Source organism: Momordica charantia (assembly GCF_013281855.1).
Source record: "Momordica charantia cultivar OHB3-1 chromosome 5 unlocalized genomic scaffold, Mcharantia_2.0 BLBB01000005.1, whole genome shotgun sequence".
In the NCBI taxonomy this organism is placed as follows: Eukaryota; Viridiplantae; Streptophyta; class Magnoliopsida; order Cucurbitales; family Cucurbitaceae; genus Momordica; species Momordica charantia.
In genome coordinates, this window is record NW_028275163.1 from 18,785,877 (window position 1) to 18,930,055 (window position 144,179).

Consider the following 144,179-nt stretch of genomic DNA (forward strand, 5'->3'; position numbering starts at 1 on the left):
TCTATGGCGGTGCTGCAGTCCAGGACTGCAGCCGCCTTTGAAAACCAGCGGCATTAGGTCATAGAATGCCATATTTTTTTATTAGCTTTTTACTTTTTTTTTTATTTCCTTTATTATTTTAGTTTGATTTATCTTCTTCCCCCATTTTCGTTCTCTCTATTCTTCCCTTCCTTCCATTTTCTTCTTCTCATCTCTCACAATCCATAGCCTTACCTTGTTCATCCTCCCACTTTGCATCGAGACAGTCCACTCTACGGTGGCACGACACCCTTTTCATCTTCGTCTTCTCATTTTCCAGCTCCCAGCGGCGCATCCCACCCTCAGTCATCTTCTTTCGCTCACATTTTTTTTTCTCTTTTTTCTTCTTCTTCCCTTTCTCTTAACCAAATCGACCAAAACCGACCGACCGTCGATGTAGTTGGTCGGTCGGAATCGTAGAACCTTCTAAAATCGACGAGCTCTGACCGACAAAAATCGAACATGTCGATGGTCGGCGTCGGTTTCAGTCCAAAACCGACTCCGACAGATCGATGATCACCCCTAATTTTCACCATCACAATTGATAATGCAAGTTCTAATGATGTGACCATTTCTTATACCAAGAAGAGACTCATAAGTTGGAAAACCCTTATCTTAGATGGAGAATTATTACACATGAGATGTTGTGCTCACATCATAAACTTAATTGTAAATGATGGCTTGAAAGATATGCATGACTCCATTTGTAGTGTTCGCAATGCAGTAAGGTATGTTAGATCATCACCCAAGAGATTGTCAAGGTTTAAAGATTGTGTAGAAAAGGAAAAAATCGAGTATAAAGCTTTTGTTTGTTTAGATGTGGCAACCCGATGGAATTCTACTTATTTGATGCTTGAACATGCTTTCAAATTCGATAAAGCTTTTCAAATATTTGTGGAGGAGGAGTTAGATTTTTCTAATTACTTTAGAGCAGATGAACAAGGAAACAAAAAATTGAGGCCACCAACTTCTGATGATTGGAACAATGTGAATGTCTTTGTAAAGTTTTTTAAGGTATTTTATGAAGTCACTACAAAGATAAGTGGTTCTCTATATGTGACTTCTAATTCTTACTTTCATGAACTTTACGGTATTCAAGAACTTTTATTGACTTGGAGTTTAAATGAAGGTTCTATTTTATGTTCCATGGCTTTGGATATGAAGAAAAAGTTTGACAAGTATTAGGGTTCAATTGAGAAAATGAATAAGTTAATATTTATTGTTGTGGTGCTCGATCCTCGCTACAAATTGGATTATGTAGTATATTGTTTTTCTAATTTCTATGAGGATGCTATAGCTAAGGAGATGTTTGATAGTATCAAGACGTATTTGGTTTGTATGCATGATTTCTACAAATCACATGACAATACTCTTAGTCTTGGTACTAAAAGTCGTAGTACTGAGCCTTCCCAATCAAGTGCTATCATGGATATGGAAATCGGTGGAAATGTTCAAGCGAGTAGTCTTGTAATATGAAGATACAAGAAAAGAAGATAAGAGAAGAGAAGAGTTCTTTAGAATTGAAGAATAACGTGGATCGATATTTAACTGACCCTTGTGAGGAACTTAATGACAGTTTTGATGTTTTGGCTTGGTGGAAAAATTATGGCTATAAATATCGAGTTCTATCAAAAATTGCCTAAGATGTTTTGGCAGTTCCAGTATCCACGGTTGCTTCTGAATTAGCATTCAGTACAGGGGGAGGATTCTTGATTCTTTTAGAAGTTCTTTATCTCCTAAAATAGTAGAGGCTTTGATATGCACGCAAAATTGGATTTGTGGCAAATCAGTGTTATTAAATCTTCCTCCACAACTCGAAGAATAGGAGACTTGTGATAAAATTGAGACAGGTAATTAATTTATTATCAAATTGTCCTCTATTATTTTCTATATATTTTTTAGATTTTATACTTTCTCTTTTTGATCTTTTTTTTTTTTTTCCAGAGAGTTTGCACTCCTCCACCAACACCATGCATAAATAAATCTCATTTGATCCCTATGATTTCGATGGTAAGTAAAATAATTAAATATTACATTAATGATAAGTGCTTGTTTTTGTTCTTGATATTTCAAAACTAATTGTTATTATTGTATTTGAATTTTCAGGACTAGCATATGGAGTCAACGATCAAAATCTTTTAGCTTTTTTCTCGTTGTGTCAATTGTGGCTTGTAATAATGATTTAAGAATTTAATTTTTCTGTTTTTTTGAATTTGGACTTTAGATAAACTTTGGAGTTTGGATGACTACTATAATATGTAAACTTTTAATATTGTTGAATTAGGGCTTACATGTTGGTTTCAATTTGGATTTGGACTTTAGATAAACTTTGGATAATGTAAACTTTTAATATTTGTATTAAATTAGGACTTACATGTTGGTTTTAATTAGGATTTGAATTTGTGCTTAAATTAAGATTTTGATTTTTCTATATTTTTTTGGTCTATGTTATAAACAAAACAAAAGTAAATTAATAATTAAAAAAAAACCGACAACCCAAACCAAATGGTTGGGTTAGGTTGGGTTGGCTATCAATTTGGGTTGGGTTGGGTTCTACATATGGTCAACCCGAAAATTTAGGTTGGTCTCAAAAAACCCCCTAACCCGACCCAACCCAACCCGTGAAAACCCCTAGCTATTTCTCTCATCATTTGGGTAACTTCATTTTGATTTCCCTTCGATTTTTTTTGTGCTTCCTTTCAGTGACGTTCAATATCTTCAATTTCTGAATTTAAGTGGCTTTCAGTGGCTTACATTATAAGTAATAATTATTGACTAATTTTCCACCATTGCATTTCGATTTCTTTTCGAAGTTTCATTATTATTTCGATTTTAGTGTTGTTTGTTATGGTAATATATTTCGTATGGCTGCTGTTTGTATGACTACTGTTACTGGCTTTTAGTGTTGTATATCTGATATATGCCTAATATGAGTGTATATCAGTATGACTACTGCTGATATTAGTCAGTATTTCAAGTGGCTATTGTTTGTGGATTCAAGTTTCTTCATCATTTCGATTTTAGTCTTCCTTCTGTGTGTTCATCTAGTTTTCTTTTAGATATATGACATTTCGATTCTAATTTTTCATGATTTTTTATGTTTTAATGTACGATCAACAAAGATGGAAATCAAAGAAGTCAAAACGAACAAAAAAAGAGAATGTAAGATGATAAAAGGTGAAACATCCGAAACGAAGAAAGAGAAAAATGAGGGAAAAAAGAATGAGGTATGTCATATACTGCTTATACTAGTGTTTGATATACTACTTATGTGATAATATGATATACGTCTAATATGAGTATTTCATATCAATATGTATGTCTGATATAAATGTGATATATTACTGATATACATGTGATGTATTATTTATATGAGCGGTCTATATACTATTTATATCAATATTTATATATGATATAAATGTGATATATTATTGATATGTTTTTTTAGTGTGTGATATACTACTGATATGTATATATGAAATATATGTGATATAATATTTATATGAACGTCTGATATACTGCTGATATTAGTGTTCAATATACAACTAATATACCACTGAGTGTTTGATATAAGTCTTATAAATGCCTGATATCCTGATAATATTAGTGTTTGATATACTACTAATGTGATAATCTGATATACATATGTTATGAGACATATGTATGTCTGATATAATTGTGATATATTGTTGATATGAGTGGTTGATATGCTATTGATGTGATAGTATGATTTACATATGATATAATGTTAATTTCACTCTAACAAATCAATGAGATATGGTATTCTGGTGTCAAAGTCCAACAATATTCGAAACTAGAATCAATAGATAATATTATCAAGTTGTTTTCAACATTGGATCTCCAAATGATCATATCATGGTGAAAATTGTCAACTTATATATATCTTAGAATGTGTACTATTCGCCAAACAAAATCACACTAAGGTGGAATGGAATCATGTTGATATAATGAATAGTAAAGATTTGATTGACAAATATTCATGGGGTAGATTGACTTATGACCTAACAATTGAATACATAAGGAAATTTATACTATAGAAATCATCAAACATTACCTTGCAAGGATTCCCATTAGCATTGATTTGTTGGACATGTGAAGTTATCCCAAAACTGTTTGATCCAAGAGTGGGGATCACAACAAAAAGTGTTGAAGATAAAATCCCAAGAATGTTGAAGTGAGATATTGTAGCCCAATCTGATTGACATCATCTTCAAGATAATGTTTTCTTTTCAAGTGATGTAAGTTTCTTATCGTTTGTCAACTGTTTTCTTTCTTTTATTCTTACTTTTATTGATTTTCTAATTAATTTGATTTATGCAGTTTTCAGTAATTGCTTTTGAGTCTACCCCTGATGAAATATCTGCTACCATCTTTACAAAAGTGTTGATGCAAGAAGAGGAAGAAAACATAATGTGAGAAGATGAAGGCAAAGGGAAAGCAAATTTGGAAGAGGAACATGAAGATGAAAGAGAAGAAGGAGAATCAAGTAAAAGGACTTCGTTGAATGAAGAAATTCAATAAGTCAAAAGAGTGTAACAAGAGATTCTAGGAATGTTGGCTTCAATTATGGAAGTAATCTACGAAAGACTTCCACCAAAGACAGACATTGAAAAACAATCCCAAGAATCTCTTGTTCAAAAGAACAAACTTCCAACAGTAAGTCTCGATCTTCTTGATGATGATGTAAACATTGATAGCGTTGTTGAATATACAACCATATATGATAACCAAAACGAGAAGGATGATGAGAATAAGAAAGAAGATGATAAAGAATATGAGAATGAAATAGATAAAGAGGTAATCTAAATTGTTTTACTTTCCTTATATTTCTTTTACTTTTCTCACCATTGATCTACTTTCTTATTAGATGAATGAACAAGAAGATGACAATGAAGGAGAAATAGTGAATGATGGAGCAGAAGGTGCAGTAACAGAAGGAGCAGAAGTAGATGTGCCCTATTAATGTATAATAGCTCTGGTTGTATTTATGAAGGCACCAAAGTGTGTAGTCTAGTATGATTAAGTAATTTCAGAAATGACCTGTGTAGTATATCTTACTCAAGCGTGTCTAAAAGTTATCAAATGGTTTGTAATTTTAGTTGTGACGAAAAATCCTTCAATAGATCAAATCAAGTGAAGTCACAATTAAGAAGTCATAATGAGTCATATTGAATATATCTAACCTAAAAGTAAATAATAACTCTTATGTTCTACTGAACCAAACTTCGTAGTGTATGGTGATCGATTAACCTTAGAAGGCAACACCATTCTACGTTTTGTTTGTCTCAATGGTTCAACTTCCTGATCTTTCAATGCTGTCTTCATCTTTCCGTTACCCTTTTTTTGAACGGACATGTTCTTCTAAACTGCATATTAATATAACTGTATGTTAACTATAAAATATATACTCATATATCTAGAAATTTTAGAAACTAAAGGTGTAGCATTATTATATATTTCGAGATACTAAGACAAAACAACATTTATATAAGATATGAAGGCTCCTTCAATATAGAAATATTTTAATAACAACCAATCTCTTTATGCCATGCATGAACAATACTATGGAAGTAACAATAATACCTGTTTGTCAGCATCAATAGAAATAGAGCAAGGAGTGTGAAAAAAGGAGCTTTGAATAGGTCTAAAATTGCAACCTAAATCTAACAGTGTTAAGAAGTTTCATGGTACAACTATATATTATATAGTAAAAACAACTATGAAGCCTCGAAGCCAAAATGCACTAATAGAAATAAACTCGTTACTTTGTGAAATCATAGTAACATACATGTAAAAAACATCATACAAATATTTACAACTTTTTCTTTCTTTAATGTATAATGCGAAAATTTGCAATAATTATTGAGGGTGGGTTGATGGCCGGGTTAAAGCATTTGTTGTGTGGGGGGTGGGGGGAAGAGATTCATAACCCAACCAAACTCAGGAATCTAACCAAATAATTAATCAAACAAAGTCTACAACTATCAAGTATATTGATTCTCTTAACTGGTACAGACATGTGAAACTTCTTAAACATATGACTATATATTATATAGAAATATATTTTTATATATTTAACAGACAAAAAAAAAAAACACTATCGCATGTTCAACAAAGCTTACCGCATATTAATTAAGATGTATCATGATCACATCAATGTAAGCAGTAGTATCATAATTATCCTCAAACATTAATTCAAATACTTACGACATGGATGTATATGTCTCCATCCTTCGGTATAATATCATTTTGTTCGATGTTCTCCTTCTCCTGCACGATTCAATTTATAATAAAACAATTTAGATATTTCTTTCATGCCCCTGTAGATAATCTTTGAATGATTGAATTTCATCAATTCATGAAGCATAACATAAAAGGATGGGCAACTAATCAAAGAATGATACTATCGAATTCCATTATAAAAAAGAAATATAAAAACAAGCAAACATTTTTTTTGTTAAGCAGTCTCTTCTATCCTATCAAACTCATTTAAAAATTAAGTGCATGCGAACTCATCCTCCATTAGATCTTCTTTGATTTCTTTAACTTTGAGTTCCTTGCAAAATGTAAAACATAGTAAATAGCTTTACATATGTCCTTGAAAGACTCTGAATGTTAAACGTAATAAGACTAAATTACATAATACAACTATTTATTTTAGACACTCACGTTATTATTATCTCCATCATTCTCACTAATAGTTGTCACTGCGTTATCTCTTGATCCATTGTCCTTTTGTTGATATTATTTAGAGTTTTCAGCATGTCGTTCACCACCCTTATTACCATCATTCTTACCATCCCTTCCACCACCACCCCCACCACCGTCGCCATCCTCCTTTCCGGTAATAGTTATATTCTCATTCACCATTCGTTTAACACTCTTAATCTCAGAAAATAGTGTATCGATTTTACAATTTATGTTCTCAAGACTACTTAATATCATCTCTTTAAACTCCTCAAAAAATGGAGGAATATAGCTTTCTTTCGATCCAAAATGTGACGAATTCCTATTTGATGGTTCACCTTCCTAAAAAACTCATGTTTTACATGTAATTGGTGCAACCTCATCTTCTTCGAACATATTTTCAAACTTAAACTGCATTAAAATTAACATAACATTATTAGTCATCAATTTCTAAATTGAAAATATAACTAAAAGCTAATAAATAAAAAAATAATACCTCTTCATTCTAAAAAATTCTAATCGTTGTATCCTGCCATTCCGGTTGTGCACCAGTCTCTCACTTTACCATTAGTGGTATATCGTAGATACGTGTTTGACATATTTTGTTTCCCCTGAAGAAAGCAATGATATGCATTCGTATGCCCAAATAAGCGATGCTAACGACATTCCAGATAGTCCCACAACAGATGCATAACTGTTTTTACTTGCTTTCTTTATAGAGTCGATTGTTGAATTATAGCAAACACGTCCCCACGGATAGTTCTCAAACTGTTCAGCGTCATCAAGAAGTTTGATATATTCCACCTTCAATTCCTTCTACTATTTGTTTACTAAATAAGAAATTTAACAACAGAAATAATTGTGTCATCTTAACATTGTCCTTATTCTTCACTACATCCATTGAATTAAATAAAGTGCTTATCGTTGCCCTCTTCACATGAATTGTTGAGTTGTTGAAATATTTATTGAAGAATCTCTTACTCAGTTTTTTGAAGTCCACGGAAGATAGTCTTCACATTTTAGACCAGTGATAACCTCAAACTCTTGTAATCCAAAATGTACCACCTTGCTCTCAAAGTTGAAATTAATTCCATCTTCTGAGGAAGAGCTACATTGTCTTCTAATTATGTGACTAATTAGTTGGACTGGATATTTTTTAATCTTAACATCTAAGAACCTACCAAAACATGTATTATAAGTGTTCTTAGATGTTTTTTTTGACAGATCGTCTTTAATTTTCTCCAGCACTTCTAATTTTGAGTATATTTGAAGTTTCATCATATTTAACCACTTCTGCTTAGAAGTAACAATGAAGCCTCCTGAACATAATATAAACATTAATGTAATTATATACATATAATATTTTTTAAAAATACGATATAATCCATGGATAAATAATACATACATCATAGACATCTACCCATTTCTATCCAATAAAGTTCCCTTTATCATATCTCTAATTTTTCCTTCTATCCTGACGTCCGGATTTTCTAATTTTCTGAAATTCAATAAAGATTAAAATAATCAATATTCCTTAAAAATATACTTCTGAAATTACCATAATCACCTTTTATTTGATATATCATCTTCTTTATTATTCCCCTTAAATCTTGACGCATTCTTTACTTTTTTGACACCCCTTTTTAATTTATTAAATCTCTCAATTATTGGGATATCATCCTCCTGCATTATTCTAAATTCAAATTAGACTACTATTTAAAGAAATTAGACTACTAATAAGACTTTAATACCTCATATTCTTCTCTCTCTTTTCTTTTCCCTCTTCCATCGTCTACATTATCAAGTATTACTTCTTCTTCTATTATTTTCTCAATATGAGGTCGATCGACACGCAGTTGAAGATAACATATGTATATGCATATGATTGTTATTAATTGTGTATCTTTTTAAAGAATAAATATAAAGAAGAGTTATACGGATTACAGCAAAAGAAACTAGTTGAGTTCCAACGACTTCATCTTCATTTGGAAACTCAACTGTAGGTTTGCATCTAATAACTTCAATCTCTTTTTCGTCTTGTTATGGTAAAATGACTAGTGGCATATTACCAAACAAATTTTTGTAAAAGGATGGCTTTAGTGTCTTAGCATCCTTTTTGTTTGTTTCTTCCTCACCGCTCTCCTATGAGTACACCGATTGAAAAAATACAATGTACTTATAACCTATATAAATCTTCAAAATAATACAATGAAAGTATTGTATACCTCTGAGCTAAGATTAACATATTAAGGTTCTTTGTTTGACTTACTACAGGATTGGTTAAGTATTGACCATGTTAATGTACTGCTATAATATATACCTACATAAACAATGAAAAATACTACAAACCAAAAGAACATATAATCGTAATTCACAATAACTTAAAATACATTAACATAAAATACTTCGAAAGAAAAAGTAAAACCTAATACTAGTATAAGCTATTTGCGCCAATAGATGAAACAAATTCGAAACAATATATTAAGCTTATATAAACTTCCCACTTGGTACTTATTTATTTATATAAAATATATCGCATCAACTACCCACTAGGTACTAATTTATAGATATAATATAAACCACCCAAACTACAAATTTGGTAGTTTACTTTCAAATGTTTTTATGCCGAAAAGTTCTTACGACAGTTTTAGAGATGAATACAGAACACATGGAAATATGAGAATCAAAACAAAATGAATATTGTATACATAAGACATAGAAATATGAGAATCAAAACACAATGAATATTGGATAAGGTTAATGATTAAGAGGGAGCAAGTAGAGAACTCATTAATCCTAGATGGTTCTGATTTCGAATAGATGTAAAAGCACATGATTTTCTGTAATTAATGATATTAGGAAGTATAACATCAAAAGTTTTCGACTGTAACATAACTGAATTGTATATGGCAATTTGGTACTTAATGATAGATACTAAATACATTTGAATATAATATTTAACTATTGAATTCTCAATCTCAAATAATCTTAAACAATGTCACATCAAACTGCAAGTAACAAACAAAGCTCAAATTACCTACTCTATCAATTTAGCCACCCTAGCACATGTTTCATTATTATGAGTTGCTCTTTATAACATTAACCTAGCAATGCAATCAAATACAATTACTAGATAAACCTAAATGATAAATATAAAATATATCCAACTATTGAGTTCCTATAAGTACCCAATTGGTACTTACGTGTAGATAAATTATACCTACATATAATATATATGTTATCAAGGATGTCTCCAATTGATGCTAAAATTGCTTGAGTTATTGGGATTCAATGGCCCTAAATCTTCATCAAAATATCTCTAACGTATTCTTCAAATTACTTACAACCATCTCATTTAGTTAATACTCTAATTCAAATATAATTCTAACTAGTTCTTTATTTTACCCAATATACCCAACTCAATATCTTCAAAAACTAGTTCTATATTTTACCCAATATACCGAACTCAACTGAGCTATTAGGAAACAAACTCAATATAAAATATATCCAACTATTGAGTTCCTATAACTACCAAATTGGTACTCAATTGTAGATATATATTACATCCCCATATATACAATAATTCACACCTAAATTTTACACCACTCAAATCATATTTGAATCTTTAAAGTTTTATTGTTAAATCGTACAAAAAATATAAGGAAACAAAAGTCAGTACCAAAATAGAAGGAATATTGTTCAAAACAACACACAAAATCAGAAATCGAAAACACCCATTGAAGATATATGGGTATGGAAAATATACCATTATGAAATCAACTAATACTTATGGGTACCATCATAAAGGGGGTTTCAAAGGGGTTAAACAGTATAAAAAATCGAGGGTCTTCAACATTATTCAAATCAGAAATCGAAAACTTTGAAGATATATTAGTATGCAAAATATATCATGGTGAGACAAAACAAACATTCCAGTCGGCGACTAAACAATGTTCAGGATAAATGGAGGGCTCGAACGGTCGACGGGCGGCCGATGACGAAGAAGAAGCTCGAACAGTTTGCTCCGGAATGATATTGCTAGCTACGGTCTGTTATGGCCTTTTGATCGACGACTAAACAATCCTCAAGATAAACAGACGAAACAATGATGTTTGTGGACGGGCAGCCGACGAAGAAGAAGAAGCTATAACGATTTGCTCCAACAACGAAGAAGAAGCTCAAACGGACGGGAACAATGGTGTTTGTGGAAGGAAAGTAAACGAGACAGGAAGAAGACACGACGGAAGGAGTAGGTGTTTTTTGAAAATTTGTAATAATAGAGGATTTTGAGGATTTGGTAATTCTTATTTTTGGAAAGTCTAATTAGGCAAACAAAATAAGGGATTTAAAATATAACCTCCAAAATAAATATTTAGGTGTAAATACAAAAGGATATATTGGTAATTAGTATGGGTACCATCTTAAGTGAGATTATTTCATCACAAAAGTGTAAATTTTGTATATTAAATCATTTTATGTAGTTATAGTATTTGGAGCACCGCGCAACAAAGAGCCGACCGGAAAAGCTACTGGTCCAAAACCTTCGATTTGCCCAATCAGAAAAATTTTACAGCCAAGCCAAAGCCCAGCCCAGGCCCAGAGGCGTAAACCCAGACCCAGGGCTTTGTGGTCGCTCGTCGAGGCAGCCATTTCAGCTTTCCAAGGGTTTCAGCGCCAAGGCGTCGGCTACACCGCTCTTCTCTTCTCTTCTCTTCTCGCGTACTGTGAAGGAACTTCCAGGCCCAACCATGGTTCGTCCATTTGCGGCCAAGGGGAAGAAGAGGAAAAAGACGGAGAAATACGACAGAAGTGAGGAGGACGACGGAGAATCCGTCGCAGCGCCGCCCAAGAAGCCTATGGTGGAGAATGAACCCGATGGAGAACCACCCAAAGAAGATTTCCATGAGCTTGAAGGTATTCCAGTCGTTCCAAAAGACCCCAGAAGTGACAACACTGCTGGTGCTATCTTCGTCCTCGAGAGAGCTTCTCTGGAGGTCGCCAAAGTTGGGAAGGTACCAATCTTTTACCGCTTTGGAGTTTTAGGATTCCATTCAATTTGGGTGTTTTTCAATTCTCTGTTCTTGAACTGGTTTCAAATTTTCAATGTTTCCTCGTGCTTATAGAGTTACCAGCTGTTGAATTCCGATGACCACTCCAATTTTTTGCGGAGAAATAACAGAAATCCGGGGGATTACAGACCCGATATCCTGCATCAAGTAAGTAGTTCACTGTTGTTAATTGGATAGGGAATTGTTTTAGGGAAATGTAAATGAGAGAGGGAACTGACGTTAAATATAAATGATTCAGGCTCTCTTGGCGATTTTCGATAGCCGCATTGCAAAGGCTGGGAGGTTGAAAGTTGTTTATGTGAAAACTGAGAAAGGTTTGCTGATTGAAATTAAACCATATGTTCGTCTTCCTAGGACGCAGAAACGGTTCTATGGAGTTATGTGTAAGTGGAGTTGCTTGTTCCAATTTTCCAGAACATCTCTGTAGTTGGGATGAGATTTGATCAGTGGAGTTATCTGTTTCCATGTTCTCTTTCATTGATCTTTTTACACATAATTTGCAGTGCAATTGCTACAGAAGTTGAGCATCACAGCTGCGGGTAAGCGCGAGAAACTTTTTCGGGTGATAAAGAACCCCGTAACTCAGTATTTACCTGCCAGTTCTCGTAAAATCGGTAAGCGTAAATGTTCTTCCCCTCCAAGTACATGCGAGTTTTGTGTTTCTGCTGGAACTGTTCATATTGTGTTCTTGCTTATCAGGCTTCTCACATAGTTCAGACAAGTTGGTCAAGATGCGAAATTATCTGGATGATGTCAGAACTGATGCAGACCTTGTTTTTGTGGTATCTTCAAAACTCAGAACTGAAATCCCACTTTTTTTCATACTTCATTTCTATGTTTATAATTATATATATGAACAACTCTCCTTTGCTGAACTATACTAGTTGGGTGCAATGGCTCATGGGAAAATTGAGACAGATTACACGGATGATCTTTTAGCAAGTGAGTTCTTCATTTTTGTGTGTTTATTTTGAGTAATTAGATTGGATGGGAACTTTTACCTCCACTGAATTTTTCTAAGTACTTGTGGTGTAGTGTATCAAGGTAGAAAATAAAGGAAAAGAAAGTGTGTATGAAGTTTACACTTTTGATAAATCACATATCAATTGCTTCTTGGTTTTTTCAAAACTCACTTAGTGACTTTCGTGCTTCTAAATATTACGCAAACATTCAAATGTAAACATTTGAGGTAGAATTCAGAAAATGCTTTAATCTTTTAATACCACTCCAAACATATCATAAATTGTGTGAGCTTTACATTTGCTAAAATGTCGTTTTTTCCTTCCCCTGGTAGTATATACTTTCGATGAAGTTAAATACGTTATATTCGACAATATTTCCTGTTATATTTCTGCAGTTTCTGAATATCCTCTCAGTGCTAGTTGCTGTATTGCGGATATTTGCAAAGATTTGGCAGAGAAATGGAATGTAGGGTGAACCATGCTGACAGCCCTGCATCCAGTTAAGTTTGAATATCAGTACCTCTACCATCTTGTTTCATATGTTTTAATTATTATTTCATGAAATATGCCTTAAGATTCTTTAGGTGTTTCTTGGAACCATAATATAGGAATGCATTTTTTTTTCTGCTCAAGAGATATGAGTTGTAGAGACGAATTAAGCCTTACCATAGCTATTTAATGTGTAGCCAATGATTAATGCTTTAAATTTCATTGAAAGCGATAGACACTCTTTCCCGTTAAGGGCCCGTTTTGCGACGTTCTTGTTTTTTGTTTCTAATTTTATTAAGACACTTTTTTTAATAATTCTTTTTTTAATAATTCTTTTTTTAACTATTTATGTTTATTGATTCTCATGTGTTAGAAACATTCTCAAAATTGTATAAAAGTTTTGGAAACACATAAAGGAAGGACAATCGATCGCACTTGGCGCAGAACCACTTAACGGTGGTTCTTTACTCCCTCAAGACTTGCTTCTTATTTTTTCTTTCATCCTTCATCCCTTTTTATATCAATAGGGAGCTACGAGCAAGGCTGCTCTGCTCCAGAAAGACAAGAAACCAGCAGGTCCTTTTCCGCTTGATCGCTAACTCATGAGCAAAGCCGCCTTTTGCCGCCCCTCATGCAGCATATGAGCGGATCTTCACTAAAAGCCGGCTCTATTGGCGGATGGATAAGGCCCCTCACTCTGACATGAGAACAAAGAAAGCCGCACGAGATCCTTGTAGCTTTGCCTGCCGCCCTTCGGTGGTATAGTAGTCTCGATAGCAAAGCCGCCTTCGGTTATATTTTAAAACAAACACAGCAGCGAACTACTCCAACACTGTGCTCTAAAAATTCAATGAAATCGCTTCTTATCAAACTTTTAAGGCTAGTTTGATAACGTTCTCATTTCACGTGTTTTAAAATATAACATGTAAAAAAAGGTTGATTTTTTTAACGCATTCTTTCTGATAGATTCTAAATATAATTTATCTCATTAAGGAAAGATTAAACTGCCAATGTGATGTGAACTTTCAATTCTACCAAATGAGATTTTGGTGACGTGGACACTCAGAAATTGACCTTTATGACTAAATTATGAATTTTAAAGAATTTCAATGTCTATTAATCCCAAATATATTTTTTAGTTGTTAATGGATTGGTGACTAATAGGCATTCCAAATGAATATTTTGATGGTAAAATATAGAGACTAAATAAACATTTTTCAAAATTACGGATGGTATTTAAAATAATTAATTAGGGATTGTAATCAAAACGCTTTAGACTTGGAGATGCCATGCTTGAAGTTAAGAACTTCCAAATTTAAGGGTTATTTAAATTTTGTTTTAATGATGTTGCACTTGCCATTTACTAAATGAAGGGTTGCATAATCTTTGTTCCCATTTGTAAATAAGGATGAAAAGACTATTCAACCTAATTATTTGAATCTTTGTTCTGGATTTTTTATTTGATTGAAACCAAAAATGACTATTTGTTAGCTCAAAGTATATTGATGGCGATACTATAATTATCCCTTTTAGAATCTATCATTGGTTAATTGGAATGTTATAATTTAAACACCTTAAATTTTGCCTTTTCAAAAGTAAAAGAAATACAAAATCCCTAAAATCCTCCATTTTAAAAAAAAATTGAAAACCCCTTCCTCCGACTTTTCTTCTTCCTCTGTCTTCCGTTCGTTCCTGCGTCTCCGATCGTCGTCTGATTCCTGCGTCTACGGTCGTCGTCTGCTTTCCTTCATCTCTAGCCGCCGTCTCCGTTCTTCTTCATCACCGAACAGTCTGTATCATAGTACATCCTTCCGTTTCTGCTTCTTCCATTTCTGTTTCTGCCCGCTCCTTCGTCTCCGGTTGCCGCCTCCGTTCTTCTCCGTCTCCGTTTATCCCAATCGCGACGTTTTTTTGTCTCACCATATAAACTTCGATAATTTTGCATTCCAATATATCCTACTAGTTTTTTATTTCAGATTTGAACAATGTTGAAAACCCTGATTTTTTTTTTATTTGTACGGTTAAACCCCTTCAAAACCCCTTCCATACCCATATATCTTCAATGGTTGTTTTTTATTTCTGATTTCGTGTGTTGTTATAAACAATATTCTCTCCCTTTTGTTACTAATTTTTGTTGCTCCTCTATATATATATTTTTGTAGGGTTTAACAACACAATTTCAAAGATTCAAATACGATTTCAGTTGTGCAAAATTTAGGTGTGAATTATTGTATATATGAGGTTATATCTTATATTGAGTTTGATTCCTTATAATGAGTTGGGTTGGGTATATTGGATAACATATAGAAATAGTTAGAATCATTTAGTTGAAAGTATTAACTAAAGTAATTTGAAGATAGTTGTAAGATATTAAAATTTATATGGAATTTTGATTATATCCAGATATATCTTATAACTCAAAAAGTTTAGTCGAATATAATTTATAATGTTCAAGTAGTTGTGTGAACTCTTGTATATACTCAATGGGTGTATCAGATTTATAATGTATAAAGTTCAAATATTTATAAAAATGCAAATCATTGACATTTATATCAAATTATTCTCTATAAGTCTAAATAATACATAGTATGAAAGTTAAAAACAATATTAATACGTATATATATTACACTCACCGTATCCATAATAATATTTGATTTCAAAAGTCTTCACGGTGTATACGTTATATCCTAGAAATATAAAAATGAATACTTAATTGTTAATATTCTTTAATAATACTTAATATGGAAGTTATATCATACTTAATGACGTATATACATAATTGTAGAGACTAAGGTTGGAGAGAATCCAATGTCTTGTATTCTTATTATCAAAGTCTATATATATAAACAAATATATAAGGTTGACCTAATCCTATCAGGAGGAGGTAAATGACAAATTAATATTAATACAAGAATATAAAATATACTAATATATACTTTAACAATAATGTTAATTACATCGCGAATTAATAATATTAGATTTCAAAAATACAAGTAGAATATATGTTATAACCTATATATAACATAAACATAAAAATGAAATAACGAAACAACATAAATCTAATTGAATGCATAATTATAATTATATATATGTACATATACATACATATACATACGTATGTATGTATCTATATATATATATAGATAAACTGTAATTAAGAAAAAACACATTCATTCGTACACATGTTTCTTTCGATGTATAGATAAACTATATGCTTTCTTCCCCTTTCAATATTGACGTCAATCAATTCGATGTTTTTCGTTACTTACCTTATGTTAAAGATAAGTCACAAAAAAAACATAAAACGGCCGTAAGAAAGAACTGACAAAAGTTTTGAAAGCAAATGTTGTTATTATGGATAACCACAACCCAGAGCAAACTAAATCTAAAAAAATTTCAGCCACAACCCAGAAAACAGTAAGACAGAGCAGCCGGTGGAATTAAATCTTTTAGACAAGAATGACAATAAAAAGTAAATTAAAGATTAGGGAACAGAGAGAAACCTGTTGAATAAAAATCGAAATGGTCCGAATGGTGGTGGCTTCCGACAATCGGTGAGAAATTACACAAGGAGAGAGACGAAATTGGATAATTTTTGTAATTAATAATATTGATAAATCATTGGGAATAAATTTTTTTGAAGGGATAAATTAAGGGACTAGTGTTGAAAATTTTTGTGGACCCACGATAATTAGAAGGATGAGAGATTTAAATCTTTTGAATTAAAAAAAACGAATAACTATAATAATAATAAATGCAATAAATAAAGCTAAAATTGGTATTATAAAAAAATCAGTTAGAAAACTTGAGACGTTTGTAGGTCCTCCGGACTAATCATATAAAAAACTAGTTAAATGACCTCGTCTATTCTAAATATAGAAATTCCTAGTGAGAATCTTTATAGGTACTTTGGACTAATCATATATGATAGACAAATTAGTTTTTCATTCTAAATTTTAACAGCTAGTTTGGTTTGTTGTATATCAGTTTAGAATTTGTTTTTCGAATCGAATTGGAAATATGGATATTCGTTTGATTTGGACATTAAATGACAAGTTTGATGAAGCTATGAATAGGCGGTTTGGTAACCTAGCACCACAGAATGTAGATGAACATGTGTGCTTGGCCTATCCACATAGGTAACAATTTCATGAATCATTTTCACTTTCTTGAAATCATGAGTCCTTAATTCACAAAACTCAAAATCCATGTTTTATTGTCGATTTTATGAAAAATGAAATAGAAAGCTGAAGCTTAAATGATTGTTCAGCTTTTTCTACATCTATGAAATCATTAGAACGCAAGTCCGGCTTATTAACCCTAAAGACACGAGCTCAACCATTTGAAAAGTAGGAGCATCAACTATTTGTCAAATCGAAAGCTTTGCCTATAACGTAACTCAATGCGATAAGTTTCATTTTCTCGGTGCTTGTTTAGGGTGGTACCAATCAGTAATTGTTTGATGTATTCTTTAGGGGTTGCTTGAATATATGCCTCGAACTCTTTAGGCGTTTCTTGGAACCATAATAGAGGATTGCAATTTTCTTTTCTTTTTTTTAATTTTTGCTCATATTAAGCACTAGCATAGGCATTCTTAAAGAAGGATATTCCCTCTATATTCCTAATCTTGTTAAATGTATGCGTATTAAAAGAAATATTTTATGCGTAGGGCAAATTCGAATTTGAAATTGTTTTGACCTCCATTAAATTGCTTAATCCTTTGAATATGGCCTCCTAGAGATGATTAAAACTTGAAGCAGTACAAATGGATGATGTTCAATTTTCTCTTTATCCATTTTAAACTGTACTGAACCTTGGGTTATAACTTATAATACTTCAAATAAAACTGAATTACAATAAACCGCTAAAGCGAGCATCACTCAATAGTAATTGACAAATATGTCCAACCAGGAAGTTGAGAGTTCAAACTCCACTCCTACATGTTGTACTAGAAAAGAAAAAATAATTACAATAAATCAAGTTCTACCCTACCTTCCACTAAATAGATATTTCGATTCACTATAGCATAATAGAATCTAGATGAACACGTGCTTGACATATCTAAATAGATTACAATTTGATGAAGCACTAATCTTGTTACCATTACTTAAGTTTTCACTTTGGTCAAATTATAGCTGAAACAAGTAAATTACAAGGAAATTAAGATTTGATATCACACATTAATTTTGGTAAAAAGGATGGCTACCAAACAAAATTTGTGTAACCTATATATGAATAGGTTTCCATGATGCAATTTTCTAGGCATGATTGATCAAGGCATTAGTGACCTTTTTAAAGGTTAGATGTTTGGATTCTAATCTTTCTTTTTTGAACAAACTCGAAAAAAAAAATTATGAGTTTGCTTATTTTTATTTATTTATTTTTTTGAGAAATACGAGTTTGCTTATTAAAGAAGTTCTAAGGAAGAGTTCCATAGTATAAGGGTATTGTATAATTCTTTTTTATTAACGCACCTATTGATAAATGATTGCCATTTATCCAAATCAAATGACATTGAATTATTCAAGATAAGTTTGGTTTATCCATTCGTATAGTGGGGGTGGAGTACCGAACTCGCAGCCTCTTGGTTGAAGATATATACCAATTACCGCTGAACTATGCCCATTTTGACAGTAACTTTCTTATTCTATATCATCTACATAGCATGCTTTAATTTTATTTAGTCAAAAAATTTCATTATTAAGCCCTACTACTTAATAAACGCTCTCAAATAGTTGAAATTCAATCGCATGTATTTTATCAACCACTTCACTTGATCTTCAAAAACATGTGACCCTACAATCCATATTAAGATTCGTGCAAGTATGAGTGTTTCATCATGCAGCATAAAGATTTAATTTCTAAAGATTTTATAAACTAACAAATCACATTTGGACATATAAATATTTAAATAAGAAGAATCTAAGCAACACTTGATTGAATACATAAATGTCTTCAGAAAAGAAGATTATATATTAATATATAAGTTTGTTTACTTCTTTCATAATGAAGATAAATTTAGGAACAATATATTAGGAGTGCTTCAAATTGTAATTTAGAGCCTTCTGAGGATTGAAACTGAAAAAAGTTGCGACAGTTTTCAACTTTTCTTGCATAAAACAAGGAGATTTGCATGTAGAAGTCACTATTTACACATTCAAGTGAATACAAAATGCAAGGAAATCAAGCATGCTTTCGTGTACAAATACTATGAATCAAGTTTGTTTAAAGGTGAAAAAATTTGAATATACGACGAAGTTGTACATACAAATGTGACCTTGCACATTTATAATTAGACATGGATGCTTACGTTATTCCACTCTGTGTTTTTTAGTACAAGTGAGGATCGAGAGATTCGAACTCATGTAGGAGTGAATGAAGAGATGATTATGAGATTATTTAATACATTTATAAGAATCAATGCCACAATTTACTACAATTGATTCATAAATATGTTTGAAAATAAGCTAACCTTTCAAATAAATGTACTTTTTACTAAAAATCATGATTCTTCACATCCATAAAATATGTTGATACGAGAAATGTACGTGTATCATCTACAACCGCTTGAATGTTAACATATTCTTCGAATCAATCATATACTTCAGTGAGATCGGTAAACAAATGAGACCCCCTTTTAAGTACTAGATAGTGACAAATGAAAACCTATCATTGAGCATTTCTCGTCATATGCGAAGAGAGATCGAATGGTTAAAAAAGTTATAACCTTTATCACTTTTAGCTCATGTACATCAAAGAAACATTTACAAACAAGAGGCATTGATGTTACCTAAACTTTTAGTTTAGCGTAATTTAATATTATGGACACACACCTGAATAAGTACTTCCCTTCACAGTCCTTGTACAGAAGCAAGTTGCTTCTTAAGATTGAGAACCTCAATTCCTTTAGAAGCCAACATGTCCTTCAACTTCCCAGCAGCCTCTTCAAACTTTCTATTCATGAGATCAGACTCATCCAGCGCTTCCTGATATCTAATGCGGAATGCATCCAGCTTTGCTTGAGTTCCTCGTAGTCTCATTCGAAGCTTTGCTTTCTCCTTGCCATTCTGAACCTCGTCCTGTTTGCAAAAAATGTGTCATTTTTCCCTTGCACAAGATAACATAACATGTAACTGTAAATAAATACGTTTTCTTATTTTCTTAGGTGCAATATCCTCTCTCAGCTCAAAAAACTAAAGTAAAAGCAAAAGAAGTCAATCAAATATGATTTATGAAATTTGCAGCAAGATACAAGGATCCTACCTTTATTCCAATCTGTTACAAACCAAATAACTGAAATTAGGATAAGCGAATACAATAGCTCCAGAAGTATTCGAGGTAGAAGAGGTTTAAGGTAAGGAGATCTATTTTCTCCTTTCCTTTTCCTCTTCCTCTTAGTGAGTGATGTTTTGACTTTGAGTAGTCTTTTGAAGAATGTTCATGCCAAAGGGCTTTTACTTTTTGAAGGCTTCATTTTGGGGCAAAAGACAGTGATTCACATCTACAATTTGCAGATTATACATTAATTTTTTGTAAAGATGATGACTGTAAGTTGAACTCTTTACTTAATACGATTGAGGTTTTTGAATGACTTTCTGGTTTGAAGGTGAATTGGAATAAATGTTCAGTTTGTGGAATCAACATTAATCATTTAAGGATAAGTTAGTTAGCTTCCACTTCCAGATTAAATTGCAAGGCGGAATTTACTTAGGCATGCTTCTTCGGGGGAAACCAAATTCTATCATGTTTTGGCAGCCCATTCAAGATAAAATTTCGAATAAGTTGGATGGTTGGACTCTCGTTTTCAGCTTTCAAAAGGTGGTAGATTAACCCTTTGTAATGCAGTTCTTGCTAACATTCCAACGTATTACATGTTTTTATTTCAAATGCCCTCACCAGTTTGTAAGGAATTTGAGCGGTTTCTGCGGAATTTTTTCTGGAAATGTGACTCCGAAGGTAAGTTAGAACATCTATTGCGCTGGAATGCGACTTCCCTACGGTTGTGTGAAGGTGGTTTGGGTTTTGGAGGCCTTAAGCAGAAAAATAAAGTTCTTTTTGCCAAATGGAGGTGGAGCACGAAGTTTATTCTTTGTATAGTATCGATTCCTTCAATTGGCATACTTTGGAAAAAGAAAATAGCCGTTCAAGGTGTCCCTGGACCAATATCTCCAAGCACTGGAGAAAGTGATGTATTCGTTGATAATTTTACAATAATTAGTTTAGTTATCTTATTAAGAAGTTAGTTGGTAAATTGGTTAGTTAAGTTTATTACCCTTCGAACAGAAGCCTATAAAAGGCATCTTTCCCTTCTGTTTCATGAATTCAAAAAATCAATAAAGTTTTCACTTTTGGTTATACACCAAATTGGTATCAGAGCCCTGAGCTAAGTTCCTCGGATCTGATGGCTGGAAAGACCGCAGCGCCTTCCGGCAAGGGACCCACAGTGGAGACCACAGCGAACACTGTCACCAAGATAGATCTTCCACCTTTTAATGGGAAGATGAATGTCGAAGGGTTCTTGGATTGGGTCAAGAACGTTGAGAATTTCTTCGATTATACCAACACGCCTGAACATAAGAAGGTCCGTCTGGTGGCCTTCAAACTGCAATCCGGAGCTTCTGCCTGGTGGGATCAGCTTGAGATCAATCGCCGCCGTTTAGGAAAACAACCCATTCATAGCTGGCCACGGATGCTCCGTCTGATGCGTGAAAGGTTTCTGCCAGCTAATTTCGAACAACTGTTGTATCAACAGTATCAGAGATGCCGTCAAGGTTTGAAGACCATCGTCGATTATGCTGAAGAATTTCACCGGCTTGGTGCAAGGACTAACTTGGCCGAATCAGAGGACTACAAGATCACACGATTTGTAGATGGTCTTCGAGAGGACATTCAAGATCAATTCGATGTCCAACCCATCAATATGTTGACCGATGCAATCACCATGGCTACCAAGATTGAAGAGAAACTTGAGCGGAAACGATTGAAGCCTCCTATACGTCGGACAACTTGGGACAAAGCATCTTCATCTAAAACTGCTCTTCCTGAGTCAAGCAAACCACTGGGCACGGGGACTTCATCCACTCCTACTCTTGCCAAAAATCTTGAAGAACCAACTAAGTCTTCTTTTCCTTTTAAATCCCCGATCAACCAACACGAAAAGGTACTAATCAATATACCCACCCTACTTTGGGCAAATGTTTCTGTTGTGGGCAGGTCGGGCATCTCTCCAATGAATGTCCTCAACGATGTGCGATTGCCCTGGTTGATGAGGATGAACCTGATGTTCCGGAGGATGATGACATCTTGGACAATGATACGGCATATGTCAAAGCCGATGAAGGTGATCTTGTCAACTGTATGATCCAAAAGATCCTTTTGACTCCCAAAGTTGAACTCCAACCGCAAAGACATTCCCTCTTTCGGACCCGCTGCACCATTAATGGTAAAATGTGTAATGTGATCATCGACAGCGGTAGTAGTGAAAACATGGTTTCTCAGAAACTTGTGTCTGCACTTAACCTCAAGGTGGATCCACATCCTAACCCATATGAGGTATCTTGGATACGAAAAGGAGGTGAAGCTACTGTAAATTCAGTATGCACCGTACCTCTTTCTATTGGAAACCAATATCGATATCAAATCATTTGTGATGTCTTGGAAAAGGATGCCTGTCATCTTCTCCTCGACCGTCCCTGGCAATTTGATCTCCAAACAATCCACAAGGGGAGGGATAATACATATGAATTCACGTGGATGGGCAAAAAGATTATCCTCTTACCTTCCACCAGAAACGTGAAACGTGACAAGAACATCAATCTTACACCTTTTTTTTCCCTTATTAAAGGCAAAACCTTCATCCAGAAGGAGGACTCTGTCGTTTTGGCTTTAGTAGTGAAACATGACACACCTGCTCCCTCCGCAACTTTTGACCAACCCGAAATCCGGGAGTTATTATCCGAATTTCCCATTTTAAGCCAAGATTCTGTTGACCTCCCTCCTTTACGAGACATACAACATCAGATTGATTTCATTCCGGGAGCTACTTTACCCCATCTTCCTCATTACCGCATGAGTCCTAAAGAGTATCACATTCTCCATGAACAAATTCAGGAGTTACTCAACAAAGGTCACACCCGGCCAAGTTTGAGTCCCTGTGCTGTTCCAGTTTTGTTGGCTCCTAAAAAGGATGGTTCGTGGCATATGTGTGTGGATAGTCGTGCCATTAACAAGATAACTATAAAATATCGTTTTCCTATTCCTCGTCTATCTGATTTATTGGATCAGTTACATGGTGCCCAGCTTTTTTCAAAGATCGACCTAAAGAGTGGATATCATCAAATTCGTATTCACCCAGGGGACGAATGGAAGACAGCATTCAAAACCAAGGAAGGACTTTTTGAATGGCTCGTCATGCCTTTTGGGCTATCCAACGCCCCAAGCACCTTCATGAGGTTAATGAACCAGGTTTTTCTTCCTTTCCTTAATCACTTTGTTGTTATTTACTTTGATGATATCTTAGTTTATAGCAAAACTCACGAAGACCACATCACTCACTTACGCACAGTATTTCACACATTGGAAACACATCAGCTTCATATTAACCTTCAAAAATGCTCCTTTCTTTGTACTGAGATATCCTTCTTAGGATTCATCATCTCTCGATTCGGTATTTCGGTTGACCCAACCAAAATTGCTGCTATTACACATTGGCCTACCCCTACAACTGTCCGAGATGTCCAATGCTTCTTAGGCTTAGCTTCATTCTATAGGAAATTTATCCATAATTTAAGCACCATTGCCGCTCCTTTAACAGCCTGCCTTAAGAAAGGACAATTTACATGGGATACCGATCAAGACCAAAGCTTTCACAACCTCAAAGAAAAACTCAGTACCACACCCGTCCTTGCCCTCCCTGATTTTAGTCAACCATTTGAAATAGCAGTGGATGTTTCAGGCTTGGGGATTGGGGCAGTTTTATCACAACGACACCATCCTATAGAGTTTTTTAGTGAAAAATTAACTCCCCCTAGACAGAAGTGGTGCAACAAAAATTATATGCACTAATACGGACACTCAAGCAATGGGAACACTATCTTATCGGTAAGGAATTCATTCTTTTTACCGATCATTTTTCACTAAAATTTCTTCAAACACAAAAAACCATTAACCGGATGCATGCTCGTTGGATATCGTTTATTCAAAAATTTGACTTCGTAATAAAGCACAAAGCAGGCGTTACTAATAAAGTGGCTGATGCCCTTAGTAGAAAAGCAAGCCTACTGACGTTGTTAGCTGGACAAATCCTTGCTTTTGATCACCTACCTACATTATATGAACATGATACTGATTTCAAAGACATTTGGACTAAGTGTCAGCAACATGTCAATTGTGAAGACTTCCATATCATGGATGGTTTTCTTTTTAAGGGTGATAAACTCTGTAGACCACACACATCTCTAAGTGAAGTCCTAATACGAGACTTACATGCTGGCAGTCTGGCAGGACACTTTGGGACCACTAAAACATTTGAACTGGTGGCTGACCGATTTTTTTGGCCGCACATCCTAAAGGATGTCAATAACTTTGTTTTACGCTGCATTATATGTCAAAAGTCCAAAGGCCAATCCCAAAATACAGGACTATATACACCATTACCAATACAAAAATCTATCTGGGAGGACTTGTCTATGGACTTTGTCCTCGGCTTGCCAAAGACACAACGTGGCTATGATTCGGTATTGGTAGTAGTGGACAGATTTAGTAAAATGTCTCACTTCTTACCATGTAAGAAAACTTCCGACGCCATATACGTGGCCAATCTGTTTTTCCGTGATATAGTACGGCTACATGGGATACCAAAAACTATTGTCTCGAATAGGGACGTTAAATTCTTAAGCTACTTCTGGAAGACCCTATGGAAAAAGTTTGATACCGGATTGCGATTTAGTACCACTAGCCATCCTCAAACGGATGGACAAACGGAAGTTACCAACAGAACCTTGGGAAACCTAATCCGGTGTCTTAGCCAAAACAAGCCAAAGCAATGGGACCTCACTCTTGCCCAAGCTGAGTTCGCCTACAACCATATGAAAAATAGATCCACAGGGAAGTCCTCCTTTGAGATTGTGTATACTAAATTACCTAGGCTTACTGTTGATCTTGCTAATTTGCCCCATTCTGTTGATATCAGTATCGAGGTAGAGGAAATGGGTGAAAGATCGTAGAACTACAAAAAGAAGTCATGGACAACCTAACACAAGCTGCTGCTCAATACAAAACCGATGTTGATGTTCACAAACGACCTAAACAATTAAAGATAGGTGACCTAGTTATGGTTCATCTTAAGAAGTCACGTTTCCCTAAAGGAACCTACAACAAATTACGGGACAAGAAGATAGGCCCTTTTGAAATCCTGCACCAATATGGGGACAATGCCTACCGCATCAATCTTCCAGAAGACTTGCGAATCCAGCCAGTATTCAATGTGGCGGATATATATGAATACAGAGCACCAGACTCTTTTCAATTAGCATGTTGAAACTCGAGGTCGAGTTTTCCTTAGGAGGAGGGAATTTGATGTATTCGTTGATAATTTTACAATAATTAGTTTAGTTATCTTAACAAGAAGTTAGTTGGTAAATTGGTTAGTTAAGTTTGTTACCCTTCCAACAGAAGCCTATAAAAGGCATCTTTCCCTTCTGTTTCATGCATTCAAAAAATCAATAAAGTTTTCATTCTTGGTTATACACCAGAAAAGTTCATCAGTTTTCTATTTTCAAGGTTGGTAACAGTATAATAACTTACTTTTGGCTTGACTTGTGGTTAGGTGATTCGGTTTTTAAAGATCGTTTTCCTCATGCGGTGGCAAAGTTTCCCTTCAGTTCTGTTTTTGATAATTGGGATGGGCATTCTTCTTCTTGGATCGTTGAAACTAGAAGAAACCCCAAAGAATCAGAGGCTGAGGATTATTTACCCATTCTGTCCACTTTGAACTTGGTGTCTTTTTCAACAGAGGATGATAAACTACTGTGGAATCTTGAAGCGTCAAAGGTTTTTTCAGTAAAATCTTTATATTTGGCCCAAGGAAGTCCGTTAGTCCAAGAAAGGTCAGCATTTTATCTGGGATCCTTTTCAATGGTAATCTGAATACTTCAGAAACTTTATAAAGGAAGCTCTTCAACTTCTCACTTCAGCCTTCATTCCACTGTTTACGTTCCTTTCCCGGTGAAAGTCAAGATCATTTATTCTTTCACTACGCTTTTGCCTTTTTTTTCTTTGTAACAAGAAACGAACTTTTCATTGATATATGAAAAGGAACAATAATAGTTCAAAGATAACGAACTCTCAAAAGAGTGAAGGAAAGGAAAATAAAAACAAGAACGTTGTCATTTCCCACCCTAATTGACGAGAACCTTTCAAAGTTGTCTTTGAGCTTCATAATGTACTGCTACTGCCAAGGGCTTCTTGAACAGCAAGGATTCTGTGATTATGTGAACCAACCAAATTCTCCTTCCCCTATATGTGGTACGCACCATTCTATGTCATAATTCATTTGGTTTACAAGACAATCTCCATCTATTAACTAGGATTACAAATTCTATTTCCTTTTATGGATTTACCCAAAAGGCATCTATGGAAGGGAAAAGGATAATGTCATCTGAAACTATAAATGTGAAAGGTATAGTTCATCTTTGCCCACCAAGTGCCTTTCATTTGGAAGAGAACCCCCTTTTAGTATCAAATCCTAGAAGCTCAGCACTATAGATCTAGCATATAGTTTTTCTGAGTGTTCCTTACCCAATGACACCAATAATACCTGACAACATGTTCAGAACAAAAAAAATATAATCTCTAAAATGCAGTAGCTCCTAAAGATCTATTTAAAAAATATTCAATAAGGGGTGGGATTTTCCTCCCACTTAATGCAACATAGGGTTAGTACTTAGTAAGAAGCAATAGATAATTAAGAACTTACATCATGCATCTTAACTTCCAAGCTGGAAATTCTCCTGGTCAAATTTTCCACTTGAAGTTTTGCATCATTTAACTGCATTATATTCATCAATATAGCATGTTTATTTTTCAGACAACTTGGCTCAACATGAGAAAGAAAAAAAAAAAAACAGACAAGTTTTGTCGTCACCATCTCACTGGTATTATTTTTGATTAATTCTACTTCTATTGAACAATTCTGCCGCTCTTGAATCTGAATCATCAAATTATCTCTTTCCTTCGTCACAAGAAGAAGCTGGTTTCTGATATTCTGAAAGATAAAGATGCGAAATTAACAGCAAATGTTATGTTACCCTAATCCTATAGTTCACACTAAAGGTAAGGCATAACTTATTTTTATTAGTTCTGCACACATGACAGCTTCATCAATGAATTTCCATATGTGTACTATTAATTAGAGGTGTCGAAACCAAACCAAATCAAATCAAACTAAAATGAAAAAAAATATATATGTTCAAATATTTAATTACTTTTCATCTTTCTAATTATTTTTAATTACTTTCAATTATTTTTCTCGGTTAGCTTTCTTGAATTTCATTTAATTAGAATTCAATCTCTTTTAGAAAGATAAATTAATTAAAATTAGTTGATACTTGCTTACTAAATTTCATATATTCCAATCGTACAAATGAAAATATGAAAATATCAATGTGTTCTAGAATAATTAAAGAAAATTACAAATAATGAAAAGAATCAATTGCTTCAGTTTAGTTCTATTTTCTAGATTCTCTTTGTTAGGCTTGATTTCTTTTCAAAAAATTAAATCAATCAAATCCTCTTTGGTTAAAAGAGTTCAACGTGCTTCCAAATTCTATAAGACCAGCATAAAAAAAAAATATATTCCTTTGAACTATTTGTATCACACAGTCACGTTCACATCAAAACAAACTCTGAAGTAATAGGACTTACTTGCTGAGCTGCTTCATTTTCAACATCAGCTCTATTTTTCTCATGTTTTAGGCTCTCTATAATAAATGACTTCTCCTTGCTGCAACAAAATAGGCGAAGTTTACAAAATATGAATCAATGTATATGCTTACTTAGTTCTTCATGTACAAAGAATGTAATATAGATGAAACAAGCCTAAGAAGCAAGGACACAAATGTCTAAAAAATTAGAACATAAACAAACAAGGACACATTCAATAAAATATATTAATTTAAAAAAAAAAATTTATACACTTCTACACATATTATTTGTAGTTTTCTCAGGTTATTTCTTTTAGATTTAATAAATTATATAATAAAAGAACTAAAGTACAAACATGTATTCTCAGCCATTCAACTTTGAGCAAATTAAGATAATGCAATCTAATTTATATTTCTCCATGGACATGAGATGTTCCAACAACGAAATAAAGTCAAGTTTCAAATAAAATACACAAGTTATTTGGAAAAAAAGCATGTACCTCAACCTCAAATATCATACTCACATGTCAAGTTTTCTCACACCACTTCATTATATTCTATTACGTCAAATGTATTCATTTTCTTTCCCTGTTTAGCTTAGCTTCTATAGATTTTATGTTTTTATTATTTATATCTTAGATCCTTGATGTAAATGTTGCTAGTAATAACTAAAAAAAATATAATTTTTTCATTTAAAAAAATATTTTCCCATCATTTTAGCCACAAAACGTGTCCTACATATGTTCTCAGCATTTGTCTTTGTGTATCCCCAATCTATTCAAGATTAAAAAAAAAAAAAAGAAAACAAAAAGGATCAGACATTTAAATCCTGAGCCCCAAGGGTGACCATGTGTGACATGCGTGCTGGCACTCACGTCTGTGTTTACTAGATAAAGCTCTAAGCATATCTCTTATCTAAATGACACCACTACAATATGTCAATAATAAATGAATGAAATTGGGATAGAGGTGAAATATAATGAAATAGAGCTATTTTGAAGTTCTCTATGAAATAAGGCATATAACGGCTACTGTGAAGAAGTTTCAAGAGTTACGAATAAACCTCGAGCTCATATTGGTCAAGGGTTGAGAATGGGAAATGAATTCTCATCGTTTCAAGCAAAAATTGCTCATTCCACTTGTTTGTAGCAAGAAGAGTGGCAACTTTATTTTGGAAGGTTTTGGTGGAGCTTCTTGCAAAGGCAAGGTTTCAGTTTTGTGGAATTTTGCGGCTAGAGCTCTTTTGGAAAGAAAAAAATAGCAGATTTTTTTGAAGATAAGACATAATCTCATGATTCTTTTTGTTTGAACTTACAACGTCTTGCTTCTTGGTGGGCAACTAACTACAAAAAAGTATTTTGTAATTATAGTTTACACATGATAGCAAGCCATTGGAAGGCTGTGATTGTATAGTCCTTAGGGGAGGGTGATCTGTTGGACGGGGCTCCATACTTAGCATCATATCACCCTCTTCCATAAAGCATCTTTCTCTGTTATATATCTCCATATCAACTTTTGAAATAAATTATATTAATCAGGTACACAGTTTAAGCTTAATGAAATTCTCATGCAATTGAACTATCAAAAACTTGGATTCAATAACAGAAAGGTATCACAAATAGGTTATAGCACTGTATAGTATAAATGCTAAAAAAGACCTAAGCGCCTCTGTTAGAATAACTACATATATTATTAAACAAAGTAACACATTAGACCACCTTTAACTTTGCTGCTTCAATTAATTTATCATTTATGTAAAAAAGAGGCGCATGACCAACCAAATCTCCTGAAGATAGAAATGAGAGGAAAGAATGGAAAAAACCTGCATTCTTTTTCCCTTCTCTCATTCTCCTCAGAACATCTCAATCTTTGTTTAAGTACCTCACACTCTTCACGACAAGACTCCAAATCATTCATCACCTAGATTGTAAAATGATTAACCATTATGACCACCGAAACAAGAAAGCACTGCAAATTTTATATATTAAAATGCATAAAGGTTGTAAGAACATCAGACAAGTAAAAAAGAGACATGAAATGCCGGGAATATGTACTGTAAAATAAAATGGACTAACCATCTTGTCTTTGCATTACATCAATGGATTACTGGTAAAATTACATTCATGAGACAATTTGATGACTATTTATGACTTCGTTTGTCCCAACCTTTCTTATATAGCTCAAATTCTTAAAACGTATAATAACTTGATGATAAGTTAGCTCTTTGTTTGTCCATGTATAGCTTGTCTGCTTGTTATATTAGCTCTAAAACTACTATAGCAGTCTACTGTGTACTTGTAGCCCATGTTGACTCATACAGCTTCTGGCAATATTGGTAATCCAGAGAATCGAGGGAAGTTGAACTAATAAGTAATAACCCCAGGTTGATGTAATGCCAAAAGGCCGCATATTTAACAGAATTTAAATGTTCTAAGATTAGTTTAGTTTTTAAATAAATACAAATGTTAAAAATAATAAATTTAAATAACATCCTTAAGTTGAACTAATAAATGGCTCGTGTATTTACCTTGTTTAAAGAAACCCTAAACCATAAATTCTAATAGAGAATGAAACGGAATTGCTTTAGAATTTTAAAAAGTTTGTTTTGCTTCTTTCTTATACTAGCATAAACCAACTTCTGTGTCAAAAATCAAATCAGCACAAAATATATTTACTTTTAATAAAAATTACCAAAATGGAATATTAGTACTAACAGACTCCAAGACCACCCAACTTTTCTGGGGTACTAGCCAGTGCATGCGTATTTTTTTCCAGCTATATCTTCTTATATTAAATATCATATAGTTTCATAAAATCATTACCATCCATCTTTTCAACCATTTAGCATGTTTTGTAACAATCAACACAATTTTCTGTACATAGAAGCAAGAAAGTTGTGAAAACTGTGTAAGTTTACAAAATGTCAAAACCACTACACGAACTCCACATCCAGACTTGAACAACACAAGGACAACTCGATTAATTATCCAATAGCACTTGAAAATAACTATTACCTCAAACTAAAAAATATAAAACATAGGTTAGAAAATTCAATCGTTGCTGCCAAAATAGAGTGGGAAAAAAAAACAAGGAAACTGGTTTTTGATTAAACTGTACACTCATGAAGAACCAAAACTTCAAACAGAAAGAAAACATAGAAACCATAATAACAAGCAGGCTGGTACCACAGATTTCTTGACAAGTTGACTCATAAAGTCATACCTTAGAGATTTCATTTGACATGGATGTCACCTTCAAATCATGTAATTTTACTCTCTCTTCTACTGCTTCAATATAGGCTTTCTCCTTCGATAACCATACTGCTCTTTCCTCCTCCATATCCAGAAGGGCTTCCGTGAGTTGCTACAAGACCGGTGGAAATGCACCAAGAAGTCCAACCATGAAATACGCACCATATGTTTTCTGAATAACTCAACAAACATTATTTTATCATAGACAAAAAGGTGAAAGTATAATCACAAATTACCATGGCCAATTCTTCTTTTTGTTCTTCCAAAAGTCCTATAGAGCTTTCCAAGTTTTTCTGTTTAAGTGTAGCTTCTTCTAAGCTTTGTTTCTACAAAGAGAAATAAAATATTATGTTTCAGAAAGGAAAAGAGAAGTTACACAGAACCAACATCCTATTTTCTGAAATGAAAGCATAAGCTTACAAGTTCAGGTACATCCTGTACAGCAGTCAGTTGTATGTTTGCTATTCCCAGTTTTTCAGTTAAAGTTTCTAATTCTGAAAGTAAGCCTTCATTTCTAAATATTGCTTCTTCTTTCTCACTGTATGTGGCCATTAATTGATCTTCCAGAGAAGCAGTCTTCGCCTCTAACTCAAAAGCAAAAACTTCCAACTTCTTGTAATCTTCCTGATAAACAGATAAAATAAATCAGCAAATAATCATTAAACACTTGTGTCCCAAAACGACTTTTAGATGAATAAGAAGTATGATTCTTTGTTTCCTCTATGCCCAAAAAAAAAGAAGAAGAAGAATCGGGAAATAATGACACTAACGGATGTGGGAGCATGGTTGATGATAAGACTAATGTGCACTCAAGGAAATATGAAGAAATGTCTAACACGAATAGTATGTACGTTAGTGCAATTATGTGGTACCTTCATACCCAAATAAGATAAAACTAATTTAGCTCTCAGAAAAGGAAGACGTGGGGAAAAATATGCAAGTAACGTACCACTCTAAAAGATTAAAGAATGAAAATATCAACCAGTAAATCTCAAGCACCAACACAGAAGCTAACAATTATTAATTACCAATTCACTAACTTAACATGGGATGATAGAGGAAAGATTGTGAATCTTCATCACTAATTTCAAAAGCATAATAATAGACAACGGTCTATTGATTGTTGATAGTCCACTTGCAGAGGGAAAACGGTCTATTTTATTAATTACAAAGGTGTTTTTGACAAGATACACAGTGGAAGTTGTTAGATGTTTGACTCTCCTCGGGTGAGTCAGTCCTTTTAGGAAAACTTAAATATAACATCACTTTAAATGCTAAGGATGAATAAACCACCACTCAACCCAAAAAATTAAGTTGACAGGTTGGATAAATTTAATTCATATATGGATATGGATATCTCAAACCTCTTCTTACTTGTGGGCTTGGAAAATTGCAATAAGACCCAACGAGTGGAAATCATAATAAATGGGAAGGAAATAACAATGCAGGGATTGAATACATGACCTCCCACTTTGATACCATGTTAAGGATGAATCAACCACCACTCAAGCCAAAAGCTTAAGCGGATGGGTTGGGTAACTTTAATTCATATATGGATATGGATATCTCAATTCTCAACATTAAAAAATATTTGAAATATGAATTTCTATTATCTATTAAAGTAATTGCAAATATAACATAGTTAATAAAATAATTGCAAATATGACATTTTTTAAAACCTTATTAATCATTAATTAACTTAAAAAGCAATCAATAGGTTTACTAACAACATAGCGTTACCTGTAATATTTGTTCATATTTCACTCTGTCTGGATCAAGCCCCTTGGAACTCTTTTCAATAATTGAATCACGCCGTCTACCGGCAATAGAGTCACGTTTATTGATATCACGCTTAAGAAGAGAATTTTGTCCAACTAGCCGCTTAATCTCTCGCTCTGCCACAGATTTCTCGCCCTGGCATTGTAAAAGTGTTATTAAATTGATGGCCAAAATTTAAAGCAATTCAAGAACGTAAAGAAAGATTATCAAACCTCAAGTTTTGTTTTCTCCTGCAAAGCATTCTTAAGCTTAACTTCAGACTCTTTCAACTTTCCTTTTGTTTTTTCAAGATCTTTTCTAAGGCTTTCCTTCTCCCTTGCAAGGGAACTAGATGACAAACATGTTATTTCCTTTTGAAGAGTTTGGATCTGAGCAAGATATTCAGCTTGTTCTATATTCTGATGATCAGAAAGAGCCTGCAGCAATACCAAATATGCAAGCGCACCAGTTAGAAGGATCGGAAAAAATGCATCTAATAAAAACTATAACATAACATTTACCATCGAAAGCTTCTCACAATTTTGAGCTTGCTGTCTCAGTACCTCTATCTGCTTCTGGAGATCATCTGAGTAACTTTGCAGAAGAAGCTGCATCCATAAAAAAATAATTAAAACTGGCCTGCAAGATGCAGAAAGATTATAACCACATAGGCACATACATCAAATATACACTACACACCTTCTCATTCTCAATTTTGGAAACTTTCTGCAACATTTGGGAGTTCAACTCTTCATGATCATTGATAACTAACTTTTGTTGCACAGAACATTGATGGATCATAGTCTTTAAATCCTGCATTTTGTCACAACTAATGAGACCTATAGGAGAATCCTTGAGCTGGACAAGGGAAAGGGAACTCTAGTCTCCAAGAGATACTGCAAGAATACTTACATGCAACATGTCAGATACAGCAGAAAAACACTGAGACGTATCATTGACGAGTGAAGAAACACTCGAAGAAATTTGTTTAGAGTTTTCAATTTCTGTAACTACTTCTTGGAGTTCCACTAAAAGTTTTGACAGCAAGTCAAAATTTTCTTCCTGAAAGAAGTGTATCGGGAGGAAGCTGATTACAGGTTCCTTGATCTAAACAACTTCTAACACGTAAAAAATACAAACATATAAAAAATACAAACATAGGAATAGAGAGAAAGGGCAAGACCAAAAAATACAAAATCATAATTAAAGATGAAATGTCTATGAACGCATTCTTACAGATTCAGGGCATATAAGCTTCTCACGTGCTACCCTAGCTTCTTCACGTGCATAATGAAGCTCTTCAGATAGCTACAAGAATTAAAAAACTAACTTGAACCCAACTACGCAATACTAATTAGTAACAAAGCCAAATAAAGCCGACTCAAAAAACCAAGAATTACTGTATATTTATTTTTTATATAACTAGGAGTCAGAGCTTCGTTCCACTGTACCTAAGGGCATTCGCACCAGCCCAAGAAAAACCAAGAATTACTATTGGGAGACCTTTTCTATTGGTTATGCACCTATCCTTTTTCATTCATTTAGTATGATTTTCTTTTTTTTACTTTTTTTAACCCAGTTTTGGCTTTTTTTTCTTTTTTGTTAACTTATTTTTGTTTTCCTAAACTAAATAAATATCAATTTAAAAAAATGTGCTATAAAAGATAACTTTTATGCTTCCGTTTTTGCTTTTATTATTTATATTGTTCATATTTTAACCTTTATTTTTCTAAATTTGAAAAATCATCCTTTTTTATAGACTAAATTATTTCCCTATTTTTCGATGGTCGTGCCACCTATACAAGTTTTTTAGTTTTACAAAATAGTCTTCAATGATTGCAACGAGGTGAATAATTTGTATTGTAATTTTTTAAATCGAATAAAATGATTTATAAATTCAAATGTGTTATGATCTGTTATCAAATTCTTTACAAAATATAGATGTAAACTAAGTTGGATTAGATTTATCATTGCAAAACTATTTTGTACGGTGAAAAAAATAACTTCGTTAATTAGTATCTATTTAATGCATAAAATATTTTTAATATAAAGATAAGGTAAATCATGTACTAATTTTTGTAACTATATTTTTAATCTTTGATATTCAACTAAACCATTTTTTTAAATGAGAAACAAACTTTTTGTTGATAAATAAAAAGAAAGAAAAAAGTTTTAAGGATAAAAGTGAAAACAACCAACAAACCAATATAGCAAGTCCCCAGAAATTACATAAGCCAAATTACAACATTGAAGAATTAGACAAACAAGGGAGAATCAAACAGCAAAAACAACCCAGAACCAAAGCTATAATAACGAACAACCGCTGAAGCTTAAACCATATTCTTTGTAAAGTGAACATCAACTTCTGAACTACTGCCCAAAGGAAAAAACTCTGAAGGAAAAAACTATGAAAATTCCAGCTAAGAGATATTGGTCCAATCCAACCCCCTAAAAAGTTACTGAACCCCATGATGAACATTGAAATAAAACCCCGAAGCACAATATACGACCCCTTGCAAGTGGATTAGCCAAGAATCTACGGGATTGTGGATTTCATTTATCGAACTTTATTTTTTTTATACAGTAAAATAAAACTAAAGTTTCATGTGCATCACACATGTTAATCTAATACAACTAAAACACCTGAGGTAGTGTCACATTCAAAGCCTTTCAGAAGCTAATATCCCAATGAGAAGAAAGCTACGGTTATACAATGACAAGTTGGCACCATTTACAGACAACCAGAAGAAACTCTGACATAAGAAACCAAAAATGTAGGTGATGCTGTAGTCAAGGACCTTTATACTAACACATGAGTGTCGCCACCACTTGTCCACTATGTGGACGTCACAACCTACTCTCTACTAGTATGGTTGTGACACATAGCACCCACAAGGATATCCATTGACAAGTTAAAATAGCAGAACAAAGTAAAGAAGATGGAGCACTTGAACCATAATTACCTCTTCAAACTTTTCCCGAGCGCATATATTTTGCTCTGTGGCAAGCTCCACAACATTATCAAGATTCTTCTGACTTGAAGATTTCTCCATTTCCAAAATCTTTATCTGTGAAATAAAACAAATAAACCAAGGACAGAAATGAAGGGCAAAAAAATCCCAAATAAGAGATGAAACTGACCAAAATAATAAACGAATCAAATGCTTGAAGCAGATTTATCATTTACTAGCAGCGAATTGTCCCATAAAATAATAAGTAAGAGATGATCAAAACACCCGTTCTTGAAGTCGCTTGGTAATAAGGATAGCCTCGGATTCTCGTAAACTTATATGTTTGTCCCCATTACAGTCACCTCTTTTGACATGATAGTTTGGAGAATGATCACCACAATTTGCATCCCACGACTGATCGACCTCAGCAAGTTTCCTTGTTAAGCAATCAATTTTTATATCGCTCATAGTTTTCTACAAAAATAATAATAACAATAAGAATAAGAATAAGTGTTATAAAGAAAGAAAGATTAAGAAAACGGGGGAACGTAGAGAGACTAGATAATACCTCACTTTCAGACCTCAACAGCAAATCTTCATATGCTGCTTGGACATCAACTACATCAGTGTCCTGCCAAATTTACAAGATTGTTAATAGCCATAATTTCAATTTAAGAACTATAGAGAAAAAGACAAATGCCATACTCCAGGTAAGCTTTTCTTCTTTGGTGCCACCTTTCTCCTGTTAGTAACATGCAATAACACACAGGGATCTGGAAGAGTACATCCTTCTAATACATTCTTTTGATCGTTCTCACCCTTTTTGCAGGTTACCTCCTTGGAAACTTCAATATCATTCACCAGTTCCTCGAAAGGAAGAAGCGGTCCCATTTCACGATCAGATCTTACAGGATTCACAGCAGAAGCCCTAGATTGAGTGGTTGAATAGACCTAAATTTGCAAAAACATTTCATATATGAGCACGATTATAGAAAGTGTATGGAAAAAATCTAATAGAGATAACCACTCTAATTTTGCTCAAAATAAAGGTAAAATGAATATAAGATGAAATTTGGGAAATTTTCAAGTGACTACCAAGCTCTCCCATCAATGACTACCCCTAGAAACTATTTTTCCTTATACTTTTACATTTACTCTTCTCTCCCTTGAAGTTGGTTTTCCTTCTGACCAATATCCATGTTGCATACTCTATTCTCACCTCCTAGCTTACATCATTAGATTACTTACAATCATTGGCTAAGCAACCAACTGTAAACAAAAAATATCTCAACTCGACAAAAACTCTACTCAACTACTTGGAAAACATACAAATGGGTGGTTTCATCAGCGTTCAAATAATAGGGAGTCATGACACGTAATCAAACCACATGCTAAAATTAAAAGACAACAATGTTACCTCTTTAAGGGGCTTCCTCGAAAGATTTCCTGGACACCATGTATCCCGTCTCTTATCCTACAATAGGAAATAGTATTGCTTTCATAAAGTAAACTCTATACAGGTGCAATGAGAAGACCAATAAGAAACAAAGTATTGAGGGCAGAGAATTAGATATAATAGTCAGCTCGAATAGAATAAAGATTTGTAAAAAAAAAAAGAGATGGAACACGTACAAAATAACAATAAGAAGAAAAACATGTTAATGCAACATTTTTATTATATGAACCTTTTTCATTTCATCCTGGTTCTCATCTCTTGTCGAATAAAGCACCATTGAACTCAAATTTTCAATTTTCTTAGCTTGCTGCTGCACCCTCTTCTCCCATTCAGACTGCACTTTCTTTTCCTCCTCCAACTCCAAAGCCATCCGCTCCCTCTCCAGTTCAATCTAACATGCATATAGAAACTTCTAGGATAAGTTGTGCACCCGTAATGAAATACTTATCAAATTAATGATTGTTGCCAACCTTTAATAATGTATTTCTCAAGCTGAGGATCTCTTCCTCTAAATGCTCCGAATGAGAACCCTAAAACACAGAAATAGGTCAATAGAGAAAATTCAAATTAACTACCCTGAACCCACATAACCATTAATACTCTAAATGAGTTTCAATTAAGAATTAAGATCACTTTGCCTCCCATAAGATATAGTCAGACCTTTTCCAAAAGAAAAATAAATAAATAAATAGATATGGTCGAACCTGCAATTTGGCTCGAAGCTCCTCAATCTCTCTCTTTTGACGCTTCAACAAAGCAGCATCTGTTAATATCTGCAAGAAAGAATTTAAGTATTGAACTAGATGAACCAAGTGAATAAGCACAATGACCAGATGCAAAAAGGGGCCAAGAAATATTAACTCCACAGGGAAAGGCATAGATATTTGAGTTGAGAGGAGGGGAAGAAAAAATAAAACCGAAGTATAAATCAAAACCTCATTCACGTGAGCACAATTCGTGACACGTAATGCTCTACTAGCAAACTGGAGAGTACTTTTTGTCTCATCTGCATGAATCTGTCACCAAATTAAGGTGCTTAAAAATTAGGATAAAGTACCAGATGCATGTTCTTCTAACATACATTATGAAGCAATTGAGTAGTCAAGAGAATGCTGAAGCCTAGAAAGTCTATAACCAGATCGAGGCACTTAAAAATGAGAAACATTAATTAGATAAAAGTGAGATGTCAAACTCAAAAATATGATACCTGCGCTAATGTGATATTGCATATAATTGCTGTGTTTGCATTTCCACCTAGTGCAGGTTGCAAGATGCGTGTAAGTTTACTGTCACGATAGGGGACATGACTCCTGCAATATATTTCAAAAAAGTCACCATGCATCCAGGAAATAACCCTTCTTTTAGGTAGCAAAGAAGTGAAAAAACCTACCCTTGACTTTCAGCACCTTCACTTAATTTTTTTATTACGGTTCCCAGTGTCATCAAGCTTTTATTAATGTGGGAACCCTCTTTAAGGCGAATACCCTCGGCACCGGTTTTTGCAGCACGCTCTGAACCAGCCAGGTCGACTAAATTCTGCAAGCATTTAGCAAAACTAGAAAGAGTAAGAAACACATACAAAAGTTGAAGAGTCCATTTACTTGATTTGTTTATTTATAGTCAGAAACTCCCTGGGTGGGTCATCTTTATTTGAAGTTCTTGAGATGTTACCTTGGTATTATGGATCTTCCCTCGGATGACACTCCATTGAATGTATCTAAAGAATTCATAGTCTCTACTCTCAAATACATCTATAGTCTCGCTCCTTCTCAGTTGGATGATTATCTAGTTGTAAAAACTAAGGTTTGAGAGAACCAGATAGATCTTATTCTCATTACTGAAGTCTCTATATATATAGACAAATATACAAGGTTGACCTAATCCTAGAAGGGGAAGGTAAAGGACAAATGAATACATATTATTTAAAAGAATGTAAAACATACTAATATATACTCTAACGCTCCCCCTCGAGTTAGTGCATATATGTTAATCATGCCCAACTTGTTAGAGAGATAATCTATCCATGCTCCAGTCAATGCTTTAGTGAAGATATCTCCTAACTGCTCTCCAGTCTTCACATATCCTGTAGCCACCAATCCTTACTGTATTTTCTCACATACATAATGACAATTAACTTCAATGTGTTTGGTTCGTTCATGAAATACTGGATTAGATGCAATATGGAGAGTTGCTTGATTATCACACCAAAGTTTCATTGGAGTGGTGATGCCAAATCCCAATTCAGTCAGAAGCTGATATATCCATACTAATTCACACACAGACTATGCTATGGCTCGATATTCTGATTCAGCACTTGAATGTGACACCACATTTTGTTTCTTACTTTTTCAAGAAACTAAATTACCTCCAACAAATACACAATATCCTAAAGTTGATCTCCTATCTTCCTTAGAACCTGCCCAATCAGCATCTGAAAAACATTCAATATTAAGATGACCATGATTTTTATATAACAAACCACGTCCAGGAGCACTTTTCAAATAACATAGAATATGTTCCAATGCGGCCCAATGGTCAGTCGTAGGAGAACTCATAAACTAACTCATAATACTGACTGGATAAGCTATGTCAGGCCTAGTAACCGTAAGGTAATTTAGCTTCCCTACTAACCTCCTATACTTCTCAGGATCTTTTAATAATTCCCCTTCTTTTGTAAGTTGTAAATTAGGCATCATTGGAGTACTACGTGGCTTAGCAGCTAATTTTCCTATTTCAGTTAACAAGTCAAGTACATACTTTCTTTGTGACAAAAGGATCCCTTTCTTGCTCCTTGTTAGAAGTATTTCAACATTCCCAAATCTTTAGTACGAAATTGACTATGAAGAAAAGACTTGAGTAATAGGATGCCTGATGAATCATTACCAGTAATTACAATATCATCAACATATACAACTAGTAAGATAACACCAGACTCGGATCTTTTATAAAAAACAGAATGATCTGACTTACTCTTCTTCATTCCAAAATTCTCAATCACCTGACTGAATTTTCCAAACCATGTTCGCATACTTTGTTTCAACCCATATAAGGATTTAGAAGGCGTCATACCTTTCCATTCTCCCCCTGAACAACAAAACTTGGTGGTTGCTCTATATACACTTCTTCTTGAAGATCACCATGGAGGAATGCATTTTTAATATCAAGCTGATGCAAAGACCAATGGTGAATAGATGCCAAGGAAATGAATAACCTGACAGAAGCCAATTTAGCAACCGGAGAAAAAGTATCAGAATAATCAATTTCGTAAGTCTGCGCATATCCTTTAGCAACAAAGCGAACTTTCAAACGGGCAATTGATCCATCCAGATGAACTTTAACAGCAAACACCCATTTACAACCAATAGGTTTCTTTCCTGCAAGAAGAGACACTAAATCCCAAGTACCATTGTCATCTAAGGCAGTCATCTCCTCCAACATAGCAGCCCGCCAATCAGGATGAGACAAAGCTTCATGAACAATTTTAGGAATAGATACAGATTCAAGGGATGCAATAAACGAACAAGTAGATGATGATAAATGGTTATATGAAACAAAAGAAGAAACAGGATAAGTACACTTACGCTTACCTTTTCGAAGGGTAATAGGAAGGTCATCACTCGTTCCTGGATCCACATGCAAAGAAACTACTGGTATAGGGCATGAGTCCGTAGGAGGTTGCCGACGAGAATAAACTTGAGTAATAGTGGGGAGAGAAGGATCAAGTGCAGAGGAAGATGTATTGCTAGGAAGTTCTTCAGTAGGAGTAGAGACAATAGAATAGACAAGAAAGGTATCATCTTCCTGTGACTGCTCCCCTTGACTGGTACTCAAAGACGATGAAAAAGGAGTATCTTCCAAGAACGTAACGTCAGGAGAGAAAAGATATCTATTGAGATCAGGACAATAACATCGATACCCTTTTTGAACACGAGAGTAACCAAGGAAAATGCATTTCAATGACTTAGGGTCTAATTTGGTGAGTTGGGGGCTAACATCCCGAACGAAACAAGTGCAACCAAATATTTTAGGTTTAATAGGAAATAAAGGTTGCGTAGGACACAGAGTACGATAAGGTATTTCACCCTTATGAACAGACGAAAGCATGCGATTAATCAAGAAGCAAGTCGTTGAAACAGCATCAGCCCAAAAGTATTTTGGAACATGCATTTGAAACATTAAGGCCCTTGCTGTTTCGAAAAGATGTCTATTTTTCCTTTCTGCAACTCCATTTTGAGACGGAGTATCAACACACGAGGATTGATTAATAATACCATGTTCACTTAAATAGGAGCCAAGAGCACCAGAAAAATATTCCTTAGCATTATCACTCCGTAGAACTTTAAAGAGAGCCACCAAATTGAGTTCGAATTTCAGCATGAAAGTTACGAAAATGAGAAAGTAACTCAGAACGATGTTTCATCAAATATAACCAAGTTACACGAGATAAATCATCGACAAAAGTAACAAAATATCGAAATCCATTTTTGGACTCAATAGGACAAGGACCCCAAACATCAGAATGGACTAATTCAGAAAGAGCATTAGCTCGTGTATTGACTCTAGGATAGGAACTGAGACGATGAAACTTAACAAATTAACATGACTCACAATCTAAAGAATGCAAATTATGAAATTGAGGACAGAGACTCTTAACACAGAGAGAGATGGATGACCCAAACGACAATGTTCTTCGAAAGGAGTTGGCACTCGAGTGCAAACAGTGGCTGTAGGTATTTGTGTATCAAACGTGTAGAGGCCATCAGATTCACGCCCTTTACCAATAGTCTTCTTCGTTGTAAGATCCTGAAATAAGCAATAACCAGGAAAGAATAAAACACAACAATTGAGATCAAGAGTAAGTTTACTAACAGAGATCAAATTAAAAGAAAATTGTGGCAAATTTAAAACAGAGGTCAATGAAAGAGTTTTGGAGAGATGAACTGTGCCAAATCCAAGAACAGGAGAAGTGGTGTCATCCGCTATTGTAACATCAGGTAAAGATGTAGATGGTGAAAAGGTAGCAAATAAATTGAGGTTACCTGACATATGATTCGTATCACTAGAGTCAATGACCTATTTTGACGCGGAGGAAATAAGACATTTATTGGTATTACCTGAATCAGCAATGGCAGTAATTGGATTAGAGGATGATGTCATCAATGACTCTTGATACTGTTGGAATTTAGCAAACTCTTCCGCAGAAATTGTTACCATTAATTTCTTTTCGATCATAACTTCAACAATATGGACACAAACAAAGAACTGCACTGAAACAAACCAAACCAAATCTGAAGGAGGAAAGGGAATCGAACCAAACCAATTGAACAGAGCCAAGTAAACCGAACAAATTGAACCGAAACACCGGTATAAATCAGACCAACACGACGACGGCGACGGCTATTGGCGGCGAGACGAAACCCATGAACAGCAATCGAAAAACAGCAGCGCTGGCGAATCAGCAAACGGCGTCGGCGGTGGTAGTAGTGAGTTGAGTTGGATAGCAATGAACAAAACCCTAAGGGACAAAACCTTAATGGGCACAAAACCCTAATGGGCATCAAAACCCCAAGGGGCACAAAAATTTTAGAAGAAACCTAGAGCTCTCATACCATGTAGAAACTAAGGTTTGAGAGAACCAAATAGATCTTTTTCTCATTACTGAAGTCTATATATATAGACAAATATACAAGGTTGACCTAATCCTAGAAGGGGAAGGTTAAGGACAAATGAATACATATTATTTAAAAGAATGTAAAATATACTAATATATACTACAACACTAGTCTTTCTCAATTCTGAGCTTTTCAGGCTGAAAGGACTTTGATGTTAGAAGATTTTTCTAGAAGAAGGTTGGAGATAGAAGCTGCTCAGGCTCGGGAATTAGTGTCAAGTTCTCTCAGGAACTCAAAGATCTATTTCCAGGAGATAATGTGGGCAATTCTGAAGCTAAAGAATCTTCTAATTGAGTCCTCACATCTTGGTAGATAGTTTTATTTTGTAGTTAGCTCGAAATTATCGTTGGCTTTTATTATTTTTAATGCTTCCTGTTAAGCCTATTCTATGTTTTTGTCTTTTCTTTTTTTCTCTCACTCCCCTAGGAGTTTGTATTCTTGAATGTTTTCTCCTTTTCATATATCAATGGAAAGTTGTTGCTCGTTAAAATAACAAAAAAACCAGAAAAGAACTTCTCATTGATTAATGAAAATGAATAAAAATTGTTCAAAGATCCAAACTCTCGAAAGAGTGAAAAAAACATAAAAACAAAGCAAAAGACATACGGAGTAACAATTAAGAGGGGAAAATGAAAGCTCCCCAATTGGCATTGATGAGAGACAGACAGTAATTTCCAAAAAAGTATGAGAAAGAACACCAGTGAGAATCTTTAAATTTGGTAATACTAGAAAGTATAATGTATCCAAAATGGAAAATTCTGATTAACATGGACATATCTTACTTGCTAGATGCCCCAGTACTCCAGCCTTTGTCAAATAATTAAAAAGAAAATGATTAAATTTGAATGGCACGTATTGAACTTTGAAGCATTTCAAAGATTGAGCATATATATGACTTCGAATTTCTTCCATTCCATGACCTTGTATTATTGTATGTGATTTAAAGATAAGACTTTTTTTTCATTTTCTTTATAGGAAAGAAAAAAAAATTGTATTAATAAAAAACCAAACATTACAGGGGGATGAGATATCTCACTAGACCAAAGGGACTAATCAAATGTTTTCCAAATTTGTCGTCCCATGTATATTAATAGCGTCACATTTCCAAATGCCAACAAAATTGAAAATCTATTTGAAAAGTTTGAATTGAAATCACTAAATTGTTAATGGACTAATTTGAAAGTTTCAAAGTATCAACAACCCTAAAATAAACAATAAAAAAGTAATTCACCAAATGTGTGGTAAAGCTTTTCCAACTAGAATTAGTTACAGAACATTATCTCTATCTAAAAAAACCCATAAAGAACAATTTTACAACACTCTACCACCTCCACCCAATCCCTGGAGGCCTCATTAAACAACACGTTATTAATTTTCAACCAAATATTCCACATAAAGGCTTTAACGGTTGTTAGAACTTAGATATCCTATAAATGATTGAATTTACCCTAATTTATGAGCTTAAGCTTTTGGTTTAATTTATGGTTTAGCATGTTTAAGATGGTATCAAAGCACCTGGATTATTATTTCCTTCCCATTTAATATTGATCCTACTTGTTGGACCTTGTGCAAATTCAAGCCCACAAGTTAAGGGAGTGTTAGATATTCTATAAATGATTAAATCTTTTGGGTTCATTGGTGAATTATCATGTTTAAGAACCGTGATCACAACTTTCTAGCTTTTCTTTTTAAAAAAAAAAGTACCATGTAATAAATGCTTCACGTTTCCCTTTGTTGTAACATGAAAAACCCAATGAAGTCTAGCCATTTTTTTAACAAGATGCAAACTGAAAAGAAATAAAGATGCTCAAGTACAAACTCCCGAAGGAGTGAGAAAAGAGAAAAAAAAACACCAAATCTTCACTCTCTGAATAACACAAACACCACCAAGAAGATTTTAAAATCCATGAAAGACATCTTCATTGCATTCTTTCCATTGTATTGAGACCTACAAGACAAGCTTTCCAAACAAACACTTTTACTTTCTTTTCACAAATTCCTCTCCAAATAGTTAAACAAATATGATCCTACCTAAAGCATCCATTCTTCCAAAGAACTTTATCCAAAAAGTCTCAATCCATGTAGTCATAAGCCTTTTCAAAGCTGATTTAAAAAATAACACCCTCCTACTTACAACTTCTATGATCTTCAATGGCCTCATTAGCAATTAGGGCTTGGTCCAAAAATTCCTATCAAAGAAGGTGCCCTAGAGATCCAAAATCATCTTTGGGAGAATCTTTCTCAATCTATCAGTCAAAACCTTCGCAAGGATCTTATAGACACTAGGCACAAGGTCTGGAGGTCTAAAGTCTTTAACCTTCATCACCTTTTCTTTCTTGGGGATAAGACAAATGACAGTTTCATTTAATGAATTGTCTAGGATACCTCTTTGAAAAACTTTGCTTTAAAACTTTTCAAAGATCATCCTTAATACCATACCAATTTCCCTAGAAGAAGGCCATAGTGAACCCATCTGGACTTGGGACCTTGTTTCCATCGAAACTAAAAACCACCGCTCAAATCTCCTCAGGGAAAAGGTGCTTTCCAGCTCCATTCTACTAGCTACTAAGATGGGGCACCAATCTAAACTTTATAAAAAGGGTTGAGGAGAGACAGAAAAAGGAAACAACCTTCTCCACAATCTCTTTATCCCCACTCAAAGTCTCATCATTTGCGTTCTCCAAAGAGACTATGGTGTCCTTGTTCCTCCTACCACCTGCAATTCAATGAAAGAACGTTGTATTACAATCCCCCTCCTTAGCCTAATTCACATGCGTCTTTTGTCTCTAGTTCATATCCTCTCCTAACTAGGCCCTCGAAATTAACCTTTAAAAGAACTCACTCCTTCCTAAGGGCCTCGCTCAACTCACTCTCCTCCTTGATGCTATCTAAATGTCTTAATCTACTTTTTGATCCTCGTATCATCAAAGAAATCTCGATTCCAAGTCTTCAAAGACCCCTTGAGGAATTGAAACTTACTGATAAACCGAGAACCTTCCCACCTACCAAGAACCTCCACAAACCACCAGGAGGACAAACAGGGTTCAAAAGAAGGGCGTGTCAACCACATATTTCAAACCTAAAAGGGCAAAGACCCCACTTGAGAAACCCAACATCTACACAGACCGGCCAGTGATTATAAGTAACCCTCAAACCCACAAATTGCGTATCATTAAGGAAGAGATCCATCCATTCTTTATTCTTCCGTCCTAATAATCACTCCCCCTCTTTCCATAAATGCTTTTTACCACCTAAACCACTTGTGATCATCTTTCCAAGGAGATCACAACCATTTAACCATCAACCCTTTGCTCCTTTGCTCCTTTGACTCAAACTACCAATACTCAAACCCCCCACTTAATTGCCCAAGACACTACATTCCGATTCTCCAAAAGCTTCAACCTTCCATCGCCATTTCCTTCCACCACAAAAAAAATCTTCATTTTTTTTTTTATAAGAAACATCAAAGCACTTTTATAAATGAAGAAGCATAGGTATAAAAAGCAGCTTAGGGGCAGGGGAAGAGAAAACCCCCTCCCAAAAGCTAGTGAAGGATAGCTCTTCAATCTCGAAGTAACGAAGAGAGGCTATAATTACAAAAGAATTTTCTATGTCTATAGCACCACCAAGATGAGTGTAATTGAATTGTATTACAAAAGTTTTCAAAAGTAGACGACTTACCCTCGAATATTCTGTTGTTTCTTTCCATCCAAATATTCCATAAAAGAGCTCTAGCTGCACAGTTCCACAAAATATTTGCTTTCCTCTTTAGGTGCCACCCTTGTAGAGCTTTATGAAGCCACCCATCTATCTTTTTGGGCAAACAGAAGGAAAAACCAAAGATTTGGAACAGAAAGGACCACCCCTGCTCAGCAAATCGGGAGTGAATAAAAATGTGATCATAGACTCCTCATTTTGTTTACACAGAACACACATAGAAGGAGAAAGAGTCCAGTTTGGACATCTTTTCTGTAGCCTCTCTGCTGTATTAACAGCCTTGTTTGCTAAGGTCCAAAGGAAGACTTTTACTTTCTTTGGAATTGAGTATTTCCATAGAAGGGAGTTTAAGGGCAAGTTCAGAGTAAGAGCATCTTCACACATGATATTTAGGGCCGACTTAACTGTAAAACCTCTGGAAGAATCAAGAGACCAAACCACCTTGTCAACCCTTTCTCCCAGCCGAATAACATCCAATCTGCTCATAAGAACAACCCAACTGTCAATCTCTCCGTCAAAAAGACTCCTTCTTATGCCAAGGTCCCATACAAGCTGTTCATCATTCCAGCAATCCGAAACTGTAGCCTCCTTCTTTATCGACACAGCAAATATATCCGGGAACTCTTGAGCAAGTGTGGAATTCCCTATCCAGCTATCCAACCAAAAGCAAACTCTGTTACCATGATTAACTTTGAAAGAGAGAAACTTGAGGAAAAGAATGCTGTTTTTTGCTATTTCAAACCAGGGTTTGCCAACCGCTCTTCCTTTGGGCTTTTTGGTCAGCCACCCGTGGGGTTCAGTGCCATAGAGACTTTATATCACTCTTCTCCAAAGGGCTTCTTCCTCCTATGTAAACCTCCAAAGCCATTTCAGAATCGAAGCATTGTTTCGAATGTGGAAAGCCCCAATGCCAAGCCTACCCTTTTTCAAGGGCAAAGAAGTGGTGCCCCAATTTACTAAATTCCTGTGGGGGAGAAAATTGCCTCCATTCCAGAAAAAGTCTCGGATCAACTTGTCAAGCTCTTTCGCAAACCCTATGGGGGCTTTCAAAAGGGAAAAGTAATAAATGGGCATACTATTCAACACTGATTGAGCTAAAGTTAATCTTCCTCCTTTAGAGAGAACAATCTTCTGCCATTTTCCAAGCTTCAGTTTCATCTTCTAAACCACTGGCCGCCAAAGAGCTGCAGCTTTGAAGTTACCCCCGATAGGTAAACCAAGGTAAGAGAAGGGAAGATCTTCCACTCTACACCCCAATCTCGCAGCTTTATGATTTAATCTATCAGCCCTGACATTTATACCTATAAGGGAAGTCTTGTTCAGGTTTAAAGAGAGGCCAAAAGCTCTTAAAAACCAGTTAATCACAACCCACCATTTCAGCAGAAAGCCATTCTCGTCTGGACAGAACAAAATGGTGTCATCAGCATATTGCAAGTGAGAAATCATAACCTTCTTTTCCCCTACTTCAAAGCCTTTTATCATACGCTTTTCACAACAAAGATGAACCAGCCTGCTAAAAGAGTCACCCACAAGAGTGAAAAGGAAAGGAGAGAGGGGATCTCCTTGTCTTAAACCTCTTGTCGCCTTGATTTTGCCCCTTGACCTACCATTAATAATAATCAAGAAATTTGCTGAGGATAAGCAACCCCTAATCCACATTCTCCAATGCTGCCAAAGCCTTTTTTCTCCAACACCGCGTCAATAAAATCCCAATCTACTTTGTCATAAGCTTTCTCATAGTCAAGTTTGAGAAGAAAGCCTGATTTGTTTGAAGACTGGCAGTCACCCACTGCCTCAGCAGCAACTAAGATGGCATCCAAAATCTGCCTTCCTTCCACAAAGGTTGTTTGGGCGTCTGCTATAATGGAAGGAAGGACCTTTTTGAGTCTGTCGGCCAGGACCTTTGCAATGATCTTGTACAAGGAGGAAATCAGACTTATGGGACGATAATCACCGACTCTGTTCGCTTGCAGTTTCTTTGGAATTAAACACACATAAGTCTCATTAGTGCGCGCGTTAACGATGTCACTCCTAAAAAACTCTTGGAACACCTTAAGCAAATCCAGCTTTAAAATGTTCCAAGCTTTTTTATAGAATTTTGTTGTCATTCCATCTGGACCAGGGGACTTCAAGTTTCCCAAATTCTTAACTACCCTATATATTTCTTCCTCTGTGAAGGGAGATTCAAGCCAACATTGTTAATGCGAACTTAGGGGGGACCATTCTAAATCTTCAAAAATGAATCTCTGATCTTCTACCATGGAGTACAACCTTGAGAAGAAATCAAGGATTTCCTTTTCAATTTCCATCTCTGAGGAAAGAATCTGTCCATTACTATCAACTAGAGAGCGAATGGTAGCTTTATTTCTCTTTGCTGACACCCATTTATAGAAGAAGTGGGAGTTTTCATCACCATCCTTTAGCCACTGAAGTTTGCATTTTTGGGCCCAAGATTGCTGCTCCTTTAAGGTTAAGTCCAGAAGATCAACTTTAAGTGAGAGCCTCAAGGTAGAACGGGAGGGTCTAAAGTCCCCATTTCCTCCTCTTTGTTTATCTCATCAATCAGATCAAGAAAACTTTTCTTAGAAAGAGCCACATTCCCAAATTCTTCTTTGTTCCATTGTATAAGAAACTTCTTCAGGCCTCTCAGCTTTTCCATAAAGGCAAACCCTGGCCAGCCATTTGAAGGCAAAAAAGCCCACCAGCCTTCTACTTTTTCTATAAAATTAGGGTGGTCGAGCCACATGTTCTCAAACCGAAAGGGAGAAGAACCCCATTTTTTAAGACCTAAATTTAGTTGAAGAGGGTAATGGTCCGAAGTGGAACGCGTTTGTTTGTACAAGGTTGACTCTTTAAAATGCTGAGACCATCTTTGGGCAAGGATGAATCTGTCAATTCTGGTAGCAGTTGGAATTTCTCTGAAGTCTGACCAAGTGAAGGAGCCATTCTTCAAAGGAACTTCTTCCACATTGCTGTCCTCTACAAATTCATTGAAGTCTCTCATACTTCTAGTAACTCTACCCCCTCTCGATTTTTCTATTGGACTTCTAACAACTTTAAAATCACCTCCAACACACCAATCTTCATTGCATAAGCCAGCTAAGTCCTGCAACTCTTGCCAAAAAAGATCTCTCCCCATAGTAGAGGAAGGGCCATATACCCCAGAAATCCAACCTTGGAACCCGTCTATAAATCTGAACAGAATCGAGACTGAAAAATTACCCACAATAGAGTCTTCTACAACAATGTTATTCTCATTCCACATCACTAAGATACCGCCCAAAGAACCTTCAGCATCAAGAGAGATCCATCCAACGTATCTAGAGCTCCAAATGGATTTTATAAGCTTTCTATCTACTGAAGCTAATTTAGTTTCCTACAATAACACAACGTTAGGGCTAACCGAATTCAAGAAATCCTTGATGAGCACTCTTTTGGACGGGGTGCAGATCCCTCTAACATTCCAAGAGATAATCTTCATAAAGTAACCGTTTGTCCCTCAACTAAGCTACTGGTTTCCTTCTCTACTTCCTTTTCCCAAGTTCTGAAAAGATTACAAAGTTCTCTAGATTCCTTTTTTTTACTGCGCTACCCGCTTTAGAAGGAATGGCCCTGATGCACAAATTACGTTTTTGAAGATAGAAGACCATTTTCCGGGTGAAAGGGAAATTATTTGTCGAGTCTTCATCATCCTCTTCATATGAATAAAGCTCCATTTCTTGGTTTTGAGCCTCCTGACCGTCCTGCCTCAAAACAGCTAGATTTCAATTTTCAATGGGGGTTTGGACCTTCTCTATTTCTTTATCCTTCTCTGGTTCTTGAAAAACGTTAAAAAACTCCGAGGGAGGGGGGTCATCTTCCTGAGATAAGGGATCCGAGAGCCTTTGCACAATCTCCAAATCAAGACTATGATGCTCACTATCTAGACTAGAAAATGAGAAATCAGACATCATCTCACATTCTTTCTTCTTTTCCTTTTCTGCTTTTTCCAGTGGAATTGGGGGCAGTTTTGATATTTGTATTCATGGTGGAGCAAACTTTCCCTTTCTTCTGAAAAAGTCTCATTTGGTTGCTTTTTAAAAAGGAAATAGACTTTTCTTTTTTGTCTTGATCCGTGACAGAGTTGTCAATTTGAACAGGGGCGTCCTTTGAAGCAGTGCCTCGGGCAGCCAACTCTGCAGTGGGATCCACCAAGTCAGTACTTGTCCCAAAGTTGCATGAAAAAGGAGGATGTGCAGCTTCTCTTGTCAAATCATATCTCACAATCAAAGGGTCAATACTCATAGAAATAGAAGGGGGATAAAGAACATTGACCGATGGGTAAAAGAAGCCGTCTTGAATTCTCCAAGAATCCACTGGGTTTAAAGTTGTACTTTCCTGCCCTTTGTAAAAAAACTCTGCCACTTCTGACAAGAAACCGTCGTGGATCTTCACCTTCTTTCCGATGAGCAGCGAGCTGTCTTGGAAAGTACTTACGTGGGCGACAAAGGTGATATCCAGATCTACAATCTTCACTTCAGTTGGGATGAAGCCACAATAGTTCCTTTTACTTTAATGGCGATCTCTGTGCAATCTATCAAAGAGGAGTTCGAATCCGTGTAGTCTAAGAAACCTCCATAACAGTTACCTATTGTTTGGAAGGTAGCCAAACTCCAAAGGTGAAGGAGGATATTTCTGAACTTGATCCATCCTCCATGAGACAGAACCACTGTAAAACGACCATGTAGGAGTGGGTTCCAAAGTTCTCTTTTCAGAGTCAAAGGACCAAAAGTGACCCAACCTTTATTGCTTACAAAAAGTCTCGCCGTTTCTTCTGAGGGACATTTAAGGAGGGCTTTGTCCGGTTGAAAGGCATTGATGATGAAGGACTCTTCTGTTTGTCTTTGGATAAATTCGCGGATTCTGCCCCAATCATCATGGAAATCCCTTCGAGTCACTACAACCGTTCTTTTCCAGTCTAGAGCTCTCACCTCCTTTGGCTCCAAAGAGACAGGCTCCTTTGTACTCTCGTTTTTGGTTAAAACCTCCACAAAAGATCTTTTGGGACTGGGAGCCTTTGGACAGTGAGGTGTTGGACCTTCCTTAACCTTTCCATTCATGAAATCTAGGAGAAGCCTTTTGAAGTCCGCCCATCCCTTTGACCTTTCTCCTAACGGAATAACTAAATTTCTTTTATTCCCCGTTCCATGAACTTTTGTTAACTCTAGAAAGCTCCCTCTCTTATTCGTTGTTTTTTGCATCCATATGAAGCCGTCGTTGCAGTCTGTTTTTCTAAAGAACTTTTGAGTGTTGGGCACCAATAGGAGTTCTTCAAGTCCGTCAACAATCCACACTGCTACTATCTCTTCAACCGAGAGAAAAAAGGATCTTCGCAGATGTGTTTCTTGAATCTTCAGAAAACGACCTTTCTTTTCAAAATCAAAAGTACATGAGAACACCTTGTTTTCTATCTTTACCGAAGTTGCTGACACCATTTTTAGTACCAAGAAGGATAGCCTTGAGGGTGAGGTAGTTCATCGGAGAGAAGCTTGTCGGAGGCCGAGGGGAAGGAGTGGAAAGGGGGATGGGACGCGGGAGAGAAAGAGAGCCATGTATGAAAGTCGACACATCATCAGCAATTCAACAAGAGAAACAAATCTTCATTTTTCTTTCAATAATAACTTCCCCCTTCCTATGCATTGGAGAAGTTGATAAAAAATAAGTTGGAAAATTTTCTAATACAAAGTGATAATCAATCTCCCTCCCAATGACAACAAAACTTGCTTCATTTATCCAACCTGCAGTTCACATTCTCAATAATTCCCTGCAAAAGAGTATCTAATTTAGTGGATTATTAGATTACTAAGGTTCTCTTTGTATTTATGTTTAATTATTATTATTTGTTTATTTGTTTTATGTTGAATTTAGTTAGTGTAAGTTATTAGAACAAACCAGTGCGATTAAAGCCCATTATAGCCCATTGCCTGGCCCGTTACCTCACACAGAATTTTCTTACAGTAATATGAAAAACAGGACCACCAGGAATTAGAGAAGGAAGTTATGCTAGTCCGGAGTATTGTGTAGCTTTGTGAGAAAGGTTATATTTTCTTATTTTCATTACAACCCATTTAGGGGTAAATATACAAGAAGACCTTTCAACAAATAAGGAATTAATCTAAAGCCTATAAGGAAAGCAATAAAATTACAGAATATACAGAGACATAATGAAAATTCTAATAAGGAAAAAAACTTAATTTACGGCTTGATTTTCTACACTCCCCCTCAAGCTGGATGATATATGCTTGTCATTCCAAGCTTTGAGATTAATCTACTAAGGCTGGGTCGATGCAATGCCTTAGTTAAAATGTCAGCAGCTTGTTGTTGGGAAGATACATATCTCAGGTTGATAGTATTTGTCTCAATCTTCTCGCTGATGAAGTGACGATCTATTTCGACATGTTTCATCCGATCATGATGTATTGGATTTCTTGCTATGGCTGTGGCAAATTGATTGTCACACAATACCTCTATAGTACCTTCTGTCTTCACCTTGAGTTCAGTGAGAAGACGTTTCAACCAAACTTCTTCACAGATCCCATGGGCTAATGATCGAAACTCAGCTTCAGCACTACTTCGAGCTACAACTTGCTGTTTCTTACTACGCCAGGTTACTAGATTCCCCCATACATAGGAACAGTGTCCTGATGTTGACTTACGGTCAATAGGAGATCCAGCCCAATCTACATCCGTGTAGACTTCAAGAGCTCGGTTTGTGGTCTTTCTGAACATCAGTCCTTTTCCAAGATCGTGTTTGAGATATCTCAATATTCTATACACAGCTTCCATATGCTCCTTTGAAGATTTGTTCAGGAATTGACTTACCACACTAACAGCAAAACTAATGTATGGTCGCGTATGAGTTAAGTATATTAGCTTCCCAACTAGGCGTTGATATCTGCCTCGATCAACTGGTTCATCTTCAGGATTAACTCCAAGTTTTGAATTTGCATCCATAGGAGTGTCTGTTGGTTTACAACCACTCATCTCGGTCTCTATTAGGAGATCTAAAGTGTACTTTCGTTGCGTGACAGAAATCCCTTTACTAGATCTTGCTACTTCCATACCTAAGAAATACCTTAGGTCTCCCAAGTCTTTGATCTCAAATTTCTTCGAGAGGAGTTGCTTTAGACGAACCATTTCTTCAGAGACATTTCCTGTAAGTATTATATCATCAACATATACTATTAATACAGTGATCTTACTTGGTGAGAAGTGCTTGATAAAGAAGGTATGATCGGATTGACACTGAGTATAGCCGTCTTGTTTCAACACATTTGTAAATTTTTCAAACCAGGCCCGAGGTGACTGTTTTAGTCCATACAGAGACTTCCTGAGTTTACATACCTTTCCCTTAGTATAACTGTCCTCAAATCCAGGAGGTATATCCATGCACACTTCCTCTACTAAATCACCATTTAGGAATGCATTCTTCACATCAAGTTGAAACAATGGCCAATCTAGATTTGTTGCAATGGAGAGAAGTACCCGAATAGTATTTAGTTTGGCAACTGAAGCAAAGGTTTCCTGATAGTCAATCCCATAAGCTTGGGTGAAGCCTTTAGCCACCAGGCGAGCTTTGAATCGTTCTATACTGCCATCTGATTTGTGTTTGGTTGAGAAAATCCATTTACATCCAACCGTGCGCTTAACTGGGGGTAGGTCTGTAAGGATCCATGTCCCATTTTTCTCCAAAGCCTGCAACTCTTCTAGAGTAGTAGCCTTCCACTCAGGTTTCTACAAGGCTTCTTGAACTGTGTTGGGAGTTTGAACCTGATCTAGTGAAGTCACAAAAGCTCTAAAATACGGCGACAAATTAGTGTAAGACAAGTGATACCGTATGGGATGTTGGGTACATGAGCGAATACCTTTCCTGACAGCAATGGGACTATCATCTCCTGATGTCTCGTGTGCTATTTCAGGGACATTGAGATTTTGGTTTAGATCTTGGCTTTGCTGAACTTGTGTAGGTTGTATTTCGTTTCTCTCATGTTGTCTTGTTCGTCGTGAATAAACTTGCAGTTCAGCCTCAGAGGGAGATACGTGAGTTGGCTCAGAATGAGGTACAGGTGAACTCTCAGAGAATGGAATTGGCTCAGAATCAGAAGAGGGTACAAGAGAACTCTCAAAGGATGGGTTTAAAGAGAAGTTAGGAATGCAATCCCAATTTTGTGATTCAAGAACAGAATTCTCCCCCTGAAGGACAGAATTGGGATAATATGGTTGATTTTCAAAGAAGGTGACATCCATGGTATGAAAGAATTGTTGAGTGGGAGGATGATAACACTTGTATCCTTTCTTATTTGGCGAGTATCCAAGAAAGATACATTTTATGGATCGTGCATCAAGCTTACTACGATGCTGAGGATATATATGAACAAACGCAGTGCACCCAAATATTTTTACTGGTAATGGAGACACAAGATGGGATGTAGGATAAATTGAGAGTAAACTTTGTAAGGGTGTGTTGAATTTGAGAATGCGGGATGGCAAACGGTTTATGAGATAGGTAGTAGTTAGGACAGCTTCACTCCAGAAAGATTTTGGAACATGGGATGTGAGTATGAGAGAATGGGCTACATCGAGAAGATGACGATTTTTGCGTTCAACAACACCATTTTGTTGAGGTGTGTCAACACAAGAGCTCTGGTGAACAATACCATGAGATTGAAGATATGGACCAACGGTAGAGTTGAAGAAGTCACGAGCATTATCAGTTTTAAGTATTTTTATATTGACTTGAAACTGAGTTTGGATCATTTTATGAAAAACGGTGAATAAGTGGCTTGTTTCAGATTTTTCTTTCATAAGGAATGTCCAACTCAAACGTGTGTGATCATCAACAAAGAGAAGAAACCAACGTGCCCCATTGATATTTTTTACCCTTGAAGGTCCCCAAATATCTCCGTGGACAAGGGAGAAAGGCTGAGATGGAGAATAAATGTGAGGTGAATAACAAGCACGAGTATGTTTGGAGAATTGATAAATCTCACACTTGAAAAATTGACTCTTTTTATTGAGAAATAAAGAAGGAAACAGTCGTTCAAGATAAACAAAGTTGGGATGACCAAAACGATACTGCAACATCATGACAAGACTATCTTTATGATTTAAAGACTCAGAAACATAAGCAGACTCACGATTAGACTGAACTACAAGTTCATTGCATTTCTTTGTTGGTGGAGGACTCGTTGTTTTAAGAAGATACAATCCCGCACATAATTCAGCATTGCCAATCATCTTCCCCGATCCCAAGTCCTGAAAAATACAAGAATTTGCAAGGAATTTAGTTTCGCAGTTCAAGTCTTGATTCAATTTACTCACAGACAGTAGATTATACTCTGTGGGCACAAACAATACTGATGTAAGAGTTATGGAGCTTGATATCTGAATACTCCCAATTCCAGTAACTTGAACAGGTGTACCATTAGCAATTCGAACAGCAGGTTACCCGTATAAATTTAAAATGATGAGAATAAGGATCTATCACCTGTCATATGATCCTATGCTCCTGAATCCACTATCCATCCAGATGGAAGAGTTTGAGTGTGGAGAGCACGAGAATTTTGGTTACCTTGTTGTACATTCCCAGAACCACTTACTGTTGTTGGTGGAGTTGTTCTGTTCAATAGTTGTTGTAGCATGTCCAACAACTCTTTGGTATGTGGTTGTTGGTTAGAAGTTTCAGAGACAACAACATTGCCTCGAGTTTCTCGCTCTGATTTGGTAGTGTTTGGCTTCCAGTTCGCTGGTTTTCCATGTAATTTCCAACAGGTTTCTTTGAGATGTCCCACTTTATGACAATGATCACACAATGGTCGCCCTTTGCGCTGGCGGTTATTGCCATATAGATTCCCCCGAGCAGCAAGAGCGATTGGATCATTAGGATGATCTCGTTGGGAAATGAGCGCAGATACATTTTGAGTAGGAGGATGTTCGGTTTGTCCCAACATGACTTGCTTTCGACTCTCCTCCCTACGGACTTCGAAGAAGACTTCTCGAAGACTCGGTAATGGCTTAGTACCAAGAATGCGACCGCGAACTTCATCAAGTGATTTATTCAGACCCATAAAAAATTTGAAGATCCTTTTTGTCTCCACAAATTTTCGAAAGAGAATACGATCATCAAAACATTTCCATTCATGAGTTTCAAATAAATCTAGTTGTTGCCAGTAACGAGATAAATTGGAGTAGTACGCTGTAACCGTTGAATCACCTTGTTTAATGTCTTGGAGAGTAGTCTCTATCTGGAACAGCTCAGCAGTGTTTTCTTTATTGGAAAATGTATCCTTAGCAGCATCCCAAATTTCTTTGGCGGTAGAAAATAGGAGAAAATTCTCACCAATTTCAGTGGTCATGGAATTTATTAACCAACTCATGACTTGATTGTTTTCAGCCCTCCATTTGCGAAATGTTGAATCATCGGGTTTGGGTGATTCCGCTTTACCGATGATATAGTCTTCCCGTCCACGACCATACATGAACATCATCACTGATTGGGACCACTGAAGGTAATTGTGGCCATTGAGTTTGTGACATGTTATCGGATTATTGTTGCTTTCGAAAAACGACGAGACGTTAATTTGTGATTCTGAACCTACCATTACAAAAAAAATGTAAGGAGCTGTGATTCGAATAAAGTATGGGTTGTAGCGGCGGCAGCGAGCTCGGCGGCGGCGGCAGAGAGCTTGGCGGCGGCAGCGGAAAGCTCAGCTGCAGCGGCGGACGCAACAGCAGAGATTATGGCGGCGGCACCGAGAGAAACCGGGCGGCGGCGGCGGGCTTCTGGGAAAGAAAAGAAAAACCAAATGGGTTGCGACGACCGACTGGAGCTGCGACTTGACGACCGGAGCTGCGACTTGACGACGGAAGCTGCGACGTGCGACAACCGACGAGATCTGCGACGGCACCTGAGATGAGAGCTGCGGCGAGATCTGGGATCTGTGGCGGAAGCGGCGGCACCTACGACAGGATCGACGGAATGACGAATCTGTGGAAGATCAATGAGATCAACGGCGGCGGAAGGAGATGGCTGCCGGAGGTGGATATTGAAGACGGCGGCGGCTAGGGTTTTTTTCCAGATTCTGGCAGCTAGGGTTTTTCAGATTCTAGGGTTTATTCCTAGAGCTCTGATACCATGTAGCTTTGTGAGAAAGGTTATATTTTCTTATTTTCATTACAACCCATTTAGGGGTAAATATACAAAAAGACCTTTCAACAAATAAGGAATTAATCTAAAGCCTATAAGGAAAACAATAAAATTACAGAATATACAGAGACATAATGAAAATTCTAATAAGGAAAAAAACTTAATTTGCTTAATTTTCTACAGTAGTCAATCTGTCTTTTATGTTTTCTTAATTATTCTGTTGTTTGGTCAGTTTCTTGGAAGTTAAATCAGTTATGTATGCTTATGCTGCTAGGAAATTATGCATTACTGGTTATAGGTGGGCATGGGTAGAAATGGAAAAGTGTCAGACCTCTCAAATACCTATCTAGCTTTAATCTTCTCTTATGTGCAATAAAATCACAGCACAAGTCTCAACAGTAATGGGATTTACCATAAAGTCATCACAGATTGCATTTTTCAATTCTTCCAAAATATCAAAGTAACAGTCATGAAAAGAACTTTCGGTAATAACAACAGAATTTAAATTTAATCTTATTGAGATATTTCCCCTCCCTTTCTTTCTTCTAAAAACCATTCCTCTTTTTCTCAACCTCAATCTCATCACCAACCTACACAAGCTTCTCTTCCCTTTTCAACATTTCTTTCCTAATCACCTTGCTCCACCCAACTCCCCAGTCCCGACTCCCCTCCTAACCCCTTTGCTTCATTTATCACTATAATTTCATTCCCTGCATCCTCCTCCACCAGGTTATCGAATTTCCCAAAAACCACTTTCCTTTACTGCTCACTGCTTTCTTAAAAATCTTCCAACCCTACATATACTTCCTTCCAGAGTGAGAATTTTTTCTTTACCCCCCAATTGAATTGATTTTACATACCTCCCCCAATCCTCTTTTATTGATGATCTTCTCCATTCACACCACATAACCTTCACAACTTTGATTGTTAAATATCTGTTATTAATTGAATTAATCACAAGTTCTCCAATAACTTCTCCTAACCGTCCCGCCAGTACCAACTAAATGGATTGGGACAACACCACCTTTCCAAAGTCCTCTATCCAAACTCTACTTCCCTTATATCTCGTATCAAAAGAAATCGAAAAAAGTCTTAGCTTCAACTGAAAAGGACAACACCACAACAATCCATCCTTCCTCCCTTAATTCTTTGAGAGAGAGAGAGAAGCTTTTAGCAATCCAACAAGTGGAGATGATGAGTCATCACCTAAATCGCAATAATAAAGTAATTGATAAATGAACACTGGAAGCAAGGCATGGAGAAATAATTGATTGTTAAAGGAACCACTTACCAAAACTGAAACACGAACAGCATCACAAGAATTTCCAATGTTTCCGTCTTCAACTTTATCCCGACTTTCGATTATCTAATTGATTATTATGTAAGATAGAGAGGAAAAAAGAAGACAATGGCTATATGACTTGCAAAATTGGAAAAAATATTGTGCTTACCATGCGGAAAATAGTGTGGGATCTACTACTGTACAAATTCATATTTGTCTCTCCAATATGACGATGTGCTGAAGATTTGGACAAGTTACTAAAATTAGCATGCAATCACTAATATATACAAGTACAGACAGACAAAAGCCTGAACAAAAATCAGAGATATGATCAATTTGAAAACTAAGCGATTGAGATTGAAAAGAAATAGAAGTCATTTCAAGATGTAAATAATTCATAAAATCAGTAAACAAATAGTAATAGATAATAAATATGCTCTCTTCCTCCGGTTGAACTCTTCAGTCTCAAAATGAGAAGTACTAGGATACTAATCTAAGCAATATAAAAAGATTTAGAAATGAAAGAGAATTCCATTAAGTTCTTGTAAAACGGAGGAAGCATAAGCAATAGACTCTAATCTTATGAAATTTAATTACATTCTCCAAATTCCATGAGATCGAGAACTTGCTCAGAAGAAGCAACAATCTCTTCGCGCAAGCCAGCAACATAGATTCCTCGCTGTAAATACGAAGAAAAAAGAAAACAAAAACTAACATCAATAAGAGTAGATGTAATTTTGACATGGAACAACAAGCTGCACCAAGTTCAAAATTAAGCATAACCTCTAAACTTTCATGAATCTGCAGTTTTCGGTGCTCAGGAACCAACAAATCGTTTATTTCTTCATTATAGATTTCCATGTAGGACATTCGCAGAAGAAACTCTCTATCCACATCCTTTGAACACAAAAAGTTCACATAGACATATCTCAAATAGTTCAACATATTAGATGAATCAAAGTCAGGACAAACTCAAGTAGTCAAGTTCGATGTTTATTTTACTTTTTTCTAAATACAACATCCGGATTTGGGGAATTTCACATAATTGATTGATCTTCATTTCTTTTTTCTTTCTCCTGGCTATAACTATGTTAGTTTGAATTTGTGTTTCAATGGTCCAAATATGATAAACAATGTTCCACTTTTTCCACTCGAAAATTAAATAAGCTCCAGACATCTAAAGCTTCGTTGGGTAATTTAAAATGCACTTCATATAGCCTATTCAAAAACGGCAATAGAAATGTAGTAATTAAAGGAATACCTGCTGTATAAGATCAAACAAATTGTGCACAGCAAGAGGAATGATTCCAGGTTCAGTAGGTGAGCCTCGCATTGTATGAGTCTTTCCACTGTTAGTTTGCCCGTAAGCAAAAACAGTGCCTAAATTACGCAAAGACGATATATTAAAGAACACAACATAGAAGTTCCAGAGTGATATTAGTAATCAGCCAAACATTACCAACACATAAGACAACCGCAACGAACAACTAATTTCATCGACAATACCATTGAATCCACGAACTGCGGAGGCAACGATTTCTTTGGTGCGAGCTTGATAGACCTCGAAAGTCTTACAGTCTTCGCCAAAAATCCGGTCTGCAAACCAGAAACATTGCAAAATCCAAAGCCGAGACCGAGAGAAGTAAAAGTAAAACCTAGGAGGACGAATTTTGCGAGAAATACAGAACTGGTAAGAGTAGAAACATACCAAATTCGAATTTGTTGGGGTTATTGGGAATGAAGATGGAGTTGCCGGAGATTCTCCAAGGGCTTGTCTTCTCGTCGGCCGGTGAGTGCGGCCTCGCTCGCACGGTGACGTTAATCCTCTCCATTTGTGATTCTCAACGAATCGCCTTGTTTTTTGCTGCTGGTTCTCTCTCTCAGATGAACGGTGAGAGTGGCGTCGCTCGTCACCTACCCTTCTCGTTGGCCGGTGAGCGCTGATTTCTTTTCTCGTCTTCTCTTTTTGTTTTTTGTTTTCCCGCCCTCGTCAAATGCCAAATTGGGCCGTTGTCATTTGAAAAAAAAAACAAAAATTATATATGGAATAGTAATTCTTACTTGGTCGGGTGAGAGTTATTTTGGAAAAAAGGGATTTACAGAATAATTGTTTTTCTAAAAAATAAGGGATACATGAATGAACCGATACCACATCCGAATAAGAAATATCCTGAGATCATAGAATAATGGTCAAAAAAAACTTAAAAAGAATTGATAGTCATGAAATGAGCATATCTTTTCTCGATGGTTCAATCATAAGAATTTCAAAGTTAAGCGTGTCTGACTTGGAACAATCTTCTATCTTAAAAATCAATTCAGTGATTTTAAACTTTTCGATTGGCCAAAGAGGACCAATAGAAAAGGAAGTAAAAAACACTCCCAAACATACCATTAAACTTTTTTATTAAGTCATTGAATAAAAAGATAGTTTGATAATTATTTCGTTTTTTTTATTTTTGAAAAATAGGTTTTTTGTCCCACCAATTCAATCTTCTATTTTGTATTTTATAAAAATATTTTTAAACTTTTTTATAAACTTCAAACACTAAAAAAATAGTCTTTAAAAATAAATTTTTGTTTTTCAAAATATTTTTTTTTTATGCTAACTTTTTCTTTCTTTACCTATTTCTCTCCAACAAATTTCTCTCTTCTTAAAGTTTTTTTCTACAGGAATTTTTCTCTCTAAAAAATTTATATTTTTCTCTCTAAACAATTTATATTTTTCCCTCTAAATTTTTAATCTCTACAAATATTTACTATTATCTCTCTCCAAGATTTTCATCTCTATATATTTTTATCTATTTGGTTTTGTTGTAACATATCTTTCTCATTTTTATTTCTCTAAAATTTTAATATTTTCTTAATTTTTTTCTCTGACCCATAACTCAAAATAGGCAACCTAAGCATTATCGTCTTCTACCGAAAAAAAAATAAAAAGAGAATCTCGAAATATGGCTTTCAAATTAAATTTCGAATTAGTGGATTTTTACGAGGAAAAAAAATATTTCAGTTGCTACAATGATACGACCAATGTAACATATCTTGTCTGATTGATCTGGACTTGCGTCTGATAAGATTGAGTGAGAGAATCAATTTCATGCATGGTTTTAAATGAGAGAAAGAGGCGAGGAATCATCGCCTTTGTAGAGTATTACACGGGAGTGCTACCTCTTATTAATTAGAATCAAAGAATTAGTTGATAGATCCCCAAAATGGGACAGTATGGATCGTACCTTAATTCTGCCTTTATAACTTTCTTTCTCTTTCTAATTATTTTCTCTATAGCAAATATATTTCCAACTGTACTAAATATTATATATATATATATATTTCCAACTTTTCTTCATCTAATTTTATTTCAATTTTCTTTCTTTATAACTTTTCTTTATTTGTTATTTGTTTTTTCTTTAACAAGTATATGTCGAACTTTTTTCTGTATAAATTTTTTTCTCATTATAATTTATCTTTCTCTTTCTAATTTTTCTTACTCTTGTCTCTTACGATCTCAACTTTACTCTATGTCTCTAAATTTTTTTCTTTGTTTTAATTGTTCTCTTACTAAAATTTTCTTTTCTTTAAATCTATTTATTTTTCTCTTTCAAAATTTATCTTTAAAAAATTTCATTTATCTCTCTAAGCTTTTGTTTTCATATCTCTATGACAAAAACTCTGCAGGGATCGGATTACCGCTCAAAAACAATGAATACATTTTCCTCTATGTCCCAGCCCCAACCCCAATTCTATTCTTAAATAAGTAAAATATATTTTGTTAACTATTTTACTATATTATGAATAAAATATTAAATATTTTTTAAAACTATTTATTTATACAAATAAATAATAATTTTCAGTGAAGTAAATATAATTTATATATATTTATTACTTTTTTTAATAATTAAAATTATTTACTAAATCGATAATTTTCCTTACAAAAATCTTTGCCTCCAAATGAGGATTCCTTGACCGAGATATTGATTCTCGAAATCGGAGAATGGGGTGGAGACGAGACTAAAACTTTTCGTGAGGATGAGGATGGAAAGAGTATTGTGACTCTCGTCCCACCCTATTGTTGTCTCTACTTTTACATAGATTTTTCTTTCTATATCATATATTTTCAACTCTTTAAATCTTTACCATCTGAATCCAAAATGGTTATAAAATATATTTGGTTTTCTGCTTTTAAAAAACAAAAAACAATTACGAAAACATATACGGTTTTTGTTTTTTAAACATAAACCAAAAACATAAAACAGACAAACTAAAAACATAAATCGTTATCAAATGAGTCCTGAATTTTTTGTGAAATATATTTTTAGGTTTCTTTGTGGTCCATAAGTTTTAAAAATAGATAGTTTGGACCTCGACTTTTAGAACATAGTTCTAAAAATATCTCAAACTTCTAATGTGATTAACGAAATACTGACTGTCGCAACGTCATCGCGACGCGGAGCGGCCGACGTCATCCCCTGAAGGGTCTCTTTCGAGATAAGGGTTTGGAGTCGCCACCAATCATCTACGAGGTGTGATTGTTCACCTATTTGAAAAACTTGGTCTACAAAAAACAGATTTTGGTTCGGGAGTCGACTGAGCGTAGGGAAGGTGTTAGCACCCTACGACACCCATTCGAAAACGGTACCACATTTTATCATAAATTACCCAATTATTTTATTTGGTCCAAGAAAAAAATATTTTTGTTTTGATCGAAATGTCCCATGTTATATTGATTCACACTCTGTTATAAGATATGAATTAATATATATGAGTGACACGAAGGCCATTAAAAAAATTAAGCACCTCGAGTAAATTGGAGGGTTGCAATTCCCGTCATCGGAGTTTTCAAAATAATTATTTTAGTAAAAAAAAAAATAATAACAAAAAAAATTTTATTTTAAGGCACATTAAGACTTAAGCTAGTTACTTAAGCATTAACCTTCCAACATCTCACCAATGTGCCACCACCTTAGGATGTAATTTATATTCTTTTTGAAAATACAAACTTTGTATTTTTAAATTTTGTTTTAAAAAAAAAAAGAAAAACTCTAAACGAAATCTTTTATTTAAAATAATTATTTAGTAAAAACAATGATAAAAAGAGGCATGCGAATACTTGAACTTGGGTTGAGTATTAAAAACTAAACATCTTACCACTATGTCAACACCACCCTAAGAAGTAAACATTGTACTCTTTTACAAAAACAAAAAGTTCTAATTTATTTTTTAAACTAAAAAAAAAACCTACGAATTTTGTTAAATTTAAACAAAAAAAATTATGTATTTTCACATTAAAAAGATTTTTTCAAGAAAATCTTTTATTTTTAATTAAAAAAAATCAATTTTACTTAAAACAAATTGTTAAGATCTTTTCTAAAATGATAATCATCATTTAAAAAAAGATTTCATTCTCCTAACAATTTAATGTAAATTACAAATGTTACAAGATTAAAACAAATCTTAGAAAACAATTTTCTATAAATCCTCTATCTTTTAAATCTCTGCCGCAGAAATTCTCTTTCTAAAAATAAATAAAACAAAATTAAGATTTCCATTTTATTTTTAAAAGATTTAGTTCATAAAACTCTTATTATTATTATTTTTAACTTACAGAACTTTAATGCAAAATCTTTTATTTAAATGAAATTAACTTTTTGTTACTTTATTTAAAAATTATTTTATTTTACTTTTGAAAAAAAATTATCTACATTATTTTTCAAAACTTATTTTAAAAAGTTTATTTTCTTTTTACCACAGATGTGGTTCGTCGTGTTAGAGTGGGTCGCTGGACTCGAGGTGTGCACCAGAGTCTTGTTGTGTGCCTTTAGAGACCAAGGGAAAAAATAAAAAATTTTCTTTACCCAAATCAGTGTGCTCTCTGTTTTTTTTTCCTCCTCTGTGTTGTGTGCCCTTTAAATATACCAAAAAAATAACAGTAACATACGTGAGTCAAGAAAAACCAGAGAAAAAGAGGGAAGGGAAAGCGTTCGGTTTTGACGAAGGAAAGAACGGGAGGAATATTTTTAACCAAAACAGAATCTAAATTTCTTTATTTAAAACAAAATTATATAAATCAAATCAAATCTTTTTATTTCTTTTATTTTAATATTAAATCAAATTCTTTAAAACAAAATCTATTTTTTTAATTTAATTTAAACTTTAGCTTATAACCAATAATGAAGTAATCCTATAGTATTTAATAAAATAAAAATTAAATAATTAAAACTAAAACTAAAATAAAGCCGGACCAAATACGGTGTCTACACTGACATGAAAGTTTGAGGCGTTAAGTAAGATTTTCTTATGTAATTATTTTAAATGAGTAAGTGAGAGTTTGAGGGAGAGAAGGCTGTGAAGAAGAAGAAAAGGGAGAAGGTAAATCCAAAAATCACACATGTCACATCATTTAAAATTAATTACGCAGGTAAATGCTACGTAATATCTCAAATTTCTATGTCAGCATTCCATTAGATTATTGGCTCTCGCAAGAAAAGTCGCCGAAAATTAGCTGGAGAAAGATGGAGATATTTTCCTTTATAATTATCTTCTTTTTTTTTTAATACTAGATCGGTCCAGTTTAAAGTTTAAACCGACTCAAAATTGAACCAACCACATAGTTGGTACTTTTCCGTTAAATCTAACCTACTTTTTAACCAATTTCAAAGTAGAGACTAAATCGTTACTTTTAAAAGTTAGGAGACTAAATCGTTACTTTAAATGAAAGTTTAGGGATCAAATGTGACTTTTAACCAAATATTAAATATCAATTTGAGTTTTTTTTTTCCATTTTTGGTTAAAATATACATTTAGTACCTGAATTTTCAACAAAATAACGATTTAATCCGTAAACTTTTAAAAGTAACGATTTAGTTCCCATACTTTGGTTACAATTTAGTCCTTACCATTAAAAATTAGGTTAAATTTAATAGAAGTGTGACGTAACAAATTCATGTATATAATAAAATGAGAGTACATGTTGTCTCTTGAATAAACAACATACAGCAACTTCTTTTTTTTCTAAATAGTAATAGGCCATTGTCTCTACATTTTGGCCATCTATTGCAGGCACACTTGTAACTGTTTTTGTTTTTCAAATCCTCAAACGCATATGCGGCACTCCCAACATTTTTTTTATTATTTTTTAAAAACAAATTTAAATTAAATTTAACTAACAAAATATTAAAACAAACCAAGAAATCTATTTTGTTAAAATACACTTCAAATTTGATTTAATTATAAAAAATCTAACAAAATCTAAAAGAAACATATTATAAGAAAATCGATTTTAAAAAAACTTTAAATTTAATTTAATTATAAAAATCTAACAAAATCTAACGAAACATATTATTAAAAAAGCGATTTAAACAAAACTTTAACGCCAGTTTGATAGCTATTTTGTTTTCTGTTTTTAGTTTTTAAAAAACAGAATTGGAATTAAACAGATTAATTTCATTTCTCGCTCTAAAAATTTAATATTTTTTTGAACTTTTTTCTTTATAAAATTTTGTTTTTTATCTTTTCTTTTCTCTTCCTAATCTATTTTTCTCTGAAAATTATATCTTCTTTTCTCCTTCAATTTTCTCTCATTAACTTTTATTTCTTTTTGTATTTATTTATATGGAATTATATTTTGAATCTTGTTTTCTACATTTTTTTCCACTATAACTTTTCTTTCACTAATTTTTTTTAAATATTTTTATTTATCTCTCTAAAATTTATCTTCCAAAAATTTATTTATCTCACTAAACTTGTATGATCATGCCTTTACATTAGGGATGACAAAAATTTCTACAGGACTCCGCTCGAAAAATAGAAAATGCATGTCCCGACCTTATTCCCAATTTCATTTTTAAAAATAATTAATATATATTTATTACATTTTTATTTTTAAATTATACTAATAATAAAAATTAATTATAAAACCGGTAATTTTTCTCGAGAACGTCTCTCGGACCGAAGAATGAGGTGGAGATGTGGACTAAATATTTTCACGAGCACGAGAATGGGAGAGAGTATTCTCACTCCCGCCCACACCATTATCATCTCTACTTTTCTAACATGTATTTTAAATTTTATCTTTTTAAAAACAGAAAACTAAAAATTGTTACCTAACATGTTTGGTTTTTTTGTTTTTTAAAAACAAGAAACAAAAAATGGTTATCAAATTTTTGTTTTAAAAAAAAAACAAAAACAAAAAACTAAAAACAAAAAAACCAAAAACCAAAAACAGAAATCGTTATTAAAGAGGTCCTAAATTAAATTTAACTATAAAAATATCACAAAATATTACACAAATGATTATAATCGATCTAAAAAGAAAAAAAAAACTTTAAATCAAATTTAACTAACAAATCTTAAAACAAACAAATAAAATATAATCAATTTATCTAATTATTATCAAACATTTAGGACCGACCATTTTTGTTTTTGGTTTTCTGTTTTCAACAAACAAAAGCAATAATTTTTTATAACTGTTTTTGTTTTTTGGTTTTACTAAAAACCAAACATAGGTTTTGTTAATCAGGTTTATTTTCTATTTTTAAAAGTAAGAAAATTGAAAATACATGTTAGAGATAGGAAAATCTTTGTAAAATAGAGATGACAACGGTTTGAGGTAGGAGTTGGGATGCTCTCTTCATCGAAAATCTTTAATTCTCATCTCCAACTCTTTCAATTTCGGGAATCGAGGTCTAGGTTCGGAAATCCTCATTTGGGGACGAGGATTTGCACGAGAAAATTTATTGGTTTCATAATTAATTTTAATTATCTTTAGAATTTAAAAAATAAAAAAGTAATAAAGATATATTTTACTAAAAAGTTATTATTTACGAGTATAAATAATTAGTTTTTAAAAATACTTAATATTTATTCATACTTTAGTAAATCAGTTAATAAAATATATATTAATTATGTAAAAATGGAATCGGAGACAAGACACGGTGGGAAATGCATTATGTTCTTAGAGTGGAGACTCGTTCCTACGAGAATTTTTGTCATCTCTAATTTAGGGACATGACAATAAAAATTTAGAGAGATAAAAAAAACTTCTGAAAGAGAAATTTCAGAGAGAGAATTTAGAGAGTCAGATAAAAGTTAGAAAAAAATTTAGTAAGAAAAAAGTTAAAGTAAAAAATAGAAAATTCAAGAGAAAGTAAAGTTGAAAACAAAAGAAATGTTAAAGAAAGGGAAAAAAATTAGAAAGAGAAAAATTAAAGTGAGAACAATATTTGGATAAGAAAAAGTTCAAAATATATTTATTACATAAAATAAATAAATAGAAAGAGAAATAAAAGTTATACACGAAAGAAAATTGAACGAAAAAACATTTAGATATAAAAAAATTGAAGATATATTTCTTAGAGAAAAAACAGACTAGAAAGAGGAAGAAAAATTATATAATAACATTAGAAAAATATTAAATTTTTAGAGAGAAAAAAAAATAAAGCAATACGTTAGAAAAAAAGAAATAAATATAAATATATACCAATGAAAATTTTGAAGAGAGATAAATGTTTGAGAGATGAAAATTTTAGAGAGAGAAATATATTTTTTTAGAGAGAGAAATCTAGGTAGAAAATCATTTTAGAGCGAGAAAAAAATTATTAAAGACAAATATGTGGAAGGGAAAAGAAGAGATTTTGAAAAAAAAAACATGTTTTTGAAAACTACTTTTTTTTGTTATTTTTTAAATTGACAAAAGATTTCAAAAACTATTTTAAAAATAAAAAACCAAAAAGTTGAATTCTAACGGGCTTGTTTTTTAAAAACTAAAATAAAAAACCAAAAACAGAAAATGAGATGGTTATCAAACTGACCCTTAAAATTTAAACTAGATCTAATTTTTATGGTAGTATCTTGGATTTTAGTAAAGCATCTACTTGTTCCATAATTGCTCTCTGTAACCTAATAGTAGCGAGTCATCGATTTCCAACTCAACAATCACTCACAAGTCATTTTCCCTTCACCAACCTCTCATTCATTCTGCTTTGATATGTACAACAACAACTTAGGTGAAAATTCATTTTCTGCTTATGACATCTAGAATTGAGTTTTAAGTCTCTACGTAACAATCTCCATCATCGAGTCGTTGTTTTATGCTTCTTCATTAATATTTATGGGGAAGATATCATTCGATTTAATTTTTTAACGACTGATTTAATTTAAATTTTGAATGCTTAATTAGTTAAACTAATTTACTTTAAGATTTTTGTTGATGCAGAAATTTGGCCTTCTGAGATTTTGCCAAATTCGCACCAATCTTTTAGAATAAAGGGATCGACGAGACCTGCAAAACATAATAACACTAAGACCGGTGTGACTCTTGCCACACAGGCTCCGATGCTTAAGTTAGGATCGAAGTAGTTGAGTATAAAGTGTAGAATATTGTGAGCATACCTTTTGGGGTTTAACTTACTCTTCTATTTATAGAGGTCGAATCCTAATCCCTTCAGGATTTACATCAGTTGAATCTTATTCCATTTAGAATTTACATAAGTTGAATCTTAATGCACTAAGGAGATCTAGACGGTGTGGGCCTCATGCTGCATTTAGGGCCGAGACCAAGTCAACTTAGATCGGGCTGTGCGAGGGTCGGGGAGAATCGATGAAGTTCTCGGCGCTGAGAAAGTCTCGACGCCAAGGTCTGGTCAGCTATGGCCGGCTTGGGCTATTGGGCCCCAACCTACTTACCTTGCTTCGGGTCAGCTCCTTATTTGGCTGTTTAGTCCGATCTCTATTTTCTTCCTATAACAATAGCCCTCACTCTCAAAATAGAAGGCAGAAAACATATTAGGGCTTCTATATTGAGAGTATCGATGTCAGACATTGTCTTAATAGGCTGACTGTCCTAGCCCCCATTCTCTTTTGTTGTAGTTAGCTATCATCAAGTCTCTTAGGCACTGTTATACGGTTAGTTTTTACCGTTAGATTTTGTCCTTTGGGATTTAACTTTTCAGCAGGGCCAATGGTACTTCTTTGGGTTTCTAACCTATTTGGTTTTTTACCCCAAAATTTGCCGGTTCTATACCCCAGGATTCACTCTAGGGTTTCTAACCTATTTGGCTTTTGCCAATGGTTTTATACCCTGAGTCTAGTCGGCCTTGGGTTTTTAACCTTTGGCTTTTGCCGGTTTTTACCCTAAGTTAATCAACACCCCTAGATTTTTAACCTATTTTGGCTTTTACCAAATGGTTTTCTACCCCTGAGTTTCATTGATTGGTTAGATGTTGGTACGGTTTAGAACTCTTTATGTAAGTGTACACAACCGTTGTAGCAAGTGATAAAAAGATCGTATCCACAGGGATTGATAACTAAGCACTTCAACAATTACTTAAGAAAATAAACAAATTAACAAAATATGTTTTGAACAAGAAAAACTAAAGGAACTCAAACAAAATAGTGCATAGATGATTTGCTGAGTAAAAACAAGTAAAAACCAAGCAGAACCAAACTAATTAAAGGAAAGTGTGCAAATAAGAGATTAAATACTAACGTTTAAAAGAGTAAGGGGGAAGGGTTTATGTGACTTTTTATGGGCCTACGCAAACAATGCTACAGTACTGACGATGTAATATACTGGCCAAACAGACACGGAATCTTCTCAGATTTTCCTGATTTTCTGCTATTCATGTTTTTAGACAAACCTGATAGCATATATACTCAGTTTATAACCTTGCTAGGTGAGCCTTATTCCTAAGTACCCACACTCTAACTAAAGTAGAATCTAGCACGAGTTGAAGTCAAACACTTCCTATTACAATTTTCCAAGAGTTAATAAGAAGATATTCCAATATATTGGCCAAACACATTGAAAATAAACGTTAAGAACAACTTCAACTCAGTATATATATATATCATCATCAAGTCAAAGCAAAGTTTACAGCTCAAGAACAAGTTCACAACATCTTCTCCCTTACAAATATACTTAGCTACGCAATGTCGTACAAGAAAAGGGAAGAATAAAAATACAAAACCCTTGTACTAAAGAGTACAAAAGAAGAAGAAAAGGAGGAAAAACAACCGCCCTGCACTCCCTTTGTTGTTTTCGTCGTGTTCCTCTCCAAGTGTCTTCCCTCTTCTCTTGTCTTGTTATCTCTCGGGTTTGATGAAGAATTAGAATATGAATGGGGGCAACCTTAAAATGAAAGCATTTATACCCCTTCTAAATTTTAGGGTAACCAAAATGGATAAAACGGGGCCCAGCCCAATTTAATGGTTAATCTATGTTTTACTGCAGTAAATTTTCGAGTAAAAATCTGTCACTGTCAGCTCTGTTTTTTCTTCATTTTTGATTCCGATGCTGCAGCATCAATAATGTTGCATCAAAACATTCAAAATTAGGTCATTCTTCGTAACTCTCAATATCATTTGCAAATACAGGGATGCTAGTGAATTTGAAACATTATTTGCACAATCAGTGTAGATTGGGTGTTGGTGATGCTATCCTTAGCTAATTTATATGAAATAGTTGCACAAATAACTCTCTTTTGGAGAGTTATCATTAGACTTGCCTGCTTTTGTTTTAACCTTACTGGACCTGTACACGTGCCTTTCAGCACCAATCTGGTTTCACTGACTGACTTCTAGCTTATCGGCCTGCTTCTGGATTTGTCCCAGTTTGAGTCCTTGATCGGCTGTTGATTTACTTACTCATGCCCGGGATTTATATTTAGAATAAAAATAAGTGCTCAAGTAAAAGTCAATCAATAAAAAGTACCTATGATTTTATTGAAAAGGAAACAAATAAATAAAACCTACCTTATTTCAACGCAATATGCAATCATCATACAGGGAAAAAGTAAAAATAATCTATCCTATCAAACATGCAATGATATGGTCCTATCTAAGGTAAAAAGCGAAATATAAAAAATTTAATATGATCCTGAAGCGTGAGTCTCATCAGTTTCCTTAGTTGCATCTCAGTGAAGTATAGTAACACTCTCGTGATACTCGTTGCATTCCTTTGACTTCACCTATTCCTGCTTGATTCCCCTCCCGTAGGTCCTCCTAATATCGTTTTTATCTCTTTGATGGGTGACTTGTCGTCTCGATCTCTGTCTAGAGTTGTCCTGGATTCTTCCACGTACTCTTTGAGGTAACCTCTTCGAATGAGGTCCTCTATTTCTTCTTTGAGGTCGAAACAATCCTGTGTCGTGTGACAATGATCTCTATAGAACAAACAATACCTTCCTTTGCTCCTTTTGTTGGAGGATGCTTTCATCATGTCAGACCATTTGAGTAGTGTCTAGTGTTTTATTTCCATCAAGACCTGCTCTAGTGGGACCGTTGTTGGAGTGTATTTTTCAAATTTCCGCTGAGGATCCCGTTGGACTAGTCGACCCTGTCCGCTATCTGATCTCTCCCACCTCAATCCGTGTCGCTTTTCTCCAGGCCTCTTTCTCTTTGTGTTATAATCTGCATATTTTCCTTTAGGGTCACGCTTCGAGTGAATTAATTCTCCGACACTCATGTACGTCTGGGCTCGGCTTCGAGCTTCTGAGAAAGTGCCTGAAGTTCTCTTCCCAAAAGAGAACACCAATTGCTCGTCCTTCACACCAGATATAAAGACAAGCAGTACCACTGCATCTGTCAGACCTTCCACTTGTAGCTTCTCTTTATTGAACCGAGCCACATAGTCTTTGAGGCTCTCTGTCGCTTTTTGCTTAATAGTTAGTAGGTATGCTACAGGCCTGCTTCTATTCCATCCTCCGGCGAATTGGGTGACAAATGCCCTTGCCAATTCCTTGAAGCTTGAGATCGATTTCCTTTTCAATTGCTGAAACCATATGCGTGTGGAACCAGTCAGAGTGAAAGAGAACACTCTGCATCTAATGGCTTCTGTTATGCCATAAATATCTGTCCATTCATGGTACACATCGAGGTGATCGATGGGATCTGTCGAACCGTCGTACTTTTTGATAGCGGGTAGCTTGAACTTCGGAGGAACTTTTTCTTTCATTATTTTCTCCTTAAAGGAAGAGTCTGCTTGGTCTATCAGTTCCTCAAGATCAAACTTCTTATCTTTGTGTCATCCTGACTGTATTTCTAATAGCTTGGTTCGACCGGGTGGTCTTCTTTTGTCAACAGTAGTATGCCCGAGGCCGACTCGGTCAACTGGATAGCTTTTGCTTTCGTTGGGCACGACAGACTTCTGTTGTTGTACAGCTGCTTACTGACCTAACCGGCCAAAGATGCTGGTTCAAGATCCATTGTTTCCTCTTATCTTCACTTTTCTCCGTGCATGGTTGGTTGACTCCCCAACTCCTTCAATCATTAGAGCTTTACCCTTCCGTGGATCGCGAACAAGTAGTGACTGTTCCACTTCATGTTGCTCGAGTTTTTGTAGAAGCAGGGATATGTTTCGGTGCATTCTCTCGACCTTCTCCTCTAGGACGACCAACTTATCGCCCTATTGATCCAAACTTTGATCGGTTTATTTTTCTGTTCGAGAATTGGTCGGTCGGTCTCTCCTTCGGCTGTCTCAGGCAGAGGTGTACCCGTATTAACTTTTCTCCTATGGTGGCACTCTTCATCAGAATGTTGTGAACTCCTTCCCAAACCATGTCGATAAGTCTGCAATCTCTAGTCGTCCCCACAGACGACATCAATTGAGATTCTCCAAATTGTTGATGCAGAAATTTGGCCTTCTAGGATTCTTCAAATTCGCACCAATCTTCTAGAATAATGGGATCAACGAAATCTGCAAAATAAAATAGCACTTAGACTGGTGTGACTTTTATCACACAGACTCCGATGCTTAAGTTAGGATCAGAGTAGTTGGGTATAAAGTGTAGGCATTGTGAGAATACCTTTAAGGTTTAGCTTACTCTCCAATTTATAGAGGTCGAGTCCTAATCCCTTCAGGATTTACATCAGTTGAATCATATTCATTTTAAGATTTATATAAGTTGCATCCTAATGCACTCAGGAGATCTAGACGGAGTGGGCCTCTCATGCTGCATTTAGGGCCGAGACCAAGTCAACTCGGATCGGGCTGTGCGAGGGTCAGGGAGAATTGATGAAGTTTTCGACCATTGGGCTGAGGATATTTTAATGGTTGGCTATGCTACCAATTAGCATGGTCTGTCTCGATTTGCTAGGACTTTTTTTTTTTAAAATTTAATCAGACGTGGCTCAATGTTTGGAGGCGAGACGACCAACTATTTTCCATGTATTATTCTTAAAAATAGTTTGGTGGAGAGCATATGTTTGGAAATAGTTTAAAGAAAAACAATATTAATAAAAATCCATTTTTTTCTTCAGATTCACTGATCGATTAGAACGCCGGTCGGTTTCAGTTTCAATTGATGTTCTTCTTTTTTTTTTTTTTTTTTTTTTACCTTTTTTCGAAACACAAGAAATATGACCATGAAAGGAAATTCTAAAACGTTGGGTGAGAGCGAAGAAAGCAAGCAACATACCTGAAAACATAAATAGAGAATCAAAAAAATTTGTTTTTACAAGAGAAAAGTATTCCCTTTCATTTTTCATTGTTTCTAAATGAATACAAGGAGCCTTATATATGTGCGGCTACTACTAGTATAACACAAACTACCTCAAAATAGTTAGAACAAACTCAACAAGAATACTACTAGTATAACAAAAACTAAATAATTTACCTAAAATGAGTTACAACAAACTCAACAAGAATAAACAAAAATACAACCAATGGAAGTGGGATCTCGAACATTTAGCTTGAACTTGAGGCGATTAAAATTGATAGCTAATAGAGGTTTAGTAAGAATATAAGCAATCTGATCTGTAGTCGGAAGATGATAGACCAATAACTTCTTGTTGAGGACAAGATCACGAACAAAATATATATCAAGCTCCATATGTTTAGTCTTAGAATGGAGGACCGGATTAGCACTAAGATGAACCGCACTCAAATTATCACACCATAAAATAGGTGGCTGAGGAAGAGCAATATGTAAATCAGAAAACAGTGAAGAAAGCCAAATAAGCTCAGTATCAGCGGTCGCTAAACAGCAATACACGGCTTCTGTACTGGACACAAGTGATGAGATTACCACCAAAAAAGACACAAAAACCCGAGGTAGATTTCCGATCATCCGGGTCAGACGCCCAATCCGCGTCAGCATACCCATAAAGAGAAATAATACGTGGTTTAGATAGGAGAAGCTATGATCAATAATACCTTTAAGATACCGTAATATATGTTTAACCAACTGCCAATGAACCAAGGTTGGAGCATGCATGAATTGACAAACCTTATTCACACTAAAAGAAATTTCTGGCCGAGTGAGAGTGGCATACTGCAAAGCACCAACGATGCTCCTATATTTATGAACATCAGGAAATTTCTTACCATGTCGAGCAGAAACCCCATAACCACTAACCATAGGTGTAGTAATAGAATTAGCGGATGCCATTTGAGCTTTATGAAGAATATCTGATATATATTTAGACTGGGAGAGAAATAATCCACCATGAGGAGCATAAGAAACCTCAACCCCAAGAAAATAGCTCAAAGGACCAAGATCCTTGAGTGAAAACTGAGCATTAAGTTGGGAAATGAGTTGAGTAATCATACTGGAAGAACTCCCAGTTATCAACATATATCAACATATATCAACATATAACAACAACCATCAGTAGAATGACGGAAGAATAGTGAAGAATCTGCTCTAGAATTACAAAACCCAACGACTGAAGAAAAAGATTGAGACGTTCAAACCATGCACGAGGAGCCTGTTTTAGACCATAAAGAGCCTTCTGTAAACGACAAACCAAAGGGTGAGAGCCAGAAACTTGAAACCCAGGTGGTTGCTCCATATAAACGGTTTCAGCAAGGAAACCATGAAGAAAGGCGTTATTGATATCCACTTGTCGAATGGACCAACCATGAGCTAGAGCCAAAGTCAACAAAACTCAAACAGCGACTGGTTTGACAATAGGAGTAAATGTCTCAGAGTAATTAAGATCAGCGGATTGATGAAAACCCTTGGCTACCAAGGGAGCTTTATATCGAGAAATGGTTCCGTCAGAATTTATCTTGATTTTGAACACCCATTTACAACCGAAAATTTTCTTGTCAGACGGTTGAGGAACAACATCCCATGTGTGAGTACGAAGAAGAGCCTCATGTTCCTCTAACATTTCTTTACGCCAATGAGCATGCTTTAGTGCTTCCTTCACATTTGGAGGTTCAATATCATAATAGTCCAAAAGAAAGGCCTTAGGTTTAAAGATATCAGCCTTGCTTCTAGTTATCATTGAATGAGAATTTTGAACACAACCAGATGGAAGAGGAACAGAGGAAGAAGGATCTGAAATACCATCGGAGGAAGAAGAGCATGTGCCTGGACTAGTGGATGTCGAGGTATGAGCAGACCCACCAGTGGGTAAATTCCCATGCGGAGTTGATAGGGAGGTAGAGGCAAAATCATGAGAAACAACTGTCGGTGTTGATACAAACTATGCTGGTACCACATGTGCAAACATTGAAGTATGAGCATGCAAATGGGTATTAAAATGCACATCAGTAGACAAAAGTCCATTAGTAGAAGCAAAAATATCAGAGGGAGGTATAGCAGTGATAGGTGCAAGAGGGGCAAGTACAATAGGAGGACAAGGATTGGGTAAATGGGACAACGACGGAGACATAAAAGGTAAAGTTTGAACTATAGCACCTGCATTCTTGGAAGTGGACGGGGAGGTATGACCTTCAAAAGGAAACAAGGTTTCATAAAAAATAACATGGCGTGACACAAAAACTTTCCAGTGGAGGACAAACATTTATATCCCTTGTGTATGCTACTATAGCCAAGAAAGGTGCACTGTTGTGAATGAAAATCAAGTTTATGAGTGTTATAAGAGCACAAACAAGGAAAACAACTACACTAAAAAACTTTCAAGGAAGAATAATCGGGTTGTTGGCGAAAAAGCTTTTCCATAGGACTCATACCATCAAGAACTGTAGAGGGCAATCGGTTGATAAGATGAACAGCTGTGGAGAAAGCATCATCCCAGAAGGGGAGAGGCATAGAGGCTTGAGAGAGTAAAGTAAGACCGGTATCCACAATGTGGCGATGTTTTCGCTGAACAACACCATTTTGTTGAGAGGTATAATGCCTTGAGATTGAAGATAGGGTGTAAACGTTAAATTCACCACCACCATCGGACTGGAAGCAAAGTATGGACAGCCCAAGAAGTTTTTCAATCATGGTTTTAAAGGTAATAAAAGTGCGAAAAGCATCAGACTTAGATTGAAGAAAATAAATCCAATTATAACGGGAGAACATATCAACAAAGCTAATGTAATAACGAAAACCATTACGAGAGGATTTATAAGCAAGACTCCATAAATCATCAACAATTAATTGTAATGGTGCAGTATAAGTTGTAAGTGAAGGACTAAAAGGAAAAGCATGAGATTTTCCCACAGCACAAGCATTGTAGAATTTTAAACTTAAATTAGATGGCAAAGATGGTTTATAAAGTCTCAAAATTTTATTAACAACGAGGAAGGCAGGATGTCCAAGTCTCCTATGCCACAAATCATAGGAGCAACAGAAGAATTAGAAGGAACAAGAGAACTAGTAGTTGTTAAAGCTTGAGAAGGACTGCGAGCACAAGACAAATCGGAGGAGGTGGAAAGATTGAACCTGTACAACCCGTCATGTAGAGTTCCTTGAAGAAGCACCTTGCCAGTGATTGAATCCTTCACATAACAACAAAGAGGGTGAAATTCAAAAAAGATAAGAGTTATCTCTAGCAAATTGACTCACACTAATCAAGTTTTTGGTTATTTGAGGAACATGAAGGAGATTGTTTAAGTGAAGAACATGATTTGAGGGTGTGATAAACGAAGAGTGACCAGAATGAGAGATTGGCAAACCTGCACCATTACCGACTTGAACCTGGTTAGCTCCATGATATTCTGTGCCTACAGACAGATTATTGAAGTTGTTTGTAAGATGGTTGGTTGCACCAGAATCCGGGTACCAATTACTGTCTCGATTGATATATGGGGCAGTGAGTAAAGCAGACATTTGAGGATGTCCATGACTGAAGGTGGAAGCCGGAGGTGTTGAACTGAAGAAGTTAGCACCATTGTTGGGACCTTGAAAGCGTGGATCAAACCGAGGGTAACATTTTAGAGGTTGTGACCAAACTTGCCACAAAGTTGGCACTGTATTTTTCTATTGTTCCAGAACTTTCCTCCACGACCATTGCGACCCTCAATTATTAGTGCCTGAACTAGATTGATATGCATGTGGATGGTGCTGAATTTCATTTTCTTTTCCAGAGTGGATAGTATGTATAGCAACATGTGCTGAAGGGGAAGAACCATCAGAGTTCACCAATTGTAACTTGCTCTCATTCCTATTTTCTTGTGTAAGAAGTAGAGCCATCACTTCTTGAACAGATTGTGGACCAGACTTAGCTGAAATTACCGAAACCATAGCCTCAAATTCAGATCCAAGACCAGACAAAATATACACAATGTGATCTTCACAGGAGAAACTTGTTTGCCGACTGAAGCAAGAGCATCAACACACTTTTTAATTTGAAAAAAATGTTCCTTTAGAGAAGAACCACCCTTTTTTAAATTATGCAATTTTGACTTAATTCTCATTACCCAAGCAAGATTGTGAGAGGTGTAAATTTGAAGCAAACAACTCCATATATCTCTTGTTGATTGGCAATGTAACATATGTTCTAAAATGTCCTCAATCATGGATCCAAGCAACCACGAGAAAATCAACTTATCCTGTTTCTTCTATTTGATAAAATAAGGATTAGGCTTTGCTGTAATTGAAGAATCATTACTAACCTCGAGAAATTGAGAAGGAGGTTTAGGCGAGTTATCAATGTGTGATTCAAGACCATAACCTTCGAGTGCCGTTAGGACTTGAAATTTCCAATGGAGGAAATTATCATCATTCAAGTTCACTGTATAAATTTTGTTTTCTAGATTAATAGCCTGATTCGTTTGACTTCCAACATTCTCAGATAAATCCATCGTGATTATGAACCAAAACAAAAATCAAGACTAAAGAAGAGAAGAGAAGATAATCTCCTTAGATTTAGGGAAATTTGTAAAGATCGAAGTCTTGCGACGAAGCTCTGATACCCTGAAAACATAAATGGAGAATCAGAAAAATTTGTTTTTACAAGAGAAAAGTATTCCCTTTCATTTTTCTTTCTTTCTAAATGAATACAAAGGAGCATTATATATGTGCGGCTACTACTAGTATAACAAAAACTACCTAAAAATAGTTACAACAAACCCAACAAGAATACTACTAGTATAACAAAAACTCAATAATTTACCTCAAATGAGTTACAACAAACTCAACAAGAATAAACAACAAAACAACCATATAGATGGGGAGTATATTAATGAGCTATCTAAACAATACCAAGAACTAAGAAGAAATGATTGAGAAATCTCAGATTGAGAGGGAGATAGACCAATAAGATAAAGCATACCTAAGGGGCTGAAAAAGAAGAGATCTCATATTTGAGAGAGAGACATGCATGAAGAAGAATGTGAGAGAAGGGCATACGTAGGGGAAAGTAAAAAACGGAGACAAAGGTGTTGTGTTAAAATACGGAGGAAGGAGGGTCGACATTGAGAGCCAAAGAGAGGGGTGGGTGTCATCACCGAGGTTGAGAGTCCGAGCGTGAAAGAGAGGTGGGTACGTTGAGGGTTGAAGTGAGGGAGGAGGGGTGGGTGTGTGCGGCGCAAAACAAAAAGAGACCCTAATATTATAGGGAATAATTTTAAGTTTCCGTGACGCATAAATTCGTCGTCGTAGCTACAGATTTCATCTGCAAAATGGTTACTCGACGAAAAAATTTACTCACAACAATTGTCGGCAAATTCCCATCGGGTAGGTCTTTACTGCGAAATTGTTTTTGTCACAGAATACATCTATTCCGAAGAAAATTGAGGCGTCACAAAGGATATCTATGGTGACGAAACGTACATTTCTCCCAAAAATAAATATTTGTTGAATAAAATTATTTTTGTTAAAAATGAAAGAATCACAATTTTTCATGAACTGAAGTGTCTTTTGTAAAGGTTATGTCCTTTTATCAAAAGACATAACCTTACATAAAAAGATATAAATACGTGGTTATTCTCAGTTTTGATATACAGAAAAATCATCCCTCAAAATTCTATCTTTTCCTCTGTATGAGTACTTAAATACTGTGAGTAGGAAACAACGTTACGTTGAGTTTGGATTTTTAATTTTATGTTTCCTTAAGTTTTCTATGCATATTTCTCCAACATTTTGCATCCACATGAGTTTTCATTAGTTTCATATTTTTTTTGCGCTCCTAAAAGTTATTTTTTTATTTATCCATTTGTTTTAGCTTTATGTTTTATGATATTTTATTAGGGGAATTGCTAAAAGTAGGACAACTCTAATAGGGTTAAAGAGATTGAGGATGATCTTTTCATTTGAAGAATTGTAGGATTTTTTAAAGGTGAAAAGTCGTAAATACCCCTCTTCTCATTTCCCCCAATTTTCCCCACATGAAACCCTCGATTTTGAAACTCCCTCTCACACAAAAAAGAACCCTCTCTCACACACCAATCTTCCATTTCTTCCGGCGACCAAGCTTCCATTTTTTCCGAGGATTGAGGCGACGACGACGAACTCCAATAAGTTTGCTTCCATTTTTTCCGACGACCAAACTTCCATTTCTTCCGGCGACCAAGCTTTCTCTTTCTTGGTTCTTCGTTTTAATTTTTTCATTCTTCTAAGCATTCTTATCTTCTTAAATTTTATTTTATTCTTCGTAGCTTGAATTTTTTGGTTGATTGTTTGATTTTGGTATTGGAAGATATTACAATATATTGCAAGAAAAAAAATTAAATGTAAAATAGTCATCTCTCCTGTATATTCTTGTTTTACTTTTACCAATTTGTTTTATTGTATTTTATGTTCTTGCTTGAATTTTGACATTGCAATATGTTGCAAGGAAAAAAAAAAACAGAAGGTAAAATGGTCATATTTGTTGGGTATTCTCTTGTTTTCCAATTTGCTTTATTGGAAGATATTTAGAAAATATTTATAATATTGAATCAATTGACACTTGTATTTTATCTTCTTCCTTGAATTTTGGTATTGCAATATATTGCAACAAACAAAAACAAAATGTAAAATGATCATCTCTCTTGAGTATTCTATTGTTTTCCTTTTACCAATTTGCTTTGTTTGAAGCTATTTATAAAAGATTGATGGTATTGAGTTATTAGAACTTTGTATTTTTATAGTTTCTTGCTTGGATTTTGGCATTGCAATATATTGCAAGAAACAAAAACAAAATGTAAAATGGTCATCTCTCTTAGGTTAATATTCTTAATTATGACATGGTGAATGATGATGTTTTTGGTGTTAAAAGTTCTGTACTCAATATGTTATCGTCATCAATCCCTTCGTATATAATAAAGCCGTCAGATCATTTTCGATCTCAAGTAAGTTGTCTATCTCACTTCGCGATGACAATCAAGAATATTAAGGATAAGTTGAGTCATACTCAACTTGAGATGTTCAGAAGAACACGTTTTGGATCATTTCTGGATGTAGATATAATATTTAATGGGCAGTTGATCCATTATTTGTTATTGAGGGAGGTGAAGCAGAAGAATAATGATTGTATTAGCTTTATGGTTGGAGGAGTGGTGTGTACCTTTTCAAGGAAGGAGTTAGATATGGTAACTGGGTTATGGCGTCGTGGAAGTTGTTCAACTGGGACCAAATTAAGTCATAGACTCCGAAAGACATATTTTAATGATAAAGGGTCTATCACAGCAAATGAGATAGAAAATAAGTTTTTGAATTTCGAGGGTGATGATGAGGATAGGGTGAAGCTGGCACTGATATATCTCAAAGAGTTGGCTTTGTTTGGGAAGGATAAGAAAACAAAAATTGACACTAAATCGCTTTCAATTGTAGATAATTGGTCTACATTTGATAGTTATGACTGGGGCTCAATAATATACGAATGCACGTTGAATGAGCTAAAGAAAGCATTGAGAAATGCTTGAACATCTAATCGAGAAAAATATTGTATAAGCGGTTTCCACTAACACTATAGGTATTTTAATTATTTTACCTAATTTTATGTATATAATAAACTTTCATACTTAAATCATGTTTGTGTCATGTGTTGTAGGTATGGGCATATGAGTCTATATCGCCCATGAGTGGTTATGTTGCAAAGAAATTGGATGAGAATGTTATCCCTCGCATGCTTCATTCGTCGTGTTCACAATCGCCCTTAGCTAATTTATTAGAGAGTGAAGTGTTCGATATAAAGAAGGTATGCAACAATTATAACATAAGGGTTTACTGTAATAACTATGTTATATTACCTAACTATTTTATGATCTTTTAGATGGAAGTTAGAGAATTCCTCGAGCTGACGAATGATGAAAAGTTGTCCATTCATGCAATTAGAGGTCAACCACCTTCCAAACCATGTCTCCCAAGTCCCAATGTTACATCTCATCATACACTAATCTTCAAAAGAACAAGATGCGACACCCCATGAAGACTCAAATAACATTCCATATGTGAAAGATGACTTGAAGGCCCATGTTTTGGGGATGGAGAAAGACCTACTTGAAGTGAAATTTACATTAGGAAGCGTATTGGAAAATCAATGTGAGATGAAACATATGTTAGCAAGCATCTTAGAAAGTCTTAAACGAGAAGAACAGGTACGCAGTCCTAATTCATTTAGAGATAAGACTGTTATTAATGTTTACTTACTACTTATAGCCATGATATAGGTCGATGATAAAACATGTGTATAACTTAAAACTTCTGATGATAAGGGTTTGTTTAAGGATGTCTCTGATTCTTCTACACCTAGTTGGTTGAGGATGCTTGTAGAAGATGATGATAAGGTTAACAATGAGGTGCAACAATCTTCTATTGAGAAACATGATAAGGTTAGGAGTGAGGTGCAACAACCTTCTATTGAGAATCATGATAAGATTAAGAGCAAGGTGCCACAATCTTATATTGCAGATCATGATAAGGTTAGGAACGAGGAGGAAAAATGTGCACAACTTTTTGTTCAGTATCATGGAGATTCAGATGCGACTGAGATCGTACCCTTTATCGTTGTACGATCTAACATTCGTCGTGCACGTAAGAGGCGTGCTAGTACTTGGACCTTAGATCCATTTACAACTTTCAAGAAGAAGATAGATACTAACAAAATAGACCAAAGTTTGAAAGAAACTCAAATTTCATACAATTCAATGCATAAAATAGTACCAAGCGAGTTAGAACGGCTTAGGGGATGGATAAATGACAAAAGTACAGATGATCATTTGTGTGACACCATCACTGGAAAGAAACCAAAGAGTTTTTTTAAAGAATTGTTTAAGGCTCGAGAGTGGTTGTCTGATGAGGTAAAATAAAATTTTAACTTTCAAGTATTTTTTTCGGTATATTCGTTATTCATTTTTTATTATGGTTTTTTTTTATACAACATATAGTTCTACTTTCTTATTCCTTCGTTTAAAGCTAAAATCCGTGGAAAATTTGTGTTCACAAAACTTTACAACAGTGGATACCGTTTTCTTGGTAAGTACACATCCATATTACATTTATTTGAATTTGTACATAATCACAAACATTTTTTAATACGGTAAGTGCAAATCTATATTACATGTTTTTTAATTTGCAGCGTTATCTCGGAGTAACGTGGAAACGATATCAACAGTGTTGTCAAGATAAACTTACATTCAATTGGTAAGCTGAGTACAAATTGATCAATTATGTTATTGGATCTAATGACGACTTCAAGGATGCTTGGGCTGATGTCGACTATGTATATGCACCATTCAACGTGAAGAACAACCATTGGGTGTTAATATGTTTTGACTTGCTTGGTTGTCAGATAAAGGTATGAGATTCCCTCCCAAACTATTCTACAATAGAAGAGATGGCATTGTTTCTAGAGCCGGTGCGAACATTAGTGCCATTGATTCTGCACCATATTGGATTCTTTGATAGACGAGGTGGGTCACCTAAACATGTGCAGCCTTGGCCAGTTGTAATTGTAGATTCAACACCAGCTCAACGTAATGGTAGTGACTGCGGTGTATTTACGATTAAGTTTTTCGAATACATTGTAATTGGTACTCATTTTGGAACTCTAAATCACGAGAACATGAATTATTTTAGAAAACAACTAGCCTTCCAATTATGGACGAATACTCCTATGTATTAATGCTATTTGATGTAAATATATATGCAAGAAATATTTGATATTTTATAGATGTTTTTTATTTTTCTCTACTATTGTTTTTCTCTAACTCATTTGCTTTATTTGAAACCATTTTGAACTCAAGGATACTATTAAATGAGTTGGGTCTTGCATTTTTATGGGTTGTTTTTTGGTTTGCAAGAAATTGCAATTCATTGCAATATGTTGCAATACATTGCAATATATTGCAAGAAAAAAAAAACAGATTGTAAAAATGAGTACTACTTCTCTACTATTGTTTTTCTCTAACTCATTTGCTTCATTTGAAACCATTTTGAAATCGTTATTAAATGAGTTGGGTCTTGCATTTTCATGGGTTGTTTTTTGGTTTGCAACAAATTGCAATTCATTGCAATATGTTGCAATACATTGCAAATATATTGCAAGAAAAAAACACATTGTAAAAATGAGTACTACTTCTCTACTATTATTTTTCTAACTCATTTGTTTTGTTTGAAACCATTTTGAACTCAAGGATGCTATTAAATGAGTTGGGTCTTGCATTTTCATGGGTTGGTTTTTGGTTTGCAACAAATTGCAATCCATTGCAATATGTTGCAATACATTGCAATATATTGCAAGAAAAAGACAGATTGTAAAAATGAGTATTACTTCTCTACTATTGTTTTTCTCTAACTTATTTGCTTTGTTTGAAACCATTTTGCATTTTTGCTTTGCAATAAGTAAGTTGTAATACTTTGCAAAATGTTGCAATATATTGTTTCAAGAAAAGATCAACAAAATCTAAAATGTCCACAACTTGGCATTGCATTACAAATCTAACAACAATAACAACAACATTTGTGATAATCAATGGACATAGAATTGCATTACGAATTAAAAAGTGATCCAAAATTGAATTACAAACAAAAATTTAGTTTAATTCCATACACTTCATTTGTCCTTCTATGCAATGGGATTACGACACGTCAGTCTATTATGGCCTCTTCGGTCACATCTGCCACATCTATGCATTTTCGAGGTTTCACCTATAGATGTGATTCTCTTTTTTTGGCGCTGACCAACCCTTGCCATAAATTTTGGAGGTAAGACTTCTATTTCAACATAGTTTGATGGTGTCTTCCACTTTGAGACATTACCAACGGGAAAAATAGCCTCTGCATATGCAGCCAACAAACATTCATTAGTATAGTAACGATCACATAAACTATATATTTTTATATTCCGCTCCCTTGCTGCAGCAATTGCATGTGCACATGGTAGTTTGTCTAACTAAAAGACCTTACAACTGCATTCTCGAGTATTAAGGTCTACTATCTCCTCTTTGTCAATGTCTGCCACTTGAAATTGATAACAATGAATCAGATGTACCTTCATTGTTACAGATTCATCTTGGTTTTTTTGAAAAATTTCTTCTGCCCATTTCGTCAACGTGGATGTTACTTTTGAGGTTGCATCACGATGTTCCCAAAACCACCTTTGTAACAAAGCTCTCACATGTTCAAGTAATGAAGTAACAGGTAATTCTCTAGCTTCCTTTAGTAGAGCATTCATGGACTCTGCTATATTTGTAGTCATATTGTACCATCTTCTGGGGCAATGCGTACGTGCCCAACGTGAAAGTCCAACTTATTCCAAATATGTACCCACGCCATTATCAAATGCTGTGATACTCGACCAAAACTCCCTAAATTTTGACTCCCGATAGGCTTTAACAGCATTGACAAACAAATATTCAATTGTTTCATTCTTGAACTTAGCACTCAAATTCTACTTCAAATGGTGAATGCAAATACAATGAAATGCATTGGGAAACACGGAAGCAATAGACTCTGATATGCTACTATTTCGATCTGAAACAAAAACTAGGTCCTTAACCTCACCTATTGCTCCTTTTAGCTTTTCCAAAAACCATTTTATGGAATTTTCTGTCTATCTATCAACAATTACAAAAGCAATGAGATAAATTTGATTATTGCCGTCTAAGCAGGTGTCAATTATCAAAGTACCTCGATATTTGCACCTCAAATATGTTCCATCGATAACAATAATAGGTAGTATGCAATTCAAAAATCCTCGAATACATGGACCTAGCGCCATAAAATGATATTTGAAGTTTTTTCCATCTTCAAGTTCAACCTCATAAAATGTACCTGGATTGGCCAACTTCAGTGCTTTACCATATCGACGCAATAGATTATATGACTCTACAGGTGATCCCCTTACTCGCATATATTCAAATTCTCTCGCACGCCATGTTTTTTCATAACTCATATTGATCCCGTAGTCTTGTCTCATTTCTTCTATGATCTCTTTTGGCTTGTATTGGCGATCAATTCCACTATATTTAGATTTTATTAATTCTCCAACTATCTAAGCTTTAGCTTGTCTATGATCATGATTCAAAATATCAAGTGAAGATGAATGGAAGTTCACATACTTTGATATCTTGAATATTTCTGAACCATCCAATCTGACTGCTCGCATTCTCCACTTACAATTATTATCAATACATGCAACAAAAAATATCTGTTTCGTAGACTTCTTTACTCTGAATTCGAAAATTCCTTTCATTGCCATAATACTCAATTTCATAAACAACTCCCTCTTGTTAAAAAATAAATTTCCAACCTCAAATTCATGATCTGTAGATCTTCCTTCCAATGAAATAGTTTTTCCCATGTATGTCTTATGTCTTGTTGATTTAGATTCATAGTTGACTTTACGATCTACTTTAGGAACATAATCACATTTGGTCTCCATAAGAGCTTCCCAATCTACATTTTCATCTCTTTCTTGTGAGGTATTATATGATTCCCAATTGAAGTTCTTACCATCTCGATCATCAAAAGAATTCAATGGAAGGTTATCGTCACGTGAATCATAAGATTCCCATCTACTGGGCTCATTTCTCTCATCAACCCAGCCAACTGGAACTCTAATATCATCTAATGCATCCATTGGTATCGATACATTTGGATTTAAATCTTCAACTTGATTGCTCTCAGAAATAGATTTGTAACAAGGTTTTTCACCTTTATTATTCTCATTGATGCCTTCCGTCAAACCTCTACATCTAGGTTCAAATGAGATGTACAGAGGGACTTCAGCCACATCTTCGCCCATCAAATAAAACCTGAGATCACTGTCATTGTTGATTTCAAATGGAGGAGTTTGAGTCCGAGCTTTAATCTCATATATGCACTTGATTCTCATAACGAACTCTGCAGGATTAGCTGCGGTGATGAGGTATAATTTATCTAATAGATCTTTGTATGTTATTTCTTTACGTACAATGATTCCTTTCAAAAGGCCTCCTTCATACCATGTTTGTTTGTCATCCCATACTCCGCTATAACGAATGAAAACTCGAACATGTGTCATTTTTAAAACACCTTGCAATTTTTTTAATTCCTACAACAATATAGAGTCAAAATAGATAACAAAATAATGATAGAGGAACACATAAATGACTATTTAAATTCTTCTTTTTTTATCTAAGCAATACAAATAAACACAAGACCAATGATTTTAACATTCTGCAATAAACAATGAAAATACAAATTTTAATCTATTGAATAGCAGCAATACGTTCCAAATAAACCAGAAATATGCAAGGCAAATCACCATTTTTCATTATGTTTTTATTCCTACAATATATTGCAATATTTTGCAATGCCAAAAAACTCAAGCGATGAAGAAGAACGTTGGGTGTTGAAATCTTACTGGAGTTCGTCGTTTATCGGTTGCGTCTGCTGCAAGGAAGAGATTTCGTTGAAGGATTTCATTCAGTTGGGTGTTTCCTACTGTCACTGCCTCAATCGTCGAAATGTTCGCTCGTCGTCGTCACCGGAATCAAAAGGAGGTTAGTCGTCGGAATGGGAGAAGCTGAATAGTCGTTGGAGGAAGAATAAGGATTTTGTGCGTTGGAGGGTTTCTTTTTCGTGTATAATTTCACGTGAGAGAGAGAGGGTTTATACACTTAAAAAGGAAAAAAAGTTATAATGAGGATAGTTACGACTTTTTACTATTAAAAAGTCCTACAACTCTTTAAATGGAAAAATGATCCTTAATCTCTTTAACTCTATTAAAGTTATCCTAATTTTGGCAATTTCCCTATTTTATTATGGGATCTCAAAATAAATGTTTTTAGTTCCGTTTTCCGTAGAATTATATTATCAAAGTATATTTTATTTTTTATTTTTCTTTAAATGCCATAATCATGCAATGACAAAAAAAAAAAAAAGTTACTGCTTTCAAAATAAATAAGTTTCTGCTTTCAAATTTTTTTTTATCATACTCAAATTAGTTTCTGCTTTCAAATTTTTTTTTATCATACTCAAATTTATGGATTTTGAAACGATACAATTCATTTTTTTATTAAAAATGAAAAAATAAGAAACAGACTAGACCAGTTTTAATTAACTATAATTATAGCAACCACCGACTAACATAATCAATTAACAACCATTACTAATTTATGTGATTTGATTTTTTTTGGTTATATATATATTTTTGAGAATAATTTTTTTGGTTATATTCAGAAATATCTTTTTAATTATTATTTTTATAATAATTAACGTTGTTTATGGGCAAATTGATAGAGAATCAACTGACAAGCGTGACCCATTTCGTCAAAATGCATTGCATCTCTAACCTGTCATTTTCAGTTCCCTCTTTTATTATAATGATGGTTATTATATTATCAGGATTCAACAGGAAGGAAAAAAAACTTTTTCGTTTCTTATTTCTCCTTTTTTCTTTTTTCAATCAATAAAATTATAATCGTGTTTAGCAACTTTTTTTCCTTCTTCTCTGGTTATTTTTTTATTAAAAAAGAAACAGAAGCATATTTTATGGATTTCTTATCTGTTTTTCTCTAAAATTTTAATTTAAAAATTAAATGTTTTATATGAAAATAAAATTTCAAATTAAATATTAAAAATATTATATTATATTTATTTTTTTGATATTTATTATACATTAAAAAAATGATAAAGTAATACTTTTTTTTATCTATGTTTTGAAAAAAAAAGAAATAGGAACAAAGAAACTTCGTTTTATGTTGTTCCAAAATTTCTCCACAATTTTGGACATGTTTCTTAAGAATTGGAAAATAAACAGGAACAGTTACAAAATACATGTGTTTCTTAAAAATTGAAAATGAAAAACAAAGAAAGGATAATATTGTGGGACCGAGTCCTAAAGTACCAAGGAAGTTTTTTGTTTTGAAAGGTTGGTTACAAACTTACATACAGACGCTACAACCATATAAGCAAGACATGATATAATAGCAAATTAGTAGAGTAAATATGTACCAAAGCAAGCATAACTCAGCTGTAATTGACATATATCTCAAATCAATAGATTGTGAGTTCGAATGTTGTTTTATAGTAAATAAGAAAACAACTTTTGTTTTATAGTAAAGAAATTATATAAAAATAATAATTTTTTAAATATAAATAGTAAATTTAAATTACTTTAACTTTAAGGGAATAAGAAAAATAATTTTGATATATTTGAAGGATGTGGCCTGGACACTCAGAGATGTAAAAAAAAACCATTTTTTGAAATAAGATTTACCTAGTTTTTGAAATAATATAAATATAGCCATTTTTTGGGTTAGAAAATATAAATAGTAAATATAAATTATTAACTTTAGTGGAAGAAAAAAAAAAGATTATTTTAATATTTTAATATAAAAATAACAATTTGTTTTTGTTAAAAAGTACAAATAGTAAATAAGAAAACATTAAAGAAATTTTAGATTATTACGAGGTTTTCATCAACTATAAATTAAAGAGGGGTTGCCCTATATTTAAGTATTGTTAATTTAATATAAATATAGTTTTTATCACTAAACATGGATTTGCTTTTGCAATTAAGGCCGGTTTGGTCATGTTCTCGTTTCTTCTACATCATCTCTAAATTTTATTAAGATACCTAAGTTATCTAAATTTTATTAAGATACCTAAGCATGTTGTAACTAATTATATTTGTTGTTCCTCATTTTTTAGAAAAATATTCTCAAAATTGTATAAAATTTTGGAAACAATAAAAACGAGTTTCTTATTTCTAATTTTGGTTTCCAATTGAATTCATAGGAATTGAGGCCATACAATTCTATTTTTTTTTTATTAAAAATGAAGAAACAGAAACGAGATACGAAAACACGTTATCAAACGAGTCCAAGTTGTCATTTATTTTATATTTTGAAGCCAAAGTCCTAACATTTTCTTTTCCCTTTCTTTTTATTGTCTTGATTCAGTGAACTTACAAGCACGCATGGAACGAAGCCAAGGTGACTACTTGGCTAAAATAAATCCAAAGTTTATCAGCTAATTACACATTTTTGTAATTTTTCTTAAAAAAGCAGCACCAAAACACACCATGATGAAAGTTAGTGCAAAATTTAATCTAAAAAGAATAATATTATAGAAATAATAGACTCGAAAAAATAAAGAATAATGGTGAACGTTACCCAATTGTTGAATAATTGTACTCGAATCTTCATGTCCCATAATAACGAGATATGAGATACTATTTTGGTATCTCTCTCGTAAATCTTAACAGTACTGTAACAGCTACATTATGGTGGCGGTTCAAGGCATTTTCATAAGATTGAACAGAACTTTTCATTTGATCCTTATGATTTTCTCCTTAATTTGCTACGAGCAATGTTCTTGGGCCAAAAACGAAGCACATGACCTTCAAATTGGTTATGTTTCATGCCTTATGGTTGCTCTGCCCAATTTTCCAATGTCAAATATGTTGGGTAAATATACGTTGTATATATGAACTGTGTAGTACTGACAAACAGATTACAACGTAACTGGCTACAAACGATATAAATTTGAATAACTTGATGAACACCAAAATTTGTTAAAAATAGTCGAGGCACACTTCAATAGCGTTGACCTGAAGACAATTATTCGCCCTGCACAAGTTGCTAGCAAACTTTAGCGATCGTCTCAGCAGGATACAACGACTAACTCCAGTAGAACTGAAACCTCGAACTACTCAGATCTGGCAGAACTCTTAGATACTTGCTCTCAACATAAACAAGAAAAACAACTCGAAAGAAGAGAGAATTCTTGTGGGAGGAGGAGAATACTCAATTGTGGTATGTTTGGATCTCAAATGAAGAAAACTACAACTATATATAGTTGTCCATAACAAGTAACATCTCACAAGCATTTTAACACATATAAAGTTACAATTGTAACTTTAACAAAATAAAGAAAAAAACTTCTCATTTGAAGTATAACTTAAACTTTAACAACATGTAACTTTAACAAAATAAAGTTACATAACACAAAGTTGAAACAAAAACAACTTCATGAAATAAATAATGAAATTGTTACAAATGTAAAATAAGTTTCAAATTCTTAATATACAAATTTAATTTTCGGATGTTAAATTTGTATACTCAATGGTTTTCTCATTTTCTTTCACATATTAAATATCCAACAATCCCCCGTATGAAAGAAAGTGAGACAGACAAAACACGACCAAGACGTTGAGAGCAAATAGATATGTTATGCATCAGAAGAGGTGTCTTTTGGACTTGAACCTTCCTTAGTGAATATTTATCGAATTTACCAAAGAAATAGTGAGAACTAGCTTTAGAACTATCCTTCTCATGATAAATTGAGACAACAAATATCACACATAACTCATCTTGTATCTTTGAGTTCTATATGCTTGTGTCCATTTTGGTCCTAAACAAGATCTTGAATTCATAAGAGCTTTAGAGAACATAAGCCATTTGAAAAGTTCTCATAGAACCGACCCAATTCTACTCTCACATAGGTGATATTGATTAAGAGTATTCTGCCATTACTCCTCTTGTAATCAAGATATCAATATGACCTTAACATCAACAGATTACACACATAACATCATAGACATAGGATGAAAGTATAAGTTTCTTAGTGTGTCAACTATGAATTATCCAGCCAGTTTGCCTATTGAACAGAGATCTCGGGATCTCCAGTCAACTAGGTTAGGTTACCACCAGATATTTCATTTCATAGGCTTTAGCTCCATTTCCCTCGATGTATATGCAACTTGCTCTCTTGACAGTCCTTTCGTCGAAGGATCTGCAACATTCTCTTTTGATTTTACATAATTAATGGAAATTATTCCATTAAAGAGCAACTGCCTGATAAAATTATGCATGCGTCTTATGTGTCGTGACTTCCCATTATAGACATTATTCTTAGCTCTCATTGAGGCTGCTAAGCTGTCACAATAAATACATATGGCATTTACAGGCTTCGGCCACAATGGAATATCTTCAAGAAAATTTCGAAGCCATTCTGCTTCTTCTCCAGCTTTATCAAGAGCTATAAACTCTGATTCCATAGTAGACCATGCTATACACGTCTGTTTTGAAGATTTCCATGACACAGCTGCTCCATCTAAGGTAAATATATACCCACTGGTTGACTTAATCTCCATGCTATCAGAGATCCAGTTAGCATCACTAAATCCTTCCAGTACAGATGAATATTTCTTATAACACAATCCATAGTCCAAAGTGTACTTCAAGTACTTTAAAACTCTGACTAACGCATTCCAATGATCATGCCCGGGATTGCTAGTGTATCTTGCCAATCTTCCTATTGAATATGCAATATCAGGTCATGTACATTAAACTACCCACAACTCTAGAGTATTCTAGAGAAGATACACCTTTACCATTATTCTTCTTCAACTTACAATTTGGATCAAATGAAGTAACTACTGACTTACTCTCAAAATGACTAAATTTTCTCTATACTTTCTCTATGTAATGAGATTGAGATATATCCATTTGGATTTCTTGTTATTTTGATTCCAAGGAAAACATCAGCAAGACCAAGATCTTTCATATCAAAGTTGGAATTCAACATCCTTTTAGTGGAATCAATGACACTTCTAGTTGTGCCCATTATCAACATATCATCCACATATAAGCAAACAATGATGCAATCTTGATCTATGGTTTTAACATAGATACATTTATCACACTAATTTATCTTAAATCCATTAGATAACATAGTGTGATCAAACTTTTCATGTCATTGTTTGGGTGCTTGTTTCAATCCATAAAGAGACTTGACAAGTTTACAAACTTTATTTTCAAGTCATTTTACAACAAACCATTCAGGTTGTTCCATATATATTTCTTCATCTAAATCTCCATTTAAAAATGTAGTTTTTACATCCATTTGGTGTATTTCCGAATTTTTTAAAGCTGCTATAGCAATTAACATCCTTATAGATGTAATCCTCGTCACTGGAGAATAGGTATCAAAGAAATCTAGCCCTTCTTTCTGACGATAGCCTTTAGCTACTAAACGGGCTTTATATTTATCAATAGTGCCCTCAGCTTTTAGCTTTCTTTTGAAAATCCATTTACTTCCAATTGGTTTACTCCCAGGAGGTAAATCAACTAATACCCAGGTATTGTTTTGCAAAATGGATTCTATCTCACTATTGATAGCTTCTCTCCAATAAGGTGCATCTGAAGATGACACAGCTTCTTGAAAATTTTAAGACTCCCCATCTATCATATATGTTATGAAATCAGGTCCAAAGGAAGTTGCTTTCTTAGCTCTTTTGCTTCTTCTAGGCTCGATCTCAGTTTCCTGATCGTTTTGATCTTTCAAAGAGCTAGCCTCATGATTTCTTTTGGTACCATTACCTTTCGATCTTTCTTCTTTAAAAGGAAATATATCTTCAAAGATTTCAGCTTCAATAGATTCCATAATAGTATTGTTATTAATATCAGGTATTTCTAATTTAATCACCAGGAATCTATAAGCAGCATTATGCATGACATAGCCTATAAAAACACAATCAACTGTCTTAGGTCCAAGTTTTGTCCTTTTTGGTAAAGGAACTTGTACCTTTGCCAAACACCCCCACACTTTGAGTATTTTATATGAGGGTAACTTCTTTTTCCACACTTCATAAGGTGACTTATTAGTCTTCTTATGTGGAATTTTATTTAAGATAAAGTTTGCTGTAAGCAAAGCCTCCCCCACAAATTATGGGGTAAACCTAAACTATTTAACATGCAATTAACCATGTCCTTCAAAGTTCGGTTCTTTTTTTCAGCTACACCATTTTGTTGTGGTGTATAAGGTGTTGTAGTTTGATGGATTATATCATTAACTTTACAAAATTCAGAAAGTGATGATAATTCATATTGACCACCTCTATCTGATCTAAGCACTTTTATTTTTCTCTCAAGTTGATTTTCAACTTCTGCCTTATATGTTTTGAAAACATCTAAGGTCTCATCTTTACTATGTAATAAATATACATATCAATATTTACTACAATCATCAATGAATGTGACAAAGTATCTCTTACCACCTCTTGTGAGAATACTTTTCAAATCACATACATCACTGTGGATTAAATCAAGTAACTCATTACTTCTTTCCACAGACGAAAATGACTTTCTAGAAAACTTTGATTCAACACAAACTTCACATTTGTGTCTATTATCAATGTTAAAATTAGCCAATAGTCCTACACTTACCATTCTTTGTAAAGAATGATAATTGACATGTCATAGCCTAGAATGCCATACATCACATAACTTAACAATATAAGCAGAAGAGTTGTTATTATTATTGTTGTTCTTGGGTACTAGTGCCAGTACATTCAATTTGAACATGCCATCATTTAGATAGCCCTTTCCCACATACATAGCCCCCTTAGTCAAAATAAACTTATCTGACTCAAATACAAACTTGAACCCATTTTTGTTGAGTAGGATTCCTGACACAAGATTCTTTCTAATCTCTGGCACATGCCACACATCAGTGAGGGTAAGTATCTTTCCAGAAGTCCATTTAAGTAGGACTTTTCCTCTGCCTACCACTAAGGCTGTTGAAGCGTTTCCCATGTACAGTTTATTACTGCCATCTAGCTTCTCATAAGTGGTGAATAGTGATTTATCCCCACAGACGTGCCTAGTAGCACCAGTATCAATCCACCAACCTTTGGTGTCAGAGGCCATATTTACCTCAGAGATGACAGCAATTAAATTGTCATCTTCCACAGTGTTGGTCTGGTTGTTGGAGCTTTGTCCCTTCTTGTGTCTACAATTTGCAGCTATATGGCCACTCTTGCCACAAACCCAGCAGATTGCACGAATGCACTTGTTAGCGTCATTCCTTGGCCCAAGATTCACATTCTTTGTCTTGGTTTGATTCTTCTTGGGATGACGCCTTGAAGCTTCAGCAATATGGGCATTAGCTTCAACTTTACGTGGCTCTTTGTTTCCCTTTCTGTTGTCCTCTTCAATGCGGAGTTTCACAGTAAGATTCTCCATGAACAACTCTTTTGCTTGTGTTTGAGATAACATTTGAATTCTCTCCAAGGAGGAGGCAATTTCTCAATCACAGCAGCAACTTGGAATGATTCATTAATAACCAATCCTTCACTTTGCAAATCACTGATGATAATTTGCAATTCTTCCAACTGGTTGACTACCAACTTGGTATCAACCATTTTATAATCTAAGAATTTTCCAACAAGGAATTTCTTAGTACCAGCATCTTCCAACTTATACTTTTTGTCTAATGCCTCCCACAATTGCCATGAAGTATCAAAGGCATTGCAGTAGACATTATACAAGGTATCATCCAGGCAACTCAGGATGTAGTTGCGACATAGAAAATCTGAATGCAACCACGCTTGCTTGACAGCTTCAGTTTCAAGAGTGATTGCTTCTAGGGGAGTAGTTGGACAAACCTCCTTTAGGATGTGAGCAAGATTTAGTGTGGTGAGGTAGAAGATCATCTTCTGTTGCCATCTTTTGAAGTTTTCTCCGTTGAACTTCTCTGGTTTTTTTGCATGTGATTTGACAATGGTCGATCCCATCATCGTAGGAGCATTGGCAGAAGTGTTTGCAGCCATCAGCTAATTGTCTACAGAATGTTGGGTAAATATATGCTGTATATATGAACTGTGTAGTACTGACAAACAGATTACAACGTAACTGGCTACAAACGATATAAATTTGAACAACTTGATGAACACCAAAATTTGATAAAAATAGTCAAGGCACGCTTCAATAGCGCTGACTTGAAGACAATTATTCGCTCTGCACAAATTGCTAGCAGACTACAGCGATCGTCTCAGCAGGATACAATGACTAACTCCAGTAGAATTGCGACCTCGAACTACTCTGATCTGGCAGAACTCTTAGATACTTGCTCGAGAAAAACAACTCAAAAGAAGAGAGAATTCTTGTGGGAAGAGGAGAATACCCAATTGTGGTATGCTTGGATCTCAAATGAAGAAAACTACAACTATATATAGTTGTCCATAACAAGTAACATCTCACAAACATCTTTAATACATATAAAGTTACAATTGTAACTTTAACAAAATAAAGAAAAAAACTTCTCATTTGAAGTATAACTTAAACTTTAACAACATGTAACTTTAACAAAATAAAGTTACATAACACAAAATTGAAACAAAAACAACTTCATGAAATAAATAATGAAATTGTTACAAATGTAAAATAAGTTTCAAATTCTTAATATACAAATTTAATTTTCGGATGTTAAATTTGTATACTCAACGGTTTTCTCATTTTCTTTCACATATTAAACATCCAACAAAATATGGCTTTTTGTATTACAAATAATCCTCCATTTGGCATTTTCTTGAAAGAAAAAGGGTTGTTTAACGATAAAACTTGGCCAATTATCAAGTGCCACATCATTAATTTAAATAAATGAGATAATTGTATTTTGGGTCAATAAAAAATCTACCATTAGTCTTCAATTAATTTTACAATTGACAAGTCAAATTATATCACGTGTCTTCCTTACCACTGTTCGATGGCATTGGCTATAACTTCATCAACTTATTCAAAGTGTGGGCTCAAACTATGCAAGCCCATGAGAAGAAGACTTGTAAGACCCACTAAGAAAGGCTACCTCTCATTTGGGGCATTCAGATTCAGAATCGATTAAAGCCACCTAGAGCCATAAGAGTTATCAGAGTATTCCAAGGCTTCGTGAAGACTTGAAGAATCAAAGAATTGAAGATTTGAAGACTCGAAAAACCGAATACTACAGGACTTCAAAAATTGGATTCTCTCTTCATCAAAACAACAAGTCCAAGCGAAGCTGTAAGTCGGAGAACTTCATCAAGCTGTATAATCGAAGACTTCTTCAAGATTGCAAGTGGAACTTCATCAAGCTGTATAACCGAAGATTCAACAAGCTACCAAGCCAAAGGCTTTGTCAAGCAAGAAGTCGAAGACTTCGTTAAGCAACAAGCCGAAGAACTTCGCCAAGCTACAATCTAGACAACTTCATCAAGCTGTATAACCAAAGAACTTCATCAAACTGCATAACCGAAGACTTTAACAAGCTCAAAGTCGAATACCCCAAAGATCATTCAACATACTAGAAGCTGAAACCCCATCAATCCCAAAAATTCATTTATTTTGGCTCTCACTCTAAAAAATTCCTTGCGAGCAGAAAGCTTTACTTTGGTTTCACTTAAAAGGCTTCATACCAACGAAGATAATTGTTCTCATCTGTATACCATGGACCAATCCCTTCCCTAACCAATGTGAGACTTTATTTGCGCTTCTTGCAACCCGATCAATCCTCCCTTCCAACAAAGTACCACTTGTATCAGCTTGTTGAAATAGTACTCATTCATCCGTCTGCAATCCTCCCCTCGAACAAAGTACCGCTGAGTCTCCTCATAACTAGTCATCCATCCATCCAACTCATATCTAGGCCAACTCCTCTTCTCTAGAGCACATTGCCTGTTCACTTCCGATAGAGTTCAACCATGGATCACACCATAACTACATTTTTTGAGGCTCACCAGGCTTCTTTGTTCGGCACCCGAGGATTCTCAACCACCGATTACATTGTGGGAACCTGATGTTGACCATTATCGCACCCTCATCCACAATTATGTAATGACTATTCAGCCTCCAAGGATTTCTCATACACAAGTAGATTTTTAACCATGATTATGATACCTACCACTTTTGTTAGGATCGATCTTGAAGCTACTATCATGTAAAGAGTGGAGGAGATCAGAAGATGCATGCATAATAGTCTATGAAGAAGAATAAAGGGAAGAAGAGATTTTACACCAAGCTACTATCATGTAAAGAGTGGAGGAGATCAGAAGATGCATGCATAATAGTCTATGAAGAAGAATAAAGGGAAGAAGAGATTTCACACTAGGTGTAAGTGGTTTGGCCAAAAATGTATTGGGGAATTAGGGCTCCAAATAATTTTCCCTTCCATAGTTATCCAGTTAACTAAGTCAATCACACAATACTGAAGAGATATAAGGAAAGTAATAAAACGAACAAATTTATACTGGTTCACCTCAACAATTTATGAGTTACATCCAGTCTTCCGTTTATGAGCTACGTCCAGTCTTCCACTCAGATTTGTGTTACATTATAATATAAGATTAGATACAAGCACTCTCAACCATAGATATTCGCTCTCTAGAGGTCCCAACAAAAACCCCAAACCTTCTAAGTATTTAACACAATGATACTTTGGTATAGGAATGAGAAAACTCACACTAGAACAAGATTTAATTACCCCAAATATGTTGATCTTGCTCTGCCCTTTCTGCTGCCAACAATCTCAAGCCGCTATCTCTGAAATGCCAAAAAAATCCCCCAAAACGGCTGCCAAAAACCTAAGCAAAATCATTGCTTTTATAAAGAAGATGTCGCAACGTCCCACAACACGTGCATTCCTTTTTTTTTTAATTTCTATTGCAGCGCCCTATTTCAATTATTTTTCATTCCTCTTTGTCTCGATGGAATCCCGGCCTGACCCGACTTGACCCTAGCTCTTTTCGACGTCGATTGGACTCCATCAATCCCAATAAAAAGGACCTACATCCACTGTATTGTAGATAACTTTCTTTATTCAAGTGAGTATCTTTAAGGTTACATTTTACCATGCTTTATTAGGGGCTATTTATACATTGTTACATGAGATCGGTATGTTACCCAATCTTACAGACGGGTTCAACCACTGCAAAAATAAAAAATTTCCAGAAGACGTTCTACAAGTGATCGATCTGCCACTGATTTGTTTTTTCCTCATTTTTCAGGTGTGTAGACACCAGTTAGCTGTAAGTAGTGTTCGAACTTTGCTTGAACTACTTGTTTCGTCAGCATATCGTCCATATTGTTCGAGGTATGAACTTTCTCCACCTGAATTAGCCCTTTCTAAATTTGTTCTTTCATGAAATGAAATTTCACATCAATATGCTTCGTTCGATTGTGAAATTACTGATTTTTAGAGATATATTGTGCTTCAATTATCACAATATATTTTTACTTCTTGTTGTTCGTGTCCAAAGTCTCTTAGTAGTCCATTTAGCCATAGGGCCTCTTTTATTGCTTTTGCCCAAACAATAAATTATGATTCTGTGGTAGAAAGTGCTACCACATGTTGCATAATAGACTTCTAACTAATAATATTTTCCCCCACAAAAAATAAGTATCCAGATAGAGATCTTCTTTGGTCAATGTCTTCGGCAAAATCAACATCCACAAAGCCATGGAGATCTGCCTTACTTTTCTTAAAGGATAGGGCTATAGAACTTGTGCCTTTTAGGTATCTAAGAACCCATGTCACAGCTTCCCAATGCCTTTTTCCCGAATTAGACATGAATCGGTTGATTATACTTGTGGTATATGCTATATCAGGTCTGGTGCAGATCAACTCGAGTGAGGAATGTACTTCATGTACCTGGTATGATAATATTACTCTGAAGTGGGAGAATCTAGTGTAGAGAGCGGGAAGTGTTGTGCCAATGGAATTTTGATAGCTTTAACTTCTGTCATTTTGAAACTTAGAAATCACTCTAGTATAGTAGGGAGTTTGAGCAACATGTAACTCTCCTTTTACTTTGTTTCTCTATCCCTTGTATCCTTCTAGCTTCTACCATATCCTTCGTATCGAATTTTGTATTCAAGGATTTTTTTACTTGTTTGATCATTTTTCTTTCCAGCTAGAATCATATCATCAACATGTAGTAGTAGGTAAACTTGATCTTGCTTCGATGTTATTTTTACATAGAAACAACTGTCATATGAGCTTCGTTTGAAGCTATTTGCTTATTACAAATTCATCAAATCTTTGATACCAACACCTAGGTGACTGTTTTAGCCTATTCAAAAATATGTTTAGGAAACCTACTTGTTCTTTCTTGCTTTTCTGTATGTATCCTTCAAGCTGTTTTGGATAGATTGTTTCCTTTAGGTACCATGAAGAAAGGCTGTCTTGACATCAAGTTGATCAAGTTTTTAGATCCTCAGTAAAGAACAGTCTGATTGAAGTGTGTTTTACAACTGGTGAAATAACTTGACCATAATCAACTCCCTCTCTTTGAGAGAATCCTTTGGCCACAAATCTGGCTTTAAATCTTGGTCTTGGACTCCTAGTATATTCCCTCCTTAAATTTGTATATCCACTTAGAAGTTGTTGGCAAATCCAGACCCTATAATATTCGAGTGGAAAATTATGAAAAATAAGTAAAGCCTTAATTAATGGCACAATAAAGAAATCATTATGTAAAATGTAAGTCCAAAATTAATTGTTTGAGCTGACTTTAGATAAAGAACCCTCAGCTTTAATTATTTTGCATCACATCAGCTATCTCTTTAAACAAACTTGACCTCTTGGATTTGAAATTTAATCTCATTTTTCAAAGTAAGAAAATTGGAATCTCCTCAAGACCTTGTAAGCCCTACAGCTTCTGAATTCTTTGAAACATATAATTTAATTTTTCTGGTAAAATACCTTTTTCCCCCATAATTTTTAGTTTAATTTCAATTTTGGTCCATTTTGAGTTTATATTTCATTTGGTCTCTAAGTTTCAAAATATTACACTTTCACTCGTGAATTTTAAGTTTAGTTTCTATTTGATCTTTAGATCTCAAAATGTTCACACTTCTACTCTTGGATTTGCATCAACTGTTAATGAAATGTTGATGAGACTATTGAATATTAATTTAAAGTATTTATATGTTTACGTGGTAAACACATTTATTTTATAATATTTAAATAGGTGATATGGCAAAAAAATAATAATCAAAAAAATCTTAATCAAAATTTCGTTAGAACGGTCAACCATAGAGATTTATATATATATATTTTGCCATATCACTTAAATATAAGCATATAAATAATATAAATTAATATTAAATGGATCTATCGACATCGCAAGTCAAGTCAACATTTCATTAGGATTACTAAAGGTTATATTACGTTAGAGACTCAAAGTAAGTATTAGTGGAAACTTTGAGTTAAACTGTGTTAATATTTTAAAATTTATTAGACCAAATAGAAACTAAACTAAAAATTCGGAGCTAAAAATGTAACAAATGGACCGAAGAAAAATTAGACTTAATATTATATTATCAAATTTCTCTCTTGTGTTATTTTTCTCACTAAAGACCTTTTTGTCATTAAAAAGTTCCAAAAGATGATGCGTGAATATAAAATGAGTTTCTCTTTTTTCGATTTTTATTTTTAAGGGAATGCTGACTTAGTAAACTAATAATAGTATTATAAACGAGTCAAACGAAATGGATACGTTTTTTATTTTATAGGTGCAAAGACTAATTTAATATATATTATAATATAAGGTATTTCAAATTCAATTAATAAAATGTATTTTGAAATAACATAATCATTATGTTACTCAATTTTATTGGTTAGTGATAGTATTTAACTTAGTATATACTAATATTAGAAAGGGGTCCACATGAAGTGGATCGGTTTTTTTATTTTATGGGTGTAGGCTTATTTATCAAATTATAAATTTGTGTTATAAATTCAATTAATAAAATTTATCTAATTTTGTTGATGAATTTTAATGTTGTTAAGGACAATGGTACCTTCGTATTCCCAAGTATCTCTACATGACATATCTCTCACGATTTTACTCTTAATTTCAATCAAAAGGTTTCATAAGACATAATTATCATCATTTATATATCATGGATCATTCCTTTGTGTAGTGGAACTTTGTTTGGATTCTCATTATAAAATCAACAAAAGTAATTAATGCATATTCTCCACGAAGTTCGAATTTTCATGTATTGTTGAAGTAGGTTATTTATAGTTTTAAATATAATTTTAAAAAAGTTAGAATACTAATTATCTGTATAGGTTTTTAAACAGTTTTCACAGCAGAAACCAACAAAATTTAAAATACTAGGTTATTGTTTTCATGTGTTTTGTTTTCTTTCATGCTGTGTTATTTTTTTTCTTCACTACTACTGGCCATATATAATTATTGATTAAGAATAATTTAATTCAAAAATTTTAAATTAATATGACAAAATAAATAAATAAAAACACAATAACAAAAGACTTCCTTCTAAACTGTTTTAAAAATTAAAAATAATTAAAAAATGTTAATCTATATAAAACAATTTCGAAAATGTACCAAATATTATTTTAGCTATTTTCTTTTTCTTTTTTGCTTTTGAGAAAAAAATAGTCTTTAACTTTGTTCTTTTTATTGAAAATGACACAGGTCTCATCGGGTGGCCGATCTGGTCCTCTGATGGTCGACCTGAAGGTCTCCTCTAGTGGCCGATATGAAGATCTTCCTTAAAGCCCGACCTCATCAAGGCCTTGCCTAAAGGCCGACCTCATCCAGGTCTTGCTTTAAGTTGACTTCCAAGTCTTGCCTAAAGATCGACCTCACTAAGGTCTTCCCTGAGGATCATTCAAGGGAGGAATGAACTTCCATACTTAGCCAAATTCCACATGATAAGAGTATGAACTGGAATAGCTACTTCCGACAGGCTGACCTTGGTCTCGACATGCTCAACCACTAGTCGAAGTCCTCGGGTATCCGAACCTATAAATAGGACACTTCACTCTTTATGATATTCTAGCTCGGCCTCCATACTAAGGTCGGACTCAAAATTGACTCGAGCTTTAGAGCGTTTGTTTCTGCAGATATTTTCCTGCCAAGTTTTTATTTATTCATAGTTAAATTTTCAAAAATTATATTTTACTTGATTAAATTTTTTTTGAATTTCAAGTCTAATTGCATTATGAACTTATCAATTTTTTTAGAAAATAAATACTCATAATACTTCACATAAAGTTAATGGTACTTATTTGAATCCATATTATATTCATTTGTGTATTTATTCTATACATTTAAGTGATAGTTAAGTTGAAACTTTTGAGATTCTAACATTCCATTATTTATTTCAATTCAAATCATAAATTATTATATATAAATAAGTAAAACTTTTCATATTTAAGCTCTTCGTATTCATAACTTCCACATTATTATTAATAAAAGTTATTAAAAACAAAAAAATGACATGTTTAGTAAATTTGAAAATTGATAAAGGGACATAATGGTAAAAAAAAAAAATTTCCCGAGATAATTAGCTTAAAAGAATTTTCTTTATTTAAAAAATGTTTTTAAAATTTATTTTCGAGATTGAATAATCTTTGAGAGATGTTTTGAGAAAACTAAAAATAGAGAAATAGTGAAAAGTGTCGTGGAAAAAATGGTGGAAGAAACATATTTTTATAGTAGTAGAGAATAAAAAATTACAAAAGCTTTTAAAATTCTTAAACTCTTCCGATTCTAGTATGAATTACAATTGAAGACAAAATTAATTTTATGTTACAGGAAAATTTTTGCATTCTAACATTTTAAATTCTATAAATTTATTAGTATTAATAATTGATAATTAATAATTAATTTAATATTTATAATAATGTATTAATGGCGTAGTTTGTAAATTAGTAAATTTAGTAAGAGACAAAAGTGTAGAAAAATATTTTTCCTACATCCTCCTTTATATATATATAGATACATACATACATATATAGGGATAAATACACTTTTAACAATGAGATACATTTTCGCTTGGTAATTAAATTTCAAAATTTTATGATTTCATTTTAAAGATTTTTAAAATAATCTATTTTAGTCTCATCAATTTTTTTTCTTAGAAAAAAAAGGACATGGTGTTTTGAATTGGTTTTAATGTTCTACCAAAAATAATGATTTTATAATTTTTAAGGTGACGTGGCCATTTTAAAAAAATTAATTCTCGAAAATGGTTACTTTTATTCAAGTAATGATTTAGTCCCCGAACTTTCAATGAGTAATAATTTGGTCCCTACCGTTACACATCGGTTATGATTTAACAAAAAAATCTGACTTGGACACCAGCAAATAACTATTTATACACGTTAAAAGCCACATAAACTTAAAAAAAGTAAAAAAGAAAAGAAAGAAGGTGCCCCCAGTCTCCCCCCTTTTGGATAGCAACAGTGAGGGAGAATTCTCGAGGGGAGAGGAGGAAGAGAAATTTGGCCAATGGCTCACCCAGAGTGCAGACAAAAAGAAAGCTTGTTTAATCTTCCTTAAGGCCTCTGATGGCAGTGTGTAATCAAGCCAAATAAAGCCGACTGGTACGAAGTAGCAATGTGTTATTATGAAGAGGTAATTCCAATCCTAATATTGCAGAATTCGTCCCGAAAATAGCCCTCCATTACCGCCGCTGCCTTAACTACTAAGTATTAGAACTCTTTGAGCAAATTGATTCTTGCTTGTTTAATTCACTAAAGGAAGGTCTGTATATATAGACCCAAATGTACAACTATAAAATGCGTAACAAACTCTAACAATAAGTCACAAATTCTAATAATATACTAACAAACTCTAACAAAGTAACAACCCTAACAAACATAAGTAACAAACTCTAATCCTCCCCTCAGGATGGGGAAACAATATTTGAAACACCCATCTTGGAAAGTAAATGATAAAAGGAAGAATGAGCAAAGCTTTGGTGAAGATATCGGCCAGCTGGGAATCAGACCGAATAGGCAAAAGTTTAATGAGCCCATCGACAATCTTATCTCTGATAAAATGATAATCAAGCTCGATGTGCTTCGTACGTTTATGAAATGAAGGATTTGAAGCAATATCGATGGCAGCCTGATCATCACAAAAAATGATAGAGGATGTTGAAACGAAATCTGCAAGTCCTTCAAAAGATGAGTAAGCCAAATAATCTCATTTGTAGTGACAGCCAGAGCACGATACTCTGCCTCAGCAGAAGAACGAGAAACAGTACTTTGTTTCTTAGCCTTCCAAGAAACAACAGAATCCCCAAGGAACACACAAAAACCAGTAGTTGACTTACGAGAATCCAAACAGAAAGTCCAGTTTGCATCAGAGAATGCTCGTATTTGGAAAGAAGAAGGACAAGAATAGCAAAATCCTTTGACCCGGACAACCCTTCAAGTAACAAAGAAGGTGATGGACAACATCAAGGTGAGACTGGTTTGGCTGAGCAACAAACTAGCTAAGCTTGTGAACAGCAAATGTAATATCTGGTCGGGAAACAATAAGATATAAAAGCCGATTAATCAATCGGCGATACATAGTAGGATCATCTAAGAGAGAACCATCAGAAGCAAGTAACTTGAGATTAAGATCCATAGGCAAAGTTCAAGGTTTACATGCCAAAAATTCCGTATCCTCAAGAAGTTGAAGAGTATAATGTCGCTGAGAGAGAATGATACCACTAGCCAAACAAGCTAACTCGAGGCCTAAAAAGTATCTCAAAGGACCTAAATCTTTGAGTTTGAAAGCAGCATGTAAATGACTTTTCAGATTATCAATTAAGTCAACAGAAGCATCAGTGATGATAATATCGTCTACATAAACAAGGAGAGCAATAAATGTGGCACCAGAACCCCGTACAAATAGATAATAATCAGATTTAGTCCGGCGAAAACCAAGAAGCAACAAAGCATGAGAAAATTTATCAAACCATTGTCTAGATGCTTGTTTAAGGCCATAAATTGATTTGTGTATTTTACAAACCAATTGCCCACCTGAGGTGCGGCCACACTCTGCTTATAACCCAATGGTAAATCCATATAAACCTCTTCAAATAGATCACCATGCAAAAATGCATTATTTACATCAAGTTGGATCAAGTGTCAGTTATGAGAAACAACAAGAGTGAGTAAAATTTTGACATTGACTAACTTGGCCACTAGGGAAAAAGTTTCAATATAGTCAAGACCTTCTTGCTGAGTATAACCCTTAGCTACTAACCTTGCTTTGTAGCGCTCAATGGATCCATCAGGATTGTGCTTGACTTTGTAAACCCATTTACAGCCGATAGAATGATGACCAGGAGGCAGCACCACTGACCAAGTATTATTAGATTCCATGGCAAGCAACTCGGCATTCATGGCATCACGCCAGTGAAAGTATGAGACTGCATGGTGATAAAAAGAAGGTTCATGATGAGTAGATACATTGAGAATAAACCGTTTATAACCAGGTGAGAGCTTATCATAGGACAAATACTCTTGTAATTTATACTTCAAAGGAGAAGAGGCCAAAACATTAGAGTGAGCAAGACTACAATGATAGTCCCGAAGGTATGATGGCCGACGGACATCCCTGGAAGATCTCCAAATACCAATTGATGTATCAGTAGAAGTCGAAGAAGGTGCATCAGAAGCATAAATATGCACAGGAACATCAGTAGGTGGATTAGAAATATGTACAGAATCACCATGGGCCAAAATAGATGCATTAGGGGAGGACGCGACCAAAATTTCCTCAGTTAAAGTAGTTACATCAGGGAGGGAAAAATCGTTGTGACCAACGGGTAGTGATTCTTTACTCAAATCAACTTCTGCCACCATGTGCTTAGTTGGAAAATCAAAAGATTTTGGAAGAGCAACAGCAGGAAAAAGATCTACATTAATACCATCATGAGGAATAGTATGAAACAGAAAAATATTCTCATGAAATACAACATCCCGAGAAACAAAAATTCGACCACGTGCAATATCATACAAATGATAATCTTTCATGCCTTGAGGATAACTCAAAAAAAAAAAAATAGAGGCAATAGCACGGGGATGGAATTTAGAACGTTGAGTAGTCAAGGTAGAAGCAAAACAGAGACATCCAAAAACCCGTAATGATGAATAATCAGCAATGCAACCATGTAATCGAAGAGAGTCTTCAAATGAAACAAAGGAGATGAAGTACGATTAATCAAAAAGCAAGCAGTGAGAACACATTCACCTCAAAACTTAATAGGCACCCGAGATTGGAAAAACAAGGATCGAGCAACATTTAACAAATTTGATGCTTTCTTTCAACAACATAATTATGTTCAGGGCGAGCAATACAAGAGTATTGATGCAAAACTCCTTTAGTGTTGAAAAAATCAGTGAAAGCCAATTCAGGAGCATTGTCAGAACGAAACTGCTTAATGGTCTTTGCAAACTGAGTTTTAACAAGAGCAAAAAAACGTGGAACTAACATCAATGCATCAGACTTCTGTCGCATTAAGAAAACCCAAGTGTATCTAGAAAAATCATCCATGATCGTAAGAAAATAACGAAAACTAGCATGTGTAGGAGATTGATAAGGTCTCCAAATATCACAATGAACAAGATCAAAAGGATGATTTGCCACAGAATTATGAGAAACAAATGACAACTTCTTTTGTTTAGCCAATGGACAAACTAAACAAGGATTATTAACCATATCAACCTTACGATAAAAAGGGCAAAACAGTCTGTAAGACAGATAAATGTCTCTCAGCTGGGTGGCCTAGCCTAGCATGCCAATTAGTAACAAAGGACAAACAAACAACATTTCAAACATTACGAGGAGCAATAGGGGATGAACGAGCCATGTCAAGAATGCAGAGACCATGCCAGAGAGACCATGCCAGAGATTACCCTTGCCAATCTTCTTCAAAGTGGACTTGTCCTGAATAAGACAAGAATTAGAAACAAAGGTAACTATAAGCGAAGACTCCTTGATTAAAGTGCTGACGGATAACAAATTGAATCGAAAGCTTGGCACAAATAATACATCATGAATAACCAAGGTGGAAGTTAATTGAATATCCCCAATAAATTCCACTTTAAGACATTGATCTGGCAATGTCACAGAAAATCCAGAAACAACCTTAAAAAAAGAAAGCATTCTCGGAAAAAAAACAAATATGGGCAGAGGCTCCAGAGTCAATTACCCAAGTTCCAGCAGGAAGGGAAGGAGGGAAGTGGCAGATACCTGCTACATGTGAAGAGCCAGGGTCCAAATCAGGACCAACTTTAGCTTTGGACTGGTGCGTGTAGCAGACTTAATAGGCCTTGGCACTGTTCAGCATTAAGACCAGCCAAAGAATCAGGAACAGGTGAAGAAACAGACGAAGACTCCGAAGAAGTATTGATCGTTTTGGAAAGAGGCGATGAGGAGAAATTGCGACCGCTGGTAGTTAGATAGCCAAGTGGATATCCACGAAGTTTGTAACAACGATCCACTATGTGGCCATGAAGTCCACAATGAGTGCAAAGACGTTCTTTCTTCTTTCCCTGAGAGTTGGAAGAAGAAGAACGAGAAGCAGAAGAACGTGCCATAAGTGCAGCCTTTGATTTCTTCAGCTACAGCGAGGAACTCTCAAGAAAAAATTTCTCAACTGATACCATATTAGAACTCTAAGAGCAAATTGATTCTTACTTGTTTAATTCACTGAAGGAAAGTCTGTATATATAGACCCAATGTACGACTATAAAATACATAACAAACTCTAACAATGAGTAACAAATTCTAATAATCTACTAACAAACTCTAACAAAGTAACAAACCCTAAAGAACATAAGTAACTCTAATACTGAGTTTCATTAAATTTTAATTGAACCTCCTCCAATTTTTTTACAATTTAAAAAATTTGAATCAAACCCAGAAATATAGAAACTAATTAAACCTTGAAAAAATTGCTTAAACTCAGGAGAATCTCAGAGTTTTGAAGAGAGGATAATAGAATGGAGTAGAGAGAGAATGTGAAAGAGAGAGTAGATTGTGGTATTGGGTTGACAGAAAACTACCCATGGTTTTGGGGCAGCGAAGGAAGAAAGGGAACTTGAAAATTAACCTAACCCACAGGTCTCAGAAGAAAACTGTGGAGGAATTTTGGTGTTAGAGCACCAAAATTCGGCTAACTGGTTTAGCCGAAACTCACGTCTCGTCGGAAGGGTGGGGAGAGACGTGTGGGGCGGGACTGTTACTTTTCTTTTCTTTTATTTTTTTAAGCTTAGGTGGCATTTCAATGTGTACAAATAAATTATCAGTGGCATTCTACGTTCTGTTTTTGTCGGATAAATCCTAACAAAAATTTAGCTGTACGGATCAAATTATTACCAATTTGAAAGTTTAGGACTAAATTGTTATTTTTGAAAGTTGTTCGACTGAATCGTTAGTTGAACTAATTTCAACGAAGAAGAAAAAATTGTGAGATATTTAGAGAAAAAAGGTTAAAATAAGAATTCGAAAATAATTATTCTAATATTTTTATTATATTTGAAAATTTGAAAAAACGATCACATTTTTTGAAATATATAAAATAATTTTGTTATCGAATAGGATTACGCTAATTAAAATGACATTGAATCAACCACCAATTAAATTCAACAAATTTTTTTGGTTCACATTTTCCTAATAAGTGCTATTAATTATATTAAATGTAAACTATTCATCAACTTATAAATTGTTTTAGAGACCGTTAGGGACAAACATGGGACCTACCATATGTGGCAAAAAGAATAGATCATCTTAAGTGAACATAAAAGGCAATACCTTGGATATAAGTAGTGGTCGAGCTATAATTGGCTCGTAGAAATTGAAATAGTTCGTTTAGGTTACCGACAACCTTGAGTTCTCTTAAGGTTGAAGCCGAGGTATCCCACGTAACCGTCTATGTAACCCTTCTAATTGAAACGATAATTTCGCAAAAGATGTAGAGAAAATTTACAGAGAAATTAAGAAAACACAAAAATAATCAATCCGAATCCAACAGTAGCGTTGTTTCCTTAAGACAATTTTGTTCCCTCTATGGTGCTCAAGGTTTCATGAACAATTGTTTCCCAGGATAGGACACATATACCAACCTGTGAATGCAGCACTTCACGCACATGACTCAACGAACTCACAGTATTTAAGTACTCGTATATAGGGAAAAAAAGAGAATTTTGAGGGATGATTTTTCTGTGTTGCAAAATGGAAAAGAAACCACAATTCATAGACTATTTGTATCCATTCAAATAGTCACATCTTTTTGTATAAGATTATGTCTTTTGATAAAAGACATATCCTTTCATATAAGGTTATATCATTTACAAAAGACACGCCATATCACGAAAAGTTTTATTTTATTAAAAATTAATTTTATTCAAGAAATTCCAACAATCCCCACATGAATAAAATTTATTTTAAAGTGTGTACGATTACTCATGAAGAATAACTACGTCGGGATAAGTAGTCTAAAACCTTGAATTTTCCTTAGTAAAACGATGAAGCTTACATAGCCGATCAGTAGTTAAAGAAGTTTGAATTGTCAACCTTTTAGGAGTAAATCAAATCCATAATAATTACATAGATATTCTTCGAAATATTAATGGTTCTCATGTTTGTATTCATTTTGGCCTTTAATACTGTCTGGTTTCATGAGTGTTTTTAGAGAATTCAACCTTAAAAAGTCTCATAGAAGCGGTCCCTTCACACCCACATAGGTGACTTCTTTAAAGAGTATCCTGGCAATACTCTACTCTTGTAAAAGAGCTAAAGAGTCATTAAAAGCATAACTTAACCTCAACCATTTCCAAATTAGCACTAATTTTTATAATAAGAACAGTTGGGAAGTTATAAGTCCTTCTGAGTGCTCCTCTGAGTTGTATACCAAATTTTGCTTTCCCTTTTGAACCTCGATTTTGGGATCTCCAGTCAGTTAGGTTGGGTTACCATTATGTCAACTCTTATATTATAGGCATCAATCTCATTCCTATTGAAGACAATTTCACTTGCTCTCTTGCCAAAACTTTCGTAAATGGATCCGCAATATTATCATTTGATTTCACATAATCAATTGATATAATTCCATTAGAGAGCAATTGTCTTATGGTATTATGTCATCGATGTATATGTCGAGACTTACCATTATACATTAAGTTTTGCGCTCTTCCAATAGCGACTTGACTATCACAATGTATACATATTGGGGGTAAAGGCTTCATCCAATTAGAAATATCTTCCAAAAAGTTTCATAACCATTTAGCTTTTTCCCCTACTTTGTTCAAAGCTATGAATTCAAATTCCATAGTTGATCTTGCTATACAAGTTTGTTTAGAAGATTTCTAGGATATAGCTCCACTTCCAAGTGTAAAAATATATCCACTTGTTGACTTTGAATATTTCATACTAATTATCCAACTTGCATCATTGTACCCTTCAAGTACAGCCACATATCTAGTATAATGTAAACCATAATTTTGAGTATATTTTAAATATGCCAAAACTCTTAAAAGAGCTTTCGAGTAATCTGGACTTGGATTATTTGTATATCGACTCAACATACTTACCGCATATGCTATATCCAGTCTTGTACAATTCATACCATACATTAAACTTCCTATTATATGAGAGTACTCCAACTGAGACATACTATCACTCGTATTTGAAGAAAATTGATGGCTAGCATCCAAAGGTGTCTTTACAACTTTTATATCATATTTCTTGAATTTTTCAAGAATTTTTTCGATATAATGTGACTAAGAAAGTGCTAATCTATCAGATGTTCTATGGATCTTGATTCCCAAGATAACATCTGCGACACCCATATCTTTCATTTCAAACTTTCTAGTCAATATTTGTTTTGTAGCTAAAATAATTTCTTTATTGCTACCAATTATTAGCATATCATCAACATATAAACATACAGTTACGAACTCCGTTTGAGTTCCTTTAACATAGACACATTTGTCACATTCATTGATTGTGAAGCCATTTGTTATCATAACATAGTCAAACTTTTCATGCCATTGCTAATGCATCTGTTTCAAACCATAAAGAGATTTGACTAGTTTGCATACTTTCTTCTCTTGTCCAGGAACAACAAAACCATATGGTTGTTCCATATATATTTCTTCCTCTAATTCACCATTTAAGAAAGCCGTTTTTCATATATATTTCTTCCTCTAATTCACCATTTAAGAAAGCCGTTTTTACATCTATTTTATGTATTTCAAGGTTGTATAAAGCTGCTAAGGCTATTAACATGTGAATAGAGGTAATTCTAGTAACGGGTGAATATGTATCAAAATAATTCAACCCTTCTTTTTATTTATATTCTGTTACTACAAGGCGAGCTTTATACTTATCAATTGTTCTATTTGCTTTCATTTTTCTCTTAAAAATCTATTTACAACCCAATGATTTAGAACCAGGAGGAAGATCAACCAATTTCCATGTATGACTTTGCATAATGGAATCAATTTCACTTTGTATAGCCTCTTTCCAATATGGTGCTTCGGGAGAAGAAATTGCTTGTTCATTTTCCAACAAATATGTTAGAAAATCTGGCCCAAAATATTTTTCAACTCTTGTCTCTTACTACTTCTCGGCTCTTGAATCTTATCCAAATTTTATTAATTAGATGATGATTCATGTGTCGTTTTCCTTGACTCATTTTTCATATTATAAGGAAACATATTTTCAAAGAATGATGTAACCCTCAACTCAATAATTGTATTTGCATGTATGTCAGGATTTTCTGACTTATGTACAAGAAACCGATATGCACTACTATTAATTGCATACCCAATAAACACACAGTCAACCATTTTTGGCCCTATTTTTATCATTTTAGGTTTAGAAATCGTCACCTTAGCCAAACACCTCTACAGTTTCATAAATTTATAAGTCGGTTTTCGTCCCTTCCATAATTCATATGGAATTTCATGTTTTTCTTATATGGAATTTTATTCAGGATGTAATTTGCTGTAAGCAATGCTTCCCCCCACAAATTTTGTGATAATCCTGAACTAATCAACATAGCATTCAACATTTCTTTCAATGTTCGATTTTTCCGTTCTGCTATGTCATTTGATTGAGAAGAATAAGGAGCAGTAGTTTGATGTACAATTCCATTTTATGAAGAAAAACCTTCAAAAAGTGATTCATATTCTCCTCTTCGATCACTTTGAAACATTTCAATCTTTTTGCCTAGTTGATTTTCCACTTCAGCCTTGTAGTGTTTAAACACTTCAATGACTTCATCTTTAATATATATAACAGTACCTCGTACTGTCATCTATTTTACCTCCTCTTGTAGGTAAAAATTTCAAATCACATATGTCCCTGTGAATTAATTCAAGAGGTTCGGTTTCTCTTTCTACTGAACGAAATGGAGGTTTTGTCATCTTTGATTCAACACATATTTCACATTTTTTGATCTAATGTGAAATTAGGTATTAAATCCATATTACACATCTTGTTTAAAGTTTTGTAATTAACATGGCCCAATCATTCATGCCAAATATCAGAAGAGTCAATCAAGTAAGCAGAAGAAACATTCTTATTATTAATAGTAGGGGACTTTGGTACAACAATCATTACATTCATCTTGAACAGACCATAACTCAAATAACCTTTCCCCACGTACATCATGCTTACTAAGTACAAATTTATCGGAAACAAAGACCAATTTGAACCTATTTTTGCTAAGCAGAGAACCAGACACTAGGTTCTTGCAAATGTCTAGAACATGAAACACTTCATTAAAAGTCAGTTCTTCACCAAAAGTCATTTTCAGCACCACTTTTCCTCGTCCCTCAACTTTGGAACTTGAAGAATTACCCATGTAAAGTTGTTCTCCATTTCCTGTTGGTGTATGAGTAGAGAACATACCACTTATTTGCACATATATGACGAGTGACACCAGTGTCTACCCACCATTCCTTGATATTGCCTACCAAGTTACATTCAGACACTTCAACGGATAAATCAATGTGAGCAACTTCATCAGAAAGATTATCCATTTCTGTTACATGTGCTTGAGCATTTGATTTCTTCTTCTCAAAAGACTTTGGCTTTCGGCAAGCCTTGAATCGATGTCCAGACTTTCCACAATTATAACAATTGTCATTGAACTTCATGCATTTGTTGTGTGGCTGACTTGGACTACCCAAAAAAACTTTCTCTTCTTATTATTTGGTCTTGGAAGATCCTTCCACAAAATTAGTCTTTGAGTTCATAGGATCATTTCCTCCATTTTCTATCTCAGGTTTTCGGTTATCCTCCTCAATTCTCAACCGAACAACAAGTTTTTCAAGTTTAATCTCCTTGTGCTTATGCTTGAGATAATTTTTGAAGTCTCTACATGATGGGGTAACTTCTCAATTATTGATGCAACCTGAAAAGATTCACTAACAACATTTTTCAGCATGCATCTCATGTAAAATAACTTGAAGTTAACCTATCTTATCATGGTTCTGGAATCAACAATTTTATAGTCCAGAAATTTTCCGACTATAAATTTCTTTGACCCAACATCTTTCGTCTTGTATTTCTTTTCCAGTGACTCCCAAAGATATTTTGCTGAATCAACTCTACTATAAACATTGTAGAGTGTGTTGTTCATCCCATTCAAAATATAGTTCCTACACAAATATTCTTCATGTTTCCATGCATCGAGTGCAAGCAACTTTTCTTTGTCGGTCTCTCATTCATCTAGAATAGGAACATCTTTTTTGAGAAATCTTGCCAGACTCAACGTTGTGAGATAGAACAACATATTTTGCTGCCATCGTTTGAAGTCATTTTTATTAAACTTCTTAGGCTTTTTCCCATAATTTCCACCACCATGTGGTATGGGACTCAAAATTTTCGGTATCATCGAAGACATTTTTGTGAGTTTGATTACAAAAATATTTTTCATGAAATTTATTAAACAAAATAATAACATAATCCAACATTGAAAACAATTTATCTAAAAAATAAGATGAAAAGAAATTTAATGAATTAACTTAAGAAAACAAAATCAGCATGATCTTGAAAAGAAAAAAAAAATGGAACAGAATAACCAAAGCAGAAACAAGATCGTTATTCATTTAACCATATACAAATAATTCCAACAAGCAAGATGGAAGTAACAATTAGAGAACAAAGTTGGGAGAAAAAAAAATAAAAGTGATAACAAAACCATGACAATCAGAAGGTGCAGAAAGATGGAAGTAAAAAAAAAAAAAAAATCATCAAAGCAAGAAAGCGAATTAGTAGCACCGAGATGAACTGAAAAAAATTCAAAATTGTCTTTAAGATTGTGTGAGAAAATATATAGAGAAATTAAGGAAACACAAAATTGTATCATTTATAGAAAGATACGTCATATCATGAAAAGTTGTGTTAGATGGATTCGAACTCATATCATTTTGGTCAGAGATAGATGTCTTAACTACTTGGGTTATGTTCGATTTGACTATAATAAGCTAATCCTAAATGTTCTTTTTAAGTCCAACGCTTCAAGGATGCAAGTAATTAAAATAAAATGAAAAAATATATGAATAGTCTGGATTATTACTTTGATTTACTATTATTCATTACATATAAACAAAATGTCCATGGTCCTTTTGGGGATATTGATAAACAAAATGTCGATGTCGATGGAAATGTCGAGGTCTCGATTTTACGGACATGTCGATGGATATTTCGGAAAAAATTACGAAAATAGTGGATATTGATGGAAATTTTTTTAAATTAGTAAATAATAATTCAATTGTAGCTTAATTAGCCTATAACTAATCACTTCTAACCATCATATTTAACCATATAAGTAATATACTTAAAATATAGTCACGATGAAAAATGTTAAAACAAAATCATGTATACATATATCACAATTATTTGAGTAAGTAAATTAAAGTTTAATGTTGTTTTTTATTGATAATTTTTAATCCAATCTAATTACATAATTGAACAAAATATGTGAAATATAGATATATAGAAAATATAAAATAATTTTTAAAAAATTAGATTTAGTTTAAAATTTAAATGTTTAATAATAATTAGTTAAATTAATTTTCTTTTATTAGTTTGTTTTAAGATATAGTTAGTTAAATTTAATTTAAAATTTGTTTTTCTTTTAAATCAATTACTTGAAGATTTTGTTAGATTTTTTAGTTAAATATAATTTATTTATTTTTTTAATCTTTCTTTAAGATTTTGTTAGTTAAATTTAGTCTAAGAATTAAGTTTTTTATAAATCAATTGCTTATAATCTATTTCTTTAAGATTTTATTAGATTTTTATAGTTAAATTTAATTTGACGTTTGTTTGTTTTTTTTCCCTTTTTTGAACCAAAATAAAAGGATAAGAATTAAACTTCTCTAAAATTTAAATATTTAATAATAATTAGTTAAATTGATTTTAATTATTTATTTGTTTTAAGATTTCATCCGTTAAATTTAATTTAAAATCTGTTTTTCTTTTAAATCAAATACTTTAAGATTTTTTGTTATATTTTTTAGTTAAATTTAATTTAAATTAAGTTTTTGATATATCGATTGTTTATAATCTATTTATTTAAGATTTTATTAGATTTTTATAGTTAAATTTAATTTGACGTTTGTTTGTTTTTTTCCCCTTTTTGAACCAAAATGATAAGAATTTAACTTTAATTTCTTTAAAAAAATAGAAAACGTCCAATTTTGTATAATTTTTTACTATTATTTTCGACTTTTCTGTTTATTTTCCCACAAGCTTTGAATTTACCTAAAACTGAAACATGTTTTGAATAGAATATATATTTCTTTTTTTAAGGTTTGGATTCAAAATTTTCGATCTAGATTTTTTTCTTGAAAAACAACAGATCTCCTTCTAAGTCTCAACTAACTAGAAGGACATGGATGATTTTCTCAAGTAGTTTAGGGATTTGAAAAAAATAACAATAAATAAATAATAAATAAATAAAAAAAATAAAAAAGAAAGAAAGAAGAAAACGACATTTGATCAACATTTCTCGATATTTGGTCAACATGTCGACATTTCCTCGACATGTCGACGACATTGGGGGAAAAACGATTTTCTCCCCCAATGTCGATGTCGAGATCGTCGACGAAATTTTGAACCTTGGTGGTAAAGAGTATTTAATTTTATGTTTAATTTTGTTGGTTTCCATTACACTAAATTAATATCTAGATTAATTAGTGATTGTTTAGGATTCTTTTTTTTTTATAACATGTAGGAGTAAAAATTCATACTCATAATTTTTGGTCAGGAATATATACTTTACTTTAATAGTTAAGTTATAGTTAGATTGACGACTCTAACCTAATTGATATAAAATATTATAAAAATAACCTCTAAAAATAGAAGTGTATATATAGCACAAAAGTATTTAAGTCAATTCATTATTCTCATATGGTCATGGTCAATCAACATTCAAGTTAATTGGTGATTATTATGACTAAAGTAAATTAATATTTAAATTATTTATTGATGACGTAATTTTTTTTTACAGTAAAAATATTTGGATTATCATTACTAAAACCAAAATTAATAAGTGATCAATTAATTTATGAAAGAAATGCTATTTCATAATAAATATCAATAAATGACATTACTATAATTCTTTTTTTATATATATATAATAAAATACGTATTTACAAATATTTTAAAAATGTAGCTACCATCCAAATTTCTCTAATTTTTATAAATAATTTCTATGCTTGGAATAAGATTGATCCTGTAATAATAATTCTTTTTAGTACAATCCTTTAATAATGTCAATTTGTCTTATTTGATGAAATTTGGCCCTTTTTTTCGATATGTCATGCAACATCAACTTCACCTTTCAAATACCTATATTTGATTTATCAATTTATGCCCTTTCCATTTTCAATGATTTATTAAAAAAATTCAAATAATATATTTGAGTTCATAAGCCTTCCCAATCATTTTAAAAATTTTCAGACATTTTCTATCAATATTTTATAAAACTACTTAATAAAAATTTAATATAGACACGTGTTTTGTTATCAAACGCTATTAAGTTCTTCGATGCATAGATATCGACATAGATAAATGACAAATATAGAGTTTTTAAATTGATTTAATGTTTTTTAAATTGACTTTTAGGCAAAAACAAGATTTAAATTATAAAAAAAGGAAAGAAAAAATAAAGAAGATATATAAAGTTGAGATTGCACATTGAATCATTAGTAATTAGTATTCAATTCAAATAGGGGATGAGATTAAGTTCTATTAAGTGAATGAAGACATTTTTAGAGGCTTAGTGGGTTGTGAATGTGACCCATTCCTATGTAGAAAAATTAACACAAAATATTTTTATATTTCAAAACTTCCAACCCCACATTGACCTACCTAATCAAATTTTGATTCCTTTGCCCTTTTTCACCCTTCAAATTCAATGCTTCCTCATTCTTCACACCAAAAGTAGAGAGAAAAGAAGAAGAGGAAGCTTTGAATGGCTGCAACAATGGCGGAGCACGGCGACCCGTGACAGGTGTCCGGAGCACCGCCACCACAGCTGGTGGTTCCGGACAAAGAGGGATTGGTATCCAGTTTGATATATGGTCAACTACTGCAGCCTGTGTTCAGTAATGGTTTTGGTCTTATGGACAGCTTCTTTGCTTGTGCTGCCTTTGGTGGTGCCACCGCTTCCGCCGCCGCCACTTGCGGTGCTCCTCCTGCCGATCCTCATACTGGCTGTTCTCTTGTTCATCGCTTGCTGTTCTTCTCAGCTCCCTAACGCCGCCATGGTCTGCAGTTGATGCAGTAAATAGTTTGAATATGTACAGCAGCTAGTTTTGATTTTAACCATGCACAGAGAACTAGTGTACGTATTATGAGCATTTTTTTTCTTTCTTTTTTCTTGTTTTTGTGTCTGTGTTTGTGTATAAAATTTAGCAAATTTGCATGTTTGTTTTCAAGTAAAGTAAGTCCATGATTACGTTAGATCAACACACGATTATATCTCAACTGGTGAAATATATTTTCGACAAAAAATATTGGAAGTCCGAATTTCTATTCTCACATATTGTCAAGTTGAAAAAGAAAAAAGAATCAAATATTGATTTGTCGAACTAGCATAATTCAAGTAATCGAGTCCTAGTTTCTTTGTTTGATCGGTGAGACACACTAGAAAAGGATAAAGTAGCAGTAATTTAATATTCAATAACATTGTTGGCGGAGGATTTGAATGTCTTATCCATTGAGTTATGTTCAGATGATCAGCTTCACGGTTTAAATACTGATATCTATAATCATAATTATGGTTACTAATTAATCTACGCTTATTAATTAACTATAATCATAGTAATTACTTGTTTTATAATTTTAGGCATACTAGTAATTTAAAAAAATTAATTACTTTAAATACTTTATCTAATTTTTTTAAATTTATTAAATTATCTAAATTATTCTAAATTTTCTAATACATTGGGAAATGATTAATTTGATGTTTTATTTATTTTAAGTAAAGGCAGTATTTAGAGTTGTTGGGTAGAGGTGGCAAGGCCAAATCCTTGTACTCCTTAATGTTCCAATTGCCCACTTTTTAATTAAAGTCATTCGATTCTATTTTTGTGAAGAAAAAAAAAATTTAAATAGTTGGTTTCCATTCAGACATTTTTACCACTTTAATATATTGAATCTTATCCTCCTAGTATAATTAGTAAAAATATTACTTATATATGTAAAAAGTTCAAATAACTAAAAAGTAAAAGAAAAATTGAGCCTTAATTATTAGTTTCTTTTTTTTTTAGTGAATTTTCTTTAGTTGATTGATTAGTCAAGCTATTATACGATAATTTAAATAGTTGGTTTCAATTCAGGCATATTTTTATCACTTTAGTATAAAGAATTTTGTCAACTTGAGCACAACTCAATTAGTCAAGGTATTACTTACATTTCTAAAGATCGGGTCAAAAGTTCAAATCTTTCCTTGAACTATGTTGATACAGAATTCTACCGATCTCCGCAGGTCGGTAACGAGCTAATTGGAGCGAGTTGCTGAGGTGCAACTTCTCATGACAGTTAAACTTGCACACGGAACAAACACTTCGACGCCCAAATTAGAGAAACTCAAACTATAGTAGATCGTTCTCGGACAGAATTGCGTACCTGATATATGGGGTGGAGTGTCCCTTTTATAGGCAGATAAGGGAGACAAAACCGTTGGAGTTGTTCCAACCGTCGGTTACGGCTGTCAGGCCTCTAAGTTGGTGGTTAGTCATGAGGTCGAATTGCTCAGGTCGACTAGTATGGTTTATTTTACTTAGCTCGATATAGATCAGGTCGGCGAGTACGGAGCTCCGTTATGCATTCTGGCGACTCTGAACTGAATTGGAGCGTACATGTGTCGATTCTCAATTTAACCACGAATATTGGCCCCCTCTTTGGCAAAGCCGAGTTGTGGCTTGGTAGAGAAAAGTTTGTGAATCATCTGCACGTCGAGTTGTTGAAATGCGAACTAATCTGAAAAATTTGACCGTTCTGACAGAATTCGGAACGTCGCTTTGATAAGGCGGCACACATGAGTCGATTTCCCGTCCTTCGAGGTTTGATCTGGGCCGCTCGTCGTTGGTTACGTGGACGGTCAGGATTGCTTCTTGGATCCTATATATAAGGCACCCCCATGTCTTTATTTTTCACGTTTTTTAACAAATTTACTCTCGAGCCGAGCTGTAAGTCGCTCCCCTTTTTTAGAGGTCATTTTCCTTTAGCTTTTCTCTTTAGTCGCTTTCATAAATATGTCTAGGGCTGATAGTGGTAGGTATAGCTCGAGGAGCGATAGGTCGAGTAGCTTGTTGTTGAGCTACTCTAGCTTAGATTTGGCTCTTATTCCTGGGGCCAGGAGAGAATCCTTAGGAGCGTGGGCTATCCTTCCAAGCTCGGTAGAGGTTGGTTGGACATCCTTAGAGTTAAGTATGACATTACCTCCTGCATAAGTCTAAGGTATCCTGAACAGGGTGAAACGTTGGAGGAGCCACCGACTGGGCATGTCCTATTCTACCTGAAGATGTTCGAGTTCAGTGCCATCCACTTCTTGCCTTCGCTCAAGAGTTTTTGAACGAAGTAAACCTTGCACCAGCTCAGCTCGCTCCCAATGGGTGGGAATGCTGTATGGGTGCTACTACTTGTGGTGGAAGGAAAGTCAAAGGAGAAAATGCTAGGTTCAATTCCTTACCAAGCTGCTGACTATTGACCAGATGCTCGATACTCACATCTTAAAAAGCCTTCCAAAAATAAAGTATAGGCATTACTTTTGTACACGACCTGGGACTGGGGGGTAGTTATCAAAGGTCCTTCCTCAATAAAGAATTGGGAGTGCCCATGGCTTTATGTATACGAAGAATGACTAGTGACAGATGAATATGGAGAGCCATTTCACGCAGTAGCTTTTGCAATTTAGGTAAGAGTTCTGACCTGTAGCTCTGTTTTGTAGTATTTTCAATCATTCTGATCTTGCTTTTTCTTCCTTGCAATCACACCTAAGCCTACTCCGAAGGTGACCGAGCTAACGAGGTCGTACTTGAAGTCGATTAAGGAGATTGACTTGAAATAGCGCACGACCAAGTTCTTACTCACAGACGTTGCTCTCATCTAGTGCGGTCTACATGAGTTCTTTGACGAACTCTCAGATTCTGAAGAACAATCAGCTGAGCTAGGTACCGAGTTTTAGCTACCGAGTTTTAGCATTTGTCATGGCTTTGCTTTGAGAAAACTTAGAAAATAATTTTATGAATGAAATGGCCATGATTGTTCATTCATCTTCATGAATATAAACACTGCAAGTATTATAACAGATTTACATAATCTCAAATCTTTAGTATGCAAGATCTCGGGGAATTTGAATATTACTGGTAAAATAACAAATACAGTTTAGATACACTTAGCATGCCCCCACAAACTTATGACACCTTAGAAGGGGACAAAAGTTTGGATGATAGATGCTCAAATCAATTGATGAAGTGATGTTTTGTGAATAAGCCTACAAGTTGCATTTGAAGGATTGAATTCCTAGCAGAAGCGGTTGATCGATTGTGATTCAATTTGAATTAGAAATGAAACAAAACCGGTTTTTAAAAACAACAGAAAAATTCTATTAAAAAGGAGGTTAAGCTTCTTGGGAGGAAGAAAACGACTTACATTTGTAGATCGTTGACAACGCTCCTTCCTCGTGCACAAATTGTTTTGGCACGAACAAACGAACCCAATGCGTGATTGAACACCACCACTTAGCAAGCTTGCCATGACTCAAGGATTAAGAACCCGGATGGTAAGATCTTTACTCTTGGAGAAGAGGAAACAAAAAACAAGGAAACAAAAAACAATCAACCCCAAAATCACAGACTCTCTTGTTTTTAACCAAGGAGGGAGAAGAGAACCTCCCACTCTCCACCTCACCATTTCCTAGCAAAAATGCTGCGAAGTGGTGGGTTTATATATATATTTAATTTAATAAATGAATTAAATAATTAATTAAATTAAAATCTATTTTAATTTAATTAGATTTTAATTTAATTAATAGTTAATTAAATCTTAATTAATTAAGGGGCACTTGCAAAAAAAAATTAGTAAAATAAGTAAAATAGCAACCACATTTAGTTTTTTCAAATATAACATTTTTTTCCAGAAAAAAAGAGGTCCAATTATAAAATTACAAATTCATCCTTTAATATATCTGACATATATCTGTAATATATCTGACCACTGATATATATCTCTAATATACCACTGATATAATAATGATATATAATTGATTTACTTCTGGTATAACCATGATATCTACTCAACTTCTAATATGTCTTGCCACTGATATACATATGATAACCATTGATTTACCATACTGATACAACACATATATATGTGATATGTATCTAATTTACCATTGATATATAAATGATATACCACTGATATAACTATGGTATCTACTGATATAACTTCTTATATGATTACATAATTTACTACTAATATAACACTTATATATATTTGATATATATTTAATATGCTTTTAATTTACCACTTATATACCTTTGATATAACCATTATATCTACTAATATAACTATGATACATGTGTGTTGATATAATACTGTTATATCTAATCTTTTTTTCAGATGAAAACAATAGTGCAAAATTTTTTATTTTTTATTTTTGAAATATAAAGTTATTATATAAAAGGTTTACGTAGACTATGCACATCCAAAAAGACAAGTTAAAATTTTGATATATTTTATAAATTTAAACAATTGATATCCCTTATATTTAATATTTAATATCTAATTAATATTAATATTGAATAAATAGTAGTGATATAGTAATCAACATTATTGATAATATTAGTATATTAATCAACAAATTGAAATGATAAAATATAATTTAAATAGCTGATATACCACTAAAAAATAGACATTTGATATACCTGACATTTAGTATATCAATTTGAAATATATTTAGTATATCATAAATTAGAAATACATCATATATATATATATAATACGTACATTTGATGTATTATCAGTGATATATCTGATAATGTATATCATGGGTACATCTGATATTGTATATTAGGGGTACATCGAATGTATATCGGAAGTATATCAGAGTTACATCTGATATATATTAGATATAGATTGGATGTATATCATATACAAATTTACATCGGATGTATATTAGATATAGATTTGATGTGTGATATACATCAGATGTATATTAGATATAGATTGGATGTATATCAGATATAGATATACATCAGATATATATCAGATATCATAAGGGTAAAATTGAAATAATAAAAATTCCGAAAATAAAAGTTCAAATATTTTGCTATATTTGAAATTTTGAAAAGCTGGTGACATTTTTTGAAATACATAAAATATTTTTGCTACCCACTATAATTACCTATTAGTTAATTAATTAAATAAACATAATTTAATTAAATCACATTTAATTAAATTAATTAATATTTGAATCATATTTAAACTTTAACCTATAATATTTAATATGAATCAAATTCATATTAGCCTCTCATAATATATAGTTTTATAATGTATCATCATACATTATATTATGTGATACAATTAACTCAAATTCATTTTAATTTAATTTGAACAACTCAAATTGCTTCCAAGATTTAATGTTCTTAATTACCCTTTACGAGCTAGCAACGGACCTAATGGACCTATAGATCAGAAGCTCCAACATTACGAGATTAATTAGTTAAACTCATTAACCTCCTTAATCAACATACGTTAACTACGGGTTACTCCACTAAAAGCTCGCAGATGAACTCTTCTCACTATAGAATATTTCTGTGTCCACGGATATCGACCATTAACAACAAATCAATCCTTCACGAGTGTTCGTAACCATAGATCTATCAAATTACTATTTTACCCATATGTTACATCTTGTACCTTAAGTACTGCTGATCCTCTAATGAAAAACCTGGTTATGGTCCGACCAATAACTGGAAGTCCCTCTCGGGCCAGTGAGAGAGTGAGGCCCTTTGTTCAAGTCCCGGAGTCAGCACTAAAGGGAACACTCATCTACTACCCTAAAGTCGAGGAGGAGTGAATTCCATCTTGTATAGTTATGTTCCCAGCTCTCTGCTCGATCTTGTCCCTAAAATGGTGGGAATGTTGAGTCAGCAACTCGGACCATTCTCACCCATACAGATCAAAGAATGAGCCCTCACGGACATGAGTCCATAACTCACTCAGGATTGAGAATGAGTTGATGGTCATCCTATGAAATGACAATCTATTAGTCAACGGTGTTACATCTAAAGATTGACTATTTCGTGGTTCGGCCTTATACAAACTCATGGTATAGGATACCCCCACTCGCATGTCTCCACACAAACGACTTGGATCAGATTGTCTATAACATTTACAAAGTAGACCATATCTATAGAGTTGCCAGGATAAGGTACCCAACCTTATCCATATACCATAGACCCTTCGGGTTATTCCCGGGACATTATCTACTTGTATATCGAGGGTATTCCAATAAACTAAATATTCAAGGTTATTGTCATATAATTGGGATAATATATATACCAGTATATATACTGTCCTAGTTATATGACAATAACCTTGAATATTTAGTTTATTGGATTACATAATTGCAATGTTATGAATTCAACAACAAATTGATCGAATATAAATTTGTTTGTACATACATACAAACTACAAGTTTAGGGCAACACACCCAACAGCATTGTGGTATGAATGTATTCGAGATGGAGATCCTTACGAATAACGCATTCACGAGCAAAGTGAAAATCAATTTCAACATGTTTGGTGCGAGCATGAAAGACTGGATTAGATGCAAATTGAATGGAGGATCGATTGTCACACCAAAGCGTTGGCACAACAGAAAGAAAGATGTGGAGATCCTTACATAGTTGTTGAAGCCATGACATTTCAGCAGTGGTGGCAGCTAATGCACGATACTCGGCTTCAATTGAGGAATGAGAAACAACAGACTATTTTTTTGCTGACCAAGAGATAGGATTGGATCCCAAAAAGATGACATTTCCAGTGGTGGAGCGGCGATTGGAGACGTCACCGGCCCAAAAAAGAGAGAGAACTACGTGAGAATCGGATGCCCTGATGAATGGTGCCTTTAACATATTGAAGGATACGTTTGATGTAGTGAGATTTGAGCTGGTCGGATTGTGCATCTGTGACAAACTTTATTTACTGCAAAACAGATGTTAGGTCGAGAGAAAGTAAGGTACTGCTAGAGTCTATGGATGCACCAAAATCTCATTACTTATGGCATTAAAAACATCCAACAAACCATAGTGAGTATTAATAATGGAAGGAGAGAATTTTACCACTTTACCCCGTACTCTTACTACATCCCCTCGGTTTGGGTTGATGGCAGTGTAAAATTCTTGCACCAAGGCCTCGGATACACGCGTATTTGGGGAAAACAACGACTCCCAACCATTATCTACAAGCCTTCTCCTAACATATTCCGGCACCGGTTCTTAGGTCTCATCAAAACCTCTCCCAAGGAGGATATCATGTGTTGTGAAGTTGGGCCTCCTCACCTCCAGTCTCACTCTTTTTACTCTTGATGGTGTTTGTTCTGTAGAATCGATCTCCTCTTCATTGGTCTCCTCAAGTGTCTCTTCTACCCCTCTTTGCACCCTAGCCCTCTTGGCTTTTTTAGATGGACCAACCTTGGCTTCTTTTATGGGCAGCCAAACGTGCTACAGCGGCTCGGGTCCTAGGCCTAGAAATTGCGCCAGGCGCAATTTCTGCCACTTTTTTCTTCTTTTGTGTTTTCTTCACCACTTCGGCCAAGCTCACCTCCTCAACTGAATTCTCTGTAGTAGCAACAAAGTTTGGGTCAGAAACATTCAAACTCGACAAAGAAGGAGTCTTACCTTGTGAAGAAGAGGAAGATGATTCCTCCATGGCCTCACTAAGGACATCCACAGGACCAGATGTTCCTTCTTGCTCTTGTGCAGGGGGCTCCTCATGATCTTGCTGAGATTCATGCACCGAAGTTCGTACTCTCACTTCATATTGAAAGATATCGTCATTTTCTTTTTCTTTTTCAAAATAATCTCCATGCACTTCTTGGGGTAATTCTCCAAGATCTTCATCCTCTCCATCAACATTCAATTGTCTTTATGCTGTCCCACTATTTCTATCATCCTCTCATGGATCCTCTCCCCTTGCTTCATTCAACGCCACCAAAATTTCAGCAATTTTCGGCGTTGTCCTTTCCTGTTCTGAATCATAAAAAACGAGGGGCTTTTTAGTCAATATAGGATCTGGAAAAGATGGAGACAAAATACCTTGTAGAGTGGCGGTGGAGTCTCATCCAAAATTGCGCCAGGTGTAATTTGGCTCTGAATTTCGACCGTTGCTGAATCTGAATGCTCCAAGGGCTCCGTGTCATGTTCTGAGTCCCCACTAACCTGTTCTTGACCTTCAATATGCACAGCAACAGTAGTGGAAAGAGGGGGAGGGATAGACAGTTCTAAAGATTCGGAAACGGGGTTATCTTGAGAAAGATTCATCCTATGACATATACTCATGCTATTTAACTCAAGTTGAATCTCCTCACTCACTTTCTTTGAGTTTTCCATGAATTCTTGCCATTTTATGTTTAGTTCCTCAATTTTCGCATAAACCCTCTCATTCTCTTTGTCCCTAATTTCGTTATTTTTACTGAACATCTCCGCTCTTTCTTGAAGTCTAGCCATTTCTTCATCTAAAACAACACCTTTTCCCCCTAGAGATTGATTTTTTCGAAGATAGACTTTACTAACAGCTCCTAATTTCTTCTCACTAGAACCTTCTTTATTAACCCTAGCATCATAAGATTCCATATATTAATTTTTTCAGAATTTGTACCACCTATGGATAGATTTCTCCTAGGGTTAATTCTTATAGCTTCCTCATATTTTCTTTTTTGTTTCCTAGGATCAAAAACTAACTTTTCATGAGAAATCCTAGGAGGTTCAAGAGGAATCATACCCGGTTTCGTTGGTGGAGGCAACAACACTCTCTTCTTTTCCTTCTCTTTGTCGTGCGGCTTGGAGGAAGATGAACCTTTCATGGTTCTTGAGTTTGCTTCACGATCGACAACAAAAATCCCTCCAATAAACCCTAAAGGTGCCAAAAAAGAGAGATGAAAGAGACTTTGAGATTCTTTGAGATTTCTTGAGAGAAGATTTGAAAAAAAGTGAGAAAATTTTGGTAAAAATCGTGGATGGGGTGTTTTCAAATCCTAGGGCTTTTTGTTTTGTCTTAAAACATATTAAAAACAAAATTGGGTTTAAAATTGGGCCTCCTTTTGATTTAAAAACAACCTAAAGCTCATTTAAACATAACACCACATAAAGCCCACGAAAGCCCTAACCATAACTAAAAAAAAATCGATTTTGTCTCTTAAGTCTAGATGGAAAAAACTGATTTTGACGAGGGTCGGATCTTGATCCTGAAAAATTCAAATGCAAAAACAAAAATTAGATTTGGAATCTACACAAAAAAGCCTTAAAGAAAGTGTAAAAATTTCGCAAAAAGAAGAAGAAAAAAAAATTACATAAAAACACCCCCCAAACTGTCCGAGGAACTATTTTCACTGTTTTCTCATGGATTTTTCAGAATTACAGAGGTTTTACCTCTGTCAATATACTCACCATAATATATCTTGACCCGATGCCTATTTACCTTAAAGATATTACCTTTGGAACCCTTTAAATCCACCACTCCATGTGGATAAACATGTTCGACTACGAATGGGCCCGACCATCTAGACTTAAGTTTACCTGGAAACAAATTTAATCTAGAGTTAAAAAGCAAAACTAAGTTCTCAGGTTCTAAATTCTTGTCCATTATCTTTTTATCATGCCACTTCTTAGTTTGTTCTTTGTACATCTTGGAATTCTTATATGAAAACTGACGAAATTCATCCAACTCATGTAACTGGAGCAATATCGCTTCACCTGCAGCAGCATAATCAAAATTTAGTTTCCACGTAGCCTAAAATGCTCTATGTTCTAATTCTAACGGAAGATGACATGCTTTACCAAAAACAATGCGATATGGGAACATGCCTAATGGAGTTTTATAAGCAGTTCTATACGCTCACAAAGCATCATCAAGTTTAATAGCCCAGTCCTTCCTATTTACATTCACGAACTTCTCTAAAATTGACTTTGTTGCCTTGTTTGGTACCTTCGCTAGTCCATTAGTTTGTGGGTGATATGCAGTAGCAATCTTATGGTGAATGTTATACTTTTTAAGAAAATTACTTACTGCCTTATTCAAAAAGTGCGTACCCTCATCACTAATCAAGCATCTAGGTGTACCATATCTAGTGAAAATAAACTTTTTCAAGAAGAGAGAAACTACCTTGGCATCATTAGTAGGGGTGGCCAAAGCCTCAACCCACTTCGAGACATAATCAACAGCCAAGAGAATGTAATTCTTACTGGATGAAGGTGGGAACGGACCCATGAAGTCGATGCCCCAAACATCGAAAAGTTCAACTTCCAATATTGGGTTTAAGGGCATCTCATGCTTCCTTGTCAAGTTACCTGATATTTGATAGCGGTCACATCCTTGAGTGAATATATGAGCATCTCGAAATAGAGACGGCCAAAAGAAACCACTTTGGAGGACCTTTGCTGCAGTTTTACGTCCAACAAAATGCCGACCATATGGTGATTTGTGGCATGCCTCTAGAATCTCCTTTTGTTCATGCTCAGCAAGACACCTACGAAGAATATTGTCAAGTCCTAGTTTAAACAAGAAAGGTTCATCTCATCTATAAAACCTAGCATCATGAAAGAACTTTTTTATCTGATGCTTACTCAAATCATTAGGAATTATTTTGCTGACCAGATAGTTTGCATAGTCAGCATACCAAGGGACTTCAGAAATAGCTAAAAGATACTCATCCACAAAATGCTCTTTAATCTCACAACTATCATGCTGCAAAGAAGACTCTAGCCTAGATAGATGATCCACTACTTGGTTTTCTGTTCCTTTTCTATCTTTTATCTCTAAGTCAAACTCTTGTAGCAACAAGATCCATCTAATCAACCTAGGCTTAGCTTCTTTTTTAGCAAACAAGTATCTAAGTGCAGAATGATCGCTAAACACTATCCCTTTAGTCCCAATCAAATATGAACGAAACTTATCAAATGCAAAAACAACAGCCAAAAGTTCTTTCTCAGTCACAATATAGTTCAACTGACTACTATTCAAAGTTTTACTTGCATAATAAACAAGATGGAGAACTTTACCTTTTCGTTGACCCAACATCACACCTACAACAAAATCACTTGCATCACACATTAGTTCAAATGGCAAGTTCCAATCTGGTTCAATTATGATAGGTGCTGAGCTAAGTGCATTCTTAAGTGTCTCAAAAGCTTTTAAAAATGTTCGTAAAAAACAAAGAGTCGATCCACTTCCAACAACTGACACTGTTGGGTGTGTTGCCCTAAACTCGTAGTTTGTATTTGTGTAAAAACAAATGTATATTCAATAAAGTTTTATTCAATAAATTTGTTGTTGAATTCATAGCATTGAATTGTTCAAAATCCAATAAACTAAACATCCGAGGTTATTTTAGTGTAACCGGGACAGTATATGTACTGTGTATATATTTGATATACTAGGTATATATGGGACAGTATATGTACTGGATATATATTTGATATACTGGGTATATATTTGATATACCCCTGATATACGAGGTATATATTTGATATACCCTGATATACAAGTGGATAATATCCCGTGAATAACCTAAAGAGTTTATAGTATATGCATAAGGCTGGGTACCTTATCCTGGCAACACTATGGATACGGTCCACTCTATAAAGGTTACAGACGACTCGATCCAGATCGTTCATGTGGAGACATGCGAGTGGAGGTATCCTATACAATGAGTTTGAATAAGACCGGAACACGAAATAGCCAATCTTTAGATTTAACACCGTTAACTAATAGATTGCTGTTTCTTAGGATGACCAACAACTCATTCTCAATCCTGAGTGAGTTATGGACTCTTGCCCGCGAGGGCTCGTCCTTTGATCTGTATGGGTGAGGGTGGCCCAAGTTGCCGACTCAACATTCCTACCATTTTGGGGACGAGACCGAGTGGGGAGCTAGGAACATAACTTCACAAGATGGAATTCACTCCTCTCCGACTTTAGAGGAGTAGATGAGTGTTCCCTTAAATGCTGACTCCGGGACTTGAACAAGGGGCCCTACCCTCTCATTGGCCCGAAAGGGACTTCCGGTTATTCGTCGGACCATAACCGGGTTGTTCATTAGAGGAGCAGTGGTATTTAAGGAGTAAGATGTAACTCAGAGGTAAAACGGTTATTTGACCCAACTTGAGTTACCAGCACTCGTGAAAGATTGACTTGTCATCAATGGTCGTATATCCGTGGACACGAAAACATTCTGCAGTGAGAAGAATGCAGCTGCGGGTCTTCAGTGGAATGACCCGTAGTTAACGAATATTGATTAACTCAGTAAATGAGTTTGACCGATTAATCTCATATCGTTGGAGCTTCGGATCTGTAGGTTCATTAGGTCCCCTTGCTAGATCATAGCGGGTAAAATGAGGATCAAGTTTTGGAAGAATTTGAATTGTTCAAATTACTAAAGGGATTATAAGTATATTGATACATTATAATATATAGTTAATTATAAATTAAAACTATATATTATGAGAGAAATTATTTGAATGAGATTCAAATAAAATTAATATGAATAAGATTCATATTAAAACTATAGGTTAAAAATAATGTGCATAAAATGTACATTAGAACTATAGGTTATACGAGAGAATATGGTTTAATTAAATATGAGATATTTAATTAAATGTTAAATAATTAATTGTTAATTATTTAATATTACATTTAGTTAATTAATTATTAATATTAATTAATTATTAATTTGATTAATAATTATTTAATATTACATTTAATTAAATAATTATTAATTTGATTAATAATTATTTAATTTATTAATTATATTAATATAATTAATTAACATAATTAATTATTAACTCCCCTACATTATTGCAGGGGAGTGGGGAGTTATGTGACGTGGGGTAACTCCCCACGTCACTTGTTCTGCATAGAAAAGAAAAGAACAGAGAAAAAAGCTCTCCCAATTCTCTCAATCGATCTCTCTAAAAAAAATCCTTTCTTCTTCCAAACGAAACGCTCCCACAAGCGTGTTCTTGAGACCCAAGAGGATAGCACGGAAGACTCATTGGTAGTGTTGGGAAATTCATTGAAGAAAAGTTCTTCAAAGGTAATTTTTCTCCTGTGGTTTTCTTCTTGCACTTTGTGATTTTGTTTCCCAAATGTCACGAACAACGGTCCGCTTCCGCTCCGAGATTCACATCCCTTCAGACACAAGGGCTTAGAAATTTTCGCAAAATCTTTTATAAAACGGCGGTAGAAACCCGCATGTCCTAAGAAACTTCTAACACCTTTTACAGTTGTAGAAGGGGGTAGTTTAGCAATCACATCTATTTTAGCCCTATCAACCTCAATTCCTTTTTCTGAAATTCTGTGACCTAAGACTATACCTTCACGTACCATAAAATGGCACTTCTCCCAATTAAGTACAAGGTTAGTCTCTTCACACATTTTTAAAACATTCTCTAAGTTCTCTAAACATACATCAAACGACTCACCAAACACAGAAAAATCATCCATGAAAATCTCTACCGTGCTTTCTATCATGTCTGAAAAAATATCGGTCATGCATCTCTGGAAGGTTGCGGGAGCATTACAAAGACCGATCGACATTCTCCGGAATGCAAATGTCCCATAGGGACACGTGAACATGGTCTTTTCTTGGTCCTCCGGAGCTATAGTAATCTGGTTGTAACCAGAATACCCATCGAGGAAACAATAGCATTCTTTCCCTGCAAGACGATCAAGCATTTGGTCAATAAAGGGTAATGGAAAATGGTCTTTTTGAGTTACCTTGTTTAACCGACGGTAGTCCATACACACTCTCCAACAAGTCACCATTCTAGTTGGGATCAACTCGTTGTCATCGTTTGTAATCACCGTCATACCACCCTTATTGGGAATGCATTGAATCGGGCTAACCCAGTTGCTATCCGAGATAGGGTAGATCACTCCAGCATCTAACCATTTTATGATTTCCTTTTTGACCACCTCTTTCATTTTCGGGTTAAGCCTCATTTGGCACTCGATAGAATTTGTGGCTCCTTCCTCCATGATGATTTTGTGCATGCAAAATGTAGGGCTAATTCCTCTTATGTCCACTATGGTTCATCCAATATCCCTCTTATACTTTGATAAAACCTGCAAAAGCAAAGATTCATGTTCATTAGACAAATATGAAGAAATGATAACGGGCAAAGTATCGTTTAAACCCAAATAAGCATATTTTAAATGAGAATGTAGGGGTTTCATCTCCAATTTTGGAGGTTCAATGATGGAAGGTTGCAAGGCCTTCAAATCCGCTATTGTCGTCTGCAAAAACTCAAAACGCCCAAATTGGGGGAAAATTGCGCCAGATTCTTTTTCTACGGCCTCCAAATCTGCTTCTAAGTCTTCCACCATCATTTGTTGGAGTTCTTGCATGATTGCCCCTATTGTAGAGCACTCCTCGACTTCATCCAAGAGACGCATCGCTTCGAGGACATTAAAGGTTACCTGCTCATCATTGACCTTCATCGTGATCTCTCGTTTCCTAACATTGAAAATCGTATCTCCAGTTGCTAAAAATGGCCTCCCAAGAATGATCGGCACCTCAAGATCTGCTTCACAGTCCAAAATTATGAAATCGGCGGGAAAAATAAACTTATCATCTTTAACAAGCACATCTTCTATTTTTCCTTCCGGTTTCTTTATGGATCTATCAGCTAGTTGTAAAGTGACAATAGTGGGACGAGCTTCTCCTATATTTAACTCTTTAAAGACAGAAAGAGGCATAAGATTAATGCCTTCTCCTAAGTCACACAATGCTCTTCCTATGTTCTTACCTCCTATTGAGCAAGGAATAGTGAAACTACCTGGGTCCTTACATTTAACAAGTAATGGTTTCCCTAGAGCATCACTACTACACTTTGTCAAGGCTACCGTCTCATGCTTATCTAACTTATTACCCCTAGATATGATGTCTTTTAAAATCTTAGTGTAGTTAGGCATTTGTTCTAAAGCATCTATGAGAGGTATATTGATATGCAACTATTTTAGAATCTCAATGAACTTCTTAAAATGACTATCCTGATTCTTTTTAACTAGCCTTTGGGGGGAAAGGTGGAGGAATCTTAATATTACCTACCTGTGAAGTAGTGCTGGGCACTACTTGCTTACCTTTTTCCGCCTTCTTACCTTTTTCTTCTGAACTTACAGGTTCTGCTTTCTCTTCTTGTTGTAGATTGGAGGTGGACGTAGGAAAAGGTGTAACTGCATCATTTCCTTCGTCTAGAAGTGAGGGTCCATCATAACTTAATCTGTTTCTCGTGATAACCTCCTTACAGTGCTTCTTTCCCTCACGATCTCGCTTCAGATTTTCTGCGTGTCCAGGCAATGTACCTTGGGGTCTAGATTTTTTATCATTAGCTATCTGCCCCACTTGCATCTTCAAGCTTCTTATCGCAGCATCAATTCTTGTAATGAACTCTTTCATCATGGCCTCCAAACTTGGGTTGCTACCACTTTGCTGAGTAGTATTTTGACCTCTTTGCTGATTGTATTGTTGAGGCTGCGACGCCGGTTGAGTTGGAAAACCAGGAGGAGTGTAGTTTTGCTTGTATTGTTGAGCGGGTGCTTGTGCGTTGTTACTAGCTACTCCTTGGTTACTCCAGGAAAAGTTTGGATGGTGCCTCCATCTAGGGTTGTAAGTGTTTGAATACGGGTTGAAATTCCGCTGGGCACCTTGACCTACATAGAAAATAGACGTTGGATTAGCTGGACAGTTCTCATACAAGTGGTTATCACCACAATAGACACAAGATATATTTAAAATTTGTAAAACAGGAGAGGGTTCAAGTATCGCCGAAATTGTGGTTTTGGTTTCCTTCTTCATTGTTAACTGCTTTAACATTTGGTTCATAGCCGCCATTTGGGCTTGCATTGAAGCTACTGTGTCTAACTCAAAGACTCCGGCTGATACTTGCTTCATTGGTAATGACCTTCCTATTTTGCCTTGGTCATTAGTGTCTGTCATCTTATTCAAGATATCAATGATCTCATTTACCGACTTCTCTAACAACGAGCCATTGGCTGCAGTGTTCAACATCATCCTTGATGAATGATCCAATCCTCTATAGAATTGTTCAATCTGCACACATGCGGGCAATCCATGGCTCGGGCATCTTCTAAGTAACTCCTTAAAACTCTCCCAAGCTTCTTGAACTGCTTCGTTCTCCTTTTGTCTAAAAGACACAATGTCTTCTCGAAGGTCTGCGTTCCTGGTCAAAGTATGGTACTTTGCCAAAAATTTCTCTGTCAGTTCCGCCCATGTGTTGATAGAATTTGGTTCCAACGCGTATAGCCAAGTCTTTGCACCATCCCTGAGAGAAAAAGGAAACATTTTTAATCTTAGCGCATCCTCAGAGACACTAGGAAGTTGAAATGCATTAGTTATTTCAATAAACGATTTGAGATGGGAATAAGGATCTTCGTTAGTCAATCCTCCGAACTGGCCCATCGTCTGTAACATCTGGAACATGGCTGGCTTGAGCTCGAACTGTGCGGCTTGGGGTAAAGGATTATTTATCCCTGAATTTAGGTTGTGGAACGCATGAGTGACATAATTCCGCATGGCTACATCTCGATTATTTGCTAGAAGGATCAGATTAGGAATTTCTCCTGCTTGGTTTGCTGCTCCTTCACCTGCCATATCTCCATTCACAGGTGGATTTTGTGGTGGTGGAGGATTTGTGGATTTCTATTCATCTCGATAGTCTCTTATTCTTCAACTTCTTTCTTTTTTTTTTACTTTCTTTCTCTTTTCTCAACATTTGCTCACGCCTTCTCCTCTTAAGGGTTCTTTCAATCTCTGGATCAAAGGTCAACCAACCAGACCATGTGCTCATACACAACTCCCTTAAAGGTTAGATATAACAATTAAGTCCAATGATAGAGGTATGCAACAATCACACAATGAAACAATTCACTTGAAAAGAATATGATTTGAAAACTTAATTCCCCGGCAACGACGCCAAAAACTCGTTGGGATTTTCTCTACCTTTAAAAAGATTAGAGACTAGTGCAAGCGAACACGGTCACAAGTAATACTCAGAAGTAATCCAAGGTCGAATCCTCAGGGACTTGTTGCTTTTCGACATCAAGTAATGCAGTGAAATGGTTCAAATATGCAATTGTGATTTAGGAAGGAAAATATGATGAAATGTTGTCGTTTGGGGTTTTAACTAACAAGAAATTTAATGAAACTCAACCTCCTTGTCTTCTACCTTGGTTTTGATGCAAAACATGGAAACACACACTATGTTGGGAAAAAACGTCGGGCGCAATTCCTGGCTTTTCTTGGGATTTGAGTTCTACTCTTTGACTACCGCTTTTGGTTGCTGCAGAGGCTAGGGTAACCTACAATCATATTCCTATGTGTGATTAAAATTCTAGAGAATTTCTACCAACTCATTTGCAGTATGGGTCAGAGGGCCTATGCCTAGGACCATGTTTTATGCGCTTATTCCTAAGTCACATCCCATATTGGTTTTCTATTATTTTACCTAACTCACATTTCCCAAGGTTAGGCTTTGGTATATAAATCAAGTTCCCACTGGCCAAATGGAAAAAAGACGTAAAGAAAAGTTTTTAGAAACCAACCCAAAAAGGTGCCAGGCGCAATCTGGCCAAAATCCCGAGCGTGTTGAAAATCAAATCATTTGACTAAAGCATTCCACAAGGAGGTTGATAACTAATTTAGAACATAATTAAATGAAAGTAAATGCACGAAAACATAAAGAAAGTATTTTTCATTGAATTTAAATGAATAAATAAGTCGTACAAGGAGTTCTAGCTTGACCCTCTTCTCTCTCAAGCATGAGGGGAGTTGAAACTCGCAAAAGAACTTTAAGATAACAGAATGAACAAAGAACGGAAGTAAGAACTCGAATTAAAAGCACTACAAAAGGTAAAAGCGTGAAAACCGAAAAAATGAACAACTAGTACATGAACATAAACCCTAAAAACGTGTTCTACAACTAGAGAGCATCTAAAAGAAGATGAAATGAAGCTTGGAAGGGATTATTTGCTGAGGGATGGATGACTTCCTTTTATAGCACTATAGGTTGGTTGAAACTCCCCTCCATTTTAGGTGGAAAATGGTTGAGATTCACCTAACCACCTCACTTGGACTTGGACTCACGGTTTCGAACATGTGGGAAATGTCCTCCTTGCTCCTCATTAATCAAAACATGCGTTTTGACAAATTGCCCTCCAAAAATGCGCCAGGCCCAATTATGCAAAAAACAGAATTCTGTTATTTTCTTCAAACTTTGACCGCATTTATCTCATATTTTTCATAAAGTACCATAGTTTGACTTTTATGTAGAAATAATCTATGCATGTTCTATTTTAAGAATATGGGGTTCTTTTTGGCAAATAATAATGGGAAAGGGGTAAAAAACGTGGTCAAACAGGGCTACCGACACATGTTTCTGCAGTAAAAAGTCAACCCTAACATTGAGGCATCCATGACCAAACGTGTGGCATCATCCAGTCCATTATAGTATGTTTCAATTTAGATGCATCTTGGGATTCCATGGTGGGGGAATTTTTTAAGCAGTGGCTTTAAACGCGCCCATGAATTGCTCACTGACTCCCTAACAAATTGCTGAAAATTGTTGATATCGATCGCTTCAGTATTTAGTGTCCTTGCTGGGTGGGAAGTACTTCATCAAGAATTTTTCGTCCAAGTCATCCCAACTTGTAATGGATTGTGAAGGCAGCAACTCCAACTAAATTTCGGCTTCATCTCTGAGTGAGTAGCGAAACAACTTAAGTCGCACACTTCCTTGTTGCATCCTTCATCCTTAAACGAATTGCATACCCCCATAAAAAACTTCAGATGTGAATGTGGGTCCTCAGTAGGATGTCCTTGAAACTGACCCACTATCTAGGACATTTTAAACATTGCCGATTTTAATTCAAACTTTGGGCTGCAATTTCAGGCTCCGTGATTACTGGGTTGAAGTTATAACATGTTGGAGCTGCATATACCTTAATTTCTCTATCAATGTCATATGGTAGTAATATAGAATTGAGAGGGGGCACTGCTACCTCAGAATCAGCAGCAACAGGAACCCCATCTACTATTTCCTCAATCGTCACACTCGGTGGAATAGGTTGATGCAGATTTGGGTTGAGCAGATTCATATTTGCTTCAGCTTGGACTCTTCGTTGTTCTCTTTGATTCCTATGGAAAGTTCTTTCTATCTCGTGATCGATAATATATTCCAAGCTCTCAAGATCATTCATGCATCTACACCCACACAAAAATGTGAGAAAAAGAAAACTCAATTAAGCACCGTATATAGAAACACTATTGTTTAAAATAAAATCACTAGAGTCCTCAGCAACGACGCCAAAAACCTATTGCATCCACACAACCATGTTGACAACATGTGCAAGTATACACGAAATTGTCGATTGTAGTACGAAACGAGGTCGAATTCAGAGGGACTTTGAATTATATTTTAAACGATGTTCGAAGATACCAAAAGTGTAAAACAAAGAATTGTAAATGTTGTGTCGTAATTAAACAAATAAAATAAACAAAGCAATAAACAAATCTCAGTAGCAGACACAATTCGTAGAGCTGATAACAGGAAGAAGAAATAGCACATAATGCGAAAAAGGGAAGTTAACAGATATAAAAAAGTGGGGGAGATTCAACATGCATTCACAGATCTATTAACTCACCCTCTAGCTCACAAATACTTATTAATGCCCAACTCGACTTGGTTCCCTTCCGAGACACCCAAACATGTATACCCACAACTCTTATTGCTAAGTTTCCATGCAATAAAAACAAGTTCTAGGCATGATTAGGGAACCCCATTCCTGAGAATCCACAAATACTATAGAAAAGTACTAATTACTAATGAAGCAAGACAGCAAACCGCAAGCCCTCCTTGGTCAACAGAAGCTAGCATACAGAACAAAGTGGCCAACAATGCTCAATAAAATATAAGAAATAAACACATCTTTCTTAAAAAACGAATATAGCAGCTAAAGGTTCAGTTTCATAGCAGTTACAACATGTGAATCTCTCCCGAAATGGGGTTCAGCTCATAAATGAAGAAGAAAACACAATGGGTAAAAGAAGAAGAAAATTCATCTTAAGAAATAGTAGAAAATTCGAAGAAGAAGAAGATGACAGCTCGACTTTGCAGTGGAATATCCTCTCTGTCGTCAGTTTCTACCCAAAAAAAATGGAGAGAATCCTCCTCCTTGTAGTTTCAGCTCTAAAAAATGTGCTTCTCTTGGGATCTATGTGTGGCGGCTAGGGCAACATACCCCTTTTATATCGGGTTCCATTTTTAGGGCACCAAGCTAAAAATTGTACGGACACGATAAATCCCGTGTCTGGGATGTTACTGCATAGTGAATCCTTCCTCCAGCTATGCTTCGCTCTAGCTTTTATTTGCTCTGTCTTGAAATTGCCTTGTTCACTCTTCTCTAGATTTAGCATTATCTTTATGCTTAGTCTTATGCTTTCAAACCTGTGCATTTACACCAAAAATAAGAGCATTTAACGCAATATTTAACCAAAGCATTCAAGACCTTGACTTTTAGCTTAGATTCCACTTTCTAATCTCATCTAAGCTAATTAAGAACCAAAACCGACACACTTTTACCATTCTTTGCATAAAAACACCCAAATATACACTAGAATAACTCTCTTTTGGAGAGTTATCAACAACTTCCAGGTGGTGCCCTAGTTTTAAGGACCCGTTATAAAAAGAAAAAATGACCTAGCCACAAAAAAAGGAATATAGCACATAATCATTTTAAGGACATCAATTTCAGAGAACATTCCCTATCCATTTCATCGAAGAAGGAGCTGGAGAAAGGAGTTGAATCTTACGTCACTGCTGTGCTGGAGGATTCTTTACCATTTCTATAGTTTTCTTGCTTGATGGAACCCATTTCTTCTTCAGCCATTGTCTTCTTTTCTCTTAGCATGAACTAAACCCTACCTTCCAGAGGGGATGAACTTGCTTTAGCTTATTACTGACTATGTTTTAGTAGCTTCCAATGCTAATTCAATAGAAGTGTTTTTATTCTTTCATCTTGCTAATTGTGTTTGGCCAACATTTATAGTTTTGTTAGCTCGCTTGAGGCTTGGGAGAGTCCTAGTATGCTCAGTTGCTTCTATTTACGTTAGATTCCTCTCTTTGTAGTAGAATAGAGAGTACTCAAGGATGAGACTCACCCTATAGTGCCTTTAAACTATTTTTATTGCGTATTTGAGCTACAACGGGAGTTAGGTTTAAGCATGTTTAGGTATCTCGGGAGAGAAATATGTCTGTTTTGGCAATCAGTATTCTGGGTATGCTAAAGCATAGTTGGTAGTAAATGAAAGCGTCAGAGTGAATCCCTCTCGATTTCCCTTCATAATCTTTCTCATTCGCATTTTGTTTGTTGTCTGAGTTGGATGCTCCAGCATATTATTGCCTATAATTCTATGTTTGTTCATTTACTGTTTTTGTCGATTTCATTTACAGTATTCACACACTTTAAACAAATTATTTTTATTTTGCTTTTTGGTATTTTGAGTTGCTAATTCAAAGTAAAGCTGCGATCCCTATGGAAACGACCTTGTTTTTATACTACAATCGATCATTTGGTGTGCACTTGCACCAAATTCCACATAGTTGTGTGTGAGTGAACAATATCTTCAACTTCTATTTAGACATTCCATTTGAACTTATTCCACAAGCCAGATAATTATCAATGTCTGCGAACCATGACTTTTCATCTTTTGAATCCTTATGCGATACGGCTAATAAATATTCATTCGAAAAGGTTCCTCTCATTTCCATTTCGTCACGATATCTCGTGCACCAACCAGTCTAGACAAATGATCAACAACCAGGGTTCTTTGATCCCTTTTTCCCCAATTTCAGTATTGAACTCTTGCAGGAGCAAGATCTAAAGGATGAGTCTAGGTTCGCATCCTTTTAAGTCAGCAAATATTTGAGCGCAACATGATCAATGTGCACAATGACTTTTGCACCCACTAGGTAAGCACATAATTTTTCAAATGCAAACACTACAACAAGTAGTTTTTTTTCAATGCTTATATAGTTGATCTGGGCTTCGATCAATGTCTTGGTAGCATAGTAAATGGGATGTAGTACATTGCCCTCCTTTGTTCAAGCACTGCCCCCACAAATAGTCGCTTACATCGCACATTAATTCAAACGATTGAGTCCAATGAGGTGTTGTGATGACTGGGGCATGAGTTAGAGCATATTTTAGCGTCTGAAAGGCTTGCAAACATTCAAATTAAAGTCAAAAGCATGATCAATTTCCACTAAAGAACACAGAGGTTTAGCGAGTTTAGAAAAATCATTGATGAAGAGTCTAGAAAACCCAGCATGGTCCAAAAAACTATGTACGCCTTTGATGTTTGTGGGTAGTGGCAATTGCTCAATTGCCTCTATTTTTTGCTTAATCAACTTAAAACTTTAATAATAAAAACAAATATTTTAACAAAATATAACTTAAAACTTTACCAACTAACCAAAATAAAAATATAAAATAATAATAATAATAATAATAATAATAATAATAATAATAATAATAATAATAACAAATGAAAATAAAATTAAGCCGGACCAAATACGGTGTCTACAGGAGGTATAGGTGTATATTCTGCTGGGACATTTAGTTTTTCAGGTTGCTTCTGCCTTCCTATTGCTTGGGAAGTAGTTACCCCTGCATTCCTAGTTTTAGCTATTGTATCTCTTTCTTCTTCTCCTCTAACTACATTTTCCTGAGATTCTATGGTCTGTGTGCTGCTACTCGTTGTCTTACTAGACTGTGCAGTGCTAATTTATGGGGTGAAAGCCATTTACTCATTTATCTTCAAGTTGTTACGTGTAACGTCACCTTTTTCTTCAAACTCTTCTCGCTCAACTGATTTTGTAGCATCCTCTAAGGCATTAGAATGAGCTAGCGGCAAAGCCTTGCCATTCAGTAAGGGCTTTACATTGTTCCTTCCCATCTCATTTTGGTTGTTTAGTATCACTCAGCAGCACTCCACGTGAGAAACTTTTTAAATTTGTGGCCAACTGACCTATTTGTACTTCCATGTTTTGCAAAAATGCAACTTGACTTTGCAACAGTAGCTTGAATTTGAACAGTTACATCAATTTTCGCTATATAAGCCTCATTCTTTGCACTTATGCCTTAAACATATCCTCTAGGGTCATAGGCATACCTTCAGATTGCTTCTATACTACTGCTTGGTTTCACTCTGAGAATCCACGTAGATACTGTCCTTTTTGTTGATAAGCTGGAGCATTGCTAGTTCCAACATTTTATCCTGACTGATTGCTACCCCAGCTAAAATTCGGGTGGTTCCTCCAACTTTAATTATAGGTGTTTCCATAGACATTGTTCCTGTTGAACTGTTGATTCACTAGATAAAATACCAAAGCTAGGTTTCCAGGAAAACCTCAAAATGATGCTCTCCCTTACAATAAGGCCATGAAATGCTTTTCACATTGTTTACCTTAGCCTTGGTAGCTCCAGCTTCTGATTGAGATATGTTCTTCATCATAATATCTGCTAGTCTTGAAATTTTAGAATTTAGGTATGCCGCCACATCATCATCTACCAAGCCCTTAGAAGATTATGTTGAACCAGCTCGCGATTTCGACCACTATTGCTTATTACTCGAAATTCTTTCCAAAATATCGAAAGCTTCTGCATACGGCTTGGATAGCAATGCTCCATTTGCTAAAGCGTCAATCACTAGTTGTGTTACTTCGTTCAGTCCATTATAGTAAGTTTCTATCTGAATACATCCCGACATACCATGATATGAACACCTCTGGAGTAGGCCCTTAAACCTTTCCCATGACTTACTCAAAGATTCTTCAAGAAGTTGATGGAAATTATTGATGTTGCTCTGGAGCTCTACATTTTTTTGATGGAGGGAAGTATCTCATTAAGGACTTCTAGGTTAAATCATTCCATAATGTGATGGATTATACTGGTAATGAATATAACCATGTTTCAATACTATCCCACAGAGAGTAGGGGAAAAATTTCAGTCGCGTAGCCTCTTTAGTCACTCATTCTAACTTGAATGAATCAACAACTTGCATAAAGTACCGTAGGTGGCGATGAAGAGCTTCTAATGAAAGTCCATGTAGTCGTCCTATGATATGGAGTATTTGAAACATTAATGGTTTCAGCTCAAATCTATCGGCTTCAATATTAGGATATGCAATTACTGGATTGAAGTCGTAGAATGTAGTTGCTGCATATGCCCATATTTCTTTCTTCATATCATCTGCTAACAAAACAGTGTTCAGAGGAGGTGTTGGAATAGGTCTCCTAGCTCCATCCTTTGGTATTTTCTCAACTCTCAGATCTTGTGGTTCAGTAGGTTAGCCATCTCAATTCTTTCTCTACCCTAAACTCTGTGCTCGACCCTTCGTCTTCTGAAAGTTCTTTCTATATCTAAGTCAAACGCAAACTCCAATGCAGGAAAATCATTCATTCACTATGCAAACCAGAAGAATAATTAAGAAAGCGCTCTTTAAGCTCTGTATTCGAAATTACTAAACTTAAAGTAAAATAGCTAAGTCCCCAACAACAGTGTCAAAAACTTGTTGTATGTTCACAACTATCGTGAAAACAAAATGAAAGTATACACTATAATGTTCAGTTGTAGTATAAAACAAGGTCGAATCTATAGGGACCAAGATTGAACTTTGAGATAGCGAAATAGAATACCAAAAGAATTTAAAAACAAAAACAAATAATGTGATGTACTCCAATTCCGTTTGGGAGCTTGTGGACCAACCTAATAGAGTAAAACCTGTAGGTTTCAAATGGATCTACAAGTGG

At 34.6% G+C, this 144,179-nt stretch overlaps 3 protein-coding genes, 1 long non-coding RNA gene, 1 other non-coding gene and 4 pseudogenes across 11 annotated transcripts; 4 read left to right on the forward strand and 5 right to left on the reverse strand.

Annotated features, from left to right (window-relative positions):
- Window positions 1–546: 546 nt before the first annotated feature.
- On the forward strand, window positions 547–4,455 carry LOC148211496 (zinc finger BED domain-containing protein RICESLEEPER 2-like; annotated as a pseudogene).
- A 6,890-nt stretch (window positions 4,456–11,345) lies between these two features.
- Window positions 11,346–13,498, forward strand: LOC111016653 (nucleolar essential protein-like protein). Its single transcript, XM_022292112.2, has 7 exons — window positions 11,346–11,738; window positions 11,850–11,942; window positions 12,034–12,178; window positions 12,299–12,409; window positions 12,495–12,577; window positions 12,680–12,737; window positions 13,153–13,498. The coding sequence occupies exons 1-7, from the start codon at window positions 11,475–11,477 to the stop codon at window positions 13,230–13,232; spliced, it is 834 nt and encodes a 277-aa protein (XP_022147804.1). The 5' UTR covers window positions 11,346–11,474; the 3' UTR covers window positions 13,233–13,498.
- Window positions 13,499–19,780: 6,282 nt separating this feature from the next.
- Window positions 19,781–61,434, reverse strand: LOC111016615 (P-loop containing nucleoside triphosphate hydrolases superfamily protein). Of its 5 annotated transcripts, none has more exons than XM_022292063.2 (32): window positions 61,148–61,434; window positions 60,946–61,035; window positions 60,701–60,819; window positions 60,223–60,336; window positions 60,037–60,118; window positions 59,609–59,676; window positions 59,449–59,523; window positions 38,974–39,119; window positions 38,791–38,893; window positions 38,519–38,599; window positions 38,288–38,356; window positions 38,054–38,113; window positions 37,813–37,974; window positions 37,545–37,601; window positions 36,833–37,078; window positions 36,696–36,758; window positions 36,413–36,601; window positions 36,140–36,244; window positions 34,413–34,484; window positions 34,089–34,238; window positions 33,876–33,989; window positions 33,740–33,784; window positions 33,410–33,613; window positions 33,159–33,332; window positions 31,839–32,042; window positions 31,655–31,744; window positions 31,390–31,530; window positions 29,990–30,087; window positions 28,169–28,247; window positions 27,390–27,509; window positions 27,222–27,293; window positions 19,781–20,325 (listed from the first exon to the last, which is right to left on the reverse strand). In XM_022292063.2, exons 1-32 carry the CDS (start codon window positions 61,269–61,271, stop codon window positions 20,098–20,100), a joined length of 3,744 nt encoding a protein of 1,247 aa, XP_022147755.1. In that variant the 5' UTR covers window positions 61,272–61,434; the 3' UTR covers window positions 19,781–20,097. The 5 variants fall into 5 exon arrangements, with proteins under 5 accessions (XP_022147755.1, XP_022147754.1, XP_087979970.1 ...); XM_022292062.2 differs by having other exon boundaries at window positions 33,698–33,784; XM_088123844.1 differs by lacking the exon at window positions 34,413–34,484 and having other exon boundaries at window positions 33,698–33,784.
- An 11,239-nt stretch (window positions 61,435–72,673) lies between these two features.
- Window positions 72,674–73,387, reverse strand: LOC111016619 (uncharacterized). Its single transcript, XM_022292069.1, has one exon. The coding sequence runs from the start codon at window positions 73,385–73,387 to the stop codon at window positions 72,674–72,676; it is 714 nt and encodes a 237-aa protein (XP_022147761.1).
- A 4,492-nt stretch (window positions 73,388–77,879) lies between these two features.
- LOC111016645 (uncharacterized) lies at window positions 77,880–80,256 on the reverse strand (annotated as a pseudogene). The gene is made up of 3 exons (XR_015791002.1): window positions 79,888–80,256; window positions 78,910–79,529; window positions 77,880–78,418 (listed from the first exon to the last, which is right to left on the reverse strand). The product of XR_015791002.1 is annotated as an uncharacterized LOC111016645 (transcript).
- A 694-nt stretch (window positions 80,257–80,950) lies between these two features.
- Window positions 80,951–84,700, forward strand: LOC148211497 (ubiquitin-like-specific protease ESD4; annotated as a pseudogene). The gene is made up of 3 exons (XR_015790687.1): window positions 80,951–82,734; window positions 82,810–83,134; window positions 84,115–84,700. The product of XR_015790687.1 is annotated as a ubiquitin-like-specific protease ESD4 (transcript).
- Window positions 84,701–85,575: 875 nt separating this feature from the next.
- LOC148211498 (uncharacterized) lies at window positions 85,576–88,041 on the reverse strand (annotated as a pseudogene).
- An 18,569-nt stretch (window positions 88,042–106,610) lies between these two features.
- Window positions 106,611–109,788, reverse strand: LOC111016631 (uncharacterized). Its single transcript, XR_015790667.1, has 2 exons — window positions 108,793–109,788; window positions 106,611–108,486 (listed from the first exon to the last, which is right to left on the reverse strand). It is a non-coding gene; the product is annotated as an uncharacterized LOC111016631 (long non-coding RNA).
- A 25,630-nt stretch (window positions 109,789–135,418) lies between these two features.
- LOC148211499 (small nucleolar RNA R71) lies at window positions 135,419–135,525 on the forward strand. Its single transcript, XR_015791114.1, has one exon. It is a non-coding gene; the product is annotated as a small nucleolar RNA R71 (small nucleolar RNA).
- Window positions 135,526–144,179: the final 8,654 nt, after the last annotated feature.

Excerpts from the sequence above, each read along its gene's own strand:
- LOC111016653 (XM_022292112.2), top strand. The coding sequence starts at position 11,475 with ATGGTTCGTCCATTTGCGGCCAAGGGGAAGAAGAGGAAAAAGACGGAG. Across the intron at positions 11,739-11,849 it reads AGGTCGCCAAAGTTGGGAAG|AGTTACCAGCTGTTGAATTC; the intron begins GTACCAATCTTT and ends TCGTGCTTATAG. Across the intron at positions 12,738-13,152 it reads CACGGATGATCTTTTAGCAA|TTTCTGAATATCCTCTCAGT; the intron begins GTGAGTTCTTCA and ends ATATTTCTGCAG.
- LOC111016615 (XM_022292062.2), bottom strand. The coding sequence starts at position 61,271 with ATGGAGAGGATTAACGTCACCGTGCGAGCGAGGCCGCACTCACCGGCC. Across the intron at positions 36,602-36,695 it reads TGTTGAGGTCTGAAAGTGAG|AAAACTATGAGCGATATAAA; the intron begins GTATTATCTAGT and ends TTATTTTTGTAG. Across the intron at positions 31,745-31,838 it reads TACAGGATGTACCTGAACTT|AAACAAAGCTTAGAAGAAGC; the intron begins GTAAGCTTATGC and ends TTCTCTTTGTAG.
- LOC111016619 (XM_022292069.1), bottom strand. The coding sequence starts at position 73,387 with ATGAAAGAAAAAGTTCCTCCGAAGTTCAAGCTACCCGCTATCAAAAAG.